Source organism: Lissotriton helveticus, chromosome 4_1, assembly GCF_964261635.1.
Source record: "Lissotriton helveticus chromosome 4_1, aLisHel1.1, whole genome shotgun sequence".
Taxonomy (NCBI): Eukaryota; Metazoa; Chordata; class Amphibia; order Caudata; family Salamandridae; genus Lissotriton; species Lissotriton helveticus.
The window spans coordinates 449046639-449190817 of NC_136063.1; the positions used below are offsets into that span (position 1 = coordinate 449046639).

The 144179-nt window shown below is 44.4% G+C and overlaps 1 protein-coding gene across 6 annotated transcripts; it reads right to left on the minus strand.

The window, feature by feature from the left end:
- Positions 1 to 3582: 3582 nt before the first annotated feature.
- On the minus strand, positions 3583 to 101693 carry PDP1 (pyruvate dehydrogenase phosphatase catalytic subunit 1). 6 transcript variants are annotated; one of them, XM_078687037.1, is made up of 2 exons: positions 101594 to 101693; positions 3583 to 8127 (listed from the first exon to the last, which is right to left on the minus strand). In XM_078687037.1, exon 2 carries the CDS (start codon positions 8078 to 8080, stop codon positions 6473 to 6475), a length of 1608 nt encoding a protein of 535 aa, XP_078543163.1. In that variant the 5' UTR covers positions 8081 to 8127; positions 101594 to 101693; the 3' UTR covers positions 3583 to 6472. The 6 variants fall into 6 exon arrangements, with proteins under 6 accessions (XP_078543163.1, XP_078543162.1, XP_078543165.1 ...); XM_078687036.1 differs by having other exon boundaries at positions 100697 to 101671; XM_078687039.1 differs by having other exon boundaries at positions 3583 to 8124; positions 101594 to 101666.
- Positions 101694 to 144179: the final 42486 nt, after the last annotated feature.

Genomic DNA, 144179 nt, shown 5'->3' on the forward strand with positions numbered 1-144179 from the left:
TTAGACAAAGTAGGGGAGTATTGGCAACTGCCTCCTTAAATTGTTGTAGTGCCACCAGTATGACCCTGGTGGTGGTCCAATCTAAAATGACAAGAGGAAAAGGAGAGGAGGGTACAAGACAGACAGTACATAGAAACATACAGTCATGTCTCTGGTGTATAGATCCTGATACAACCAGATTGTCCCTTATATGTGGGCCATGTTAATGTTCCTGGCCTTTGAAAGGTGGCCAGATGCAGTCACTTATGATGGCTGTGCATAATGTTAAAACCAATGCTCAGGTAGAAATAATTAGTAAAAAACAAACAAAAAAAGAGGCACAGCTCACAGGCAGGGTGCAGTGTATTTAAAAAGTTGAACATGTCCTTTCAAGTTTTACATGTGCTGTTAGGGAAAAACCTCCAAATTTGTTTTTTACTACGGTGAGGCTTACCTCTCACTTAGGATAACATAGGGTGACCTTATCACATTTAATAATTGAAAACTTTTGATTGAGAGCAGTAGGACCACCTGCTGCAGCTACGGACCTCCACCTCTCTACTGGAATTCTGGCGAGCACTCAAGACTTGGCTGTTCAACTGAGTCACCTGAACCATCATGACCCTCAAAGCATCTGGATTCCCTTTCAGGTGATTAGCTGTGCGGTATAAATCCACTTGATTGACTGTAGGAATGTCATGTTTACTCTACATGCAGCCAGGGCATGTAATGTAAATGCTACTATTGGGCCTGGATCATTCATTGTTTTAACCACTAAAGTAGCTTTTTAAAGCATTCATCGGATCTGCTATTGCAGCTTGGGTGCAGTTTCAAACTTCCATTTCGTCATGGCAAAATAAACAATGCCAGACATAAACCTTCCTTTATAATATATATAAGCTACTCCTACGGTAGGCCCGAATTAGCCCAGTAGGGAAAGGTGCAATGTATTTAAAAAGTTAGACATGTACTTTTAAGTTTTACACAACTAGGTAGTGAAACATTATTATGTTTGTTTTTCACTGCTGAAGGCCTACTTTTCTTGTAGGATAACATTAGGTTACTATGCTGCCGTCGGCAATACGGGTGAAGCATAGCGATTATTAGGTGGCGGTATGAGCCACACTCATGAGCCAAAAGTGGGTTTGTTGATAGTGGGTGGTCCAGGCATTTAGAAGCAGACAGTCACTTATGTCATATTGTTTAACTTACAGTTTACGGTGGTCCGGTTGCAGGGGCGAACCTGGATTTGTGTATTCTTCTCTTACATTAATTTGGTGTGCAAGGCCCTCAGGACATAGGTGGTTGACACGACATACATGATATCAGACAACTGGAGAGTGAGACTTATCTTGGCATCATGTGCCAGTTCAATTTCAAGGTTACCATTGGAGTTTAAGGGTTATGGCTACACTTACAGTGCAACATAGGAAGGTGTCTTGATGAGCAGAAAGCACCACTTGCAATTTTTATGTGTGACATATACTTCTTCTTGTGGTATAAAGACAGCTATCAGCATCATTGTGTACCATTAGGAGATCAACCTCAGTCGTTTCTCGAGAGGATATCTGGCGTGGAGGTACTTATGCACATTTTTAGGATATTTATACTATGGGTGTATGCTGTAACATAGTACTACACGAGTGCACAGTCACCTTTTGTGGGACACACTCTTTGGGTTAAGAAATCTTTGTATTAATGCATGGCATATTGTCTTGCGTTGGGGTGAGTTACTCACTTAGAGGGTGTCACTTTTGTTTGGATAAGCAAAGCACAATGCTGTTCTTGCTCTTTTTTCTTTCTTCCTTTCTATACTTTTTCTTCTTTTCCGTTGAGTTGTGTTTCGATGATCTTTCTCCTACAGTTTCATGCTTAACTCGGGTTCTTCCTACCTATTTGACATTTTCTTACACAATTACTTCACAGAACCAAGGGCCTTTGATTAATTAAATGCATCAATGTGATTGTATCATATATATAGTTACTGGCATCATTATTTGTTTGTAGATTCCCCTACGGAAGGGTGGTCTCATCACCCGAAATGTATTGGGATTCATGTGATCCACGCCTGGCATATATGATCGATATATGAAAAGAAAGTTGTTTTGGAGAAATCTAATTGTTGCTCACAGTGGCAAACGATGTGTATTGTTATAAACTAGTTTAGTTGAAGTATAACAAATGTGAGACACTGTTGAGTGCAGGTAGTAGTGCACTTTCTGTCTAAGACTTTTGTCCTCGTTTTTTTCTGCACTTTTAGAAAGTTGGCGTTTTCTTGCCCTAACCATTTGGTGCTTGCAGCCTGTGTCCTAGGTCACATTATTAAGTGTAGTTGGATTTCTCCCAGATAGTGAGACAAAGAGGGAGTAGGTGTTGACAGGATGGAAGAGGTTGAGCTGTTCCCAATTACATTTCAAATGGGCTGCATCGAGCAAATTCACAAATAGATTGCCTCTGTCCTAATATTACCCTAGACCCTTTGGAGCTAGGGTAGGGAATGGAAGGAAATTCAAGAAACAGATGTGGGGGTGGTGGGGGGAGTCCAAATATGTCTCTCAGAGCTGGCCCCGGGAATAAATAACTCTTCAGCACACTTCTGGACCTGTGGACATCCCAGAAGAAGGACTGCCTGGCTCTTTGAGACGGAAGACTAGATGTGCTCTCTCCATCCCAGGGTAACTGAGTGACTCTAAGGGCCAGCTGGCTCGCCTCTCATTCTGAGCTACAGAGGCATCCCTGTAACCTTCCAGCTGACCTCCTTCCCTGGAACTCCTTGAGCCCTGATGGCCTCTGCTGGAGAGAGCTCCTGATCCCCAGGCCTGGGTCCTTAGCTGGCATCAAAGAGAACTCCCCCTGTGTAACTGAAGGTTCCATCAAATTCAGCGTAAAGCCTAACCACACAGCTGCAAGCGATACTGAACCCGGCGCCGAGAGATGCAAAGCCCTGCAAATCACAGATCGCGAACCAAGGACATTAGGTACAATCCTCAGTTGGCTAATCTGGGTCCTGTGCTCTCCCATTGTCGGCCTGAATTTGTGACTTTGTCCCAGTCCAGCATGACCAGATACTCTTAGTTGGCACTTTAGGCACTCTTTTTTGTAAACCTTTAAAATTCAATATCTCAAGTTCTACTGATTGGATTTTTGTTAATTTGGTTTCAAGTTGTTTACTCAATCATTATCTGTTTTACTAAATTGGTTTAGGATTTTGCATGTTTTATGGTTTCACTTTATTACTGTTGGTGCGCTGCATAAAAACTTTACACATTGCTTCCAAGTTAAGCCTGACTGCTTTTGTGCCATGCTACCAGGTTAAGCACAGGGTAATTTAGTTGCTCACTCAGACAAGGATTGTGGTTATTGCTTGAGATGGGTTTCCCCCCCTCAGCCAATAACCCAATTTCTCACAACTAGCATCAAGCTTGATTATGCTAGTTAATCACAATTTCATAATGCATTGAAAATCAGGATCATCGTGCTAGGTAATATGTCATAATAGAAGGAATTCCAGACATCAGTGTAGGACACCATTGCACGATGTGCTAATGAAATGTATGAACTAAGCATGTAAAGCAAAGTCTCAAAAGTAAAGACAAAGAGCGATGCACTTAAAATATTTTATTTAAAGTATGATAAAAACATATTCTGTTTATGTCATTTCGGAGATCTTTTTAACATATGTATATATTTTAGCAAGTACATACAGATATGCTGCTGTAGTTTTCAGGACAAACCTTAGACGGAGTAGCAACATTTTCAAAACAATATAAATACTTATTTGAATTTGTGCAGCATTTATAAGAAACCATCCCTTCCCCAAGCGCTATCTAGTTTACAGTACTAGTGTGCAGCTTACCTAATGTTAGCCCCACCCACAAAGGTTTGTCTACAAATCATACCCCTACATCTAAGTATAAATACCTCAATGAATGGTTAACCTTCAACAGTAGGAACACATGATTCCAGACACTGTAACAGCAAACACTTCTTGTATACTTGAATAGTGAAAATGTAACAAAAAAAGATTAACGGAATTCTCTTGACCTATATAATATGCTATGATAAAGGCGTCAAGCACTGAGCGCTGCGATGAACACACAAAGGCAATGAGGAAAATTCGGCCAAACGTTTCCCGCACCCGTTACGGAAACATGCGCTTGTTCACTTGCTGTAAAGCTACACATTAAACATATTCCAGGAAAAAAAGGAAGAAAAGCGAGAACGTGTGGTTTGTTATGTCCAAACTGCAGATGATGCTTTCCAAAAAACATAAGGCTATATTTGCCAGAACTGCAATTAGGTACACTTATGATGTAGCTCTATATCAACAGTTTATGGCAACATGTATGCAAGTAGTATATTGGGAACTTGTTGAGTATTTGTACGCAGCGGATTGTGTGTGACACAAAGAAACCGCTTAAAGTTCTGGGATATCTGAACATACTTGATAGAGAAGATCATTCCCATGGAAGACTGTGTCCATTACTTGGTCGGTAAAGCAGCAATCCGGTGAAAGCATTTGTGATACACGCCTTTCTTCGTGACATGCAGCATACAGAGGAAGAAAAGAAGTTTTTCCTGAGCTGCAACCCATCAAGGGCTGCAATTCAACAAGAAAATTTGCTGACTCACAAAGGAAGCCAGCAATCAACAGTGAATGCTGGTGTGTGTTTATTTAAGAGACAGTATAACAAAATGACATTTTATTGCACTTTCTACTCCAGTTTATCACAACCGCATAATGTGCTGTATGCCTTATACTTGTGATCCATTTGCACTGGTCGGTGATCATCTCGCAGAGGAGTTGGAAGTCTTCAGTAGAACAACAGAGAGATGAACACCACTTTCAGACCAAAATATATCATGAAGAAGAGAAATATCGACAACATTAAAAAATACATGGAGTTAGTCACTGTTCGTAGACTTAATGTTCATGATTCAATGCCAAATGATACATTTTCTGAAAAGGGATATAAAATCTTGACAACATACAGATTGTAAGTTATCAAGCAGGGGATATTCTACCACAGCCATCAGCCGCCAGTCTTCTACCTGCAGTATACGATAGCTGCCTTAAAATTCAGACTCCCAGAATGGTGTTCTTGTCATATGGTTTTGGTACAAGGAAACTGCCTAAAAAGTGGAGAGTACAGGACTTACACTTTGTAATTTGCATTCGCCAATTGAACCAGTTTATTACAGTGGGGACTGGATTAATACTGCAGTTGACGCATTATCAAGTGGCCAGAAGCTGTACATGACCAGACTAGAGGAGATGTTAGTGAATCTTCAATCACTGGGAGCTGCAGTCTTAGGCAGCACCAGTTTGACACTGGAGGGCCAGAATTTGTAGGCAAGACATGCACAGCAGCCTCATGCTTATTTACTGCAGCTCTGCTAACCAACAGATTGTTTTTTTGAACATGTCCAGGAAGCTGTAATTCCCCAGATGTCCTTCACACTGCTCTGCCTTTACAACAGATACAAGACTGATCTTTTGGTGCAATCCAGTTCACCAGGCAACCTAATCTTCAAAAGAATGCATTTACATTGTAAAGCAAGAGAGATCTTGTGGTTAGGAGAGCTTAAACGATAGTCGACATTTCCACATAAAAGAGTGACAAATTTAACCTTTCATGGCAGGAACTTGATAGATTTCTCAACAGAAATAAAACAGGATTCGCACGGTCCAATTTGTATTCAGTTTTAAGTGAACTGTAGTAAATAGAGGATTGTAAACTTATAGTGAACTACATAAAAAAAAATCTTTAAACAGGAGAGATTTACTTCAAAAACTTCAAGCTGCCTACATGTTAAGAGAAAACTCATCATTTCAGCACATGCATCACTGTTTGGTCTACTTATGGCTTAAAAAGGGTCAGAGGACTATTAGGTGTATCAGAGAAATTCTTAGGCTTGACAAGAAAGTGATCGTCACTCGTCACAGATCATAAGCCACTGGGAGGCATCATGCTTAAACCATAGCTTTCCCTCCCATCTGCCCAAATATTAACCACAACCTACTCAAGACTAGCAGCTCAAATGTGATTGTTTTCTCAGTTTAGTCACCTTAGTAGGGCATGCCACCATACACCACTGTACTTTTCTATTAGACAGTAAAAGGGGCTTTTTTGATTTGATTAATTTATAATGGGTGGAATATAATATTTTGTAGGTATTCCAATCCCTTTGATCTAAGGGCTGGATTCTGAAATTCAGAACACAATATTTATTGGAGAGGTAAAGTTTAATGCTCAACACCCCACAGAAATAACAATTCTGTAGAAGGCCTTTGTTCTGCGTTTGTGGTTTTGAAATTAGGAACATACTGTCTGTTGGTGCAGTGCATTTTCATGCTGAAAACATCCCAGCCCGTAAACATAACAATTTATGGGTCTTTCTATTTATTAATGTCTTGAGTTGCCTTTTTTGCCCTATCCTTGCCAATGTGTTGCATGTAACTTTGGTAACTAGTTTATGCCTGCTGAATACGCTAATCCTGGTTGTGAGCGCCAATTACATGAGAATTAAACTGAACCACAATTATAGAAATGTCATCTCTGTACATTCTAGCAAGTTCTTCTGGAAGACTAAGCATTTTGGACAGACGTTCATGGTCAACTACTCCAAACTCATTGTTACCCACGGCATGTCGGATGAGATGAGTAGCCGCATTCTGGTCTTCAAACACAGAGGAGATCCTGGCTCGTCTTTCCATTAAAAGACCATGCATCTGTGCCAGAGTGACCTTGTAACCACCAACAGCGATAGGCTGCTGATGGTGGACACCAGTTAAGTACTCGCCTACAATTTTAACTACATCTTGCCTGTGCATGGTCTCCCAGAGTCCATCTGTAGCCAAAACTAGGAACTTGTCCTTAGGTCGTAGTTTGTGATAGATGACCTCTGGTTCAGCGGTGAGGTAAGGAGGGCTGTGATAGTTTGGGGGAACAAATTTAGTGTACTCATTGTCGTTCAACTGATCTGGACCAGACTCTACCACTCTCTTCTGAAGCTCAATGCTCCATTTGAACTTCACATCTCCGAAAGCTCTGAAAGGCATCAGCAATCCAAGCAACCGATCTTGCTTTACAACGCTTTTTTCCTCAGACTTTGGGTGCTCGGATTTCAGTCGCTTAACTTCCGACTCATTCTGTGCGTTATGGTCATTAGACAGTGTCACCGCCGACCAAGAACCATCCTCTTCCTGCACACCAAGCAACGCCCTACTGTCACCAGTGTTGGCAACATGCAAATCAACACCATCCACGTGAGCAACACAGGCAGTGGCTCCAGAAAATGCCACTCGCAAGACCCAATAGTTTAGGAAAGAGTTGGGATCACCTACTTGAGCTTCCAATGAGAGATCGCTGTCAAGCCTTTTGAAAGCATTAATCAAGGCCTCTTTTACGTCTGTTGTTTCGCCACTGTTCAGGTCAATAAGCTCCTGCCAGTAAGTTCTTAGACTGTTGAAATACAATTTAGAAGCTTCCTTACTAAAATAATCATTGGGGTGCTTATGCCACTGCAAGATGGGCAAGAGAGCTCGTCCACTTTCCACGGCATTTTCTATCTCAATTAAAGTGTCAGGAGGTAACAAAGAAACCGCAATGTAGTAAAAAAGTCGCTCGCTGACAGCCTGAGCGCAAGCACAGCCAGCATGGCCATCAAAAACCCCCAGAAGCATTCCTCTAGTCTGCAAACATGTTGCTGCACTCCTACGGTCTTCTATTGGGGCATTGGCTGGTAGCTGGTTGCTGTCAAAGCCAAGGATTGAACTCACATTTTTGCCATCAAACTCTGGAACCTTAAAACTGTACTCATTGGCTTTCAGGATGCTGTTGACTTGCGGGGGAGTAAGATAACATCTCTGCGGCGTAGTGACATATCTTCTGATCTGGACTAGCTGCCTCAAGTTCTCCTTCGGCCGGCAGACTGTCGTGAGGTTCTTTTTCTGAGGTACATACCTCAGAGGATTCGGAGTCGAATGAGTGGATAAGCAGCAAAGATGTCTGCGGTGACAGTAACAGGCCGCGCTACAGATCCTGCCAAGTTCACAATTGCGCATTAAGGGGAACAGCAGCTGAGCTGGTGCTGACATGGCATCAGTGAGTATGGTCGGAGTGGCACTTCGCACTGGAATCTCTGCTAAATAAAGAAAGAGGAAAGGTTAGGTCAGGTCAGGTGACAATTAAAAACAACACAATGGTACAGCGAAGAAACAGGGGAGAGCCCAAACTTCCTCCACACCCTCTCAGAGCATCTATGAATCAGGATTAAAAAATAAGGTAAACACAGTAACCCCAACAATATCTTGATATTAGATTTAAATTCAGGTTTATTTCCGCTTATTCCCATCGATTTGTGTGTGTTTTGTTCTATGATTACTGTGATATTTCATTTAGTGTGCCATTTCTTATATTGTCCTCAACATTACATATGTATTGTTCTATGTTATATTACAAAGTTTTATTGTTTTCATGTGTTCAAAATGTCAATACAATTGTATTAAACATACACAAAATGTAAATTACACCTCATGCAATGTTAGTCGTGCAGCAAGGCTTTAGGTTTGGCAGTAAGAAAACCATAGTTTCTCACCGGGAAATATTCTAATTTGAAAGCTACTTTTATAAGCCTTACATAATAGGCTTATAAAAAGTACATTTTTAAATGCTAATTGCCTAAGACCGCTCCGAGCAAGAGCAGTACTGGGTTGTTCAGATGGCAAGCAATGCAAGTCTGAACAGCTTTTGGGACGGAGCACAAACACATTTGACTGGTGCGATTTCATGTCTTTGGAGCAAGCACAGTCTCGGCTTCATACTAAACGCCTTTTAGCACCATATTATGAAAACAGAAATGGGAGGTGGTTATGTGTGGAATGAACCTTTGTGCATATTTGTTGCTTGGCATCTTGAGGTGGCGACATGTTCTGTTTTGTTTTTCTGCTATTCTGTTTTTGTGCAGCATTATTGCAATGTGATTTTGTTGTGTAGTACTGCAGTTGTTTGCAGTGTTTGAACCGTTTTTTGTGATGAGCCCTCTTATGTTTTAACTGTGTTGTTATACTGCTTTGTCATACGAGCCAACCTTCCTGATTTAGGCAGAAGAATACTTATTTGAAGGGGCTCGTCTTGCGCGCCTCCTGATTCCTGCATGCGAAAACCCAATTTATCGGCAGGCTTCTGCCAACTGGGCCGGGTCTTGTGTGACTCTAAGTATGCAGGCCAGTGCACAACATTTTAGTCATGCTCTCTCTGCCTGCCATTGGGCTTTCTCCGTGCTCCTGACAGTTAAGAAAAATAAAATATATTTGCATTTTTGATACCTGAGCAGCACACTTGCAAGTCCCATACATGACAATAGACCCGATTCAGGCCTCAATAGAAGTCAATGGGAAAAAAATCTTCCATTCTACTCTATTTATTTGAAAAGTTTTATATAGCGCAAACGTGACCCTTGGGGAATCAGATCACTTTAAAAGTGAATGAAGGCGCAAACATACTGATCAGTAAAATATGGTCTATATACATATATGACAAGAGAAAAGTTTATTCATAAAATGGAAATGTTTATTATCTATTCTAGAAATGTATTCATAAATAGAAGTTTGACTTCTTTCTTGAAAGAGGTAGATGAAGAGATCATTCTTATTTCAGTGGGGAGAGAGTTCCAAATAGGAGGGGCAATGCCAGAGAAAGCTCTATTACAGCTTTTCTTCCAGAAGAACCTCAACGGTTTTAGCAGTAAGGTGCTGGAGCTTATTTCTAGAGGATCTTCAGCCACTGGAAAGTTCAAGCTTCTTAGCAAGATAGCTTAGAGTATTGAAGTGTAGAGCTTTGTGAGTCATGCATGTAATTTTCAATTTAATTCTTGCTTCATTCCGGTGCCAGTCGAGGGACTTCAGGTTAGAAGAGTTGTGATTGTTCCTGTTTGATCCAGTAATGAGTCTTGCAGGACAGTTAAGGGAGGCCCTTAATGGGGCTGTTGAGGATCTGAGCAGGCATGAGAGGGTTTTGCTTCCATACTCCAATCCGGGAATCACGAGGGCTTGCACTGCAGATTTGAGTTCTTTTTTGTGAGAGGAAGAGTTTTAGTTTTCTTAAAATGTTAATTTGGAGTTTTACTCCTTTAGTATCAGCACTAATGTGCTTCTGCATATTAAGGGTACTGTTGAGAGTAATTCCTAGTGCTATTGCTCAATCAATAATTTGTGGTGTGCATTTGAATGCTGGTAATTGCTTCACCTATTCATTGAAAGTGTACAACTTATTAGGAGGTGCAATTAAGAGGAACTAATTTTTTTGATTGTGAAGTTTGAGGTGGGTGTATGACAGCCAATTTCTGGTATTTTGAAGAAAAGGATAAAGGGATTGGATGTCTTCAGGGGAGGAGACTTTCAGCTAAAGTTAGATATCATCAGCGCATACAAACGATAGTGGATTTTGGATGAACCTAGGATTTCTGTTAGTGGCTCCATGATTAGATTAAAGATGGTGGGTGAGAGGGAGGAGCCTTGTGGGGCCCCAAGTATGACCGGACAATCTTAGAGAGGGCTGATTTACCTTGACTTGTTGCATTCTATTTTGAAGAAAAGAGGTGTTGAGAGTCATGCTCAACCGTATCAAATGCGGAGGAGAGGTCCAAGAGGATTAATAGTCATGATTATTTTTATCAAACAATTTTAAAGCATCGTCCACTATATGTGTCAGGGCCGATTTCTTTTGTGCTAATCCCAGAATGGAAGTCAGATTGAAATCAATTGAAAAGATGGAATTGCTCAATGTGGTTACAGAGTAGGACGTGAACACATCTTCCAAGAATCTTTTCAAAAGTCGGAATGTTGGAAATGGGGTGAAAGTTGTTAAGGTTCGTTGGATTAGCCATTGGTTTTTGTAGGATAGGGTTGACCTGCCTGGGATTTTGCCCTGTAGAAGTGATGCATTTACAATCTTAGTCCACAGTGAGAGTATGGACATTATGATCTCATTAAAGAGGATGGGGGAAGTGGATCGATGAAGTGGTTTGAAGGTTTTACATGTTAGAATTTTGAGGATTGCGTTTAATCAATTGCTTCGAAAGAGCTCCAGGAAGCGTTGTTTTTAAGGATGTGCTCCGGAAAGCATGCGGGCCCACCCATCAGTGTGGGGGTACTCTAGTGTATAGTGAGTGAGGACAATGCTCCTGTACTATCTGCAAGTCAGTTTTCACGTTGTCTTTTCAAGGGAGAAAGCGGCAAAATCTTCACAGTTGGGTAGTATGTTGGATCCATCCGGGGAGCGGTTGGGTAGACCACTACATTAAGGCTTAACCAACTCAAATAATTGTTTTGGATGTTTGTTGGTTTGTTCCGGTTGGATTCTGAAGAAATTTGCATTGGCATTTCTAATACGTTTGTAGTAAGTATTCCTATGAGATCTTAGAGGTTTGTGGTGTTCAAGCGATAGAGATAATCTCCATATTCATTCGGCTAGTCTCAGGTTACGTCTTTCAGTGTTGAGGGTATCATTATACCAAGGTTGCGAGTCTTTGGTCGATAGTCTTTTTAGTTGTATGAGTGCAGTTGCGACAAGAATATTCGTCGTGGAGCTAGTAAAAATGGTTATTGAGGTAGTGTAAATCTAGGATATCCTCTGGGGGTACTAGATGTTATCGCTGAGGGATGTCAGTTTAGTAAGGTTGATATTACTCAAATTTCCTTTCCAAAGTTTTGGTTTGAGTGCTTGTGTGGTATTAGTTCTCATGGGTATAATGATGAGGAATGTGATGCAGTGATGGTCAGACCAATTACAGGGGAGGATAAATTCTATTTGGACAGAGTTATCATTTGCGATGATAAGATCTTGCCTTGACAGCCTTGTTATGTGTGGGCGGTCGCAGTTTTGTATCAAGTTGAGGTCAGTGAGAAATGTTTTGGGGCTGTTAACTATAGGGTTGTTCAGATCCTTCCAGTAGAGGTTGAAATCACCAAGGAAGATTTGAATGCCGTGTTGACCGGTGTTTGTTATGATGATATCCCTAATTTGCTCTACGAAGGAAAGGTTATCACCATGTGGATGATAGAACATGTGTAGTTTACAAAGATGTTTGTTGTAACATGCAATGTCCATACATAGATATTTACATTAGGCTGTTACGGTGAATACAAGCAATGCCCCCCCCCGCCCCTGTCTGGTGGTTCTGTCAAGTCTGATGAGGTCATAACAAGGAGGGACTCGTATGTCAAGGATAGGAGCTGAGGAATTGTTTAGCCAAGTTTGTGTCAGCAATGCCGACAGCATGTCTTGCAGCTGATCTACAATTGAGAAGAATACATTTCAGAAAGGATTGAGGGTTACCGTTTAAGTCTGGGTAAGGGTAACTCTCTTGAGGTTGTCTTTATTTATAGCTCTATGGTTGGGTTTAGAATTTCTGTGTGGTTTTGTAAAGATGGATTGAATGTGACTCAGATTGCCGATGCTCTTATTGTGCAGTGAATTGCATGATTGTAGGAGGGAGTGCATATCTTCCTCCGATAAGGAGTCTTTATCAAATTTAGTGGGTCTACAGGGGAAGTTGGGACAGGAGCGGGTTCTCCATCTCGACTGCAGGCACTTCAGGAGGGATTAGACCGGATTGGTTGTGGGGTGAGTTGTTGGCAAGGTAGGGTAAACGATAGTTTGTTAATGGTCTGGCATAGTCAAACTGAGATTTCGGATTGGCCCGTTGTTTGTTGTCGATTTAGTAGCGATATGTATAAGGCATTGCAAATCTGCCTTAAGAAGATGTAGGGCTTGCGAGACCTCATCCAGTCAGGCTTCTAGTAGTATGTTACTTTATTATGTTCTGTTGTTTACATTTCTGCTACATCTCCATGCCCTGAAAATTCCTGTGACCATTACAGTCACTTTGGTCCAGGTGCCTGCCAAGTGTACACTTATTTAAACATCCTACGCTTCCAACTAAATAACTAACCAAACAATGGCTCATATTCCTTGGCAACACTGCCAAGCATTTCAACATTTTCCTTCTATGCCAGTTTGGAAACTACTCAATCAAAAGCAAAAATGGTTCCAATGGTACATAGGCACTGAGAAAGTGTACAATAACGCAGTTATGGAATGACTACCAAACAATCGTTATGCACATACTGCAATGTGAGTTTCTGCACTGAGGCACAAACAAGATTGGTACTCTAATTTTGTGTAAAATTGGCCACCCTCAGGCGACACTAAGTGGTCATGAGGACTCAGTAGAAATTAAACTTGCACATGAGTCACTGCACCTGATAACAAGTGTTAATGCTATCAATCGCAGGGCTTTCAGTGGAGAGCCCTGCTGTACTTAAAACAAGCAAAGCACCACCAATAGGTCTTGCCTACGAGAGAGCTATTGGCTTAGTTATTATTTTTTGCCATGTAGTACAGCAGCACGGCAGCTGTGCACTCGACTGAAATTAAAGAAAACAAAAATAAAGAGAGAATTAACGCGGCCAGCGCTGGAAGGGTCATGGTGCGCTTATTTTGTATTGATTTTGGGGGTGGGATAGAGTGCGTATGGGGGACAACACCGACAACAGAAGGAGCGTGGAAAAAAGCGCTATGATGCAGCCTGCACTGGATGCGTCATATCGCTTTTATGTATTACTATTTATTTTCTGCCATGTGCCTCATGTACATTCTTGTAGGAGCCTTTTCGCTATCCTAATAATGTATTGTGATTACACACAGAGACGTGAGATTTTATAACAAGAGGAGTCAACAAAGCAACAAGTCACACATTTACTATAGATCAGTGCTTTGTTCATCATAAGGTACGTTTCCCAGCATCTGGTAGAGCATAAACAATAGATGGTATACGTTATTATTATCAATAACAGACATTTATTAAGCACGTCGTTCCCCTTGCAGGTATCATGGAGATATCATATGGCCCGAAACATCATAGAACCTCCTACCTTGCAGCAGTTATCCTCAGTGTCGCAACAATGAGTCGCATTTTGGACAGAGACAGCTGTTTAGACTCTTCCTAAAGCAGAGCAGGTTTCTTTTGGCTTTCTGCGGCGCTGGAAATTTGTTGCATAACTGAGCTGCCTTAACCTGAAAAGATCTTCCGCCTGACCGTACTTTCTTAAACCTTGGGGAAGAGGTGTGGCGCAGCGGCCAGGGCAACGGACTCCGGAACACGGGGGCTCACGGTTTGGGCGCCGGTGGCAGATCAGCCCAGCACCATGTGACTCTGGGCAATAGCTCGCTTAATCTTCCCGACGGCCCCCAGCGCCTTGACACCCTCGGCTAATTGTTCGCGCTTTACAAATACTGGACATTTACATTTTACATTTGGCACACGCACCAGGTTGGCTAACAAGACCATAAACACCTAGTAAGCTGATAAGACTTATTTCCTTTGTAGTAGCAAAGGACCGGAGCCGTTGACTGCTTTATAGACTATGCATAATGCCATAAAGTCAATTCTTTGTCTTACTGGCAGCTTGTGAAGCTCCTTCCAGGTGCTCAAGGCTGAATCCGGTCTTGATTCATTTAGGGCAAGCTTAGCTGCCAGAGTTTGTATCCTTTATAGTCTCTTGACTAGGCAGTGTGGTGCCCCTGATAACAAAACATTGCACTAGTCAATTCTTCTTAAGACAGTGCATTGTATCACTAGCTTCCTGGCTGGCTGAGGTAGTTCGTGAAACGATTTTCTTTAAACTCTTCAGAATACCAGAGAAAATAGCTACCCTTTGAATAATATGGTTTTCCATAGATAGGCGTTCGTCCATCATTACTCCCAGATTCCGTACCTCCTGAGCAGTCCCGTGATTTTCGAAGCTATTCCAGGGCCAGAGGTTACGCGGGAGCACGGATGGCCCCTTAGAGGGGGCACAACCCAGGAGCTCAGTTTTGTTTTTATTAAACTTAGGCGAGTTTCTCCTAAGCCAGTTTGCCATCTCTTTTAGATGGAACGTTATACTTTCACCTGGCTCCATAGAGAGCCCAATGTCTAAATGTGTGTTTAAAAATGGTGCACTGGTATTCTTGCAAGCAAGTCGAAACTGCATAAAAGGTTGCAAGATAACTAATAAATGAAGTGCCCCGATTGTGCCATGGCACTTGTAATGACCGGTTACTCACCGGTAATATTCATTACTCCGAGTCGTAGCCCTCCCCGTCCCAGTCCTTACCAATGAGCATAGCTCCTCCCACCAGAAACTCCCAAGCAACTAAAAACCCATCCCTTCCCTCCAGGCCACACCCACACCCACAGGCATATAACCATGTGACCCGCCCATCCACATCCTGTACCACCAAGCACAAGAAGCCGAACAGGGAGGGAGGGATGGGAACCAGGACTGGGACGGGGAGGGCTACGACTCGGAGTAATGAATATTACCGGTGAGTAACCGGTCATTACCTCCTCGTCAGCCCTCCCCGTCCCAGTCCTTACCAATGAGCAGATACCAAAGCAAGAATCGGCTTCACACAGTAGTAAAACAGACTCAAGTCGCCCAGGCAGGAAGGCACACAACCCGAGCAGAACGCAACCCAGCGTCCCCAAACCCAGGAGACACAGTCCCACACATCAACCAACGACAAGAGGACATAAAAGCGCGAGGAGAACACCCAGCAGCATACATGCAGAACACAGCCAGGGAGGCCCCCCGGAAGCAAGCCCAAGAAGCAGCCACCCCCGAGGCCAGGAACCTCGAACCGACCCAGGCGCCAACACACCACAAGCCCAACAGCAGGCCGCACAGCGGACACAGCCACCGACGGAGAGCAGCCACAAAAGGCCCCAAAACAGGACCAGCCAGACTAAAGGCAACAAAAAGGGAAAACCACCCCATAAAAAAGGCACCGCAGGAAGGAGGAACACCTCCAGAGCCCGCACAGCCGTCAAACAGATTAGCCGCACCCAAACCCCAGAAAGAGGAACAGGATAGAAAACAGGCAGAACCAGAAACTCCAACGAGGAGCAAAGGAACGAAAGAACGGCACCAGGAGGAACCATCCAAAACCACCCGGACACCAAGGGGCGCACCGGCCCAACGCCCGAACCCTGAACGGCCAACACATCTGCCCACAGAGCACGCAGGGAGGACACAGCCCGACTCAAGTCGAAGCCAACCGCCCAGAAACCCAAGACACGCACCGGAATCCAATGCATACACACCCCGTGCCGGACAGTAAACCAGGAAGGAAAACCCCACGACCGGCACAGGACAGGAGAGGCGAAGGGCAACCGAACAGAGGAAAGGCACACAGCAGGCCCCCACCCAACAGAAGAACAGGGCAACCACCCCCCAGACAGCGCCGGACCAAACCAGAGAACAACCTCAACCCAAGGCGATCCTCGGAGATGCAAAACAGGACCAACAACGGAACCTCGAACCAGGCCAGCAAGAGGCTCAACACGGACCGGGAGGGAAACACCCCACGCAGGTGAGTCGCCACAAGAACAAAACCCCCGGCAGACAGAAAGCCCAAAGGGAATGTCAAAAAGTACCACCAGGGGACATAGTCACAGCAAAGGCAGGATCCAAACCCAGGCCTCCGAGGGCGGGCACCACCAAAGGTACAAGAAACACCAACTAGCCAAAGCTCCAAGGTACCACCACACAGTCCGACCAGACCGACAGGAACCACAAGAGGAGCCAAGGCAGAAAGAGGCCAGGCCAACCGAACCGACCACAGGAGAAAAAGAAAGCAGAAGAAGGACCCAAACCCACACCAGTGCGAGCCTGCGCCACCAGAGGCACAAGACAAACCATCGAGCTAAAGCTCTCCGGTCAAATGAAAGCACCACAAGAACCAAAACCACCAAGGGACATCACGAAAGCAGAGGCAGGATATGAACCCAACTCCAGAGTGAGCCCACGGCAGCAGAGGCACAAGACATACCATAGAGTAACAGGTCCAAGGACAATCAACGCCCAACAAGCCCAAGACAGTCACAGAGGCAACCGCTCACGGGACATAAAAGGGCAGCAACGCAAGAGGAGCGAACCACCAGCCAACAGGACAACCCGCGGCCAATGGCCACACCCCCCGGAAACAACAGCAGACAGCCCAAAGAAGCCGGAACCCAAAGCCCCAGAGCAAGACACACCAGGAGGAAACAAGCGCCAACGGGCCCAAGGAACAAACCCCACAGCAGCAGACAACAGCCGCCTAACATGGAGCCGCCGGGGAGAAGAGGAAGACTGAGCCCCCAACAACCACCGCAGTCCTCGCAACAGAGCCAGCCCGCAGGGCACCGGCGGGAAGACCCCACCAACCGAGGCGCCGAAACCACCCAACGAACAGTAGCACCCGAGTGGCGCAAAGAATGGAAGACACCAAGACCAGAATCCACCCAAACCGACTCAGGAGCCAGCAAACACCCAGTGAAAGGGCCGGAGCCGGAAGGAAAGAAGAGGAAGAATCTACCAACCGGCCAAGGATGGGAACACCCGGAACCCCAGAGCAGGGCAAACAGAGTAGCTGAACAAAACCACCCAGGGAGCCAAAGGTCAGCAAACACACCAGGAGACGCAGACCATCCAAAAGGCAGCCCCAAAAAGCGGAAATGAACACCCCCACAGAACGTAGGAACCACCACGAAGCCGCGTGAACCGTCATATGAAAGCAGGCGTCCCAAAGAACCAGAGAATCCAGGAAAACCCACCAACAGGAAGAGAAGAAACAACCGAAGAGACACCATCATGAAGGAATGAAGAGGGTACCACACAGGCCCAACAGAAACGAAGCCCCGAAAACCGAGAAAGAAAGTCCGACACATCGCCAGAGAACCCGGAACAGGGGCAGCGCAGAACCCATCCAGTAGCCCAGCCCAACAAGGAGGGACCAGCAGAAGAGGAAGCACTCAGAAAACCCCGGGACATGTGGAAGGAAGGAACCCACCGGCCGCGCACCACACCACAAAAGGGTCGGGCAATCAAAGGTAACGAAAGGCAGACCAAAAGCCCGCACACAACCCGTAAACTACCCACACCGAGTAATCGGACTGGAGCCAACAAGAACGACCGCAGCCGCCAAATCGAACTAGGGCACCAACGGAACCCCAAACTGGACAGAGCCCCCGAAGGAAAGCCCCATCACAGCAGCCCCACAAGCAGCACCGCCTCCCCAGGCCAGAAGCACAATAGCCATCGAACAGCCACAGAGGACCAAGCCGCCGCCGTACCAAGGGAACCGAAGGACAAATCCGTCAGGAAACGCAACAGCAGTCCCAACCTGGAAAAAGAATCAGAGGGAACGTAGCCCACAGCACCCGGTAGTCCAAGGCGGCCTCCCAACCAGGCACCAACCAGGCCCGACCATGCCCAACTCCCGAGAGCAGACCAGAGCAGGCGAATCCAGGGAGGCAAGGCCGTAGGCCGCAGAGAAACCTCGACAGCCACAGAGAAGCAACCGAACCCAAAAGCAGGGGCAAGGCACAGACAGAACTGTAGGACCAGAGGCAGAAAAAGATGGATCCAAGGCCACGCAACAAGCAGGACCACAGAATAAGAAGGAACGGCACCCACAGATACCAACAGGCACCGAGAAGGCACACCAGCCAGCAGGGATCGACCATCACTACAGCCAGGACACCACAGCGAACCACTGTAAAGGACACCCCACCGCCAGAGCCAGGGGAAAAACAAGCGTGACAACATCCTTCCACCCCCCATCAAGCACACCGCTCACAGAGTACAGAAAGACGGAGGCCCACAAGCCCCAACAACAGGAAAAAGGGGAAAAAGTCTACAGACTTCCCACCTCCCAAGGGCCAAGGGAACCCCAAACAGTCCCAAACACGTAGCAGAACACCATGAAGCCTGCCCACAGGACTCACCCGAAACCATGTCCGGGGCCACGACAGCAAAGCATCCAGCACATGACAACAGAGAAGGAGCAGTGGAAGACCCAGCGACCACCCCCCCCAGTCACAGCGGAGCCCAAACCACACATCTCCAGTAGGGGAACAGAACAGAGAAAGTAGTGCCCAGACCAAGCAATGCAAGATCCACAAGGGCCAAACAGGGAACGCCACACCCCAACAGGATAGTAGGCCAGCCCAAACATGACATAAAGAGGGAGTCCCAGACCCCCCCAAACACCATGATCCCACTAAATCAGGGACTCAAACGCACATGAAACCACAGGTATCCAAGGGGAACAAAACACAGCCGCCAAGCAGACCGTCACACACCCACCTGAAAGGAGGACAGACGTGCGGAGAAGCCAGCCATGCACAACACCCCCCCCCACCCCGGGCGAACCCGCTAGGACAGGGAATCAACCTGGAAGAGGGGAGGCCCCAGCAGGAAGACAAGTCGTGCCACCACCACGGGTCCCCTCCAGAAACAAAAGCAAAGCCCCACAAAAGGGGCAGAGAGCGACCCACGGCCGGAGAAAGAGGCCAGGGGAGAAACCAAGGACCTACAGCACACAGAGTCCCGACCCCCCAAAGAACCGGCCCCAGGCAGACGTTTTGTAAAGGTAATAAAGCACATTACTTCCGTAAAGGGCAGGCTAAAACACCCATCACGCTCCACCGCACATAGAGGATTATGTCACAGCGGTAAACAGAAGCAGCCGAGGCGCAGCCCAACACAAGCAGAACACCAGGGCCCCCCCCCAGACGGAATGACAAAGGGATGCACAGGAGAAAGAAGAGGCAGCCCAAAGATCCACACAGACATGGGAACAGTGGAAAACGTAACGGCGCGCTTTCCACAAGCACCAGTTGTGTCATAGAAGGACACATGTCACGTGTTGGCGGGGGAGGAAATGCGACACGCACAGAACCATACGAGGCTGAAGCAATGCCAAAACCCGAAACCGGGTCCAAAGCCGGAAACAGCGCACGGGACACCACATCCTTGCCCCCGAACACCCGGACAAACCAATGGCAGCAAACGGAGGGAAACACGGGCCCGTCACGAGCACCCAGCCTCCAAACACACTACCAAGGAGGAGCCAAACCGCCACGCCACAGGCGAGCAGAGAGGCCACCCGCGCCCAACACACCCCACCTCCCACCCCGGGTGAACCCGCTTGGGCAGGGAACATACCCGGAAGAGGGGAGGCCGCAGCAGGGAGACACCACCCCACACCAGGCAGTCAAGGCCCCCCAACCCCACGGTCCCGCTAAAGCAGGGACTCGAAAGTACATGAAAAGAAGACAGGTACAACTGGGGAACAAACGGCCGCCCAGCAGGCCGTTTCACACTCACCCGAAAGGAGGCACCGGTCCAGCACCTCCCCACAACGAAGTTGCCAGGAAATGAATTCCGCAGAAAAAACAAACAGGATGTGGATGGGCGGGTCACATGGTTATATGCCTGTGGGTGTGGGTGTGGCCTGGAGGGAAGGGATGGGTTTTTAGTTGCTTGGGAGTTTCTGGTGGGAGGAGCTATGCTCATTGGTAAGGACTGGGACGGGGAGGGCTGACGAGGAGGTAATTTACAGCAGCCTCCCCGTGATGCCAGGTGGTTCCATTTTAAACCAGGTTTCTCTTCTTGTCTCCCAATATCATAGCAGGAAGTGGTAAAACATTGGAATAAAGTAAGATTTCACTACTCAACATCAAGAAGGGCGGATACACCCATACACGGGGATTACGTTATGGAAGAAAGTGGTCAATTGTATAAAATTATCCCACACAATGTGCGACAAAAGTTTGTGTGCAAAAGAATAATTACAAAGTAGCTTTTGTTAAAGGGTGACCAGGCGTCCTGGATTTAAGGGATTAGTCATGTGTTATCATCTGTCCTGGCAAATTATGCTTAGGTCAGAACATGCCCAATTTCACACAGGGAGCGATCTTTTGTGTGTTACACTGCAACATTAGTTAACAACCATTTCAAAAATAAATTTAATTAACGCATATAGAAGTCTGTACCTGTTGCATTTATGTTTTTAGTTAACTTTCGCATGTCAAGCAAAAGTGCCCCTTTAATGTGGTAGCATGTTACTAGGTGGGTGATTTACTAAGCCTGGTTAGACAAGATAATTAATCGAAAAGCGTCACTTGGAAAGTATGAAACTTTGCATTTGTATAAGGGTCCCAACACAGAGTTTCATGGGTGATTTGCAGTATAATGGCGACTAAAGAGCAAAGCATATGAAACCATGAGGACCTTGTATTGCAGGTTCACTGTCCGCCCGCCTCCTTTGGAATTTGAGCACAGTGGGAAGGTTGTATCGTGCAAGTGAAACTGCGTAGGGGTAAAAATGGAATAGCCACCGGCTCAGTTCCAAGTTTATCAGTGGTAACTGACTGGGGATACAATTCAACACTGAGCTCCTGACAGACCAGATGACCATCGGAGCAGAGTAAAGTCAATAAATAAAACTAGAGCATACAACTTTTAAGCTTGGGAACCGGGTTCAAGTCTCGACGGGAAGCTCAACATCTTGTGATTCTGGGAAAAATCCCTTAATCTCTACATGCCTAAAAATGTTTGTGTCGGTCTGTAATGCAACTGGTGCTCATATGAAGAGCTTCAATACTTTTTTGGTTGAGTTTGCACTATATAAAACACACACAAAAAAACCATAACACCAGCTTTGAATTTCCAATTTGCCAGTTAAAAGGCAGTTTAACAATCTATAAATAGTCCCATAATGTAGCCTGTGTGGAAGGATAACAGGGAGCTTGTAAAAGCATGAGCACTCATCTAGAGTGCTCAAACACAAAAAAAAGAGTAGCACCTAAAAACGGGAGCAGTGGATGGACACAAGTACTTGGTTTATGATCTGGGGGAGCACTAATTACAAGAAGAGGAATGAAGCATGTGTGCCATGGACAAATGAAGACAAAGGATTAGGCCTGGGGGGTGAACTTCGCTCAGTTCGTGGAGTTTTCTGCACTCTATTGGCTTTGTCAAGGTTTGTTTTAACCATATTGTACAGAAGCGCAGCTGCTCTGCAGCATGGCTAAAAGTGAAAAAAAGAATTTAAAAAAAATGCTATCAGAGGCAGCTTTATAATGCTTTTTTTTCTTTTTACTTTCAACCATGCTGCACAGCAGCCATGCCACTGTACAACGTGGCAAAGAAAGCATTGCTACTGCCAAATAGCTCTACTATTTGGCTTTTCAGTGTTTTGGTTTGAAACACTCAGATTTGACCACTATAGGTCAGAGTTGCGCTATATAAAATACAAACAAATAAAAGAAAAATAATAAAGAGATAGTACCTCAATCACAGCTTGAGCACGGACAGACATTGATTACGATAAATCAATCTGTACTTGGTCCATGCACCACACAAAGAAATGAAAGTTACGCAGGAAGCGCCACCTGGGACTCACTTCCAAATTAGAAGGCAACAAACGGGTGTTTGGGCACACACACATTCTCCTACCTTAATGCCCTACGTTTTTACCCCTCCTACCTCAGTTTGCCCGACATCGCGTCCCATAAATGCCCACATATAGAAACATGTAGGCAACTGGGTTGTGCAGACCAGGACTCTCGCGTATGGCATGGCAAACCGGTGTTGTTTTAATGCCACAAACATCCTCCTTCTGCATGCCAGTCAGACTGCTACAAAGAAATCCAGAAGGCATGTAAGTTCATAGGAAATGAGGAGAAGGACTACTGCTCCCAGGCAAGCCAGGGAGGTAAGATAGTTTAAGTTGCAGTACTCTGAACTACCTCCGATTAAGCAATCCAAACATCGCTTTGTCTTTGCATTGAGGGCCTATCATTAGTGAAAAACAAAACTACAACTCCCAGAAACCAAAGAAAAAAAAGTGGATTGCATACCTACTGAAGCATGGCACAGCACAAGTGGTGATATGTCTCACCATGGTAGAAACATCCATTTAATAGGGTATAATATATCCTACAACTAAGAGTACATTATAAAGGATCTGGCAAGTCACCTCGGAGTTCCAAGACCTTACAATGTGACTTGGCATGTGGCTTCTTTACGGTCACATTACTCGATAACTTACAATTTTTATTAGAATGTACAGCTAAGGGTATACTGTCAAATATATATAGTTACCTAAACATTTCATATTTATTTTAAGTAAATATCCCCCCTCTTATCATTTGAACAACTGACAATTGCAGCACTGGCATAGATTTGTCTAATACAGGTGAAGTGATATATGGGTCACTTTACTACTGTGTATAATATTTTCTAATGGATTTTCCAAATTACCATCAGTAGGTAAACAGATCTGAACTTCCGTGACATTGATGTCTGATTAGATGAAAGCAGATTTCCAACTATGGCATTTTTATATTGATTGAGAACTACTGGTTAAGGTGGTGGACTAAATGGCCCCACTCATGCATCTGAGCAGCTTTTAGATTTCGTGTAGGATTTTAACTTGAATACAGTGAACGAGTCCATAGTGCCATTGTCCTAGACCGATCTTGCATGATAAAGTTTAATATTATACTGCCACACAATAACTAGATAACACCTCTAAATTAGAAGGAAGGCACGCATACATTCTTTGAAAAATTAAGTTAGGTGGAAGTTAGTTCAGGTCTTAAGAGATAATGTCTTGGATGCTACTCTCTCTTCAGCTATGCAATTTGTGTAACGTCTACACCCACAGTAATACCAGATCAATTTAATACAATATCTTTAAACACTTTACATACAGTGGCTTCCCTATAGATAAATAATATATGAATCAGAAAAGAACATAACAAACAGTTTTCCCCATAAGCTTGCTAAATTAAAGCAAGTTGGTATTCATCTTAAGAGGAAATGGCTCAAATAAAAAACAGAATCTGACACAATAGTCTGAAAAGGCACTATGGAATATATAGACAACAATCAACTGTAGCAGCTCAAGGTGCTAATTAAGCAAAGCATACCATGGAGTAGAAAATGCTACGCAGGAATTATTTTAATTCTTAAGGAGTTAATAACTCGCAGCAGATGGGGATTCTTTGCAGGTCATTGCTCAAGACGTTTGTAACAAACTCATCATATTTTTCAAAGTCTAGAGTTTTGGATATTCAAAGACTCCAGTCTCGTGCCACGAAGTGCTTTAGAGGTGCAGAGTCAACTTATATTCCGTAACTAGTGCTCGCACCAGGTTAAAAAGTACCGCACCCAAAATGCTGAGCTCCTGGCAGCTGCAACTAAACAACCTGTGCCTTGTATGTGTAAAATTCCTATCACTTTCCTACCTTTTTGATTAAATACTAAACCGTTGCTTGAGTATACATCAGATCACACAAAGTGCAATGTACAATCAAAGGACTGACCTGGAGACCTGTCCCCTGAAGTCAGAGGTGCTTTTTTTTGCAATCTACACGGTAGAGCAATCCCACAGGCAACAAATATATCTCCCTTGTAATGAACTGTATCCACATGTCAGGTCAGTACATAACTTGAGAAAGTAGAATTAGTAAAGTCTTTTCTTCTAGGATTCTGTGCACTTTGAGGTTATGGAACAGAGCATGTTCCAAGTGTTTAGAGTCTTTTTTTATTTATTTATTAGTTTATTCAAACAACCGTCAGCAAGGTACAAGTAATCTTTCAATCAGCACAGTAAAGTACATTATCAGCATTAGCAGGCTATGAATTGCAATCATTACGTGAGGCAAATAGCAAAAAGATACATTACAAACATTCAGCAGTGTTAGGCTCAGCGATGGCAAAGTATTCTGTTCATGTCGACACAGGTAGCATAATGGGAGATATTTTAGCAGGTATACCAGTTACGGAAAAGAGACACATCTGGAGAGCGCACAGAGCGTGTGGGTCTATGAAATTGCAGCGCCAGGGTGTTCCAAACAAATATGTCTGCAGCGGGCCCCATATATCGCGGGGTCGTGAGGAGCGGGGAAGCAATTCAGCATAGGTACAAATACGTTCTTGCCAAAGGATCATTTCGCCCAACCACTCCTTAAATTTAGGTGCACAGCCCGACCCCACCGGCAGGCCACACCGTGCTTTGCCAAAACTAGACAAAAGGCCACAAACTTTCTGTGGGTGGCAGGAATGTGAGCAGTATAGCCTAGGAGCGCAGTAAGTGGTGATTTGGGTATAGATGTAGGGGTCATGGAGTCCAGGGCTCCGAGAACTTTCAACTTTCAAATTACGTCTGATGTCACAGAGGACCCTGAAGCACTTGGACATGCTATACCCCGAACAGTGACCTTAAAGGCTTCCCATAGTGTGGATATCTGATCTACTGAACCCTTATTTCTGTCGAAAAAAATCTTAATTTCTTCCCCTAGCTCGGCTTGAAAGACCGTATCCAGAAGGGACTTGGGTTTTAGTCGCCAGCAACAGGGGGTGGCAACTGTGTTGGGGAGAGCTATCTCAAGGCACACAGGGGAATGGTCAGAATATGTGCGGGCAAAATGAGTAACAGACTCAATCCAGAGAGTTGTGCCCCGTGAGCAAAGCCAGTAGTCAATGCGGGACCAAGTGGTGTGGCCCGATGTGCAACATGTGCCCTCTCTCCCAGCTGGATGCGTGTACCTCCAAGCATCTACGAGACCATACTCCTCTACTATCCCCAAGAGAGTGTCGCGTGTATTAGTGCGATGGTGAGGCAAGGGGTTGGAGCGGTCCACCGCAGAGTACAAGGTTGTGTTAAGGCCCCCCCCCATAGCACTATGCTAATATGCGTCCCCACAGAGTAGTGAAGTAATTTGGATCATCCTGATTAGGGCCATAGCTACACGCCAGAGTAACCAACTGTGTACCCAAAGTGCTCCACATAATACAACTGCGCCCAGAATTATCACCATATGTGCCTCCCAATATAAATGGTGTATTTTAACCAGAATGAGTGTACCGCGCGAATAAGTGGAATAGGAGGAGAATGCCCAGGCGGAAGCCCATCTGTTACCAAAGTTAGGAGGCATGCGGGGGTCCATGTGCGTTTCCTGGAGCAGACCGATCTGCACCTGATGGCTATCTAAGTAAGGCAAAATCCGCCTCCGCTTTTGAGGATCCTACAGCCCCTTGACATTCCATGTAAGTAGTTTTACAGTAAGGGGCTTAGGTTGTATCGTCATAAGAAACGGAGACAGAAAGAAACGACGCAAGCGTGATTGTTAAACAGTGCTGCCAGTGTGTGTGCCACAATTAACATAGTGAAAGATTTGCCCACTACACTTGACGGAACAGTAAAACACCCCCCCAATCCTCTCCCCCCACCACCCTCCACAAAACACCTCAGCAGAGGGGACATTTGAACAGCCAGCAATTCGCAGACTCCCCCCCCACCCACAATGGCACCCCAATTGTGCTGATATTCAGCCACCCACCCAATGATCCCCAAAGAAGCAGTAAATGTTCACCAACCAAAGAAGGCTGGAATAGGACCATGTTCTGCAGAATAAACCCACCCCAAAAAACAAACAAGCAAGGGGGAGCTCCCATAAGGGGGGCATCAAGAGGGCATTAAACCCTCCCATTGCCCATCATTGCTGTAATGCAATCCTATGGGGAAAGCAAAAAAAGGAGGACCCCCTAAACATCTACCGATGTTGCAGAAACTATATAGCTTATGAAGCAGTTAAAGTGTTCATAACAATCTAAGCCCATAGGTCACTTATTTGACCAAGTCCAGATGATGGTACCAGAAGAGTCTCAGGAATACAACTGGCAACAGATAGCAGCGCAAAGTTCTCATGTCCATACATAACAACGTGGACCCACAAGGAGTCTAATTCACACAGTCTAGTTGTAGCTCAGCTGCCAGAAGGAGAAGAAGATCTGGAATCATGGTCACGTCTCGGCGAAGTTTTGGTTATTTTCTTCAGGAAATCATGCACCTGCTGTGGAGTCGTACAAATGATGTGTTTGCCAAACCAAAAGCATTGACGTGTTGAGTGCTGTTGCCGGCCGCGTCCCATCAGAGTGATTGCCGCGGCTCGTCAGGGAGGCGTGTCGACGTAGGTGGGCGGAAGCTGTGGCGGTGGGAGCGCGGTGTGTGTGAGACGCGGAGTTCGAGAGCCGGGAAGACCGGGAGCCGGGTGCCGTGGGGGCTGCAGGAGGGCCTTGGGCAGCTGTACGCCTGCACGACTGTGGCCCCAGGAGACTCGGGGAAACCCGGGGAGTTGAAGACGCTGCACTGCGGTAAGGTGGCCGAGCTTAATTAGCTCACGTAAGGGGTGAGAGGCGCGGGGGCGTAGGGGCTGTCCGGGAGGCGGATATCACATCCCGTCGTTGACGGGTCTTGGTGCGCAGGCGCCCGGCGGCTCTCTCTCCCACGCCCTCCCCTTAACCACACGGAGTTGCTTTGAGCAAAGAGCCCCTCGCGTCCAGACTTCCCCCCGAGTTCCCCCAGTTTCTCTTTTTTTGTACCCCTAGTGGCTCAGCGCTCCCACAGGGCTCTCGGCCGTGACTTTACCACCCGTACCCCTAGTCCTCAGCCATCCCCCACCTCTTCGCCCGCCATCCAGGCCATCTGCAGGGGATCATTAGTTTTGGGGCTGCTCCCCTTGCTCCCAACCCCGGAGCCCGCCTGGGCCCCGACCACCTCGGCCAGGCTCCGCCAGCTTTACCGCAATTACCGCCCCTAAGTGTGCTTAAGCGCTCAGTGATTAAACTGCGCCACATAGCACGAAATTCCATCTTTCCTCAGGCTTTTAGCTTGAATTGGAGGGGTGAGGGCAACAGCTGGTGGGGTCAAGGTTGGGGGGGGTCGGGGGGCTCAGGGTGGGCTGGATTAGGTGAGCAGGGTGGTGCCATCAGCTACTTACAACATAGCTATAACCGCACAGACATAACGCACAGTGGTTAGACTTTAATAAGAAAAACCACGTTAAAAAAAGAAAAACCCACTGTGAGCAACTGCAAGCTCGGCCCAGATCAGTTGAGCCCTGGGCTGGGAGTATCCAGAGGAGTCTGATCACATCTAATCACATTGTGGAATATGAGGTCCGGAAAAGTCAGGAAATACACGGTGCCAATCAAGCGAAAGAAATCCAATCACTCCGAACCCACCGAGGCATCAAACGAGGCCAACCATAGACCAAAACCCCTAAGTCTGCGGGACTACTTTAGAAGAACGCCAGTAAAAACCGTGGCATTGTCACAACCAGACTCTCTAACTCTGGAGGTGACTACATCTACAACACCGGCTCAATCTGGGTTGACCCAATTGGCTTCCCCGCAACATTGGGCATTTGAAATCAAAAAGGCGACGGAACCACCTGAAGTCTATGTCTTTGGATCTACCCATAACAATCTCTCGAGGAAGCAGAAAAAAGACGAAACCTCTATTATAAACAGAAAAAACTCTCAACATACTTATTCCACTCCGGGCAACTCTTCCTTTCCCCTAACCGAGGACAAAGGATCATCTCACTTATTGCAAACTCAGCTGGAGGGTACCCTGTGTACAACAACGGCCTGCTTAGTTCCAACACAGCCTCCCGATATCCGCCTGGTGACCCCAATGGAGTCCCTACCAGTTTTGCACCAACAAACAACGACGGCGCAAATACACGGGGAAGACAACTTTGTGCAGCTTAATAGCTACGAACCACCCTCAGCATCACCAACCTTAATCACTCCAACCGCGTCCCCAGTATCAAGCCCCCTGCACATGATATTTTCGCCACCCGGTTTAACAAAGGTCCCACTGCAAAATCAGCAAGAACTGTCCGAATCGAATGATCGGCTCATCTCCGATTTATCTTTCTTCTTCAAGACTAATCAAAACTCTCCCAAGCATGTCCCAAATGATAAGTCTAACCCCGAAGAACACATAGCAACCAGCGCTTGGCCGCAACTCCTCCAGACCCTCCAACAAACTGTTAACGCACTAAATTACCACTCGGTAAAACTGGAGGTGCAGGTGGACCTATTAAACACCCTGGCTTTATTTACGTCCGGGATCAACAGCAAACTGGATAAACTAAACAATTTAATCTTAAGGGCCCAAGCCTCTGCGAAGCTCTCCCAACCAGTCTGCTTCTGCTCCCCAATCTTAGATTCTCTCTCCCTGCTCCCAGAATGCCTGTCTACTGTCATAAGGGAAGTGAAGCTGATGAGGGGAGGAAACGTTAGTACTTCACCTCCCTCCCCTCCACAGCAAGAACAACAACACCTTACCCAGGACGGGCAGAGCCACCATGGTCAACTACAACCAAAACCGACAGACGACAATGGTCCATCATGTATTCCAATCGGGCCCACAACTGGCCCAGACCAAGCCGTGACTGGGTCAAAAGCTAGTCCAGCGCCCCAGACCGCCCCAACAGTGGAAATTCCCCCACCGTTCCCCCCAGCATGCAGTATTATTATTATTATTATTATTATGCGTTCTTATATAGCGCTCGATTACCCGTAGGCATCTCGGCGCTTGCCTTGGGAACCCGTCCTGGCTTCCCCAAGGTGAAAGCCAGGCATCCCGCCGCGGGGGGCCGTAGTAAGAGAGAGCGCAAACGCCAACGTAAAAAGAGAAACAAACTCAGGGAAAGCACCAACGTGGTCCACCAGAAACTTTTTCCTCTTTTTCTAAAAACAGAAAATAAAAAATCTCTTACCACCACTAGTGCATTATCGCCCACGACAAACAATAACGGAGATTTCCCAGTGACAGCTACTCAACAACAAGCAAGGAGTCACCAGGTTCAAAGTACTGCAAATCTGGACCCAGAAACGGTCAACCCTTGCGTACCTACAGAAAGCATAACGACGACCCCAGATAAGACACGTGCAACTGGGCCCATAATGACAATAGGGAATCCCAAAGCTCCAACAGCTTTAATCTCATTTGTTTCAGACAACGTAAACTCAAGACCAAACTTCTCTAAAACCATTTGCAATAATCTAATTACCCCGACCAGTTACAGTCCATCGTTGAAGATGGCTACTCAAAGACTGACACAACAGACATGCGAAACTAAACCAGTCACACTACCTGAAAAACTGGACAACATGCCCCCAAATGCATCGGACGGGAGCAAAAACGATCCACCGCGCCACCAGATCTTATTGGCTCCCGAATATGAATCCAAGGGTCGGCATGACATTCTTAATAGATCCAACCTGATAAAACTTGTGGAAGGCATCCCAGGGCTTGCAGGGCTGTCAACGGACAACATAGATACCATCAAATTCCTCCCTCCCAGAGGTAACCAACCGTCTGAAGTCACTGTGGTAACCTTTAACTCAGCCAGTTGGGTAGGAGCCTTTTTGGAACATAAGTCCATCCTGCGAAACTGGGGAATTAGAGTGTACCCATATTCCACACCAGGGTATCCAATCTCCCTGTTCACCAGACTAACACCACCCAGACAACTGACCGCCTCCAAACCATTAGTACTAGCGAGGCCCTACTCCATCCTAAAAAACGCGTTAGGATCAGACGCTCACCCTAAACCATTTGAAAAAGAAGGCGCCCAGGTTGACTCAAGCGAAGGCTGGGGGTGGCTGCCAGCGCTCCTGTCCTCAAAAAATGCAAACGACCGTCTGTGGCCGGGAAGCAGGTGGATAAATATAAACTCCCCGGAAAACCACACTCGGTAGCAGAATCACAGGCAAAAAAAGACAACAGACAGGGGCCGTCGTTGTTTTTATTGTGCTCATGGAACATCAGTGGGCTCCACCAAAAAACCTCTAACAATGACACGCTGGCTTTCATACGCAAACATGAAGCAATCACACTACAGGAAACCTGGGCCACAGAGGGCCGCTCCATTGCAGGCTTCATTGAATTCTGGAAGCCAGCATTAAGGGATAGCCATTACGGTCACCCTAAAGGCGGCCTGTCTACATATATCTCCAACAATCTAAAAGGCACATTCAATCAACTTCCATTTAAAGAAGACTGGTTATTAGGGGTCAAAATCAATCCGTGGAGGAAGCAGCGCCCACTCATAAATGTTTATATCAACCCCAGTACTCGAACCAAAAAAGACCACCTGGTCCGCCTCAGTGAAATCATGAACGATATTGCCATAGAACATCCTAACTCAGATTGTATCGTCACGGGGCACTTCAATACCAACCTATTTCAGGGGGTAGCCGCAGACATGGAAGGGCCTGGTCTGACCAACATCATCGAGGCCATGACCCAAACTAAACCTTTGAATCAAGCTCCCAATAAATTGGGTGAGCTTTCCGTGACGAGATTCTATAACGCAGGTTACCTGGTTATGAACGGAAGGTCAGCTGGCGAGACTCCCCCAAATTGGACCTGGTCCAATGGAAGCAAAAAATCATATCTAGACTTCACCATTAGCAATTCAGAACTATTATTCAATCTGGATAGTTTCAGCATCCACCCACGGTCAGAAAGTGACCACAGGCCGGCGGTCATCATTTTTAACACAAAGATAGAATTCCACAAAACGGCACCTACAAGGGAATATATACTGAAAATCTAAAGCGTCTTAAATGGAGTGAGAACAACAGCAAGAATATCTTAATAATAAGCAAGGACTTTATCAAAGGCAGATTTGATCAAGACGCCACCCCGACAGTGAAATGGTTGCTGCTTTGCTCTCATCTGATTAATAGCTTTCCGGCGACAGTGCAGGGCTCAAGCTGCACTCCACCAGTTGAGCTCACAGTTTCCACTGACACAAAGACTCTAAAGAGAACGAGAAACAACGCCCTAAGGTTATACTTAAAATTTCCAGGGAATAGCGCCTACTACATAACCTACCAACAAGCCCAAAAAGCATTTAGGAGGGCAATTACCCAAGAAAAAAGGGCGCAGGAATCTCAATACTGGGTCGAATTGGTGTGGGAGAGCAAGAAAAAAAACTTGAGGAAATTTTGGGGCCTCGTGAACCGCACCAATCTAAACCAGACAAACTCAGGCTCAGCAAATATTCAGGAAGCGGAATGGGTAACATACCTAATGGCGCACTTTCAGGCTCAAGTTCACTCGGCCAACACTGGTCCACTTAGTGCATTTGGCACCTATGCTAATGTAACATCGAGCACTCCTTCAGTTCCAGCACAAGAGTCCATCTTGGAATATGTATTACCGGAAGAAAGAGTCATCAAAGTAGTGACAAAAGGGAGACAAGACGGAGCACCAGGCCCAAACGGCCTCCCACAGAGGCTGTTTAACTCAGACATTCCCTTCTGGTCCACGGAGCTAACAGCCCTATTCAATTACACCCTGAGGACAGCCACAATCCCGGATTCATGGCGTGGCGCAATCATCCACCCTATTTACAAATCTGGATCACGCGCTGCCCCTAAAAACTACAGACTAATCGCCCTGCTGGACATAGAGGCGAAACACTATGCGGGGCTCATTCTGGAGGACCTTGGGCAATGGGTAAAGGACCATAACCTGATTCCACTGAACCAAACAGGGTTTGTTGCCAACTCAGGAACCATGACAAATCTACTTGCAGTTTCTACCATCATCGACAAAGCCATTTTAACATCTAGGACATTATTTTGCTGCTTTGTCGACTTTAAAGCTGCATTTGACAGGGTTCCCAGGGCGCTACTCTGGGAAAAACTGAGGCAGTGGGGAATTCCAGATAAAATCCTGAATCCCATTATCCAACTGCACACTAACACCTGGGTTCGAGTGAAGTTAGGGTCCGGCACGCATCTCTCGCAAAAAATCATGACCTCAAGAGGAGTTAAGCAGGGATGCGTGCTGGGCCCCCTTCTTTTCAATCTTTTCATAGCAGACCTGTCAAGCACCTTAGATAAAGTTAACAGCCACCCGCCCAAAGTAGGAGGCACGACATTATGTAATCTTTTATACGCCGATGACCTGGCCCTGTTCAGCCTCACAAGGGTAGGGTTACAAAGGCTCCTTAACACATTGATGCAATACACGATGACTAATCATCTAGAAGTCAACATGAAAAAGACTCTGATTGTTCCTTTTGGTAAGAAACGTTATGGAGGGGGTGGCTGGTCTCTAAATAAAACAAGCCCTAGCACCGGCCAATCATATAAATACCTAGGCGTCCATTTGGACTCCAGGGGCAATCTTGTAAAGCAGAGTAACGTGATTGCAGCCAAAGCCACGGCACTAATGGTTTCATTGTCCAAGCTGTCGGCTAAACTCTCGGGCCCAACCCTCTCCCCTTTATTAGAAGTTCTAAGAGCAAAAATCGGCCCCACATTATCATATGGCATAGAGACCTTCAAAGGTAAAATGAACACGGTCTTAAATAAACATACAACAAAAATATATAAAAAAATACTCCATCTGCCAAGCTCTGCATCCCCAGCTCAGATTAGATTAGAGTTGTGGCTAACAAACTACGATGCCCAGAACCTTGGCACATATCTTAAACTCTGCCACAAATTAAGACAGGCTGAATCTGGCACACTAGAATTTCTAGTTTGGAAAGAAATTTTTGAGTGTAACCCAGGAGGATCTTTTGGCCGTCTCCTGAAGGATTATATACATCAGATGTCAGCCGCTGACCTCTGGGCCCTGAATCCTAGCCAGTGTGCCTTTAAAAATGCAATTAAAAAATGTGTGAGATCGATATCTCTCGCTACTGATAAAGCCTTCCTTACGAAACGCAGCCATTCTTGGGCAGTGGTTAACTCTTACAAACAAGTATCCGCAGCCACGTACTTATCCACCACTTTTTCACTCCATTTAAAACGCTGCTTCATCGCCCTAAGAATGGGGGACTGGCGCTTTCTCCAAAATCTACCCACCTGGCGCCGTATAGATGAGGACACAACCTGTAGGGGATGTGGGTTAGCGATAGAATCAATTATGCACGTGGTCTGCATCTGCCCTACCTTTAATTCCCAACGCAGGTGCATGCTTAGATCAGAATGGAACAGGTTGGGGGTTCGGACTTGCAGGCATGCCATCATTGCCGCTCTGTGCACGAACAATACTGTTTTAAACATAAAATTTGCTAAATTTGTTCAACAAGCGTATTGCTGCCTTAACACCAAGAAAATCGCCATGGCATTGCCACTGACCTTTTAGACTGACCAATGTTCCGTAACATAATCTACATCGACCAGGGGGGTAATAAGACCAATCGAAACCCTGTCGCACGGTTTGATCTTACAAGTGAATACGATGGGAGATGCTTGTGACATGTCAGGTCATCTTTTTTAAAACAGTTTAAATTGTTATTTCTTTTTATGCTATTTATGACTGTATGGGTTTCTCTTTTAAATCTTTTTTTCTCACAAAACTGTACATAATGTGATTTGGGAAAAACTTTTAAAGATATTGTTTTTATATCTAAATAAAGATACTTGAATTTGATGTGTTTGCCATCATGAAGATCTGGAGCTTCGCAGGGTAGAGAAGGGCGTACTCTATGTTGGCTTTGCGTAGCTTTTGCTTCGCGGGAAGAAATTTACGACATGCCTCCTGAACGGTGATGGTAAAGTCAGGGTAAACAGAGAAGGAATTGCCCTCAAATTGCAGCGGTTTCGATTTGTGGGCTTTTTGCAGCGCTGTGTCCTGGCCCCTGAAATGAAGAAGTCTGGCGATAATTGGACGAGGGGAGCTCCAGGCGGAGGGCTTGGCCCCAGAGAGCGATGGGCAGCTCCACCATGAGTTGAGGAGAAAAAGAGTCTGCACCAAGCGTGTGTTTTAGGAGACTCTTCACATAGTCCTTCATTCGACCGGTGTTTGTAGTTTCTGGAATACCTACTAAGTGGATATTGTTGTGGCGGCTTTGCACCTCAATGTCCTCATTTTTGGCCGCGATAATTTTTAGCAATTTGTCCATACTCGTGACCTGTTCTCGTAGTTGAGACATGGTGTCCTCATTTTCCGAGATGACACGTTCAGCTTCCTTAATCTGCCCATCATGCTTGTCCACTTTGTGTACCAAAAAGTCAAGACGATTATTCATCGTGTCCATTTTCCCCAGACAGATCCGTCAAACTGTGTTGGACGGCCAAGAGTAAAGACTTGACGTCATCCCTAGGTGGTTGCGACGAGGACTGGCTAGGATCCATGTCCGGCGATTCGGAGTCCACAGAGGTGGAGCGAGTGGCAGCCTTCTTGGCCTCAAATGTCAATCTGGGTTGGCGGGCGTCAGTCTTCCCCATAGCACCCAAGGGCGCGACAGTGTGTAGGGCCGCAAGTGCCACAACCAAGGAGCGCCTGACGTGCCCTCCTGTCTTGTACAGTGTGAAAAATGTCTCAAGAGGCCCCACAGCGCGACAGGCCTCAACTTATCGGCAACAGGAACCCCAGCAGCAAGATCTCCAGGAACCCAAGTATCTAAAGGCAGCATGGTCTTACAGCTAAAATGTGGAGGAGGCACAGGGTGTTTGAAGTAGGAGCAGAAATTCTGGCAGAGTGACAGCAAGTTGGTGGGGCCCACCTCTACACCTCAGACAAGTTCTCTCAGCAAGGTTATATGCAGGGAGGTAAAGGGGGGAGGGTATCCCAGTCATCGCAATCACAGTCTCTCCAGCACTGAGACAGGTGTAGCTGCTTCTATTTCTCCACACGCTTCATAAAAGTGACCGTCGGTTCAGGAGTTTATTTGGCTGGTACAGATATCAGTCAGTCAATCTCGCCCCGCAACCTCCAATATGCAATTGTACACCGCCACGGAGCGGCAATCAGCTCTCAGGCGAAGCAGCGCCAATTTCATGTACTCAATACGGGGGTCCACCCAACGCACAGCCAACAAACCGTCCAGGCTGTGAGGAGGCGCAGTGCGCCGTGATCGCCGTTCAACTCTATCGGCAGATTTCCGCGCCCGCCGCCCCATTGGGGGTAAGGATAGTTACACCAGATATTGCGGGGGAAGAGGCGGCCCTCCAGTCGGGCACACAACGGCACCGGGGAACAATCCAGGAGGGGCAGGAGAACGCTGGCCACCCCAGACTAAAGCCGGTGGCAAGGAACAGGGTCCTCCGATGGGAGGGGGTCACGAAACAGAACGCAACCCCCATAGGGAATAAGCAGCGGGAAACCGTCAGGAGTCGTGGCTCACCTAAGGACTGTAGATAGAAGGGTCGGCAGTAGATGACCGATGATGGTGCACGCTGTGTGGACCCCACCCCCGGAGCGAAAACGCGTAGGGCAGCTCCAGAGAGGACCTGGCCTCAAAACACGTGGGGCGCCGGGCGCTCACATAGATCAGCAGCCCAGACAGGGTTCCAGCCGGAAGGCACGCCTGACCGCAAGTCCGTTGAGTAGCGCCGCTCTTGCCCAATGTAGCAACTGGAGCTCCGGTTTTTCGGCCCAGCACAGCAGGAATATGTAGCAACAGGCGGGAGGCAGAATCAGGTGGTAGAAATAGGTAGATGAAGGATAATTTAAGGGTGTTTTCGCAGGGCTTCCAGAGCCTCACAGGCGTGCTGCCATCTTGGATGAGCGCCACCTAGTGCCTCTAAGTGTTTAGAGTCTATTTTCTCTACATTCCACATATGCCAAAAGTTGAAGGACCTTTAAAAGGGAGTTATTCCTAAGGAGAGACTCATCACACCTATTCCTCCAGATTAGTCAGCATCTTCTTGTGTAATGGCTCCTGCATAGCATTGTCAGTCCTTTCCAGTGTTCTCGACTTCAGTTCAGTATTAGGTCTGGTTTCCTCCTTCTCCAATTTGCACCGGTCACTCCTCTCATGCTCTTGGTTTCTGTTGTGTGCTGGATTCTTTTTCTTGATTTGAAGATTTTTTTTATCTGCTCTCTCCTCGAGGTTAAGCCTCCTTCTGCGGTGTCACGTTATCTGAATTCAATACATTTTGCCTGAACTGCCACTGTGTCAAGTTCTTCTTCCCGAGGATCCACCAGGTTCTACGATTCCTAGGCCATTTACCCAAGTCAAGACCATCTTCTATCTTGGCATCAATGATGCCATGACAGCTGGAGCTTTCTTGCTTCTCTCGGGGTATTACCTGTCCAGAGTGAAGGCTGCCGTACCATAACAGTCTTGCTATTGAATAGCAAGCTTCTCTTATAAACAGCAAGCACAGCTTATACAACTGCTGTGGAAGTTGTATTGTATTGTATTGAATGTAGCTCTTGTATAGTGCAACTGCCACCCTACGGGTATCCTGGCGCTTTTTAGAGAGAACCTAATCAGATGGAAGTTCCTCATATAACAGACAGACAGACAGACAGACAGACAGACACACACACACACACACACACACACACACACACCCCCCAGTGTAGCTCATCAAACTGTTTTTCTGCTTTTGTTGTCAAATGACATCAGCATTGGTTCTGCTTCTCTAACGAAATGCTTTGTTATTTTTCCCTGAGATCAAAAAAGGGGGGGGTTCCTATTGACTTAAGTTTCCAATAAGACTATTGAAAATTGGTTAGCAAATGACTGTCTAAACCATAGAAGGCGATGAGAAAGTAATCAAGACTGCAGTACAAATCATTTCATAACAAGAAACCAAAAATACCTACAAAGGTTTAAAGATATTCAGGTCATTGGATAGTAGTGGATTTAGTAAAAGGCAAATATAATCATTGCCTACATTTGCAAAGAGACAATGGTGTTAAAAGTAAGTGTTAAGTGAGAGTGCAATGCTCTATTGTAGCGGTTCTTAACCTGTGATCCGTTAGCAGTTTAAGAATGCACACATTAAAAAACGTTTAATTGAAAATGCCAACGTGCTCTACGGCCAATTAGGGATTTGAACGTTTGTATCTTTAAGCAGGATTCATGGTAACTACGCACATACATCAAAAAGTAGCATGTGCGGCTGGTGACCTCACCCGAGTCACTCGTATGCGTGGACAAAAAGAGGGTGCATTAGGAGCAAAAAACACAAAGTTATGTTAGAGTCCAGCATAGTACTTTGTCTTTTAGAAATAAAATCACATTTTTAAACGCTCCAACTGTCCAATAAAAATGTAAAAACGTTATTAGTATATATTTTTGTTTATGAACTAAAACAAATTCATAATTTCTGTAGTGGTTTGTATTTTTTTTAGGTTAAAATCATTGAAATGGATTTGGCTGTGGGTCATTGGTTTTCAATTGTGGTGGAATGCGGGTCCACAGAATTCAAAGATTTAACAACCGCTGCTCTAGTGGTACAAGGCGTGCCAATACCCTTGGCCATTGCCCGGTGGAGCTGGCCCACGCAGCTATAGAGGAGTCTGGCTATGGTTCACCCACTCGGCCGCCTCCTACCCAGACGGACATCGGAAATTGTTTTTCACAGTTCTTCACATTTTATCTGTCTGCCTCTTAGACTGCTTTCAATGATTTACTCCCCCCTGAAGTACTTTTCCCCTCCGGTCTTCCTGACACTATCTGCATTCCTCTCCCCTGTCCCCCTCCCTCCCCCTTCCTTCCTTCCTTTCCCCATATGACCAGAGTCTTGGTTTAGGCTATGCGCCAATAACTTATTTTATTGTGTAATCTCATGGTTTTCTCCTCAGCCTATACTTGTAACTGCAACTATAACTGATGCAACTTTCGTAACCTGTATCCTGCGGATTCTCATATGAAGCACTCCGATACCTCCGGGTCTAGCCAGCGCTATATAAAACTTTGCAAATAAATACATAAATAGATGAATAAAAAACAATTGCGATGAATTAACACAGGTAGCAGAATTAAAACTAGAGAGAACTGAGGCTCAGTCAAATATTCAAGTTTGAGATATCATTTCTCTGAATGGACTTATTGCTATACCCGTCAAATCCCGAGAGCTCAATTCCAAGGAAGCAGAAAATCCTTAAAATATTTGCAATATATGTGGCACAAATCTGTGACATATTCGCTAACAGGAGGGCATCATCCGGGTGCATGGGGCTGCCCCCTAGAATGGACGAATGAGGATTTTAAATATCTGAGTATATTCATTACAACTGACCCTAAAGAACTCATGCACCCTGATCTGCGCCGAATCCTAAATGAATACAAAGCAGATGTAGAGCAATATAGGAAACTCCAGTCGTTACTGATGGGGACAGCAGCACTATATACGATTGTGCTGCCAAAATTCCAATACATGCTGCAAAACACTCCCGAGGAGATGGCTGAAAAGTTGTTTTTAAACAGTCAAATCCACATAGCGAATCCTGCTGTGGGCTGGAAGGGCCCCGAGAAGTGCGCTCAACTCACATGATGCAGAATCCCTATCAAGGGTGCTGCACAGTGGCGGTGGGTGAGATTTTAAAGTCGTGGGGCGCAAAGTGAATTGCATACAGCACCGTAGCGAGCGAGCGCTGCGAGCGAGCCGAACCCCAAAAGGGGGGTTTGGGGGGATTACCCCCCCAAGAAAATTTTGAAAAAAAGAAGAAAAATCGTGCATTTTCAAGCAAATTTGAGAAAGCAGGATGTAAGGACATAAGGTCAAAGGAAAGGGAAAATAGGGGGGAGGAGGGATAAGAAGACAAGGAAACAGTGGATGAGAATCGAAGGGATGGAGGATGAAAGGAAGAAGGAAAGAAAAAAGAAAACGCTGCAGATTTACTACTTTTTTGGTATACAGGTCAATATTTATATTGAAGGTTCTGATCTAAAATTAGGAAGTTAAAACCTCATAGTGAAATTGGGATGACGAGAAGAATGAATATAGACATAGCAGACCCGACTCAAGGCCTCCAGACCAAAATACCAAGCCAAGAATGCAATTATTTTGGGGATGTCACACCCCAAACACTCCCCCTGAATATATGACCTTTTACACGACAGCTCTTAGACTCAGTCCCACAAAAAGTATCAAGATCGCACAAAGAATCATCAGTGATTATGTCCATGTTATCCTTCAGGCAGACATCTTCAGTGGAAAGACTATCCTTGCCATCCAAACATCCTTCAACATGGCACGTCACAACATATTACATTGGAGTTTGTGAGAACATATAGGGAATTTTAGACATCACCCTGGTCATGGGTATCTAATCCTTCTCTCACAACGGCACCTATGAAATTAAACTTTGGGCATCCAAGTCAAGGTACCGTTGTAGTGCTGTAGGATCCCAGATATCATACATGTATGTGCACTACCCCTAAACAAGTGTTTATAAATAATGTCATGCTAATGTTGAGACATACAAATTATATTTGATTTTTATCTCAGATTGTAGTTGATTAGGGGGCTGGAGTAATTAACTGAATGTCTGGGCCACCTACATTACAGGGTGGATGAAAAAAACAAGGTAACCTCTACACTCTGGTTCGCCAGAATTGTTATCTTTCATGAATTCAAATGCTTTAATCTTCCCTGTCGTCAAGGCGGGAGTCCCGTGGTAATTATAATTAAGACTCCCTGTTTTCCATTTTTACTGATTTTTGCAGATAAATACAGACAGAAAACCATTTATGTTCTTGTCTGTATTTATTTTTAAATGTGAATAAAAACAGAAATGTGGTGCTTTTTGAGTGATTCTAAATACACTTTGCATTGACTGCCAGGCCAATAACTGTTTGGATTGATAGGAAAAGGGGCTAAAAATGAAGGGAATTTTAATAAAGAGGCTTAAACAGCAGTAAATATGCACAAGGCTGATACTGAAATGTGCATATTTTCATATAAGCCATTGATTTTTCTTCTGCGGGTTTTCATATTCCTGAAACCTGGCAGGCATTCAAGCATGACTGCATATTTATTTGTGAAATAAATGTGGAAATATAGCAGTTTCAGCTTTACTTTTATCACAAAACCCATAATAAATATGGATAAATACAGACGGAAACCAGAAAACAATAACATAAAACTTGGAGCTCTAATTGCAATAGACAGTGTAAAGTGAAGCATTGAACAGTAAAGCTTAAACAAGTGATATTGTTAACCAATTCACATAATTTTCGAAAGAACCAAACTCCAGCCAGCTACTGAGTCACTTGTCCCCTAAAGGACCACCATACATTAGACTTCTCAGCACAAGTTTAAAGGTAATCTAAAGCAGGTCTCCAATGTGGCGAGCTCCTATAATGAGAGGAGAGAGAGTGTCATGTGAAACTATGAAATATAAAAATAGAGGAGAATCACAGTGTACAGGTAAGTAATTTGTTTTTTCTGCAATATTGAATGAAAGATGGCCACGAGCTGGAGCATTAAAGCTGGAGCATTAGGAGAGAAGCTAACAACACTACTGTGTACATGGCCAATAAACTAAGGCTGTCGGGGGCAGTCGTTCCTTAAGAAGCGCCAACTCCCTATTGCTGAAACCGCAGAAGCTCAACAAACAGAAAACTTACAACCGTCCTGCTCTGGCTTAGCCCCTATAATATGGAATGCACAGCCACCCGTAATGAGGACCCCCCCCCCCCCACGACCTCCTTCAAAAAAGAAGTGCAAAGGCTTCTGATCGACACATTTCTCCAATAACAACCCTGAGGACCGCAGCTGGACGATTCTCATGTAGATAAATCCGGATCATGAATCTACCTAACCGATGGTTACTTTGCAGTTTTTCTGTTCTTACTTATCACTGATTGCTTCTTTTTTATATGTATGCGTTGCCTGCTATTCTTTCAGCGTTCTAATACCCTGATGGGTCATGTTCGCGCTTTTAAAAAAACTCCTCAAATAAATAAATATGTTAAAGAAGAGTGTGGATTCATAGTCAAAGAAAAAAAGAAACATATCTGAAAAGTAACAACTAAATATTTCCCACATAACCTCATTTTATAAGTAAGGAGACATGGCCAAATAATACATTTTATGCTAGCCATGCATGACCTCTTTAAAAATAAATATGAAGCAAGGGTTCAGTCGAAACCAAGAATAGAGTTTTATTTAAAAGCCCACAGAACCCTCTCCAAAACAATCTCTATTGAAACAAATGGCTTTAATGCTTGATCCAAACACTCTGTTTTAATAAAATGAGAGGGGAACTACAGTTAGAGTGACTCCTGACACGTCCACTGGCCACATTACTAAGACGCTGCCCTGCCCTTAGCCCTTTGACCTTCTGAAGATTCTGCAACTAGGGCTCCAGCTTCCCCATCTGTCCCCGTCACATCCATATGAAGCCTCCTGCTGCCTTCTTACCTGCATCACTCACAAGCCATAGTCTACAATCCCAGCTGCTGCCCTTCTGATGCTTGTGTGGTCCTACCTCCGGCAACCCTGCAGCTCCTTGGGATCTAGCCTAACCACTAACGTTGATACCCTGCTTCTTGCACACTCCCCTTGTCCTTTGCCTCCTTGCCAGTTTATCACTCTTCATTTCCTCTGCTTCAATTATGGGGTTTTCTTTGCCTCTGTCCATGCATACCCATGTCCCTTGCCCCAGAACCGCTGACACCCCACCATGCCACACTCCTAAGCTCCATGCCCTCTTACCCGGATCTTGCTGGCGCTCTGCTCCAGATCCCTGGTGTGGTGGTCTTGGCACGGGCACTGCTGGCACACTGGTCGCGACTCTTCCTGGCACCAGCGACTCTGTGGCAGTCCATGCTCTGGGCAGCTTGCCTCCTGCAGGGGTATCTGCGTGCCTCCATGGACCTCCGGGGCAGGTGACACTGTACTCGGGGTGGGCAGCATTGTAACCAAGGAAGGTAATACTGTGCCAGGCACAGGTGGCACTGTTACCAAGGTGGGTATAGAAGTACCTGGGTTGGAAAGTGCTACATTGAGGGTGGCGAGCTGATCCTGAAGGTTGGGAAGGGTGGAACCCTCGTCAAGTGTCACTGTAAAAATGTCAGAGAACCCATCCTTAGCAGGGAGTTGTTTCCCTGGCTCGGGGAGAGGGCCATTGCCCTTCTGGGACCCATTGAGCTCCTCTGGCGCCCCCATCTGTCTCACAGGAACGGTCCAAATAGGAGGGTTCTGAGCGTTTTCCATTCCCTTCACCCACTAACCCACGGATGGGGTGAGGACAAAAGGACTAAGGGTCTGTCAGTCTCTGAAGAAGCCTGAAGACCTCTCCCTGCCCACGAGAGCTGCCTTCAGCCTGAAAATATGTCCCTAAGCCCAAGGTATTTGGAGAAGTGTCTATGCCCCCCTAAACATCTTTTCCTGCCCCCATGAGTGCTGTTTCTACCCTATTTACCCCTGAGGACCGGTCTTTCCCCAGAGGCCCTGTTCCTTAGAAATCCGTCTCAGCACATCCGAGTTTGTCCCTTCCCCTCTTAGTTCAATTCAATATATATTAAAAATTTGAAACTCCTAGGAGGTCCACATAAAAATACATACATAATATTACAAGTAATAAAACATAAGAGAGTTCCAATGAATTCCCCTCTTAGATCTAACCCGGCCTCTGAAGATCCGTCTCTGCTTCAGTCAGATCAGGGCCTTCCCCCTTCAGAGCTGCCACTGTACCCCCATCAGATCCACCCCTTTATGGTGTGCTCATGTAGCGCCCTCACATCTGCCCCAATACTGTGTTAAAAGGTGTCCTTACCTCTGCACCACCTTCAAATAGGCCCGACCTCGTTTCACATCTGCCCTTGTACTTTAATTGCCATAGGCGCACTTCAGATGCACCGTGTGCTCCTGGGTTCTTTTCTGGAACACTGCATATCTGCCCTGTGGTAGTAATCAGGATTTCCCCTGGCACTCTCAAGTACTCCCCAGTTTCATGTAATTCCATCCACTGTACTCGCTGCCCTGAGCCCCTTTAAACTGCCCCAATGCCCCTCGCCTCTTTTCACATCCAAGAGCGTCCCTTGGGATCCAATAGATCCTTGAACCTCTTTCAGATCTGCGCACCTACCTCATCTGATCTGCCCCTCTGCAGCTTTAAATCCTCTGCTCTGCCTCCCCCAGCTCTACCCAGTTACCCACTTCAGATCTGTACCTGTATCATGTTCAGATATTCGGCTACACTTTTAAAAGCTGCCCTTTATATTTCTCCGTCACGGTCTCGGCAGCAGAGCCGGCTCCTCCCCAGCGGCTGCGGGCTCTCCAGGGCAGGCTTCCTGGCTTCCCCTCCCACCCCCAGCTCCTTGTGACAGATCTGTCCCTGTCACCTAAGGTTCACCGGGCTGCCGCTTCCTGCACTCAGACACCGGGCGGGGCTGCCGTTTCCTACAGACACCGGGCGGCTTCCTGCAGCCGCCGGGGATGCTTCCTCTGCAGCCAGCAGAGCAACCGGCCCTCCGCTGCAGTACGGGATTTCTTACTTGAAGTTGTACTCTATGTGGCGCAATCCGCATATCATGCAAGCAAATAGCCTGCAAGTGAAAGGTGCGGTTGTGTCGCCGATGAAACATCGCTTGTGACTTGGCCCTGATGGCGCTGCAGAGGGCGCTGGGAGATCTGATTTACACGTGCAGTGCTAGCACCTTTTCAAGTCAGTAGTGCTGCTGCACGTCTCAGCAAAAATGTCATCCATTAATGGAGTTGCAACTTAACAACGTCACGGCGCGCACCGCGCACGTGAATCGGAATCGACAGCGCGGCATCCAATAGTGAATTGCCTGTCCCTTCAGCGCCGTGGACCAGCCAATCCTGGCGCTTCATAAGCGCCAGAATTGGCTAGGGGGGGCATAGAGACTCCTCGCCCTGGCGCCTTCTGAATCAACGGGGCCAGGGTAAAGACGCACCCCCTGGCCCCTTCGGTCCGTGCTGGTCAAATCGACGGCAAACCGCATGCGCGGGCAAGTTTCTGCCCTGAATGCCTCTTGCGCAGTCCAAGGTGTTTGTTATTGTTGTAGTTACTGGTTACCCAGGTTACCCCCAGCCCCACCCCCCTGCGCACTCCCGAGTCCCGATTACATCGTGTCTGTCCCGATTGAAGCGCTGTGCTGCGCTTCATTTTATTTGGTGTCTGTCATGCGTCTCTTGTCGCAGCCGCAGGTGCGTCCACCAGGCTTAGGGGGGCTACGCCCCTACGCCCCAATGGACGCACCGCTGCTGGTGCTGCAGATCACGAAGATCAATCTTTTGATACTTCTAAAAGAGAACTTGAGAAGTTTGAAGTTTATTTATTTTCATAAGTTAATTAAAACCATTGCATTACAATAAAATAACATTTAAAAAGATGCCATTGTTCATGAGCCTTAAAAGTTCTGATAAAGTGTAAATGTTCTGAGCTCGGGGCTTATTTTGTGCGAAGGCTTGAGAGAATAAAGCAACTTAAATTTCTGTTTTGTGGAAATGTGGGTACGTAAGGTATATATAATTAATTCTAACATTCTCTTCAACTGCCTCTTTAGACCTCCAGCAGTGAGTCAGTGTATAAAAAAAAGACTTTTTGAAAGTCAGGTGTCTGAGATCTCTTTAAAGAGATTAACTATGATTGTGCTATGGTTGCTCAGTTATCAAGCTCCGAAGGTGAGTTGTGAAGAATTAAAGAAACAAACCTTAAAATCGCAGGAAAGGCGGATAACTGTAGTATAAATTGTGCACAGCAGTAAAAGGACAAAAGTAGCAAGAAAAAACACAGAAATATTAATGACGCTGAAAAAGAACTACAACACGAGACATGCGTCAACTACTGCAGGGACCAAGCGAACCTTGCACCAATGTTACACTGAGTTGCATTAAAAAGCACCAGTGCATCCATCTTACCCCGATTTGCACAGTCCTCTTGCACAGCAACAGAAGCCCTTACAAAACATGAAGACTGTTTTTCTAGTTCTTGATCTGGGCACCAGTTTTACTGTAAAATTGTAAATAAGTTCTCATTGTGGCACCTGAGCACCACAGCGAAACCAAACAAGCACTGGTAAAGCCAACAGGTCTGGGTTTGCACCATAAGAGCACTAAAACCATACAAGAAAAGTAAGGCTCCTTTATTTCAGGTCAATATTGATTTGCAAAGGAGCTCCGTCAGTACTTGTGTCTGTATGATACAGAAAGAGGAGTAAAATAAAGGCTACCTTGCTATCTGACCTCCTTCTAACACAAAAACAAAAACACAATTGTATTCAAGGTTAGGTAACTTCAATATAGTCTTCCTTTCATTTCTATTAAACGAAAAATAACCCAGCCCAAGTGGCACTTATAAGAAGTCATCAGAAGGGAAGAGCTAGTGGGGGGAGAGGGGTAGTAGGAGTACATAGAGGAGGGAGATACAAGAAGGTGACAGAGGCAAAGCGCACAGGGCAAGGGGGGAGGCATGAGATGGGACAGAGAAAAGAAACTGCAGAGGAAAAGTGCCACACACATGGAACGGAGTCAGCAAAAGCAAATAGAGAGGGCTATTCGTTGTAAAGTAGTCCCTCATGGAGTTTAATACAAGCAAGCGAAGGAAGATTAAAGGATCTACCCTGCCAGCCAACAATATTCAGTGAGAGACAAATACTTCACTGAGCTAAGCCAAAACATGACTGACAGTCTCAAACGAATGTATAAAAGAGGTTGCTCAAACAAAGTCTATAGGTTAGAAACAAAGCGTACTCAATGTCTACTTCAAGAAATAGGACTTCTTGCAGGTCAGTTGTCAAAATGCAGGTACAAAAATGGATGGACGCTTTCAAACGTAAAGGATAATGTGACTTGCCTCTGGTCTAATGTCTGGAGTGACTCTCCATTTTAGATCAGTTTAAATACTAACTATGTAATAATCATAGTGGAAATAGTCCTTTTGCCAAAGACTGGTATTGCTGCAGGAGAACTAGTACCTGGTTGAGAGGTACTAGGAACCTATAGTCTAGTCTGTGCTTAGCATAAATCAGTCTGTGTGTATACTGTACTTTCATTCAATTGCTTTAGATGGACTTAGAGGACACAATTATAGCAAAAATGTAATGTAACTTGGCTCAACCACTAGGCTCTTCACTGATTTAACTGCAGACAAATGTCTAAACATACACACAATAAAATCCTGACTCAGATTAAACGCATAATTTTCAATAACGCCTACTAGTCAAATCCAGACAAATTAAAAGGCAGGAAGATAGTCTAAATACAGCCTAAATATCCAGGATATGCATTCTCTATTTGTTTTAATTAGCAGTTAAATCATATTGTGCAGCATTAGCTGCCAGAACGTATTAATGCCGATACTGGTTGTGATGCAAAGGGGTTATGGGACACCAAATAACTCGTGTTACGGATCCAGTGTGTCTGCTTAACACAAATACATTCAAATACAATGGTGTTCTTATTTGCTAGATACAGGACAGATGAAGATATTTTGTGTCACTGAAACCAAGCTGTAGCCGGCTGATGAGCCCATAACTAGAGCAAAATCGGTCCTGGGTTGCTTGTGTTCCGGTCCAGGGCGGACTCAGCTTGGCAGTTCAGACTGGAATGTTCCCATGAGGAACAGGGCCAAGACTGATTTACATATGGCTGGGTCTAAACTAAGGAGGCATGGTGAGCAAAAGAACAATGGCTTGGAGTGCTATCCCGATCGATTGCCAGTGGTTAGACTTATTGCAAGCAGCCTCCCATCATCTATTGTGTGTTTTATGTACTGCCCTAAGTGGCATGGTTATTCCCAGACGTGGGTCCCTGGCTCACTGTGTCACTGGAACCAAACTGTACCCAGCTGATGAGCCCATAACTAGGGCACAACCAGTCCTGGGTTGCTTGCGTAATTCAGGTAGGACTTGGCTTGGCAGTTCAGGCTGGACTGTTCCCATGAGGCACAGGGTAAAGACTGATTTTCATATGGCCATGTCTGAACTGGGGTGGTTTGGTGAGCAAAAGAACAATGGGTTGGAGTTCTACCCCGAGCTCTTGCCAGTGACTAGACTTATTGCAAGCACCCTCCCATCATCTTTTGGAAATATTGTATTAGGCAGTGGCAGTATCAGCAATTTCAAACCAATACAAATAATAAAGGTGAATTAATAAATGCTTATCATATATGCCCCAATACATGACTTGCATTTTAGAATCCCAGATTCCACGTCGAAAAAAATCAGGTTATGCAAGATTTAAATCTTCTGATGGCACGTGGTATAATTAAAAAATCTGCCAAGTAGGCGGATTTTCGGCACTTCTAAGTTTATGGGTCTTTAGGAAGATAAGCAACCCCCTAATCCCCCCCCCCCCCCGACCCCCCATCATAACTTCAGAAATATTCACAGACTTTACCAATGTTTTCTAGCCAGTGTCTATAAGAAAACATACTTTCAAAAAAATTTGCAAATACATAAACAGGCTGAAAATGTTCTCTAAACAGCGCCACATTTTTTAAAGGCACTACCTGGGCCTTTACATCTGCATATTTTCAGCCATGAGAACATACTTTAGGAGTAGGTGACCAGAAAGTGGATTACTCATGAAAATGAATGATTTACAACAACAAAAAACACACGACCAGCGCTGGGAACTGGTAAAAGGAAACCTTTCATTTATAATTGTCAGACTTTCTTTGAAGTGTTTGTGAATCGGCCCTATTTGCTATTAATGGCACTCTCGTGTCCACGTGTATTTCAGTCTGAAATGCTCTTCTGTGTATGGGGCGAGGAAGCGTGTTGCAGAAAGCACTTGGTGTGACTTAAGCTGGCTTTCCGAAGCCTGCATGGAGCTAGTTCGTTATGTATTCATAAAGCATACTGCAGAGACGGGGGGGGCTGGTGCACTGCACAATGTGCATCTCGGCGGTATGTATGTGCCGCTCCTGCACTGGGATTAGCAAGTGTCAGCAAAACTTTATTTATCTCGACCTTCGGAGGGAGAAATATAGTCCCAAGATTTACCAGAATCAATCTGGCCTTGCACACAGGCAGGCACGCCGTGAGCAGACTGCAAAGCGGTGCAGTTCATACAATCCCACGCGATATAAATAGCTAGGCTTGGGTTTCTGACGGAGGAGGCGCAGTACGGCGGCTCAGAAGGATCACATCCTCAGATGTGCACAGCATTAGCGGGTACCACCGGCCGTCGTTGCATTCACAGCAGCGAGTGGGTGCTGCTTCTTAAAGATGTAGTGAGAAATGAAAAGTCAGTGCGAATATGTTCATAATGGAATGTCTACATGTGCCATGGGACGGACACACGCACACATTATCCTTGCTGTGAGACAGCTTTATATCTCAACTTCAAATGGGGATTTTGTATTTATTTTTTATTTAAGGCCTAAAAAAGCAAACTGAAAGAGGCAGTACCATCCGCAGTACCAGATGACATAGAAACACTTTGCAGCGTGGGCTCTTTTCTAACTTAGAATATAATATTTCACAATGTGCCTACATTATTACTACATATATGGCATCTATCCCTGTGAGTAAATAATAGTTTGCCTCTATAACCAGTTTTGACCTAGTAAGCTCAAGTATTAAACGGCTGTCACAACCTGTCTTCCATCAGCTGCATCCAAAGTTATTGATATTAAACATGTTAGCATCAGATAGATTTATAAAAAAAAGTCCCGCTTTTAGGAGTCCAGAACAACTGCGCTACGCAAATTCACAATAAAACACTTGTTTAAGTTTTAGGGTGACCCTGTATCAGCTCAACTTAACACAGCTGCCCTCTGTCCACTCCTAGCGCTTCCCGTGATGGAAACACCAGATATGGAACAAGCTTCAAACACACCTGGAAGACTGCAGCAGTAAATCACATATGGCCCCAGGATGTAATACCTAAATAAATGAGTCAGATGCACACACTCAAACACAAATGCTTAGCTGAGAGCCTACATTCGGCCCAAGGATGGGATATTAGAGCTGCCTGTCAGTCGCATTTCTCAGAGAAAGCCCAAGCAATTCCTAGTAGTAAAATACACCCTTATAGAGCCCCCCACACACACACACCCACCCACCCACATACGGCCATCCCAGAATGTTACCTCCAGTTGGTATTTATGGCCCTTTCTACCAGGTTAGGCTCAAGCATCTAATGCAATTTGTGGCCCACTGTACCAGTACTTGCTGCCCAAAGGGGGGTGGGGGCTTCTCTTTATGCACCTGCTCTATAGTATAAAGAATGCCATCTACCTAATGAAAGTTGAATTCCAAAACACAACTGGAAGAGATGTGGCTGCTACTAGTGGCCATTATTGTTTAATTAAACTTAAACTGTTCCCGATTGTCAAGCCTCGCTGTTCTCCTTTTTAGGGCTCGGGGCGGAGCTCCGAGATCCTATTAGTACAGAGAAGAAAAAAAAATTCTAAAGGGCTCGGGAAAGACACATTCCTTAGTTTTTTTCTTATCTGAATGTTGATTGGTCGTCGCGGTGCTGTTTTTGTAGTAGTCTTGATGCCATAGGGCATTAGGCGTCCATGTTGGCATTTTCTCGGCGGTTTCGCGCACGGCCGTCCATAAATATCAATTAGGAGCTGTCAGGGTGGCCGTGTAATGCATTCCAGATGGTGTGCACGCGTTCACCATCGAGCAGTGCGTTTGTCGGGCGCGCGTCCTCCTCACGTGCACCATAAACTACGGGTATATCTCTCACACCTCTTCCTCCAGCACTCTGCTAAGCGCCGCGTCTCATAACACCATAACTAAACCGCGACAGCACATGACAAGCTATGGCAGACTTGGAAACTTTATCTGATAGACTGTCTAAACACGGCAGCCGCTGAAGGCGCCATGCCCATACGACGGTCACAGACGTCTCTGAACTCCCTCTTACAACACAGACACTGGCATTAAGGACCCACTAAAAGTATCAGCACCACAAACTCTCGCGAGATCTCATTTAAAGGTGCCTCGCGAGCAGCAGGCGGCGCGGAGGGGTGGAAAGCATCTCTTGTGAATTGTTTGCAGATATTTCCTGTTGCATAAGGGAGTGTGCACAAGTACCTCACCGTGAGAAGGCGGAGTCCTGCTGCGAGCTGGCGAGTAAGTCCTGCACAAAGCTGCTGCACAGAACACTCCTCCTCCTAAGACAATCCGTCCGCCTCCCTTAGCGCCTAGAAAGCAGACTCCGCTCCCGCGAGCCAGCCTCTGGACTGACTGCTCGTGCGGGAGAGGCGCTGGGTGTGCAGCCCTGAACCAAGTGCTCGCCTCCCCAGCCCCTTGGAGCCCTGGCACTGGGCCCACTCGCCGCGAGGTGGGCCTTCATGTCAGGCAGCCTACACACGCACCGACATGCATGATCCGCCAGCTGTGTGCACGAGAGGATGGTCGGGCTGTGTCATGTCTCAACCTGGTACACGGGGGTGGGGACGCCGGGCAGGTGATGGGGTTTCATCAAGAAGTCCTCGAGCAAGTCCCGGTATGCCCCTTGCGTGCCTTGTGATCTCAGGCGCATGTTCTCCCGAAGCATCGGTGTCTCTCTCTGGTGCACCTCTGTGCTCTTTCCAGGGGGACGAGGCGCTTTATTCCCGAGGAGGAGAGAGGACTCTGTAAAAGGTCACGGGGTTGGTCACAAAAAAAGAGAAGTTTACACGAGGCACTTTGGAATCCTTCTGAGACCCCTCACACTGCTTAGCCCTGCGTCTCAACACTAACCAAACTCCAACATCACACCACAGGTGTTGGAGCACTATGACAGGCTTGGGAACATCATCTGATAGGCTGTCTACACAAGGCGGTCCCTGAAGACGCCGTGCCGCATAAGACAGTCCCGGGCAGAGCTGCCAAATTTGAAGCTGGGGAACCAGGCTCGCGTGGCTTTAAGTGGGATGAAAAAACTGGAGGGTCTCTCAAAAGGGCGTGGCCAGTGTAATTAAGGGTGTGGCTTAAAAACACTCAAACTACAAAATCTGTGCTTAGCATAGTGTGCCTCTCGACTTGTATTTTTTTGTGTCTGTCATTGCACACAGGCCACTGGATGGCGCTGTTGCACTGCTCACCATAGGACTCCTACCGAAGTCGGTCTTATTGGTGCACTAGACTGGCAGCTGGGTGCCATAGGTGCTGGGGTGGCGATCTGCACCTTCCCTTACGTGATGGAAAAAATATGACGCACATTAACCCCAACCGAAGAAGGACATCACAGGCAGTAACGGTGCAATATTCTCACACTCACAAGGAGATCACTGGCAGTACACACCACATGAACACAATCCATAACACATAGCAACAATACATTGGCATTTACAATGCCATTAGCTCAAACTCAAATAAATCCGAGCCCGATTGCATTTCTAATGCTTGTTGATAATAAGAACCTGCCCCAACAAACATATGCCAGATAATCCAAAAAAGAACTGTAGTCCAACCTTTGCATTAAATAAAACACCCTGCTTTCATGTAGCTTGCCACTGTCATTTTCTAAGAATTGAAAAGAAGAGATTTAGCAATCAAACAAGTATTGTCACTACATTAATCAACCTTGGAAGATTGGAAGGCTGTGCGAGAGCAAAGTTGAGCTTAGAACCTGCAGTTCACAGCAGATGTCAATGATAACTTTGGCTCTCTGAGCCATGTTACTGCCTTGAAGCTAGCAAAGCCACAATGATATGAAGCCATCTGGTACAGGACCAGTAGATTCTATCTACATAAACATCAGCACCACTTTCTGTATTCTACAGCTGGGATGTTTGGCAACAGGAAATTCTGTACAGCTGTTTGAAAACATTTCAATATATAAAAGGTATAAGATATATAGCGACACATTCATTGAACCAAGAGGCAAAACATCAATCAAATCTTAGATTTTGACCGCCTCCAAAAAGTTCACGCCTTTTGTCCTAGCAGCCACGTATATATTTGAGGACTGCTCTCCAATATGTAAATCACACCATGCATATTTGAGCTTTAATGCATGATCCCTGGACTCTGTGACATCACTAGTAGTGGAGTCAGTGGATGCGTTGTTGCCAGACGTGATGACACTGGCAATTTCATGTAAGAGAAACATGGGCTTGGCCTATTTAAAGGGCAGAGAGTTTTGAACCGAGAACCATCATTGGTAAAAAGGTTGATTTCCAAAGTGTGTATAATATGTCATAAACCAGACTCTACAGCGTTTTTCTTCCTCCAATTATAAACACCTTGGAAATTGATCTCCCACAGCACAGAGACTGCCCTCATCGCCGCCACCGATGACATCAAGTCCCTGCTGGACAACGGAGAAACAGCGGCCCTCATCCTCCTGGACACGGTCTGTCACCACACACTACGAACACGCCTCCACAACGCTGGGATCCAAGAGAAGGCCCTGGACTGGATCACCTCCTTCCTCTCCGGCAGAACACAGAGCGTCCGCCTTCCCCCCTTCCGCTCCAAAGCCACCGAGATCATCTGCAGCGTACCCAGGGCTCATCCCTCAGCCCAACCCTGTTTAACATCTACGAGGCACCGCTCGCCCACGTCGTCCGTCGGCACGACCTCAGCATCCTCTCCTATGCCGATGACACCCAACTGATACTCTCCCTCACCAAGGACCCCCACACCACCAAAACCAACCTTCACGAAGGAATGAAGGCCGTTGCTGAATGGATGAGGAACAGCCGACTGAAGCTGAACTCTGACAAGATGGAGGTCCTCATCCTCGGATCCAACCCTTCGGCCTGGGACGACTGCTGGTGGCTGACCGCACTGGGAACTGCTCCAACTCCCACCGACCACGCACGCAACCTAGGGGTCATCCTCGACTCCACCCTCTCCATGACTATACAGGTCAATGCCGTCTCCTCCTCCTGCTTCAACACCCTCCGCATGCTCCGTAGGATCTACAAGTGGATCCCCACTGAAACGAGAACAACCGTCACCCAGGCCCTTGTCAGCAGCAGGTTGGACTATGGAAACACCCTCTACGCAGGAGCCTTGGCCAAACTCCTGAGACGGCTCCAACGCATCCAGAACGCCTCTGCACGCCTGATCCTCTAAATCCCTCGCCGCAGCCATATAACACCCCACCTGAGAGACCTGCACTGGCTCCCGGTCAACAAGAGGATAACCTTCAAGCTCCTCACCCACGCACACAAGGCACTCCACAACACCGAACGAACGTACCTCAACAGACGACTCAGCTTCTACACCCCCACTCGCCAGCTCCGCTCCGCCGACCTCGCCCTCGCTACAGTCCCCCGCTTCCGAAGAGCGACCTCAGGCGGCAGATCGTTCTCCCACCTCGCCGCCAAGACCTGGAACACCCTCCCCATCCACCTACGGCAGACCCAAGACCTGCTGACCTTCGGAAAACTCCTCAAGACCTGGGTTTTCGAGCAGTAGCAGCATCCCCCACCCCAGCGCCTTGAGACCCTCACGGGTGAGTAGTGCGCTTTACAAATGATATGATTGATTGATTGATTGATTCCCCCCTCTTCTCATTTTGGAAGAATTCAATGGACCTCGTCCTGATGAAGACCCTGGCATCCACGTGAAGGAGTACCTTTTCCATTTTGCATTAACTAAACGAGGAGAGAAAAATAATATTACTGGAAACTCTACGTTGCCTCATTTTTCTCATGAACAGCTGCTCTTTATATTTTATAACCCTTGCTCGCCCTCCTTGTCTACAGCTCAGCACCCTCATCGCTCGCCCGCCCCCAACCACCTCTCCGAGGGCAGCTTGTTTTTTGTTTTAATTTAAAATACTGCTTCACACTAAATCTCCCTGTGCCATCTCCCCCCACCCCTCCACAACACTGCTTGACCGCACCTCTGAGATCGCAGATTTTTTTTGTTTAATTAAAATTAGTAGAGTCAGGGCAGGAGATTAAGTGATTTGCCAAGAATCACAGAATGTTGAGCCAATGGCGAAGCTCGAACACTGGTCCCCAGCTCCTGAGTGGGCAGCACTGACCGCTGAGCCACATACTCTCCCTGGGGATAGCATGCTACAGACTAACAGCTCTGAGCCTGAATTAATATGTAACTCAGAAAAATCAAAGGGTGGTTATTCAGCAAAGAGCATGCCACACTCTCAGGCGTCAAGGCTGAGTGGACAGTGACAGTAGAAGCATGCCTCGAACTGTACTTAATGTTCTTTATGAGGTGGCCTAATGGACAAAGCTGGCAACTGTGGTACTGAAAGAACAGGTTTGAGTCCTGGCGTTGGCTCAACATTCTGGGATTCTGGATTGATCACTTAATCTCTCGTGACTAAAACCACACACATTAGCAAATGATAATCTAACCTAGTGCAATGTAATCTGGCAATACATTTCCGGGCCAATTTCGCACGATATAAATCTGCAACAAAAAAGGGCAATGTTTAAAGTACTTCTCCTTATGAACGGCTATATCAGCTCACATACAAATGGGTTTTGAATACAAATAAAAGTAGATTTTCCAAATAACATTATTAGAATAAATCAATGTGTATTTTCGTTTTAAGCACACACTGTCAAAGCACATACCTTTACCGAAATAACAAGAATTCCATTCTAGCATGGCAGCTTCTTTTTCATAGGCTTGGATCAGCCGTCCCTGGGGAATTCCACTTCTGGTAAAGGACAGTCATTTTCGATTGGTGGTGTTCTCCCTTTCACTGTCAAAAGACTTCAGCCTCACCTCAGCAATTATGACTACGCTTAAGTTAGACTATATAGTTAACTGTTACAGAAAAAATCTGTAAAAGTGGCAGACATGTTTGAATGGTGCGTCTTCAGATCACCTTAAACCAGTATGCAAGTAAATGTATTTATCACGTTAGACTGCTGTGAATTTCCTGATTATTGAATCCTGGTAATCACGTTGCAGGTTCCTATGCTTGACAATTATACTAGATAAAATCACCTAATATTATGAAGAAATTAACACTGGGTTCAATTCCTTTTTTGTTTGCGCAGGAATTGTGTAAATCCAAGATAGCATCCACGGATTCCACGGGCAGAGGGCGAGCACGCTCCTCCGCTAGCCCATCATATATTTATATAGCATTCTATGAGGGAGCCCTCTGCACATGCGCTTATTCCAACCGTGGGAGTGGCAAATGGTGGATTTAGGGTGAGTGAAGAAGTTGCTAATCCCTCAGGGTGTGCTGATAACTGCGGAGTGCAGGGATGTGAGTTACGCACACATTTGTCAACGTTTAAAAATCTGTCTGCAATGCTTTTATTGTGACCAGTGGATAAACCTCACTTCCAATAAAAACAAATGTAAACATATGTTTAGTTGCAATCTTTCTCTTTATAATTGTACCAAGGATGAAGTACCTCATGTGGCTAATGGAGGTCCCTTTACAACTCCACAGGGACACCTAGTAACAGCCTGTGGTACTGCAATTTTTTCTTGCTTTGTGGATTTTATTACTGATGCTACTGCTGGGATATTATTTGACAAAAAAAATAATGTAACAAACATGATTATTTGCAAAGCAGATAGCTAAAACTTTCAGTAATGCGAGACCTATTGCATTGCAAATACTTGTTTGTTTCTTGTGGTGGGACAAAACAAACAACGAGCATTGGAGGGGAATATGCAACAAGGATCCCGGTGGGGGGGTGAATTTGCAACACAGACAACCAGAGGGCTTGAGGTGGAAAATGCAACACGGACAGACAATGGGGGGGATATGAGCCTACAAACAGCTAAATGTTGTCTGGCAGATGAGACCTAAAATCAGATGGCGGCAAATGTAAGTATTCAGCAAGTGTTGCAACAAAGCGCAACTAGGTACTTTTAAAGTGCCTTAAAACATATACAATAAGATAGCTGTGATATGAAACATGAACAGGGCTGTCAAGCACAGCGTTCAGAACATAGTGCAAATCATGGATTCAGAATTTAGCTCGGTTCTGACACTCAGGCGATTTTACCACGATTATCTAATTTCGTTGTTAAATATTGGACTGTCCCTCGTATTTCTATACTATAAACTGTACCAATGAAATGTCTTGATGTGGTAAACTCACTGGGACTCCATACAGCTCGTGTAAGACATCACGACAACAATTCAGAGCATGTTAAGTGACCTTGTTTCAGACAAGACAAGAACATTTTGCTCATCTTCAACCCCAACACGATTATCAACTATTTAAAATATGCACGTGGAGCAGACCTTGGTAAAGTATTTTCTCTCTCAACCACTTAATGAAAGATATTCGATGAACGACGGCAGGCACCGGTTAAATTAACACGTAATAGTTTCCAGTCAGCTACATACGCCATTTGCAAGTGCAACCAAATCCAGCTATTGCTGGAACATCAGGCTTGCCTGGTATGCGGTTTCCATGGAAACTGCGTCATCGAGAAAGGTTTGACTGCTGGAATGTTGGAAACCACACCAGCCAGTTAGGCACAGGCCTTGCTGCATGTTTGAGTTTGATAGTTCCCGCAGGCACTTTTCACCCTGGTATGCACAGCAAAAAAGAGCACTGTAAACCTCTGACTGCACTGAGTGTAAGGCTGCTTTGCTGCACAAGTTTAAAGTGCTGGAAAAATAAAGCCAAAAAGTATTTTTGAGAGAACAGTTCAGAACAAGAGGTGGATAACTTTAAACACCTGGAAAGATATTTATCTTACTGCGTTCCTAGTCTCACTAAGGGTACTGAAGAGTTGAACCTATGGCACGAGACAGGTGTGTGCAGGGGGAAGAAATGACGGCAAAGAGAATTTAGAAAATAAAAGGTATAAAACAACTGTTAGTTCTTCTCAAACAGGTACACGATGAAATAAACGCCAGTCAGTTAAAAATCGTGCTCTTGCGGAGGAAGAACACACTTTGTTTCAGCACTAGTCGGTGCCCACTTTACATAATCTGATCCCAAGTCTTACTTCACGTCATGTAGACTCCAAATGTTATATAACCATTAACTGCTTGTACATATTGCAAATAAACATTAACGCCTACTAATAGCATATGTGAAAAACAAAAAAACATCGGTGTGCCACATCTGTTTCCTAACATATGCACCTGTTGAAACAATGACAAACCCAAAGGTGATTCATACCAATGGATAAAATACGTCACTTCCCTGCAGAATAAATTAATTACTATTTAATTCTAAGAGAGTCAAGTAAGATAAAGGCTCTCTTAGTGACAGACAAACATAGACATCTCTCAACATCATCAAATTACAAAACAGTAATATTAATGTGCCACAGGTTAATGACATTTTTTCACCACGTCAAATTGAGGTTTTTTTACCCAGCACTGCCCAGTCATGCTCCTCACTCAGCTCTGCTGCTTCTACGCACATTCAGAAAGCGCTGCGAGGCAGGACTCTGCTCCTATGGAAATACGCGGAGAGACCTACACTATCTATAGAGAGATAGCTAGTGGCGAAATGCCTTCATCAGTAGCCTCGCTTGTTGATGCAGATGCTAAGCAGCCCGCCTGACTCAGTCTAAACATGAGGTTTTGCTTGTGACTCGGTCTGAACAGGAACCACTGGGTTGGTCTCCACCAACCTGACAAATGAATCAACTACCTCGTGCCCAGCTGTTCAGAAAAAGGAACCACGAAGATGCTCCACTGACCAGTCGACTGGTTCGGGCGTGCAATGTTGGCTCGGATCTCAGATAACCCAGAGGGTTCGGAGAGGGGTGGGTGCGGAGAGGTGTTGGTGCGGTGGCAGAGATGGGTCGGTGGGGATTCTCCATGTAGCCAACCTTCCAGAAAGTGGGACCATTACCCGAAGCCAGCCCCCTCATCATGTGTGTCACCCCGGGCTGAGACACCTTCCCGGGCTGGCGACCGTCTTATTGCAGCCGCACCCGAGTACTTCACAGGTTTTTAAAAGACCATTTACTTGTTAACAAGGCTTTGTTGTGTTTTTACCCCGTCTTCGAGCCCCTGCATCCCCACTCTGCCTATTGCTGGAAGAATAAGCCCCCCCCCCCAAAAACAATTTCTTAGCCCGACCCCCTCCCGAAATTTAGCTCTTGTTGCGCCTCTACCCGATGCCCTTGTCTCAATTCATCATCAGCAGCCTCATAGCATTTGGACCCTTAACTCCTCCGCAAAGGGGAGCACACAGAAAGGGGGAGATGGGGTGGTGGAGGCAGAAGAGTACAGTCCCAAAGAGGAGTCTCACTTATCCAAGCCGCTTCCACCGCAGAGCAGTTGTCCCACACCCCCAACACTGGCAGAATGGAAGGGCACTGATGTCACGGACAGTAAATCGCATTTGGCCCACAATGTTTTCTTACAGTTGACGCAAAGATAAGCAGGAATAACCACGAGACTTCATTCCAACTGACAAACTCCTAGAAGGTGCTTCATTCAAGTTTCAAAGGGCATCACATTTAAGGCCTTTTGCATCTGCTAGCAATAAATATAGAAGGTATGTGCGCACGCTTCAAACATGCCATGTGTGAATGGTCACGATCACGAACGAGCACCATTCTCTTCTCTACTGTAAGTTTGTTACTGTCCTGAAAAACACTACTCATCCTGCCAATTTTAGCAAACTTACATAGTTTGCCATTCTAGACAGACGCCTTAAATCTAACTTGTCTGGGAAAAAAGAGTTCCCTTTTATCTTCCTCCACTGGCAACAACATTTAGCTCCAGATGATTTAAAATGCCAAATGCAATACGCCCCACTTGAAATTCCCCATTTAAAGGGTTGCTTCGTTCTCAAAAGTCTAAGCTAAAACATGCCCACAACGTGAGGAAAGGATGTTCGTGCTCCTTTCATGGTTTACTAAAGTATTCATTCTGCTCTGGTAAGTAAAAAGGTTATATATCATTGGGGGTGTGGACTTTCCCTGTTAATAAGCATCAAAATCTACTTCGTTAGACATGTGGACAGGACCGTTCCATTCAAGAGTCGACTAAATCTCTCCAATATTCAGTGATATCACTGATAAATTGATAATGTAAGTTATTTAGCTCACAACTGTGAAATCCTGGCACCCCTGCTGCCAAGTGATGTCCTGAAATGTCATGCAATCACAGGAGACCCCCATCGCTGCAATACCTCTCGCCCCCACCAGCGGGACTACCTTTATATATCTGGACTTCTGCAGAGTTTTTTGCAATCCAGGCTTGAAGCCTCTAGTGGTGTAAGGAACCGGAAACTGCTGAAGACATGAGGCGGGCAGAGAATGCAGCATCTGGTCAGGAAAAGGCCAATCAACATTTCAGATTGAGCTTTCCATGCTCTATGCGTATCATTTGTATAACGCTCCACAGCCCAGAGAAGGTCAGGCAGAACTTGCATCAGATTCTTGGGGTGCATGGTTGAAAGACTGTTGGTCGTACGTAGACCGGGATAGAACAGTAGGGGTGCAGCGAGTGAGACGTGGAGGCGGAGGAGGGCACATGTGGTGTTGTAGGCTGTGTAAGAAGTGGCACAGCAAGATATGCCGCTTACTTACCTTTTTCCATAGACAGTCATATGCACAGAAGTGGTCGTTGAGGAGTAGGCGTAGAAGACACTATCTCAGCTTCGCCAGGTGGGGAAAACTGGGAGGCTATGAGGCCAGCAGGGAACAGTTTCAAGTGCCTAGTAAGAGGAGAGTGCCAAGACCCATCAGAAGTTAAACCTCCTAGAAGTACTACCTGAAGTCTGATTTTACATGATGTGCCCACCTGAGAACTTGCATACTTGGGGTAAATTGAATATTATTCTAGGGAACTTTATTGTGGGGAATGTTTTTATTGCGGTTCTAAATTCTAGGTGATTGCCGATTATACTTATTTTCTTGGTAGAGTGTTCCACAGTTTGCTAGTTGATAAGGAGAAAAAACGTCAACCTATGTGGTTGCTTCCGACAGTGGGAATGATTAGAAGCAGCGTCATTCTTGATCTAAGGTGCCTTTCTTAGGTGTAGATTCTGAATATGGACTGCACAGAAAGTGGTCCAGTACTAGGGCATGCCCAAAGGGCAATGCAGGCTACGTTGAGAGAGGCAGCTTGGGACAAGTAGCCAGTGCAGACCCATGAGAAAAGGAGTGATATGAGGCTTTCAAGCTGGACATCAGAGGCATCCTACACCCCGTGGAAGTAATCCAGTAAGGAAAGGTATGTCATAATGTTTTCATAGTGTTGAAAGCATTGGCTGTGACATTATTGGCCAGACTCTGGGGTGAACGTTTGAGTCCATAATCACATCCAGATTTTTTACCTGTGTTGAGGTATTGGGAGGGAATCCAGTCTCCTTACCACACGCCATGGTAAGGGTCACAGGTTTCCTACTGTACACAAATAAGAATCACAGGTTTTGAAGAATTTTTTTTCAGGTGATTTTATAGCACTCGGGTGTCTACTGCTTAGGCATTTCGAGAGCCCAGCTCTTGCAGCTTTTCTAGTTTAATAATACGCTATGTACGGCAGCAGAAGTCTACTAGGTAAGCTTAAAAGCATAGACAAGATCATGACATAAGAGCAATTATACAATGGATTAAAAGAGGTTCATTGTTGAGCCTCAGGGGGAAACCTTGTTTTTCAAGGATGGCGCTGAAATGATTGGAGGCAGAGTCATGAATTTGTTTCTGTCTGAGAGTTAGAACAATCTATTTCTGTGTCAGTTATAAGTCACAATGTCACGGTTCAAAAGATTGACCTACACATACACCGTGGCCCTAACTACGGAAACATCACCAGGTTACGTGTAGCTTTTCTTTCCTTCACCAAAGTTGGCATAAGGGCAATAGAGAGCTTTACACAAGCACCAGATTACATTACACAGTGAAGGAGTTTTTAAAGTATCAGGAGAGGGAGTGATTTGCCCACAATCACAGGATGTTGAGGTGACGCTGGAACTCCAACATCACCAGTTCCAAAATTAGCCGCTCAGGCCGGTAGGCGAGATCTCCTCTTCCATGAGGATATTTTGGGAGTCAATATTATGATCACGATATATCTGGGTTTTGTTTTTTCAACAACAATATTGTGCTACAACACTCCTGTATCATTTAATCTCTGGACTAGTAGTTGGTGGTCCACACCATTAAAAGTTGCTGAAAGGACTAGTAGGAGGAATACAATGACTTCACTAGAGTCTGTGCTCCTGAAATCTAGATTGCGGATTGCGTGCCCCTTTTGGCTCAAAAATCTGTCTGTTTGCCAGAGAGAAGCTTGCTTCTCTCAAAGAAATCTGAGATTTATACGAATACTGGTTTTATAAAAATGTTTTTCCAATAATCGCCCGTTCAATGCAAGTCTGGAATGTGCTTGTCCTCGGAGTAAGGCCTTTTCTTCTTCAGAATAAGCTTGATGTATATTCTTAATTCCCTCTGAATTTCTCCAGTCAAAAGTGATTGATTGCTCTGGTCGGTATTGCCACAAAGAAGGTTTAGAGAATGTTTTAAAATGTATTTGGGGGTGCAATTAAACAGGTAAACCAGTGATGCTGATATTTTCAATTAGTTCATTGGTTTCTATAATTGAGAGTAGGTTGAAAGAGCAGAGATTTGGCTGTTTCAGTTCATTAAGCTTAATTCGGTATGTATGGCAACCATAAAAGCAGTTACAAATTTAAAATATAATTCTAAAAACATTTCCGGCCATACATAAAACAATCCAAATAAATATATATAAATCAAATATCAAGCACAATACCTTTCCTTACATTACTTGCTTTTTTAATATATAACACAACATAGTAGCATATCCCAGGGTCATTAAGAGTAACAAGTAATGTCCTAGCAGCATGAGATGTTCTCACATTGTATTTTATAAAAAGTGGTTTCAAGTAATAACGTCAAAAATTACAGAAGAGCATTGTGCTTTGTTTTGATAGCTCATCACAAGGGCAAGGAATAGTGGAACACCTTTTCATTGTGGGGAAAGCGACTAAGTGATGTACTATTCCTAGTCTCAATCGAATCAGAACAGAGCAGTGTGAGGGTTTCGTCACAAAAGACAAATAATTTTGTATTCCTTTCTTATGTTCGATTGTTTGATAAAGTACAAAAATGGGTTGCTTCCCTACCACTCTCATGCAGGTCTCTTTTTTATGAGCCAAGAAAGTATCCTTTCTCTCCTGCTTAGGATGAGTTATCACATGTCCCAGGTACATATACATCTGTAACTTAAATAATTTACTATATGTATCACTGATGTATTTTAAAACAAGGGATACATGATCTGTTATCCAGGAATAAGCAATCCTTAAGAATGGTTTGGGTAAATTTAGTTTCATCCTTGGGCCAAATAGATCTCCATAACAGCAATGGCGGCATAGCAATCAAATTGGCTAAATAATGTGTTCCTACTTCTTGGTGTATTATTTCAGTGGATGCTGAAGAGGGTAAACTTAAGACTATAAAAAAAGAGTTTTTTCTCGCTGTAGGGGCTGGCAACATTTGTGGTCCCACACCCCTGCTACATACAAGGCGGTGGCAACACATCTGGCCTTATATATATCTACCATATCTTTTATACAGCGATCGCCTAGTTTTGATGCAAATCTAAAGACCCCATGTGCACTCTTAACCATCTTACACCGGAGATTGCTTAATCATGATTCCAATTCCCATTGCCTGAATAGGTTACTCCCAGGTAACAAAAGGTCTTGACGGGTTCTACTGGGTAGTGTAAAACGTTTTACATTTCTTTAGTTTAGGGCCACACACCATAGTAAAAGTTTTTGTTTTGTTGATTAACAATTTCCTTTTGGAAATGAAGTTTCTAAACTTGTCCATTAATAGTTGTAGGTGCTACCAAGGTCTGCAAAACATAAATATAATCTCCCTTCTTTTGCACACGTATGTTTGCCTATTAGTGGTTCTAGATTGATGCATTGCTCTATCGTTCCTAGCCCTTTCTTAAAACCATACTGTACTGGAGAGAGTATCTCATTGTCGTTAGCCCACTCTTCTAGTTTCACCAATAATACTTTACTCATCACCTTTACTGATGATTCTAGGAGCGAGATGGGGCGATACATTTTGGCTTCTGATTTATTACCTTTCTTAAAAATAGGAATAATAACAAATTAACCCCAGGACAGTGGTATATACTCGGTCACAGCTATATTAAAACTTCTTGTAAGAATAGGCCCCCATAAATCTATTGCTGCTTTATAAACATCTACGGGGACCCCATCTGGGCCCGGGGCTTTCCCTACCCTGCTTCCACTCAGTCCTTCTTGCACCTGATGGAGCGGGATAGAAAACAGAATTCTGTTTAAACCCGTGAAGTCACACTTCCATAAATAAATTAATAATGCTAACAATTTGTGCTGTGTATGCTAATTCAACCTAGTTTAAAGTTACATTACATTACAGAACACAGGTGAGAGTCCTGTACGGATAACGGTGTTATTTTGCTAACGGTGCATGATTTCTATAAACAGGTGAGAGTCCTGTACGGATTTCATGTGTGTCTGAAGTTAGGGAATTTTCAGTGTGAAAGTGCGTGATTGTTTTGTAAGGTATGTTCAAGTGGAACTCTTAGATACTGTCACTTCGCGGTGCGTTCAGAGGAAAATGAGTTCATATTCTTACGTGTTAGAAGGGTAGGGTAAGAGTTGCTCTACTGGCAAATGGAAATTATCCTTAGTGTGAATAGCGACGACTATTCCGAAGTGTGGATACTTGAATGTATGTAAACTATCCTAATTAGAGAAGCAGACAGATGAGTTTCGTTTTATGTATTCACTAAAATGTACCAAAAGTAATTCTAAGGTACTTAGGAAAGTTTAGGATAAAGTCTGTACCATTCTAAGACTTTTTATGAAGTTGTGCAGTGTTTAAATACATTTAAAAGCTCTGCACGCTAATAAAATTCAATTCAAAAGTGTTCAGCATAGTTGAAAAGTATAAAAAGGTGAACTGTGCTATTTTAAAACATTCAGGAGCATTTTAGAATGTTCTGTGTTAATTAGGCTATAATTAAGGTATTCCACGTTGTTAAACAATATTAAGTAAGTAAAAAAAAAAAAAGTGATTAATATTCATTTTATAAACATTCCACGCTTTAAAAATAATAATAAATTGTTCTCCGTAGTTTAAAACCATTAAATTGTGCCCCGATCGAAAATTGTAAGGGAGGGGCTGGTTTTAGGAGTGAGAACGTGTGGGGAGAGAGACAGAAGCTGCAGCAGCTGCCTACGTCAGAATTGCCGCGCTCGGATTGGCTAGAGCGTCAGCATTGTAAATGAAAAACTGCCCCCTGATTGGCTGAGGTGTCGTTATGCTGTAACAAGCTAAACGTCTACTTTTGTTCCCTTTATTTCAATAATACAGTTAAATTAAAAACTGATGCGTGTAGTAAGTACACTGCATGAAGAATAAAATTAGCTGTCAAACACCCAAAGTGTCATAATAAAATATCACTCCGTTTAATTGAAGTGTCTGGAGTGTCTTCTGCTGAAAATTGTTGTTTAAATAAACATCCTCTAAATAAATACCCGTTTTAAATTAAACATAATTCTTCCCAAACACTGATATTTAAAAAAGAAACTTAGCGCGCTCTATTGAAATAAGATTTGTAAGGGAGGGGCTGTTTGTGAGTGAAAGCGCGAAGAGGGAGAGCCTGCAACCGCAGCTTCTGCATACGTCAGAGCTTGCCGCGCTCTGATTGGTTGATGTGCCCTGGAGTGTCTGAGCAAAGCAGCACTCTTATTGACTGAGGCGCGATTAATGTTTGAAATTGTCTGCTTTACAAATGTTCTCGTTATTTCTAATTAATCTGTGTGCTGAGCATTTTGCTAATTAAGCATTCTGTAAGCGAGTGAGAACGAACGGGAGAGCTGCCAACTGCAGCGGCTGCTTGCGTCAGCCGCCGCGCTCCCATTCGTTAAGACGCCGTCGCGTCATAGCCAAAGCCGCGCTGCTATTGGCTAGGGTGCCGACGCGTCATGCACGGAGCCGCGCTCTGATTGGGCAGAGCTCCGTGTGTTATTTGATAATTAGGCACCTAGTGTAGATTGTATAGGAGAGCCGCGCTATCATGAAGCGGGGTTCTTGCGAGGCCTGTGCGTATAGATACGCTGTGTCTCCTTAACGTGCTGGCCTCCCTCGAGTTTGAAAAGGTAACGAAGGGGCCGCGTTTTGATTCGTTGAAGTCCCGACGTGTCAGAGGAAAGGCCGCGCACCCATTGGCTGATGACGCGCAGCGTCATAAGGGAGCCGCGACCTGATTGGTTGAGGCTCGAGTGTGAGATCTGGGACTGTTGCCTACCAAGAAAGTAATTTATAATTTGATTTAGAGTGTGATCACCGCTTTTGCCCCTTGGTGTTTGGAGAGAGAAGCATATCATGGCTGGTGCAGACGAGTGAGCGCCCACATGGATAGAAGTGTTTACACTGTATTAGATTTCCATATTGTAGCGAGGGGCTAAGTGCAAGAGAAGATTTGTTGTAACGGCAAGATACATTGCTAGAGGAGGCTGCGCTGAGAGTGTGACTATCTTTGGAGCAGCGCTCTGATTGGCTGAGGAGTTCTGTGGGACAGCGTGATAATTGGATAGCAGTGTTTTGTTGTTTGAAGGAAATTGCTCGAGGGACAATAATCAGCTGACACCTTGATTTATAAAATGAAATTCCCACTTTGGTTTCCTTTGTTGTGATAGTGTTGTTGCAAGAGAAGTATGTGATTGGTGATATATATGGCGAGGGGGGCTGCTTGAAGTCAACTGATGAGTGTTGTGATAGCAGTCAGCCAGCGTTGTGTGTATTGCTAAGAGCTGCAGTAGTGTGGGCAACATAGATGAGTGTTGTGTATATTGATAAATTGAACTTGAAAGTGCGGGGGAGGAAGGAAAGCATCAGTGACAGCAGTGATATTACAGTTGCAGTGGAGTTGAATTTGGCTGAAAGTCGTGGAAGCATTGCTCGGATTGGCTGGAGCACAGATAACTAGTGCATCTTGTTTGCTTTTGTTTTAACATTAGTGTCTAGAACTTTATTGAATTGGAAGTACAGTTATAGAATACACATGAAAAAGAGTAAATATTAGTAACATTGTATCTCATTTGGTGTTTTGAAAATTTCAAATCAAAATTAAATTATTGATTTAAAGAAAATTACAAAGGGAGTCTAAAGGTTTTTTTTTACAGCAAGAAATTATATGTAAATTAAGGCAAAACAGATTAGGTTTTCTTTTTCCACAGGTATACGTTGCAGAAGGTGTGTAAGTGAAAATTAAGTACATTTAAAACACATGTGATTCTATGTTGATATTTACTGTTATAAATAAAAATTTTGCGTTGTTATTGTTTTTCCAAATTGATAATTTTCTTTACAGGTTAAATATAATTAGTGATACAGGTAAATTAGGAGATATATTAAATTGACCAAATTATAAAGTTTTATACACCTGATAGTGTTAAATTAATTAATTAATTGATCAGCAAACGCTGCAAGGCAAATTTAGAGAGTACATTTACCAAATTAATTAAAGAAAATGTCTTCCTTATACAAGAAAATGAAAAAGGTTGTTGCTAAATGTGAGAGTAAATTAAAATTTCCCAAATTAGTGAAAATAAATAATAAAGGTGTTAGAGTAGAAAATAGAGATCAGTGTACAATTGATGTTGTAAATATGGATCAGAACAGAAATTCAAGAAGACCCCCAGAACAGATTGATGTAACGCCAAAAATGCCAGATCAGATTGATAGAATGTCAGCTCAGACTTATTCTGAAAATGATGCAACTGAAAAACAAAATGAGATGCTTGGTCTATCTGGAATTAATATTCCTGATTATGTAAATTCATCAAATGATTTAAAGGAGTCTATGAAAATTATGGAAACAGAGATAGTGCCTACACTGGGAAAGGATGAAATTAATTCCACAAATTTAAAGGTCCCATTAACTGAAAAAGTTTATTCTATTGTACTTGAGATTGAATTAGTAGGGATTACAACTCAGCAAGAAATAGAGATGACTTCAATTCTGGTAAGTGAGAAGTCTGATACTGATCTGATTAAATTGACCCAGCCTGATGAGTCAAAATTATGGTCAAAGGAAAAGGAAATTGAAAAAAATGAGCTAAATGAACAGCTACAAATACAGCGACAGGTAATGGTTCAGCAGAATGACATGGCTTCACTGCCATTGCAAAATTTTGTTAATGAACAGTCAGACAAAACAGATACAGGATTAAATAAAGAACAGGAAAACAGTCCAAAAGGATTAAATGCACTTCCAGAATATTGGTATGAAAATGATGTTCTTTTGAGTGAAGACATTAAAATAAAGGACGCAATTGATCAACAGATTAAAACATTGACTTTTACAGGTTCACTTAACAGAAATGCAAATTTAATTAAAAGGTTGATTGATGATATACAATTGGCAGAAAGGTTTGCTGTCGTGATATGTACAGCATACAAAATGAATGATGAACATGCTTTGAGTTCACTAATACTAACATCTGTAGTTGAAACATGGCAGGTAGTCAAAGGCTTACAAGATGAAGCAACTCATGAGGAGAATAACACATGGTTGAGAAACACATGGTTGAGTACAGATTTTAGACAGCGAGATGAGGATGAGATTTTGTCACACAAAGATGGTAGAATGGTTTTGCTAAATAACATGATTACTGATATGGACATAATGTACCATAAAATTGCAGAATTTCTTTACCAGAGGTGTCTGACATATCAGCAAGTGAACACAATTAAGAGAATAATTGTGAGATTGAGAACAGAATTACAGGAGAGTAGTTCATTGACCAGATTACAAATAGATTACTGTGAGATGTCACTGTATGATAAACTGTGCTACATTTTTGTGATTTACTGTTTGATTACAAAATGGGTTGAAACATTTCAGATGCGACATAATGATGAAATTACTGTTGCAAAGTTATCAGATAACAGAAAACATATTGAAAACAGATTGCTCCATTGTACAGATAGAATAGAAATTTCAAATGTTGAGGAGCATGAGAATGTTACTATAAAAGTCAGAGATGCAGAAATGTGCCTAGCTGCAGGTACAAAGTGGACAGATGTTCTTCCACTTGTTTTGATGTTTCTGAGAGATACTATTGATAAAAAGACAGATTTCAGTCCACGTGAGATTATGATGGACAAGGTCATGAGACAGACATTTATACCAGAGAAGAAAATGATGACTATCAATGATAGCATCAATTTAGAGAATTTCAGGAATTTATCAGATGAAATGATTTCTGTGTTTGATGAAGATGAAACTGAAGTGCAAACAAGAGAAAAAGAGCAAGTATTTGATCTGTTACCAGGTAAAAGGATCAGGAAAAAGGTTCGTCTAAAAAGAAATTATCTAGCGCCAAGGTGGCAGAAAAGGAGGTCAGTCAGTCTTGTCACGACAAATGCAGAGAAGTGCAAAAGACTGAAGAGGTGGATTGACACTGGCCATACTTTTCGTGTAACTACACCTGAAAATCCTGATGAGAATAGTGTCACAATTGCTGATTCAGATTCTGAAGAAGAGCCTGAAGAGAATCCAGATCTTGAAGATCGACAAGTTGGTCGACATCTGGAGAACATAAATAGAAAAGAAGCCTTGATTGAAGAAGACTTGAAAGTTGTGACTGAAGACTCAGAAAATGATGGAAATCTGCTAGAAAAAGAAGCAGAAGAAGAATGTGATCAGATTGTGATTCAAGACCAGGAGAGTATTGAAAAGCAGAAAAGTAGCTCTGAAAGCAGGAACAAGAATTCTGAAACTGGGAAGTTGAAGGTAATTGAAGAAGAAAATGAATTGCCAAATACCAGCTACAAAGATGACGTTCCTAACGGAGTGAAGCTGCTGAGTAAAGAAGTACCTGAGTCTGAAGTTGAAATTTCTGACACTGAAAATGATGAGAATGATGAAGATTCTCAGATAAGAAAATTCAGAAAAGGAGCTTGGAGAACAGAATGTAATGTGACCAAGCAAAAGAAGAAATTACCAAGAAAAAGTGATGAATGGCCAGGAGAAAATGAAGGTCTAAAATTCAAATTGAGATACAGATCAAAGGAGCAGATTGATGAGAAATCAAGTCAAAAAGATTCTGAAAAGAAAAGTGAGGCAGGAAAGAAAATAGAAGTGATACCTGTAATGGAGGTAAATAGTCACAGTCAAAAAGAGATTGAAAACAAAAGTGACAATGATTGAAGTACATACCTGTTAAATTTTTGGTTTTCTGTTTTTGGCATAAGGCTGAAGAAATCTTGTTAGATGACACAAGGTCGAAGAAATTATGTTAGCTGAAAAATTAATTTGTGACATTAGGTCGAAGAAAAACTGTTAGAAGGTTTAAAGAGTATAAAAAAAAAAAAAAAAAAAATTTTGAAAAAGGGGGGTGTTAGAAATATTTAGGTAAAATTTTTAAAAAATTTTTGTTTTATTTTTCTTTGCAAGCTTAATGCAATTATAATTCTGCTTTGGATAATTTAGGTTATTGTTCTTTTAGAAATAATCAAGGAGAAGTTTAAAGTTAATATGACAAGCAAGATACAGACATTTTATTAGTTATAATTTTTGCAACACATTTATTGAAGCTCAGTTGTATGTTACACAAGAGAAAGAAATAGAACTAGAGGGGTTTCTTAAAACTCAATATGAGAATTGTAGATAAACTGATGAGATAAGTCTTTAGAAATACTAACACAGGTGAAATTGAATCATGTTCATCTTAGATAAAAATTTTGCTAAAATATTGGGTGGTGGTGTGGTGATTTGTTAATCACCAGATGAGGGAGTTGATGGAGCGGGATAGAAAACAGAATTCTGTTTAAACCCGTGAAGTCACACTTCCATAAATAAATTAATAATGCTAACAATTTGTGCTGTGTATGCTAATTCAACCTAGTTTAAAGTTACATTACATTACAGAACACATGGGAAACTAACATGTGTGCTCATAAATGTGCATTATGTTGCATTCTTATGTATGTGGAAAATAATAAATTAATCCTGTCTATTGTCATGTCATAACTAATAGCAGCTGTTTTTAAAATAATGGCATGTGCTTATTTTGCTTCCCTTGTCTATGTGATGTCATTTCTACTATTCTAGGTGCACATAAGGCTTTATGGATTCATGAAGACAGGTAGATATAAAATGCTGCTTTATTTGTGCTTTACTGATAGGTAATTTAGACTAATGGGTTAATTATTAGCAATGATGGGAGGCAACAGAACAAACTGTATTTCTTTCATTAATTATTCTTTGTGTTTGTTTATATAATAGTTTTACAAGTGAAGCTTAGAGATGGCTGCAGGAAAATTAGTACCCTTTTAAAAGTGACGCAGGGACAGTGGCGCAGAAAATTGACGCTTTCTGAAAGAGGCCTAATGATGAAAATGGCTCAAGTGAAAATAATTCCAAGAAGGATGGAAAAGGCCTCTGAGCTTTTATTTTGAAAGGTTTTGGATTGAACTGCTAAAAAGATGACTTTTTGGAGAAATCTGCTAACGTTTGCTAACGTGCCACGAGAGTTCAGAGCTGACTAGCTCAAGGTTAAAAGGAAGCTGTCGCTACAAAATGTAGCAGCCTAAGGAGAAGCTGCCAAGACTTCTAAATGAACAATGGACTAGTGAATTTGCCCGGGCATGTAAGAAGGAGGTGTCACAGTTTACTGTGGTACGAGGTGGCTCAGCCAATGGAGAACTAGAATTCGTCTGCTGGAATGTGAAAAATAGTTAGCTCAGCTCAATTTAGGGTATAAGAATAGGTTCAGAGAACACATAGTTGGCTTACGCTCGAGAAATTCTGGAGGACGATGTTATGCTGATGGACTTTACACGTGAGGACAGGAGTTTTTATTAATTACTTTATTACTAGGTGATGAGGGTAGAGACAGAGATATAGTTAGGATTTTGGAAAATGCTTAATTTTACTTATTCCTGCTAATGAATAATAATTCTTGATTTATGCTCTTTTTATTAATACTGAATAAATCTTTCTTTATGACATTTTCTAATGCTTGTTTAATAAAATACCAAAACCTAAGTTTTTATAGATGTGTTAAAATAAACTTTCTAAAATGACAAGCTGGTCTTGATTATTGCAGATGGTTTAAACAACTATATTTAGATCTTATCGCCTCATGATTCAAGCGCTCTATTGTTGTTATGGGCCTAGTGTTGTAGTGTAAGTTTTGTGGTAGTAGATAGTGTCATTTGTGCAATATTTTGGTGAGAGCGCTGGATCACACCTTATCGATTGTAATATTTAGAGGCATAACTGGGCACTTACTCTGTATTATGCTTAGGGCCTTGGATGCTTCATGATCTGGTGGGTTGAAGATACTTAAAAAAAGTGACACCCATGCTTCACATGTTAACACGGGATAATAATTCAGGGAGTGAATCACATTTTAAAAACGGCAAGTTCACAGTTTCCCAAAATAACTTGTTATTGTATATATCTGCTGCAAAGGTTAGCTTGTTCCATGCTAACCGCTGTAACATCATTTTCCTCACTTCAAGGGCAGATTTGTAATTTAAACGTAAGTTTTTGATTCATTCAATATGTCTTGGTTTATTATGTAATGCCCGTTTCAATTGGTTTAATGCCTGGGTGCAAGTGTAATCGAACCACCCTCTGCATCGCCTACTTTTTTCCCTGGGAGAGGGGGGCGGCGGGACTCAATATACCTTCAATAACAGTATTCATTTAAATAATATTTGCTATGAAATCATTGGGGTTAACAGCCTCATTTTGGCAGTAAGAAATCTCGTTGTAACAATTTCATGCATAACTTTTTGCAGTTCCACTCCCTCCCATTTAATTTGTGTCCCATTAGGTCTGATAGGGGCGATGTCAGTAATGATGTCTGAATGAACAACGACTTTTGGTCCCCAGACAAGGACTGACATTATAATACAATTATGGTCACTCAGTGCTAGCAGGGTAATCCATGGAGTGGAACACATATGGTTAATACTAGATGAAATTAACACATGATCGATTATAGATGCAGCATTCCTGCCAATAAAAGTTGGCACTAAACCACCACTAGTTTCACGAGCGCACTGTAATAATTCAAGGTCATATTTGGCCATCATAAAATGTAATGCTCCTCCATAGTCACTGTGTGGAAAATGCATGCAATCATTACCGTCTTCATTCTTATTCCTGCAAACTTGGGTCATAGACAATCGGTTTATTTGTGTCTTGAAATCTTCAACCTAGATAAGTGCATTGTTATTCGTAATTGTACTTAACAGATTATCAAGCCCTTTATCTAGCTCAAATACAATATTACTGAGGGTTGAATCAAACACATTATTATAGTAGTTGATCACAACCACGTCCCTACCGTTTTTACAATGAAACCACATAATCTGGGAGTGTACACCAATTATAACAACTCTTTTTACAACAGCCAGTAATTTGTATGACAAAAGAATCAGAAGACCCCCTTTCGCTCTTCCAGTCGGGGATGGCACTGCCTGTAACCAGTATGAGGTGTATATGTATGTACGAGTTCCATTAACTCATTAAACCAGCAAGATTCCAAGTTGCAATTGTATAACCATCTTCCAATATACTCCCTGAGTTACCACTAGGGCACACACGCTTACTTTCTATATCTAAAATAGTTTATATGTGTATGCTCTCCCGGTTTGTGGCAGCAATTGGATCGTTATCTAGTATGGTGATTACTACTGGTGCTACCACTCAATAGTCAGCTATCCCCATGCCTGTTAAAAGGATCTCAATGTTGAGGGGATAGACACCCTTCTGTCAATCAATGTCTTGTAAAGTACTTAAGGCTTGATATCTGTTCGAGACTGGTAGTACGTATTGGCCGTGGGTGATCAAAACAGAGGTCATACATAAACGGCCTAGGTCGTCTTTCCTATATTGTACTGGCCTTAAGTGTCTATAGAAACAAGCATTTACAATGCAATGGTTTCGCGTTTGGAAAAGTTAGAGCTATTGGCATTGTAAATGACAAATTTTGTATTTATGTGTTGGTTTTGAAAACAGATAAATAAATGGCATCGTCATTTACATTGCCATTAGCTTAATCTCTCACAAATGTGAGACCTATTGTACCCTACGAACGAGCTCAGCAGACAGCAATTACTACCACACACACACACACACCCAGAGCCACACACACACACACACGCCCAGAGCCCCACACACACACACACACACACCCAGAGCCCCACACACACACACACACACACCCAGAGCCCCACACACACACACACACACCCAGAGCCCCACACACACACACACACACCCAGAGCCCCACACACACACACACACCCAGAGCCCCACACACACACACACACACACCCAGAGCCCCACACACACACACACACCCAGAGCCCCACACACACACACACACACCCAGAGCCCCCCACACACACACACACCCAGAGCCCCACACACACACCCAGAGCCCCACACACACACCCAGAGCCACACACACACCCAGAGCCACACACACACACACACACACACACACAAACCCCCACACACACACACACACACACACACACAAACACACACACACACACACACACACACACACACACACACACTTTGCTCTTCTGAAATGTTGGCATGTATGGTAGTGAGCTGTGTGTGGTGAGCTATGTGTGGTGTGGTGTGTGTGGCGAGCGCCAGGCGAAACCTAAAAACCACAATCCTTCAGTGCAGGAAGTGATGACAGTGAAGGCCCAGCCAATGGAAGCCCCGAGAAAGAACAGCGATCATACAGAGTGTAATTCAGGGTAGTAGTGAACCTGCTACGTTAAACGATGTTTTAGTGAGAGGCAGGCTATTCAAAAAGCACCTTAAGGACGACCAACACCCACACATTGGAAACGCAGAAAGGTGAGGCAGCTAAATAGTGCCAACCTAACACTGCTAATACATCAAGACACAAACATTGCATTCTAGACGTAAGCTTTTTATAGCGATAAAAATTAGAAATGTATTACATTTTCAGAAAACAATACCCCAGATAGATAATTCAAGCGCTTCAACTTGATCTCACCTTGTGACAACCCGGCAGTATGGACCCAATACCGGTACACATCAAGTGTGGCAACCACCGATTATGTGCCAGCCTTATTTACTGTAGGGGAAAGACACTTAAAGACAAGGAGAAAGACGGATGGGCAAAAACTTACCAACTTACCAACTAAGCATCAGTGCAGAGAATGGAACCACGAGTGGCATCAAGCAATAGCTCTTCAAAATAAATTGATTATCTACATATGCTCGTAACCCTTACGTTAAAACCGTGATGTCAATTAATAAAATGAAGCTCTAAAAAAGTAACCTAAACAACTTGTACCTTCACGGTTGCATGTACAGCCATCAACGAACCACCTCAAATAACAATAGAATAAAGATCTCAGCCCAGGAGAAGATAATACACACATCAGATTCACTCTTCAACACTCTTCAATACAGAACACTGTAGTGCTTCTCCAAGCAGAACTGTCCCTAACGAAAGCGACAGACAGAAGATGCAATCACTGGGGAAAAGGTGAAGAGATGTCAAAAGGAGGGGGGCGTCGAGTATGGATGGACCTATATGCACCTGCAGGCATTCAGCCCGACAACAGGAGTGGGCAGCGGTGCTGAGAAGCCATTCACACGAAATGTCGCTGACCACAGTTTTGAAGGCGTAGCTACAAGTTTCTCGCCCATACAGTGAAAATAGCACGAAATTAACTAATTAGGGTTAACTACATAAAGCAACATTATGCTCTTAGTTTGATGGTATCGGTGGCAGTAGCAGGGTACTGAATGAGATGTAGGGTGATTTAGTAAGTTTATCGAACTGCTTCATGTCCCCAAGGGCCCGATGCTCAAGTCCTGGGCTTATTTTTTTCTTCTTCAAAACATTAATTTCAGGTATGTTAGTTCAACCGAAGCAACTAAATCTGGACTACAACTATAATAGGCTGTAGATTCATAACCTGGGATTGGATCAGTTCACTCTTGTTAACATGGATTTATTTGGTAACTTGATAATCGGAAGACAGAAAGGTTGTCGTGGTTTGGCAAGCACGGTGCTCGTCTTAGCTGGTCACTGCAGGAGGTGTACTACGCATCATCTTAAAAGGTAAACATGAGGCAATTAAGCAGAGTATACTAGACTAACATTCTAGATGGAGGCATGGGAAAGCAGGCCCATGGCTGGGGAAGTGTGCAGATGACCACGTTAATAGTTTGGGAGTGACTTGGGAATCATCTCGAGAAAAACAAAATTCACTCAGTTGTGAGGTTTTACGACTCGACTAACAGCAACCAGCAACGTGAATTTTTAGCTAGAAAAAAATATACATGCTCTGCTTGTTAAAACTGTTGTTAGTAGGGTTTATCCCATACAGTATCTAATGCTATGTATGTGGTATTAAATTATGTGTTCAGGCCCGTTAAGATTTGTGATTTAATGCTAATATTGTATATGCTTATTTTTGTGTGAAAATCAATGTTATATTTGCGAGTAGGTTTTTATCTAACATACAATAAAGCTGGAAAGAACTGAACTAAGGTAATAACTCTGCCTAGATGCAAGATAGGGCACTGTGGGAATAATGCGGCAGTCAATCTTGGCGATTACCAGGGAATTTCATCAGCAGGAATTTACACACTGCCAAGACAGGTGTTTCCCTTAAGTTTAAAAATGATCACCGTGCCTTCTCTTCTCTGGAAAAAAAACTTTCCATACATTAACAGGAGCAGGTCATTACCGGCTCCAGATCACCTTCCCAAAAGACCTTTCGTATTGACTCCCCAGAGTGAAAAAAAGGCATTGATTCCTCTAATTCCCCCGACTCTCCCACAGGAGTGACCCCTGCTAGAGACACTGAAGTGACCTCCGACAACGTTCACACCCGCACTCTTACCGCAATGATGTGCTTCTCAAAATCAAAGTCTGCCGCAACGCCGTCCGCATACACTGAGCCGCCATGTCTGACCTGTCACACAGCGCACACACGCCGGTCAAGCAGCACCTCCTCCGATGCAAAGCAATGATGCACTCCCGAAATCAGCCAATCACTACACTTACAACTGCCACGACATAAAGCAACGCCGAAGCCATTCACTCTCTGGAAACAAATAATAAAGCGGCCATTGCTAAAGCCGCCACTCTGCTGAGCAAAAACTTAGGCGAGCTGCTGCTTTCGACAAACGGTAAAGTTATAAGGCTACTTGCAAATCTTATCCACAGTTGCATATACCGCATATCTTAACAAATTGCGTGAATGTGGCCACAATTTAACAGCTTGAATTAATCCCAAACTGTTCCAGGCTCCTGCAGTGATTCATAAGATTATAATATTTATTTACAGTTTGTGATTAAAGTTGATATTATAACTGAATAACTTCAGATGTGTAGACAACCAACAGTTTTCTCAAATACGAAGGAGGGAGCGGAAGTAGGGAAAAAGTCATTTTAGAGTTTGCGCAGCCAATGATCGGCCGTTGCCACCGAGCACCTACGGGCACACGGACAGCGGGAGGGGGGCGGGAACGGACAGCGGGAGGGGGGGCGGAAACGGGCACACGGACAGCGGGAGGGGGGGCAGGAACGGGCACACGGACAGCGGGAGGGGGGGCAGGAACGGACAGCGGGACATCGCGCAACCCACCCCTGCAAACAACACTTCCAAAATGGCGAAAACAAAGCTTTAAAAAAATTTTTTTTAAAAACACCGCCCACCGCCGCATGACGATCGCAAAGGGGCGGGATGAGTAAAAATCGCAGGAACGCCCACGAATCTGCTCCGGCAATGACGGACAGATCTCTCTTCCAATGGCTAGCCTCCATTTATGGAGCTAGCCAATGGAAGAGAAGGCGGGACAAAGTGCCCATACTGTTAAAACATAAGATTTCGACTGCGCGAAAGCTGCTGCGCAGCGGATCGCCAGGCGAAACCTAAAAAGGTGTTGTAGTGGCGCATTCTGGTAAGCTTGCAATGGTGGAATTGCTTTATCTAAGGTATTTCTTTTCCAGCTAAGGTTTCTAAAATGAATAACAATACAGTCTCCTTTAAGGCTCTTTCAAAAACTTGTCTCGTTAGGAGTATCTGACCCACTCCTGCCCCCGGATATCCACAATTCTTATCTAGCCAGTGTACTACTCTATTCTTTAGAGCGTCATGGGTCTCCTTTTGGCCTGGCTGCAGAGGGGGTACGTTAACCAGGAATGCAACATAAGGGCAACAATCAGGTGGTAAATTCATAGATGCACCAGCTCTTTCCTCATAAGCCACATTATCTCTTAACTTAGTGTGCTCTACAGTTGGTTGTTCAAGGTCAGTCCGGTCCCCTTGGGCTTGATGGGATGGTTTTATCAAGGCCTGCTGTCTTATAGCAGTGGCGTTTACTGGCCCATACTTCCATTTTAAATACCGTGTAATTACAGGGTCATTAGGTCCCCCTGCTAGTTCCCTGCTTGTCACCTTACTTATTACCTTCTCTGTAGGGGCAATTACCGGGGGTGAGTGCTCAGTTGATCCCCCCTTATTACATCCTTCTCAAAATTAGAGCTTAGGTTCCTCAACAAAATATTAATCTTGATCACTTTTGTGGATCATTTATTGAGTTTGTCACGGATCGGGTTTAGCAACTCCTCAACTTTTGTTGCTATAGTGGCTACCCATTGTGTTTGTATATTTAAGAGGGTGTCTTGATCAATTGTACTATTATAGGGTGGTTCATTTTTCTTATGGTTCGGTCCTTTCTAGCCTTTGTTACCCCCACCAATACTTGACTCTTCTTGCACCCTCTCTTCCTCTTCAGGGTTGGTGATTTATCAGGTGTACGGGCACATAGGGGGTCAATTTGTATATGAGGTTCTGGTTCTACTGCAATTTTAGGGATCCCAGGAGTTCCTTCATTCTCAGAGTGGGTTATTTCCCTTAAATGCACACTCCCAACTACTAATCCGCTCCCATCACCCATCTGCCCTCCTGCTGTCATACCTGGACCCAACGATAGGCAGCGTTCTGTCCTATCAATTTCATCAGTAATTGCACTAACTGCTCGTACTAAAAAGGAGTCTATGGTGGTGTGTGGATTGTCGTTCACAGATTTTTGTGCCTTGCGCTTAACCATTTCTATCCCAAGTGTATAAAATCCTACCAGAAATTGTCTTTAAGAGCAGTCAAATAGAATCTATGGTATCCGATACTTTGTCATAATCAGTAGGAGGGGTGTAAAGTGCTAGATGCAAAGTGCTAATGAAAGTCTATTAAAATTACACTATTATAAAAAACCGAATCCAATTTGGTCATACGGTAAAATCTTGCAATTAAAAATACTAATATTAGTTCAAATATGAGAAAAGTCCATTGTGGCGGGGTAAGGCTAGCCCAAGTTTATGATTGATACCTCCAGAGTGTCGGTCTGTGTTGGACCATCAAATATCTAGTCTAGGAGGCAAAGTTCTAATCTACTTGGTTTTAATTCCTTTTCCTTTTTACACTGGTAACTTACAACAATATTTTGACGGTGAGCAGTCACTGGGGAATCTACAAGTTTTTAGAATTGAGCTGTAAGCTCCCACCGCTTTACTGGTTGACACTTGTCATTCTCATCTTGCTACCAGCAATGTCCTCCTTCGGGAAAGCCAGGTCCCAGGGCATTAAAATGACAAGAAAGCAAAAAGGAGTAAAGGTAGTGATAAGATCAGAGGACCAAGAGGGGTGGCCCAGCCTCGGTCAGTCGCAGACGGGCCCGCCCGCAAGCGTCCTGCGCTGCGGGAGGCCCTGATGGTATTTGTGCGCCTCCGGGCAGCAAACTACAAGCCCGTTGGTGGCTCACGTGCTGCGTTGGATGCCGCCATGTGGAGTCCCCCAGGTATGCGTGGTCCGCTGTCCGACGCTGCGGGGGCCCTGGTGCTTTTTGTGCGCCTCCAGGTGCTAAACAATAAGCACGTTGGCGGTTCAAGTGCCGCATTGGATGCCGGAATGTGGAGTCCGCCCGGTATGCGTGATCTGCTGTCCCATTCATGTTCATCATTATGGACAGAATTTAGGACAAGTGGCAGTCAGATGGTAATGAACCTCATTTGTTAGGAAGTGGGTCTTAAGGTCTCTAGCTATTTTGTGTGGTGTTCTGTAACAGAATGGCAGAATTTGTGAGAAAGATTTGCTCAGTCAGAGGTTAAGTCCAACTTTGAAACTCACAGAACATTTTGGAAAGTTCTTTGGTCAGATAAGAGACTTCCAACATTTATTTGGAGAAACATGATTTAATGGTTAGGGAGATTATGTACTATCACTGTACCTATTTGTTTTTCTTACTGGTTATGTATGGTTTTCCATGGTCTTTCAAGGTTTCTAATGTTCTTTTTTTTATTCCCACGTTGAGCCAGTTGGCCTTCAGGCATAGTTGCTGTTGTGATGAGGCTTTACGAAAGGGAAGCCTTTTTGGTAAATGTCTTACTGATCCTGAGGTGGAATTGGTTGATAGACCTCAATGGGTTAAGTGGCCATGTGGCCAAGACTTCTGTCTGGAAGGTGATGAAGCTCTTCCATGGTATGTTAAGGGACATTGAGCGGAGAACAGCCATGACAACGCGGGGATTACCCCGCACGGCCATTACAACGCGGGGATTACAATGAAAGTCATTACAACGACTTTCGCTGGAGGGCGCTGTTGGATAGTCAATAGTTTAATTTTCTATCCAACACCTTCCCTACTGTCAACGTGGGCTGGAGTTGGAATAGAAAATTAAACTATTCCACTATCCAGCGCCCTCCAGCGAAAGTCGTTGTAACGACTTTCGTTGTAATCCCCGCGTTGTAATGGCATGCGGGGTAAAAGCCCGCGTTGTAATGACATACAACCCATTGAGCTGGGTATCACTGGAGTCAGCAGGGTAGTCAGGACGTTTAAATTGACATTAATGATCCCTCCAGGTAACGGGATGGGATATCACTTTTGACTGTGGTAGATCTCTTAAGGCAAATGGGAAATTGAGGATACAGTGTGCATCATATGTTGTTACTACAACCTGCTGACTGTAACGGAGCGCTTCAGAGATAATGAGTAATCATGATGCAGCACAGTGGTCAAACACGGTGTCAAAAAGGATGTCAGCAAAGCATGCACTGTGTGGAGGTGGTCGGTGATTGAGGCAGTCAAAAGTTAGGAGTGGTGGCCAGTGGACAAGTAAGAATTCACACTATGGTGTTGGTGATCTTTGAAATGATAACCACTAATGTTTTTATGCACCAGAGCTATTCTGCCTTCACATATTTTGCTTGGTTGGTCTCTGTAGAGCGATAGGTAGCCACTGGGGACGACTACACATATTATGGCTGGAGTGTTATCTCCAATCCAAGTTTCTGCGATTAACAGATGGTCCAGATTGGAGTAAAAAAAACTAAGTCTAGTGTTTGGATTCAATTCTTCCATAAATATCTGGTGCTGATCAAGATGCAGGATAGGAGTTTCAGATAACCAGTTCAAATAATCCTCTTAGTTATGGCTACATTGGTGGTTTGAACTTATTCTATGGGCCATATGGGGGCGGGGTTTGGAATCTAAATCCAGAACTTAGAGGTACCCTTGTCCAGAGATAAGTTATCAGCTCTCATCATTGAAGTAGACTATTAATTGGGAACTAAATTATAGCAAAAAGCACTACACATCAATCATCCACATCTAGTATAATGGGGTAACCCAGTGCCCCATAGAACCTGTGTGTATAAGAATGTGGAAAATGTTGGTTCTGTTAGGTATAGAAATGATTCTTGGCATACTAAATAATAACCAATACAAAACAACAGAACTCAAACCTTTCAGTAATTTCAGGTACAGAATTGACCTTTCAGTAATAATCAATTAAAATGAATGTGAAGAAAGGACAAAGAACATGAATTCAAGACACCCCAAATTTTGAATCAAAGTCTGTATTTAAGGAAAACTCCATATTTTCATTTACATTTTATGCTGTCGAACTGACATTAGAAGGCTGTCAGAGTTCATGAACAGACAATTTGTTCCAACGGCGCAAGTGTTATGGGGAACAAAGTGCGCAAAAAGTGCTAAATGTGAACAGTATATATATACAGGGCTGTATGAATTGTTGAAACTGATCATTCAGAGGACATCCATCCCTAGGTACATGAAGGTCCACACTGATTACATCAGACTGCTCCTTTCCATATACCAGACACACCATTCCAAAATCCACCCATTTCTAATTGTACAGACTGTCCCTTGTATCGCCTTGTCCTGAGGAAGATCTGCCATGCCTATTAGTAAATCACGCACCTAACTGGGTTGAAACGTCAACATGCGTGCATAATCCGGACCCTACTCTCTCCGCCCCACATGAAATGGAAATTTAAAATCCCCAGCGGTGCGGAGCTTCATCTCTGCCTGTTCAGGTGGTTATTACTGTACGGCATCTGCAAGGCTTTTGAAAGATCTTTCAATTTCAGTTTCAGGTAACAGCCTCTATCAATGGCCGTGATGAACTCAGTTGGTTCCCTGACAGTTCCTCCCACTTCTCCCTTCAAGAAATGGCAATTACAGTCAAAACACTCAATGCCCTATAAGATCTGAAAGGTTTGGGAGCTCAAGACCCCGAGGTGCCCCATACTGGCAGAGTCAAAACACATGGGTCAAGGACAATAAGGCAGGGATGGTTAAACTTGAATGCATGAATACGGGATTATATGCTTTTAATGATGCCCCCTGGCCTTTCCAGTGCTTGAAGCAATGCATACTATTGTGAATACTTTGAACTCGGTTTCTATGTCCACCATTGACCAGGCAGAAAAGAGTGATACCCAGCTTAGGATTCTGAGTAAGATAGCCGACCTCCTACAAAAACGCAACATCTTAATTTAATGCACGGGTAGATATAATGGCCAGGGTACCCGAGCTCCCAATCATGGCCCTGCACCCTGGATCCCTGTAAAGTCACACAGTACCCTCTCGCCATGGCAGGCCAATTTTAATAGCTCTAAAAACACCGTGCCCCATGGACATAACTTAAAGAGATTTTTCTTTTTTCGTTTACACACTGGCGGCTCAAGCTTGGAGGGGAGTTCCAGTGGGACAGGAAGCACATCCACCACAGATGTTACGGCTGACCCCTTAGTCAGTATTTTACGGCCTGCAGCGCCCCAAACAGAAATAGGATTCGCTGTAACCCCTTCAGGGCTGGAACTTCCCAGGCCGATGTCTTCCTCAATTGTAAGGATCTAATCTGCAAGAGCCCGTACAACTGAAGTCAATACGATATAATTGAGGAGTTCCTGGAGGCACCCATCTTCTGTGAGCTATTTTAAATAGACAACGCTTTGCCTGTACCATGTCATAGCTTTTAACGCAACCCAAGTGTGTGATCCCATCCTCGAACAGGCGAGGACGAGAGCAGAGAGGCCACGTACAGTACTGCTGGGATGTCAAGCAGCTTAAGAAGTGCTTGATGCAGTCAAGCCCCTCCTCCAGCAAGTGCTTGAGATGTGAAGGATTTTGGGGTCTGTGATCCTCAAGCCCCCAAACAAGCATCTGTGTTGCAGGAAACCCATGTGCTTAATTAGCACTTGATGCAGCCAACCCCTCCTCCAGAAAGGGCTTGTGATGTGAAGGATTCTGGGCAAACAAACGTCAGTATTTAATAATTAGTTTAGAAGAGGGTAAGGATGCAATCCAAATCGGTCACTTTACTAGAACAACAATTAGGCTTTAGAGAGTCCAGATGACATCATAAATAGGGGGAATTTGCTGAGCGTACTGGGTCATTGTAAAGGGTCCAATGATATTGCTTCAAATTAGATGTCATATAGTGAATTTCGGTATTGTTCTGGGATGGGGGAGGCAGGGACGCCACCAGGGTATGTTGGGAGGGTATGGGACAATGCAGAGTAGGGTTGGCTCAAAAGGAAAATCTTGCACACATGGGAACACTAGCATCTAAGATCATGGAGCCGAAATATCCTTTTTTGCTCAGGCTGCCGCATACACAGATCACACATAATGGAGATTATGCCAATAATAAGGTAGAAGTGCTGAGCAAGAGGCTGTTTAATTTAAACAGCTACAAATAAACAACTTGGGAAAAGGATAAGACAAGAAAGTACATTTGTTTAGAGGGCAGGGGCTAGTATATCCGTTTTAAGCAAACCACTGCTCAGCTCTTAGCATTGGCAATGATAAAAGGACATGCTTTATGCTCTATGAGACTGCACTAACCTCGGATGCTGCTCCCATTGCAAAAATATAAAATTCACCCACTTGGGGCGTTTTATACTTGGCAATATGGCAGGTACAAACGTCAATGAAAGAGATCCTGATGAATCTTACCTATCGATATATTAAGCTGGGATGCCACTAGCTTATTGCAAAACGTGGGGGTTGGAACCCATTTACAAGTCAGTAACATATATAAAGCAGTTTAGCCAACCTTAGCCTCCTTAGATGATAGGCTTCGTATAGCTGGTTGCAGAGGCGACGGAAATAGGCTTGTAATATTGGTTGCTGGTGATTTTAATGCCAACTTTGAACCCAGAAATGATTATACGATGATTAGTGAAGAAGACATAAATCGGAGCACTCCTTTGTTAGAGTCCAGCAAGATTAGAAGTCGAACACCTGTGTATTTGGGGAGCGGGGGGGGGGGGGGGGGGCGGGAGGTCAGTAATGGCTCCAGCAAAAGCATAGTAGTTGACATATTGCTAGATCAACCTAGTTGGAGCATTTTGATCGATATGAAAATTATTGAAAGTGACAACATTTCTTCAATACTCGCACTGAGGTGTCCTATCTCTATATTTGTGCATATTAACAACAATGGTAATACTTATACCTCAGCAAGCTGCTGAGGAATAAAATGGGCCACGTTAGAACTTACAGCAATTCTGCTCTTTAAACAATTTCATAAAATCCGTTTTAGAAATAGAAAGAATTATTGCATTTTGAGCTACATCAATTTACAGAGCTGCACAATATTGTTGCCGAACATTTGGCTTAGTTTTAATAGTACGTAATCGCCAGCTCTAAAGAAGCCAAATAATTGTATTTCCAATTATTGGTTTGCTAAAGAGGTGACACAGCATTATTGTCAGCAATAAACATGGTCCATTTTTTTACACCCTGGGATGCTGGACATTTCCGTGTTAGCTTAATTAAGACTTGTTCTCTACTGGGTTCTGGTGTGGGCACACCGGAGCTGGGGCATTGCATCAAAGCGTTACAAGATGCCCTGGCTACTACAGGGGTGGCTTGCTTGGATGGTTTAGGCATGTGTAAAGAACATTATGTAGGTCTGACCACTGGCCTGTTCCCGGGTATTTAAACTCCGAATATAACGGCAACATTTATTGCTAGAGAAGCAGGGCCACAGTATCTCAAAGCTCTTCTATGCTTCATACTCCATCCCAATTACCATAATATGATCAGTTCTAATAAGAGATATACAAAACAAGGAAAATATTGGAGAAGCCGCAGAAATATTTTCGTAAACTCTGTAGGAAAACCTAGGAAATTTGAAAAAGATACATCATACAACATATCAATGTTTTTTAGGTGAGGCGGAGGAATAATGACAAACATTCACAGCACTCACTGTATTGCTTTTCATTTTTCGTGAAAGGGTCTTTTGTCCCCTTCATACACATCTCTAGCTTCCCTTTAGATTCTCAATGTCAAGGTCTCCATCAAATTACAAATCCCCTCTGCATCCCTCTCTCAGAAGCCTTTCCGTGGCCCTCTTACCAAGGTATCAGCACCCTCACACTTTTCCTCAAGCATTCATTTGCACGCCGCAGACCTAACAGCGCAAATCTGCTTGCCTTATTCACGGAAAGCAAGAAGTCATCGGGTGATTTGGGCTTAGTGGCTTCCCTGGAAATACTCAGTATAGTGCTACCCTGTCTGAATCTAGTGTGCACCTCGGCGTAAGTGCTATTAAAAACAAGCATTGGAAAATAAAATATGTCTCACCTATGCACTTATTTTGGTTGCAAATACTGTGAAGCATCAGCAAAAAAGAACAAGCATTGGCAAAGCCAATAATTCTCGCCTACAAGACAAGAGCTATTACGGGACAAGAGCTATTGGTTTTTCTAGGTTTACCCATGTTGTACAGCAGTGCAGGTGCTTTACAGCATAGCTGGAAAAAGGGCATTGACAAAGCCAATAAGCCTCGACTATGAGAGCTATTGGCTTTGTCAGTGTTTTAGCCATGTTGAACAGCAGTGCTGCTGATGTGTAGTATCATTACCGAGACAGGGTCTGGGCTCACTGGCAATAAGGACAAGCCTCACAATCAATAGTTACAAACCAACACGAGCACCAATATTGCCAAACTATTTAAACACTGGATCACAGCAAATGATCGCTCGACTTACTGAAACCAAACAGTAACTCTCAGGGATTATTTTTACCCGGAATGGATCCAATACTTTCTTTATTTTGCATCAAAAGAACCATATAAATGAGCAATTTTATCTTTTTGCACAAACAATTTTGACTGAACTTGACATAGAAAAGGACAATTATTAACAAATTCACCAACTCACATTCAAACACTCATACAGGACAACACATTAATATATATACACACACAAAATTCTAAAGTTATACAAAAATATTTACAATTTCCTGTTATTTGAAAACATAGCATTGGAAAAAATAATTGAAATTTTTGATGTTTGATGATCCAATAAAATATTCCTAATGCTGAGTGGGGTGGTCTACGCGTTTCGATATCCCCTTATTATGGGGAAATCTCATCAGGACCAAGTGCCTGTAAATGAAGGAACAAAAACCAATCAGCCTGAGAAAACCTGTGCCTGTGACACAACAGTGAAAGGGGGGGACGAGGGGAAGCTAATCCTACCTCTTTGGTGCTCGGTTTTCATGCGTTTAGAAGAAACTGTAACAAAAACAAAGCCTATTTAGCTTCTGTGTACAAAGGAACTTATACTTAATAAGACGACCGACACATGCGTGAATACTCACATAATTTGCCACATGATGGGAATTGCCAGGGTTGATGGAAGTAGAAATCTGTAAAAATGGAGCGATTTTGTCAGAGCATTGCGCTTTGGGGCGGGCTCTGTAACTATTAGGCGAGGGACTGGAAAGGCACTTACATGGTTCAGGCGAGTGTGGCGGCCGGACTGGGTTTCCCGATTTGACGGTGGTTCTTTAACCTTGAAGTCGCTAAAAGGAAACGGAGATTTGAGTCAGGTCCTTTTATCCGCATAGTCCTTCTCCCATTACCAGGTGCTAGCGGTGCTGGCGTTTACCTTTAGGATTCGAGTACGCTGAATCAATCAGGGGTCCACACTGCTCACTCTCTGTCATGGAATGACAGCGCTTGCATCAACTCGTAGGTGTTGCTCCTCTCGCGTAAAGGGTTTAAACAAACTTCCTGGTTGAGGGAATTCTGGGGGTTGTGGTTCGAATGCACAGTCGTCATGGAAACCATGTGTTTGGCAAATTTCAGTGGAAACGGGATGCAGTTCCAAAGGACTTTATGCAGCCGACCTTCAGGGCTGTCGCGGCGAGGCTGTGAGTGCTCACAAACCATGCTGGATGCAGTATGGCTGGAGTATTTACAAGCGGTAAATCTCCGAGAGTTCGTTTAGCCCATCTATTGCCGTGTTAAACTTGACAATTAAAAGGGCTTCATGGCGCGATAGCTTTTCTTCAATATCGCCGCCTCTGGAGTCTTTTTCGATCTTGGCAATCACTGTCCATTTTAAATCATCTAACGTATGTCCGTGGTTTTTCCAATGGTTTACCAGTGGAGCGGTAGTTACATTCTTTTTAATCCGTGATTTATGTTGCGTTATTCGGCATCTCACCTCCTGGCTCGTTTTTCCGACATACAATTTGTCGCAGGGACATGTTATGCCATAAATGACATATCTTGATTTACAATTTGTAAATTTCTCGTGTTTCCAAAATTGGTGTTTATGTTGGAACAGATTGCCTTCCTCCGTGCTTGCGCAGCAGATGCATGAACCACATTTATGATGGCCCTGAATTGGTGGCAGACCTAACATTGTGCCAATTGTTGATGTTTTCTTTTTCATAGCTGCTCTAACCAAGTGGTTGGCTACACTTTGGTCCTTTTTGAAGGCAAAAAGTGGTTTTTCTTTTAGTGACTCGTCAATGTTTTCTACCAGGTGCCAGTTCTGTAAAATGCTTTTCTTCAACAAGTTGGAGTTTGGGCAAAACGTGGATACACAAACTATCCTATTCAGAGTTGGTTTTTTCGTGCGGCGCGTGGGGACAAAAGATAGTCCTTTCTCCAAGATACTGATTTCTGCTGTAGTGAGATTTTTATTTGACAAATTGAAGACCGGAGACACTACCAGATCTAAAGAAATTCCATGAGTGGCTTAACTCAAGAACGGAAGAAATAAAGTTCAGCATGAACTTTTCTAAAGTGAAGATGTCATTCCTCGATGTCGAGGTGTATCCCACCGACGAAGGTTTGGTCACCACTCTGTTCAAAAAACAAACAGACAGAAACAAGGCGTTACATTTCAACAGCAACCACCCACGTAATCTAAAAGAAAACCTCCCGTTCGGGCAGTACCTCCGGATAAAAAGGAACTGCCATTTTAAAGATGAATACATGTTTCATGCCAACAACTTGACAGACAATTTAGCTCGTAGAGGGTACCCTAAAAAGCTTCTAAAAAGGACAATGAAGAGAGTCTGGTGGATCCCGCGAGACACTCTTCTAGTCAAGAAAGAAAAAACAACTTTGAATAGGATAGTTTGTGTATCCACGTTTTGCCCAAACTCCAACTTGTTGAAGAAAAGCATTTTACAGAACTGGCACCTGGTAGAAAACATTGACGAGTCACTAAAAGAAAAACCACTTTTTGCCTTCAAAAAGGACCAAAGTGTAGCCAACCACTTGGTTAGAGCAGCTATGAAAAAGAAAACATCAACAATTGGCACAATGTTAGGTCTGCCACCAATTCAGGGCCATCATAAATGTGGTTCATGCATCTGCTGCGCAAGCACGGAGGAAGGCAATCTGTTCCAACATAAACACCAATTTTGGAAACACGAGAAATTTACAAATTGTAAATCAAGATATGTCATTTATGGCATAACATGTCCCTGCGACAAATTGTATGTCGGAAAAACGAGCCAGGAGGTGAGATGCCGAATAACGCAACATAAATCACGGATTAAAAAGAATGTAACTACCGCTCCACTGGTAAACCATTGGAAAAACCACGGACATACGTTAGATGATTTAAAATGGACAGTGATTGCCAAGATCGAAAAAGACTCCAGAGGCGGCGATATTGAAGAAAAGCTATCGCGCCATGAAGCCCTTTTAATTGTCAAGTTTAACACGGCAATAGATGGGCTAAACGAACTCTCGGAGATTTACCGCTTGTAAATACTCCAGCCATACTGCATCCAGCATGGTTTGTGAGCACTCACAGCCTCGCCGCGACAGCCCTGAAGGTCGGCTGCATAAAGTCCTTTGGAACTGCATCCCGTTTCCACTGAAATTTGCCAAACACATGGTTTCCATGACGACTGTGCATTCGAACCACAACCCCCAGAATTCCCTCAACCAGGAAGTTTGTTTAAACCCTTTACGCGAGAGGAGCAACACTGACGAGTTGATGCAAGCGCTGTCATTCCATGACAGAGAGTGAGCAGTGTGGACCCCTGATTGATTCAGCGTACTCGAATCCTAAAGGTAAACGCCAGCACCGCTAGCACCTGGTAATGGGAGAAGGACTATGCGGATAAAAGGACCTGACTCAAATCTCCGTTTCCTTTTAGCGACTTCAAGGTTAAAGAACCACCGTCAAATCCGGAAACCCAGTCCGGCCGCCACACTCGCCTGAACCATGTAAGTGCCTTTCCAGTCCCTCGCCTAATAGTTACAGAGCCCGCCCCAAAGCGCAATGCTCTGACAAAATCGCTCCATTTTTACAGATTTCTACTTCCATCAACCCTGGCAATTCCCAACATGTGGCAAATTATGTGAGTATTCAAGCATGTGTCGGTCGTCTTATTAAGTATAAGTTCCTTTGTACACAGAAGCTAAATAGGCTTTGTTTTTGTTACAGTTTCTTCTAAACGCATGAAAACCGAGCACCAAAGAGGTAGGATTAGCTTCCCCTCGTCCCCCCCTTTCACTGTTGTGTCACAGGCACGGGTTTTCTCAGGCTGATTGGTTTTTGTTCCTTCATTTACAGGCACTTGGTCCTGATGAGATTTCCCCATAATAAGGGGATATCGAAACGCGTAGACCACCCCACTCAGCATTAGGAATATTTTATTGGATCATCAAACATCAAAAATTTCAATTATTTTTTCCAATGCTATGTTTTCAAATAACAGGAAATTGTAAATATTTTTGTATAACTTTAGAATTTTGTGTGTGTATATATATTAATGTGTTGTCCTGTATGAGTGTTTGAATGTGAGTTGGTGAATTTGTTAATAATTGTCCTTTTCTATGTCAAGTTCAGTCAAAATTGTTTGTGCAAAAAGATAAAATTGCTCATTTATATGGTTCTTTTGATGCAAAATAAAGAAAGTATTGGATCCATTCCGGGTAAAAATAATCCCTGAGAGTTACTGTTTGGTTTCAGTAAGTCGAGCGATCATTTGCTGTGATCCAGTGTTTAAATAGTTTGGCAATATTGGTGCTCGTGTTGGTTTGTAACTAGCTGATGTGTAGTATAGCAGAATTATTTTTTTATTTTTATTTTTTCTGGATATGACGCGGCCAGAATTGGCCATGTCATAGTGCTTTTTTGTTAGCGAGTGGGAGGCAGTTTAGACAGCTACAGGAGGGCGGGTGGGGTCAATCAACAACATGGACGGCGGGAAAGGGTAGTAGCGTTTTTCTGGATTTATATACTTGTACAACAATAATAATGGCGAATAATGATTTATATCTATTATTCAACAAGCAAATGCTGTATTAATACGATTGCAGAAGAAAAGAGTTTAATACGACTTAAAGAAGTGCGTTTATTAACATGGATTTATTTATGCCACATTTTTACATGAAACTCCATCTTGGATAAGACGGATGCCGTTTACCCTTCGGTATTCACCCCCATCCCATCTGGTCCCCCTTCGCATTATCTTTCCTAAAGCTCTGCTGAACGAAGACATGTTGATGTAATTTTCCTGTTGTACTGTGAATTAACTTTCTAGTGTTCTTAACTGTAACGTTTTTCCAAGACCCTTTAGCTGTAAAAGTTCATTGTCCTAATATTTTATACTAGTTTGAACATCTCGAGATATCAATAACATGGAATATGCGGAACTCTTACTTAAAAGGAGGAATAGTGCTAATGAACTTCGGTAGTGATACAGATAATTGTGATTTGTCAAAGGAGTGGTTACTTTCAACTGAGCCATGAGAAGTTTGCTGTTTTACTAATATGTTATGCAAGAATTGTGTACAAGAACCCCTGAATTTTGTTGTGAGCGAGAAGACTTCCTTTTCTACTAGGAAAGCTGCCTGTTTCTTTTTGGATTTTTGATGCACACTTGGGACTTGGAATTATTTCTGATTTCAACTACTCTGTATAACTCTGCATTTGAGCCTTCATGGCATTTATTCTGTACCGCTTAATTTTTAGATTTTTGTAATAAAACCTTCTGATCTAGAACTCAATTACTGAGGGGTCCCAACAGGGCCGGCTTTGGCACTGGTGGCACCCTGTGGTGCCCCCAGTGACCATCTCCCCCACAAATTCCCTCTCTACCACCAGTTGTTTACCAGTGCCCCTCAAATCTCCATTACCAGTCTCTCAGATTCATTTAGTTTTATAGCGCCACTCATACCAGTTTGAGGTGTCTGAGCACTCTACATCATACACACATGTAACAGAGACAATCACAAGTGTAAATCATTGTATGAAACGTTACATCAGACAGAAGATTACAAGATGTAAGAGTCGCATGTCATTCAATAACATAGACAAGGGGACCCCCTCTTAAATTACTTGAAGCCAGGGAAAAGAAAGGAAAGTTTAAACACAACAAGAAAAGGTTTCCCTCATGGCCCACATACTTTATACATTACGACATAGTTCATATCATTATTATATGTCCTTCAAGATATGCCAATAACACTTTCTCTGTTTGTATTTTCCAGACTTTATTTCTTTTTTTTGGATATATATATATCAAAAACTTTTTTTTACTTTTTTTGCATTTCCTTCTTTCAAATTCATTATATTTTTCTTGATCAATTGAAACAGACATAAAAACATGATTCATCATTTTGGTACATTTGAAATTTAGTACACGAAAATAAAATCACCCTAATACAACAATACAAATCACACACACAAAAACTACTCATACATCCACTTGCACACAATTCATTTCTCATCCAAACAATATTTCTGTATATAAGGTAGAGAATAACTCTGTCTGAGTCAAAACCCCAGAATGTTATGTGGGATTCCACGCCAGGTCGACACGCGTTTCGGTGGATTTATACCACCTTCCTCAGGACCTCAATAGAAACACTTTCTTCTTTTCGTGTGGATACAGGGTATCCTCTAGGGGCTGTGATTGTAGATCTGGGAGCTTGTCGGTATCCAAGTAAGCAATTGTTCTATTTTTGGCTCCTAGTATAAAGATAGTTTTTCAAAGCTTGTTTTCAAGGGCTCTTCCCTTCTCCATAAGTCACAGTTGTTGTCTTCAACGGGGGTTTCTTTCTCTCTTTTTAACTCTGTCACGTCTCATATCTCTCTTTTCGTGTATTTATCCCCGAAATCTGATCTTTTTGTTGGCCATAACCGGAGTTCTTTTTGAACTGATCCTTTTAAAGGAGCCATGTATTGTGGCAAAGTTTTCTGTAACCATCCGCCCGTGATTCATTCTGATAGGAAAATATAGTCCTTGGTCAGGAAAAGCACAAATTCAGAATTTAAAACATAACACTAATTGTTAGGGGTGCTCTTTAATAGTAATAATTCATTTCTACCCAAATTAACCTTTTTTGCAAGACCAGGTTAAGGAAAAGCCGGGCAAAAAAACATGTAGGTCTAATATAAACCCAGCATTTTGCATGAAGACCTTTGATGACAGCTAATACCGCATTTTTCTATATTAGGATTCTAACTTATAAACTGCAAGTAACAAAAATATCTCTCTGACAATAGCAGTAACCTATTTACCTATTAACATTATATACACTTTGTGATCTGCATGGCACACATTTTTAGCAGCAGGCATAATAACCCTCTGAGCTAACTTACGAGGAGTCAAACTTCCACTAGTTAAAACTCCATCGCTAATGAGGCAGCAGGTGGTTTTCAAGCCATAAAATATTTGCAAACAGGGCGCCCTTTCCAAGTCGACGCACGGTGCGGTGGCACCGATCGCACCACCCTAGAACCGGCCCTGGGTCCCAATGATTTGTTTTGCTACTCTGCTAAATTGATGTTTAGGAGGGTGCCTTTTTGCGCATGGTCAAACTGCAGTAGAACTGCCGGAGGTAAATTTTGGGGTGATCTGAATATTAGGATGTCCTAATTATTGGGGTACAAGGTTCTGCTTCCACAGGGGTAAGCAGCAACAAGGACAGCGGGAGGAGGCAAGCAACACCATGGACAGCGAGAGGGGGAAGCAACAACAGGGACATCAGATGAGAGAAAGCAGAATACGATGGAGACAGCTTCTAAACACATGCAATGTCACGAAGTACTTCAACAAAAAGAAGAAAGCATTGGCAAAGCCAACATGCAAGATATACTGGCCCTGTCAATGTTTTTTTAGCCAGATTGTACTGTCTGAAGCAAAACCTAAAATGAAAAACAAAGGCATGATGAAGTATCCTCTGTTATCAGTCTCGTCATCCCCAAGCATGCGACCGTATGCAGAATGGCACAGGTGGTATTTATTTTCCCTAATTTTAATTGACAAGTCCAAGATGTCCGACACCTCATGGCACAGTAAATATTTTAAAAAAATGTTAAGTGTGTGAAAGCGCGTTTTGTAGTAAAGCACTTGGCTGTAAATGACAGATGTCAGGTCCTCCAAAAATGGAAATAGCCACGAAGGGTGGGGGGTTGGCAATGGAAGAGCTGAGGGTGGAGGAGAACAAAAGCAGACCAAAGGGAGAAAGCAAAATGGAGTGCAAGTGGAGCAGCACACTAGGAAGAACAACACAGAGCACAGGGCGTGGGAGTTAGGGGATGGGAGGTGAAGCACACCGGAGAGAAAAACACATTGTCCGGTGGAGGTAAGGTGTTTTGGGGAGGTAAGCATCACACAAAAGAGAGATCTAGCAAAGACATTCACTCTCATGGAGAGCTGAAAAGAAAAAAGTAGTTCTCTAAAAGTGAGCAGTGGAAGAATACAAATCAAAAAAATGGTAAAGAGGGTATGCTCAAGGGAAGGGCCAAACATGCTGGACAAGGCAAGTCATTCAATAAGAAGCAAGGAAATTAGAGTGACAAAGCCAATCAACAGTGGGTAATGAGTGGAATATAACTCACTGCACATTTTGGGAAGTTCACAAAAGGTTTTTCGCAGCCAGACAGCTTGCGCTTTCTGACAGATGAGACCTAAAAACAGTAGCTCAGTCAGTGCCTGCAGAGTTTCTGGACTATGATAACAACTACTATATTGGCTATAGAGTAAGTGTGTGAGTGAGTGTGAGTGAGTGCGAGAGTGAGTGTGAAAGAGAACCCGCAAACTCCCTCAAATAATAAAAATTAACAATAGTGTTAACCTCGAAGTGTTAGATGGGGAGCTGCTTTGCTCCGAAACTCTGACTGGGATATCTACTGTTACAGCCAACATAAGTAATAGTATGCTTTCAAGTGAACAAAAAAATATGTGGAGGTGAAAAAACAACCTGTATTAAAGTAGCTGAACTTCAGCTGCTCCAGATCAAACAACCACATCACAATTCAAAATTTGAACCACCACTGATGACATTGATAGCCAAGCCTTTATTCCACCTGATTTAATCAATGCATCCCAAATTAAATAAATAAGTAGCATTCACATGATTCTCTCCAAACTCACCACATTCAATTTAGCGTCTCCATTTGAAAGCTTACCCCTGCAACCATGTCAACATCTAGACAAAAATATGCTAAACAAAGGTGTAGCATTCTCACTTACCTATGGTTGGATGACAATCTTTTTCTCTCCTACTTCTGCACTCCTCCATTACTTTCTCATCCTATCGGATCCCTCTACCCACCTACATTTTCCAAATCCCTCCTGGGTACTAAGGCCAATCATCCTTTCACTCCGAACTTTCCATAATTTCAATTTCTCTCAAGCACCTACACTCCCAACGTTTCCTTCTTCGCTCCATCCTCCCCTCCTTCCACTTTTAACCCTGCAATTCAACTGACACCCGGCTGGACTCAGATAATGTGTCTACTGCCACATAATAAAATCATCCTCTTACAAAAGTTTGCTATTCCACATGGAATCACGGAATCTAATTCAAATGGTCTTAAGTCCAACTATTTCTGCAACCATACCTAGGTAGCATTTTGTACCCCTCAGAACCACCTCAATTTTACCAATAGTCATCTTGCGATCTACTTTCATGCAATAATTGCCATAATTCAGTTTATCCTCCACATAGCTTCCCTTCCAGATAGGTCTGCTGGCCCAGTTTCCAAAGCGTTGAAAAGAATCGGACCCTGCCATCTTTTACTTCCAGCTTAGTGTTTTTCTGTATCTAACAATCTCAGCTTAAATGTCATCTTAGACCAACACATCAGTCCTCGGAAACCTTATCAATACATAAACTAAACAAAAGATCTTTGGAAAGTCACGAGGCAGGGGGACACCAACATCCCCCAGTGCAAACTGATAAGGAAATATCACTACAGAATCTATGAAGGTGCAATAAGGAAAGGCAAAAAAGCTGTTATTGCTACTGCTGTTGTGTCTATGAAGTCCAAAAAGAGAACTTCATAGCATAGTTGCTTAATTCCTAAAACCAGAATGCCCAATCTAAAAAATAAAGCATACACAAGAACTGTGCGAGCCCCCAGCAGACCATTTCAGATCTACAGCCTAAAACCTGGAAGGATACCAAAGAGGACGAGTAGCTCAACTCACTTATCTCCTTAACCTTTTTAACAGATACATCAAATAAGACAACTCTCCTTCAATGTTCGATCCACGAATAACTTCACGAAGCTTACAAAAACCTGTGGCACGTCAGGATCATCTGTGGACCCTTGTCAGCTTACCTTTAAAGGCATCCTCGCCAGCATCTAAGCTTCCATTGTTGCCAGCAGTGTCATCAACCACCATATTGGTCTTTAGCCTCTCTTCCTCTAAATGCTTTCAACATTAAACAGGCGAGGATCCAATCTGTTATGTAGTTGTTTTTTAATGCTGCAGAATAGGTGACCCAGTAGCTCGTGCCAGTTTCCGACTGATGAATCAAAGAGCCTGAAGACCAATAAGTTGATGTGGGCTGTTTGTACAGAGTGTGGTTTTGTACGAGTCGTCTAGATCGTTTGGGTTATTGAAAATTTGAGAGGGTTTGAAGATACTATATCAGAAAACTATAATACCCTGAAATGATTGGACCTTTAAGTCCGGAGGATGGGACCGAAACCAACAAACCGGAAGCTCCATAAAGCAGTTAAAAGTTGGGATAAAAGAATATAGTGGATCCTCAGTTTGAATTATCAGGAAGGCCTAGTTTCCTTTGTAGACTATCCCCTAGGTCCTCATGGCTCGCTTCCTTGTGCTCTTAAATATTGCCTAGATGTGGTGAGTTTATGTTGTTTTTAGAAACAAGGTATGGTGAGGTTCTATTGTTTCGCCCTATGGGAACACATACAGAGTATCTATTTGTTATTTTTTATAATGTTTTGATATTGCATCTTGTTTATATTTTAAGAAGAAAAAGCAGTAGATTATGTGCTGCTCTCTTTTTTCTAAAACAATACATTTTGGAACAAAAAATAAAATGTCCAAGGATTATTTGCTTGGTGTGATAACTATTTGTACATCGGTCAGTTCTTAAAATACTATTTCATTCACAAAAGAATAACAGTATATGGGGCACAAGATTCTGTCCAGATCCAATTGTCAAGATGTAAACTTGTGCACTACTTTCACTTTTCTGTATTCAGAAACCCACTCCAAACATAGGCACGGCTGCAAAGCAAGATTTATCTTTGCTGCTTATGTCTTGAGCACAGAATTATTTGAGATGTCCTAGCATGTAAGTGGGCGTCAACTAACTCCCTTTGGTGACTAGTGTGAAAGAAAGAACTAAATAATCATTAGGTGGGAGAACTCTGCTCTACACATTGGATCCCCTACTCCACTTTAGAGACTTTTGAGAGTCCAATCAAAGGCACGGGGCAGCTTTCCATAAGAAGACTTCCAGCACTTCTTGGTGGGGATACATTACTACCAATATAAGAGCGCCAGCACTTTTCCGTGTGAAGCAGATACTCAAATATCTGCTTCACACGTATATAAATATAAAGAGTATCTGCACTTCCCTCTATTCATTTCCAACACAGGCACGGAGTGTTTCAGAGTGTTGTAGACAAGCAGATAGATATTGAGATGACAACGGATAATCACTGTTTCGTCTTCCCAACCTGCCCATTATTTTCTTCCACTGGGGGCATAGCAGAAGTGTAGGTTTCATCAATCTGGCGGGGAACAGATATACGTTCATAGCATAAAATACTTCTGCTCTCTCTTATTCTATTCCTTTAGAACTCAAAACTCAGCAGCTAATTGGAACTGTGCCACTGCTACATCAGTGTCCCTGGGCACCGGGCCGAGTCTTCAGGTCTCGTAAACACATTCGCACGTGTGGCGCCCGATGCCACAATTCTTTTTAGACCGCACCATATGACCTCCTCCTCAGATTCCCTCACTACCACCAAGCAAAAGTGACCTTCATCTCTCCACTGACACTCTCTCAAATGCATTTAATTTATTTTCAAGAGTTGGTAAAGTCTGACTTTACTAATCCACTCCGCTATCCACATATAATACAGATCTGTTATTTGCAGCAGGCATATAACCCTCTGTGCTACTTTATGGTGAGTCAAAGCTGCTGCTAGACAAACCTCCGATCTCTCTCTCTAGCATGAACATTAATCACAAGAGTTATCTTGACATTTTTATTGCTGCCTATAAGCTGGAGTCACAAGGAACTCCGCAGCAGCTGCTTTTAAATGGTAAATTATTGCTAAAAACAGCCCCTCCATCCAGGTCAGCACCCTCGCACTACCCTAAAGCCGGCCCTGCCCTGCAAAGGCGGGTGACAGGAGCCTACCAACGTAGTCCGAACAGACCGGATCCATTTCGGAGACGTTCTCACGTAAAAAACAAGCTCGGGAAACCAATGCCAAAGGCGTAGTCATTAATATATATATACATATACATATATATATACACATATATACACACATATATATATATATATATATACACACACATATACATACACACACACACACACACTACACATATACATACACACACACACACACACACACACACACATACATACATATTTTTGATTATTTACTTTTTTAAAGGAGGAAAAGTGCAACGGGTGTATGTCACGGAGACGCAGATGTTGGTACTACCTCCCACTCCGAGCAGTACTGCTACATAAAGACTGAAGGATGGTATATTTCAGTTATCAGTCGCGACAGCCGTCCTTGCCAAGTATGTGGAGCTTACATAAACTTCCAACTTCCAATGTAAAAGCAATTCATACACCCCGAGGTGTTAAGCCTTCCTATAACGTGTTGGAAAGCAGGTAATACGATGCAAATGCCATTTTTAACAGCGAATGAGATCTTCAAAGATATGGGGAAACAGTAAACCTGGCTCGGTCGGGAGTGTACTGAGCACCGATCCTAGCAGGGGCACCGTTGTGTCATCTTTCCAGTGTCTCCGTAGCGCAGGGCTGTGGGGACAGAGGCAATAAACAGCGCCTCAGCCTGCACCCTTGGAACAGTATCCGCGCATGTGACTCACCGCCTGCACGGGCCCTGGCGGCCGGCCAGCGCTGCTCCAATGGGACGGGCTGCCAAACGCCGGCTAGGGCTGGCAGCCGGCCACGGCTCGGCTCCAACAGGACAGGCAGCTGCTGCGCTGCAGAGACGTGCTGTGCTGGTCTGTCACACGGGAAGGCGTTCAGCTCCTCCAGCGGCGGTGCACCCCAGGCTGCGCAGGAAAGGCGTCCGGAGGAACGGATTCCTGCGGCCTTCCTGCATTCAGCACTTTAAAAGGGAGCGAGCAGTGCCATCAGTGGGGTGCAGTGTGCGGGGAGAGGTGGGGCGTCTGTGAGCTGCAGCAAGAGGCGGTGCTGGTCAATCCAAGCGCCTACCTAGGAGCAATCAATGTGATTGCATTTCCAAAGTATGCATTAATCAGTCCCAGGGTATCTCCAGAACTCTTACCAAGCCAACTCCCTGAGTGAGGTACAAATCAGCACCCAACATGCTCCATAAAAGACAGTCTAGAACTCTAGATCCAACGCCCTTGCAACCATTCTCTCCAAATAGGGAGCCCGGGTACCAATGCAAATGGGAGTGCTTTACGACCTCGTCCGGGATATGAAGCACTATACGTAACAATAAATAAATGAACGTTTCAAAAATCGTTTGGCACAATGCATTCCAATAAAGAGCTAAACAAATATCGTCTTTCTAGTAAAATACTTAACGAATTAAAGTTTTCACAGGGTTACACTTTCCAATCCCAGGGAGGTAAACTGGGTTTTTTGAAGTGTGAACGTCTGGCCCATGCTAGTATTCATACACATCTTTGAAGGAAGACAGCGTTATCACTGGAGTTGAAACGTGTTACCCGTATAGCAGTCTCTCTGACCCCATGGCCCCAAGCTTTCTCGACCCAAGGTGGTAGATAAGGCAACAATAATTTATCGAATTAGGAGGCAAGACCGTTACGTTTGATAAGCATTCTCACAGTTCCCCTCAATTAGAATTCTCCAAAATAGAAAAAAATGCCGTCTAATACTTGGATTTTTAACAATAAAGTAGTAAAATGCATATACATTCGGCAAATACTGGCCTGAAATTCAGACTTCTATTGAACATGGGCAGATGAAAAGTACATGGCTTTCAACTGCCCCCATGTCATGTTAATCCCTTTTAGCCAACTCTGGTTGTTAAGCCAACAGCTGCATGCACGCTGGACCTTATGTACAGACCTGCATGTCCCAATATTGCTGATTGCTTTAATTGTTTTTGGTTTGTGTGGGTAAATGAGAAAAACTGGACTGGGTAAAAGTTACTGTGTGTATGCGTTGATATTTACCTGGCGTGACCCATCTCCCCACAACCTTTAGAACAACAGACTGCTGTACATAATGGAGCGAGACAATACAACATGCGCCAAATAGTCATTGCCATTTTTTAATTATATAATAACGTCAAATCACTACTGAATTGCATTTCACTTATTTACGATCATAGACACTGAGATAACAAGCACATCACATAGAATCAAACAATCGTCGTTCAAGCATCAAAGCCAAGATTAAAAACGTAATCCCCGGCGTCAGCCACCAATTCGTTAGGCCACATTTCATAACATTGGACATATTGACAGCTACAAGAGTAAGAACCCTTATGAAAATCACCAATAAAACATAGTAGGTAGAAAATGACTAGTTTTTACTTTGGTTCAATTTACCACTCCAGGCCAAACTCAGGCAAGTTCAATGCATGGAAGACTATTGGTTAGCACCCCAGTACAGGCATTTAAAAAATCTTTTCATTGGATTTGTGTACCTCTAAGTATAGCCCGTCGCAAAACAAATACATGGTTCTCTGTAACTAAGCCATCAGAAAGTTCTTAATGTGACTAATTGCTTCTGTTGTTTCCTATGCCGTCCTGCAGCCAAATATCAAAATAATGGGTGTTTAAATGTATGCTTGAGTCAATAGGTTGGAGGATTAGGTTAGGGTGGACTTGCAAATTTGTAGTGCATCAGACACGGGATGGAGAAGGAAGAGAACACACATTCAGCTGTGACCCGCTGCTTTGAAGCTTCTTTTCATTCACGCGCAAAGTGGCAGCACTTCACCCACACGAAGAAGTGCTGTTACTGAAAAGGGGCAAACATCAGATGAGCACATACTGACAGGAGTCTAGCTGGCCCACTTAATGCACAACCTACCATCTCTTTTCACACAATGCAAATGCATGCACCGCAGGATTGTAGAAGTACATGTGGCAAGTTTCCTTGTGCTAAAAACCCAAGAAGGAATACATCAAGGATTACGATCTCAATCATTTTATTATTATATTGATGGAAAAGAAACAACATTCTCAGGTTTTAGAATCCTCTAAGCTTAATTCCCCATTTCGCGCTTTTCTTGGATGCTACTTGGAGACCAGTCCCAGTGACACCCTCTCCCTGCAGGGCATCCCAGAATGAGACTACAGCCCCCTTGCCTGTTGTACCTTTGTGCGGCACCGGCCGGCCGTTTCCGATGCACGGGTTTCTTGGCTCCGGCTCCGCTCTGCTTCCGCCAGGGATGACTGCGGGAAGCTTGGGGGTCAGGGTCGCGGCCCAGGTTCCGGATCGCGCCCTTCTCCCGGTCTGCGAGGTCTCCCTGTCAGTGGCGGCCACAACTCGGAAAGTGTCCGCGCTGCCGAACGTGCGGGGCAGACACCGGTGGTGAGCCGACCGCGGGGTCATCCCCGCACATGGCCCATTGAGAGCGGGAGCCTCGCCCCGTGCATTAGTGATGGTGGTAGGCATGAGATGACAGACCCACGCACCCCACTTTTAAAACGACCACTGGCCTGATATGCAAAGGGATGAGATGACACCCGGGTGCACTGAAGATGCCTGAGCGTGGCAGGGAGATGAGAGGCGCCCGCCCCCTGCTCTGATGGAGGGAGGCATGACAGGGCCGGTCACCTGCATTAAAGGTGCCCGGCGGCCGCAAGCACAGACATGGATGAGCCCTGCATTCCAGGTGCCTGGTAATGGAAGGTGTAGCGTGCCAGGCACTTCGTGCATTAGAGATACATAGAAACAGGTGAAAGAAGAAGGTAGAGACACTCATGCACTATACGTACTCAGTCGGATGCGTGTTTAGGGCAGGACCCACCCCTCTCTCTGGCATCAGCGTGTGGCAACGAGACAAGAACATTAGTAGTGTTGAATGGTGCCCACCCCCCGGCCCTGAGACTGCCTGGGAGGGACAGCGATGGGTGAAATGCAATGGCTAAGTGTGAGGGTGGCGGGCGTGAGATGGCATGCCCCCGGGCAGAGCTGCTCCCGCTGCAGGCCCCAAGCACATACTACACTCCTCCCGAACCAGGCGGGAGGTTCCCGGTCGCGGGGCTTACCTCCCGCCTCCGGACGGAGAATCTGTAAAAATCCGATTGCCTCTGCCCGGCCTTCGACTGTAAACGACTTCAAATGCTGAAGGCAGGGAGTGGCAATGGGGAATCGAGTTAGCGCTGATTGGCAGACAAAAGCAGCGACACTGGCGAGGGTGGGCGACTGTCCCGCCTCATCCGCCCTGCGATTGGCTGAACGAAGGGCCCTGCCCGGAAAATCCAGCTCAGTCAGCCGGAAGAAAACGCCCCTTGCCCCGGGAGAGACTGCACCGCTGCTCCGGAAGTGGTGGATATGAACTGTTGTCTGATGTTTTAGTTTAGGTGCGTTAGATAGTTCTACTTATTTCGAGGAAGAAGCGTTTTCTGACACTGAGAATTACTTCTCTGTATAGCGGTGTCCAGTGTCTCGCACTTTCTCGAAGAGGGCAGACCGAAGCAGCAGCAAACGCGAACCAACCCTGCTCTTTCCGCACTTACCTACCTTCGCTTCGCCTTGTAATAAGGCGGTGCGGCTGTTACCCTGTACTCAGACGATTCTTTTAAGTTTGGACATGCCGTTGTCAACTCGAAAGAGAAAACCATCTGCTTTGTTGCATGGGACAATTACAAAATCATTCCCAAGAAGGAACATTTATCACATGACACTTTTTGGCTCAACCTGGGTTTTCGTTTAACTATCTAATGGACTAGTTCTGCTCCAGTTTAGCGATTGATGTGAACCGACGTCCGAATACAAGGCTTTGTAAAAGAAAAGCCCAGGATTTGAACAATGTGTCACAGACGTTACGAAGTTTTGTGGCCGTGCAAGATTTGTACCTTGTAACTTTGGTGCTGTGTTGGACACGTTGTGTTTTTGTAGACACTTTTTTGCTATTTCAGACCTGAGCCCGTTTAATGCTGCCATAGCGACATGGTTTTTATTTCTGTGAAAAGTGTTCCTTAGCTGTCGGGTTACCTATGTCATTTGATACATTCAGCGAGTTGTAACTTTTTATATAGTTGTCTTGTTTCATTATGTATATGTGGGACATTTCAAGGTCTGCAGTGAGCCCTTAAGTGACTTGTGTAGCCTTCAAGAGTAACACCTTATTACAAAAGTTGTATAGGAAATCTACTGAGCTCTTCAGTTGTATTATTTTTTTATATGCTTTTTTTGCCGTTTTCTTTAGTGCAAACATGACCTTCAGGTATTGGAGCGCTTTACATGAGCACCATTTACATTACACAAGAACGCGTTCATTTTTGTAGGCACAGGGAGATTACGTTATTTGCCCAGAATCTCAAGATGTTGACCCAGCGCAAAGACTCAAACTAGGTTCCCTAGTTCCAATGTCTTCAGCTCTGACCTTTACGCTGGTAACAATAAAGTGGTGTGACAGAGACAGCCAACGTGTATTGCAGTGAACAACCAAGCCCAGTTCTTCCAAAGAGATTCGTAATGGTGGCGTTCTACCTTGACATAACGTTTATTAAGGCATCAATAACAGGAACAGGGGCTACCATTTACAAGATGAAAACATTTGCAATAAAGGGGTTACACCTTATGCAAATTCTCAGGCAGAGGGCAACTAAACACCTGCAAATGAGAGTAGCAGAGTCCGTCTCACACAACATCTCACGCAGAAAGCCTTAGTCATGCACCGTAAGACACCCAAGAAGTCTCCATCATCTAAGGAACTATGCAGAAGCATGTCCTGATTACTTATCGGTAATCCTCATTATTCTCAGTCCTACTCGTCCTAGACCCAGTCATTACACATGAGGTAAATTCACTGACTGGAAACAAAAAAGGAAACACTTGCTAGCTCCATCCACCCCCTGCCATATAATACAATAGCCAGCACAAAGCATTTCCAGACATAAAAGCACAACAAAGGACTAACACGGAGGGTGGGTGGGAAACATGACTGGGTCGAGGACAAGTAGGATTAAGAGTAATGATGATTACCAGTGAGTAATCAAGACATTACCTCTACGTCCCTCAACCCAGTCATTAAACGAGGCATACCAAAGCAACCTCATTTGGAACACAGTTGAAAACAAACCAGACAGCACACAGGGGGGAAGCGCACCATAGCACATTTTTAATGACATGAAAGATTCATTAGGAGCATCGAGCTCCACTACGCAAAACACCATACCCAAAATTCAAATGGTCACCCAGAGTACAATCCGACCTGTAAAGCTTAATAAAGGTAAACGCAGAAGCCCAAGTCCCAGCATGACAGATTTCATCCAAAGCCACCCCATTAAAGGCAGCCCAGGATGCTGAGACCCCTCTCGTGGACCGGGCATGCACTCCTGAAGGATACGGCAAACTAGAGCCCTGATAAGCCAAAGAAATAGTGGACTTGATCCAATGCCCCAGGGTCAGCTGAAAGGCAAGCAGTCTTCCCACGGCCAGCCAGCCCAAAAGTCACAAACAGACTGTCAGACGAGCGAAAAGCAGCAGAGCTGTCCACATATACGGACAAAGCATGCTTCACATCAAGAGTGTGCAACAAGTGATCCCCAGGAGAAGAAGGGGAAGGGCAGAAAGAAGGCAACACCAACTCCTGAGACGTATGAAACCTAGAAGGAATCTTAGGACGAAAACCAGGATCTAAACACATCACTACAGCATCTTCAATAAACCTAAAAACAGGAGGAGAACCACACAAGCAGAAAGTTCCCCCAACCTCTGAGCCGAAGTGATGGCCACCAGCAAAGCTACTTTAAAAGACAGAAATTTCATATCCACCGTTAACGAAGGCTCAAAAGAAGACGAGGGCAGAGCACACAGGGCCAGGGAAAGATCCCAGGCAGGCACAGAAGACCGGACACTAGGGGAGGAGAGAGAAAAGCTGCAGAACAGCTGGAGCACCAACAGGGCCTCTGCAGAGGACAAAGAAGTCGGATCCCTGTAAATGCAGACAGCCGCTTACTGTCCCTTCGTAGTAGAGAGAGTGAAGCCTTTACTAAACCCCTCTAAGAAGAACTGAAGAATGGCTGAGATAGAGCAAGAAGAAGAGCACAGAGAATGGAGAGAAGACCACTGGTTCAAAGCAGGCAAATGCTTAGAATAAGAGGACAAAGTGGCAAGCTATGAGAACCCTGGACCACAGAAAAACTGTGGTCAGGTAATCCCCAGCCACCCAACAACTGCCGCACAACCTCCAGACCGCTAAGGTGAGAGGGACCAGCAGGTGAGGAGTGGAAGACCTCTGAGGAGATGGACACTGCAGTAAGATCCAAGGAGGACCCACCACCAGGTTCAACACCAACTGTAACCAAGACCTCCTGGGCCAGTGAGGCAACCCAGCCACCACCTGAGTCCCCAACCTCTGGACTTTCAATAGGAATGCAGGTATGAGAGGAAAGGGAGGGAAGGCATACAGCAACCAAGGAGGCCACATGAGGGACAAGGCTTCTACACCCGCTCCGGAAGCAAAAGATGTGCAGGAGAGCTTTGGCCCCCGAAACAAGCAAGTACATCTTGGGAGTCCTGAACTTCCGGCAAATCAAGCGGAATACCCTGGGAGATAGACACAACGTCAAAGAGGAAGGAAACCTGCGACGCAGGGCATCCTCTACCACTTTGTCCGAGCCCCTAATGTGATGATCCGAAATGGCCTGGAGATGGAGTTCCGCCCAACCCGCAATAGCACAGGCCACAAGATTCAAGGACTGACTGTGAGTACTGCCCTGATGATTCACGTAAGCCACAGTCACAGTGTTGTCAAACCTCACCAGAACATTGCAACACAACAGAAGACGCCAGAAGAACCGAAGAGCACGTTCCACAGCAAACAGTTCCTTCCATTTGGAAGACTGCCGGGTCTCCGATCCCTGGCAACGAGCCTGCACCCCAACCCATCGCACTGGCATCCGTCGTCGGAACCACTGGCGGTGTGGGATGCAACCACATGCAGTAGGAGAGATTAGAAGAGTCCATCCACCACTGCAGGCTGCTCACCACATCCGGAGACACAGGAACCTCCAAGGACAAATCCTGAACAGGGAAACAAAAAAAGCAGTGAAGATGCCACAGCAAGGGACAAAGATGCAACCTGGCCCACGGAACAGTGAACATTGAGGCCGCCATGTGCCCCTGCACCTCCATACAATGAAGCAGGGAAGCCGAAGTCCGAGACAACAGAGCCCCTAAAAGCGATTGCCGACATAGGCTCCTGGAGGGAGGCAGGAACATCCTCCCTAGAGCAAAGTCGAAGTCTGCCCCTATAAAAGATCTCCGGGAGCCAGGATGAAGATGGCATTTTGAAAAATTCAGGAGAAAAGCTGTAGCTCTCTAGTGTACGAATGGTCAAAGCCAGATGTTGAGACATCACCAGGACAGAAGGGTCCTGCAGAAGCCAGTCATCCAGACAGACGGCCAAGGAGGTGAAGGTAGGACACTAGGGGACCCACCACATTGGCAAAGTCTCTGGGTGGGGAATGCAGGTCAAAAGGGAGGACACAAAACTCCAAATGACTACTCTGCAGGCAGAACCTCAGAAACCCCAACGTGACAAGATGCGCATCCTGAAGATCCATGGTAGACATCACCCAGCTGACCTGAATCAATGGGATACGCTGCGGGGTCTCCATCTTGAAGGGTATCTTCAGCACAATATGTGTGGTTCCTCACATGGCTCCCCCAAAGGTAAAGAACCACGGAAACCTTCTCCAGACATTAGCCTCCGCAAGCATGATATTCTAAAAACGTCCACAGGCACCGTGCTGACGCTGAAAAGTGAAGCAAGACAATTAAAAAAAAAGGCGACCAGGGCCCAACCAAGCCCAGCAAGCCAGACACCTGGCAGCACATCAACTTAGTTAGTCCAGGAGGCCTTCGATCGTGTCCTGACTCCACCCGCTCCCACAACGGTCCTGAGGCTCCCCCAGAGCCTAGTAGAAGGAGAAGCGAGGAGACAACATGATGGAGGGATAAACTCCGGCAGTTACCTCAGGGTCCCCGTCATGTTGACCGACAGGAAACAAAAGAGGAAGTGCTTTGTGCTGGCTATTGTATTATAGCCCCCGGCAGGAGGGTGGGTGGAGCTAGCAAGTGATTCCTGTTTTTGTTCCTGTCAGTGAATTTACCTCATGTGTAATGATTGGGTCGAGGGCGAGGGTCGTAGAGGTAATTACTCCATACCTCCCTTCAATCCCCTATTCTCTGTGTGCCCACTGAGGAAGTCCAAAGTCCACTGCCTGTGTGCACTTAAACAACCATAAGACATCCCAATTCTTTGCCTGTGTACGTTCTCCTAAAGTATTGTGTGAGATATCTTCTGTTGAGGAAGGAGTTTACAGTACTTCCTCTAATCTTGGATATAGCTGCTAAAAAGGGAAATCATCCACTTTGTGTCCTTGTGTTCTTGAGACTTCCACTACAGCCACTGCTGCAAATAACGCTTCTCTTAGCCTCAGGCTTTGAAGTTAGTTTTCATCCCTAACCAATAACAACTGAAATCAGTTAGGAATACACTAGAAAGGAACCTGAGAGTTTGAGACTCTCTGGAATTAAGTTTCAGCAATGAAATCTGAGTTTGTGATGAATTACTCAAAACATTGCTATCTTAGATATGTTTACAATTTAGGTCTCATAACTAGGATTAAGAAGTGGCTCAAGTCATGGTTTATGCATTTTGCCCGAATGCTGTAAATTCAACAGAAATTGATCGTTGGGAAGGATGTTTCCGTTCTAAGTGAGTTTCCGTGCTTTTAGTCGTGTAGGAGTTGATTTTAACATTTGTAGTAGATTAGTCATTGGGTTGCTTCAATCTCTTTAGTTTCTTAGAACATTGTGAAATTGGGGCAAGATTCAACCTAAAAAGAAAATTTTGACGAAAAGAGGTCATATGGTGTTCATGGTATGTGAGGGTTTGATCCTTCGACACTGTCTGCCTCCGCACACTACGCGCACGCCTCCACGCCGCAGGGATCCGATACAAGGCTCTGAAATGGACCACCTCCTTCCTCTCCGGCAGAACCCAGAGCATCCGCCTCCCACCGTTCCGTTCCAAAGCCTCCGAGATCATCTGCGGCATACCCCAAGGATCCTCCCTCAGCCCGACACTGTTCAACATTTACATTGCCCAGCTTGCACACATCGCCCGACAGCACAACCTCAACATAATCTCCTATGCCGACGACACTCAACTGATCCTCTCCCTCACCAAGGACCCCATCACCGCCAAAGCCAAACTCCATGAAGGAATGAAGGCCGTCGCTGACTGGATGAACATCAGCCGTCTGAAGCTGAACTCGGACAAGACGGAGGTCCTCATCCTGGGCTCCAACCCGGCAGCCTGGGACGACTCCTGGTGGCCAACAGCACTAGGGGCAGCCCCAACCCCCACCGACCACACACGCAACTTGGGAATCATCCTCGACTCAACGCTCTCAATGACCAAGCAAGTCAACGCCGTCTCCTCCTCCTGCTTCAACACCCTCCGCATGCTCCGCAAGATCTACAGATGGATCCCGACAGATACAAGAAGGACAGTCACCCAGGCCCTCATCAGCAGCAGACTCGACTACGGAAACGCCCTCTACACAGAAGCCCCGACCAAGCTCATCAATCGACTAAAACGCATCCAAAACTCTTCGACACGACGGATCCTCGATGTACCACGACACGGCCACATCACCCCCCACCTGAGAAACCTGCACTGGCACCCCGTCAACAAGAGGATATCCTTCAAGCTCCTCATCCACGCACACAAGGCACTCCACAAGATCTTCCTCACCAGACGGCTCTCCTTCTACACCCCTAACTGCCAGCTACGCTCCGCCGACCTCTCACTCGCCACCGTCCCACGCATCCTAAGAAAAACCACCGGCGGGAGATCCTTCTCCCACCTCGCCGCCAAGACATGGAATACCCTCCCACTGAGCCTACGACAGACCCAAGACCTTCTGACCTTCAGGAGGACACTAAAGACCTGGCTGTTCGATCACTAGCGCCCCCTCACCCCCTCTCAGCGCCTTGAGGCCCTCACGGGTATGTAGTGTGCTTAACAAATGACTGATTGATTGATTGAATGAGTATGTTTGCTAATACAAGTGTGTTTTTGTTATTTTTCAGCTCTTTGTGTGTTCTGAGGAGAACCCCTAAAGATATACAAATGGGTTCGAAACTTGTCGACTGTTTTCCACCAAACAAGTGTTCTATGTATGCATTACCATTGATGATGAAGGTGTGAACTAATTTAAATTACAACCATGATTGTTCTTCATGAGCTCAATAGGTACACCTTTTGGTATAGCCCTTGTAGAAAGAATTGAAGCAGCGAATTGTAACGCCAAAGTGAAGGGCGTTTTTCATTAACAAAAAAAACAAATTGTTTGCATTATTACAGAACCTGAGCAACAAAGATTTCTGTAAAATGTGATTATGGTTGATGCATTGTTTGTGATTTTCTGTATTGTAATGATTGTTAATTTGTTTCTCTGTGTATTGTAATGTTTTGTGACAAATTGGTGTTTCAAATAGATGAATAATTCACTCTGCCTTTTTTGATAATTTTTGAAAAATGATATAAATCAATCAAGAAAAATAAAATATATGACCATACCAATTGAAATGTGTGATCATGGTGTTTGATGGCCCAATAATAGCTGGTAGGAATCTGGGCGGGCAGGAATTCAGGACTGTGATAAGGAAGACCTGGACTTGCATTAATGAAGAATACCGGTAAGTAATCTGGATGTTACCCCTTTTGTCCAGTCCTTACTTACCGGGCCAGTCCCAAAGTACAACAGAATATTAGGGTTGAGTCCCTAAAATTATACGAGGCACAGAAGTGATGCTACACCTGTGTTTTAATAAAAATATAAGCATTCACGTATTGAGCACTGCAAATAACACACCAGATCCAAACTTTGTTGAAGAACAACCTCCTTACTTAAGACAGAAGTGTGTCATAAACATGTGAGGTGTAGCAGCACAACAAACACATTTCAAACTAGCACATTTGAAGGCTGCCCAGGTAAAGACCCACTCCCCCCCTCTTGTCGAGCTCCCCTGGGCTGAACCCAGAAACTCCCTCCCTGCCAATTCAAAAGCCTTGAAAATGGCCAGTTTGACCCATCTGGACTGGGTTGAGGTGGTTGGGCAAATACCTCTACAGCAAGTCTAAAAGTAATAATACAAAAGGAAAGAAAGAAATAAACCCTCCAAATAGTACAGGCCAATCAACAGAAAAGCAACAGGTTGGACTCCAGGATTCATCAGGACAAAAAATAGGAAGACTGATACACGAGAAGAACCTAACTGGTCCAACAAGCAGGCAATGAACATAATTGCAGCACAACAAGAACTCTGTTTACCCATCTACTTTTATATGGATTATTCAGGAAGTGACACAGAAGAAACGGGAAGGAATCATCTTCCATGTTTCTTTGGAAACCACAGTGTCAAGTAAGGAACAAAAATTACAAGATCCCAAAGTTAAATGTGAAATGGACTAGTCGGGAAAAGGATTGGCCGGGGGGCAGCCTACAAGCCCCAGGTGACATCATGGCAGGAAGCCGTCGGCACTGCCAGCTTGCGTCCGGAGGTACTTTACAAAAAACAGCTAGGGCTTCCCTATGTGCGGGAAAGAGGATTGACCGGGGCCAGCCTACAAGTCCCAAGTTACATCATGTCGTAATCGGCGTTGTTTGGGGAATGGAAAAGCGCGAGTTCAGCGGTTTAGGTTCCCGCCCAAATCAAACTTTACGACGTCTGAGACGGATAGAGGGAAAAATCGTGCTTCGACAAAGGATTCGACAAAGGTGCTGCTGCCTACTGTGAAGAAGTTGGGGAAAGTTGCTCCACTCCCAAAGTAAGAAACAAGGCACAAATCTGTTCCCTATGCAGAGTTAGAATGGAAGAAGCAGACGTATCTGCAGTGTGTCTTAAAACATATGAGGAGTACTGAACAGCCAAACCAAGATGCCTATGATGAGATGCTCCTGTTAATGGATCAGGTTGCTAGTGCAGAGTACAAGAATCAAGAACAGAATTGGCAGCATCCATCTGATCTCACAACAAGAAATTATCCCCGGTTTGCAAAGAAGCTTCCTAATGAGTACAGCCTTAAACAATGGGTGAGCCAGAATGGAGGATATTTTTGTCGGTTCCAGAACTTGGCGGATCATTTCCAGTGAAGCCCAGTCGTCGCCTACTACTCAATCTGACTTTAGCAAGGAATGTTCTGTTTCAACTTGATGTCAGGGGTAGTTGTTTCTATGTTATATTTCGGTAGGATTCATCTCTTCCTAGGTGATGTATCCTTCAGTCAAGCTAACCAGTTGTATAAGGCAGGGAAGTGTTTAGCTGCGTATATAAACTGAGTAGTATGGAATTAGGACCAGAAACTAAAATGCTATCAGACGTCAGTCCCTCTGCTGTTCTGTTTTGTTTAAATGTAGCCATTTTGTGTCCTAGTTAAGTAATACTTCTGAGCACCCTCATCCGATGAGGGCACAAGACCAGATTTCAGCTCTTGTAGATGGTCATGATTACAATTTTGTGTAACAAATATCTATGCAGTCTCCCTGTGTTGCAGGTTACACTGCAAGCTTGGGATCAGGGAAGCATTTGTAGACTTTGTTCTCAAGCATGTTGGTTGCTGTCTTGGGGAAAGTGGTTGCTGTCTTGGGGAAAGGGCGAGAAGTTCAAGACACTGGAATAGTGCTCTTGGGTTGAGGGGGGTCTTGCAATGGACTGGTACAGGGGCTTGAGGATGCAAGTTAGGCAAAGAACTGGTGTCCTCTGGTGGCTTGGCACAAACCTGTAGTTCTGTGGCAGGCTGGACCTGTGGTCCTGTGGCACCCTATTCCCTTGATGTGAAGCCAGTCTCTGGAATGCTGACATGGTAGGTGTGGATCTCTTGGACATGACTTTCCATAGAGCGAGAAATGCTGTGGTGTGCTTGTACACACAAAGCTACTAACCGGAGTTCTACCTTTTCATTTCGTGCTTTGAAGATTTTCATGTTTGTTTGTGAATATTGTACATTTGTATTAAGATTGAATTTTAATACCAACGTGTTAGTTGTTACATCATGTCAGGAACCCACAGACACCGCCAGCTTGCACCCGGATGCAATCTATAAAAAAACACAGGGGCTCCCGCTGATTGGGAAAGAGGTTTGGCCAGGCGGGTAGCCTACAAACCCAAGGTGACATCGCGGCAGGAAGATGCTGATGCCGCCAGCTTGCGCCTGGAGGTACTGTACAAAAAAACACTGGAGCTCCCGCTGAGTGGGGAAGAGGATTGGCCAGGGGGTAGCCTACAAACCCAAGGTGACATCGCGGCAGGAAGACGCTGACACCGCCAGCTTGCGCCTGGAGGTACTCTACAAAAAAACACCGGGGCTCCCGCTGTGCAAGACACGCCCAAGCCAAGAGCGGCTTGTCTGCGCCTGTCCATGGCTGGTCGAGGCTGGACTGGGCAACCCCTCTCGGTACATCTCTGGGACTCATCAATATTGAGGTATTGATATTTTTATTTAGCCTGTTTCTGCTGCCTATTCCCCCCGGAGCCTATAAGGGATGTGGTATCCACTTGAGCGGTCCTGCCTAGGGCCAACATAGAGCAATAGGCGCCAGGTCGGGCCAGCCTGCAGTTATTGTACTTTAGGTGTCATTGTCAGGTGCACCCATTACCATCCATATTGCTAAATGTGAGCCATTATGGGCAAAAGGAAGATGAATGCAGGCAAATCTGGAGGAGACACTATTACTACTATAGATTCCTATTTGGTCAGAGCAACAAGTCTTATCTCCAAGGAAATAGACCTGACTGAAAGGAGAATTTCTCTGTAAATAGAGAGAAGTACTTGGGGATTACTTCCCCCTGTTGACTGAGGGAGCAGTTGGTACCTTGCCAGAAGTTTTGTTACCCCCAGCAGTTACACACACATGCTAAGACTTTATCAAATGATGATAATACCACGCTAGTTGAACCCCTGGTTTAAAAAAAAGAGGGCCAAGAGGAAGAGAGCATCCCAGTCGAGGGTGGTCTCTCCGGTTACATGTGCCAACTCTGACTTAGATCATGTAATGGAAAATCACTCCCTAAGCTTGAAAAATTGTTTAAAAGCATGCTGTCTCCCATTTTGTTGTGGCTTGAAGCAATAGAGGCCAAGCTCAGTTTGTTGTCCGCTCCTGATTTTAGTGCTCCTAATAGTAAGGCCATGAGAGCAGCCGTGGTATCCAGTTGTCAGGCTGGGCCCTCATCTGAGGGTTGTTCTGCTTTTGGGGAGGGCTCTAGTGAGCATAGTCGCCCAGCACCTGGGGTCCAGAGTGTTATGTCATTCACTGAAAGGGATTGCTTGAGGGACAGGGTCAAACTGTGTTACACAGGCCGCAGCTGTCCCCTGTCATGCAGATCTCATCAGAGGGCCATTTCAGTCCACTTGGGGTAGTGCTATTACACCCACATCAAGTAGGCCTCTCACGGCATGAGTGGGTGACACTATCTCCCTACATCTACCCCAAGAGTCAGTACCCTTGGTTGTTATTTTGATGGGAGTTCGACCTATTAAGCAAGTTACGCAATCGTCCACAGCAGACCTTATGCATAAGATCAAACACTGGTGTGATAGTACCACAGTGAAAGGGCATATTTTGTCCCCATACGTTCTAATAGCAAGAAGAGTGGTTTGGGTGGGTTCTAAGGTGAAGAAAACATTGAGTGTCATTACATCATGGTAAATCTAAGGCACCCTAGATATACAAAAGCCCTGGTTCAGAGTAACCCATTCCCAGTACCAATGTACAACGGTCAAGTCTGTTCCCTCTGCAATATTTTGATCCCACCCATTCTTTTTTCCTGGGCAGTAGTGGTCATCAGCCCCCAGGCCCCTCAAGATGTTTCAGGGTGAGATTGCCAGGACTGATATTTCACTTGGCAATAGGTTCACACCCTTGATAGGGTTGATGACAACGATTGACAGATGTCACAACAGGATAGGTTGCTGGGCCCCAGGTCCGTGGGCCTAACAGATTCTGTACCCCTTCTGTCCCCTTACGTAGACCACTTTCCTCCTATTTCCTCTTTAATGAGGGTTATGACATTGAATATTGCGGGCCTGAAGGCCAAAAGAGATGACGTAAAATGGTTAGAAACTCTTGGGGCTGTCATATAGTCGCTCTGCAGGAAATATGGCACACTGAAAAATCCTTCTCCATGGATGGATTATCCTCTTTTTTTTTAAGGTCGAGCTGGATGTGCTAAGGGAGCCCTCCTTATCCTGGTCTCTCTTAACATTCCATGCACTTCCACCTTGGTTGAAAGTGATTCACCAACCTCCTGGTAGCAGAGTTGGTGTTCACAAAGAATCCCCCTTTGTTAGCAGTACGTTTTTTTATAATTCCTTTTGTAGAAGTCAGATATTGAACAGTGGAGTGTTTTTTGGAACATTATGGGGAGACGAGGATCTCTTGTTTTCAGGTTAAAATTTTTGGGTGACTTTAACATACATCTATGTCAACTAGACTGCACCCTTGTGAAAGGTCCTTTGGATGTAATTTTCAGTTTCACCCACTTCGGGCATACTGAACGCCTGGAGGTACTGTACAAAAAAACACTGGAGCTCCCGCTGAGTGGGGAAGAGGATTGGCCAGGGGGTAGCCTAAAAACCCAAGGTGACATCGCGGCAGGAAGACGCTGACACCGCCAGCTTGCGCCTGGAGGTACTCTACAAAAAACACCGGGGCTCCCGCTGTGCAAGACACGCCCAAGCCAAGAGCGGCTTGTCTGCGCCTGTCCATGGCTGGTCGAGGCTGGACTGGGCAACCCCTCTCGGTACATCTCTGGGACTCATCAATATTGAGGTATTGATATTTTTATTTAGCCTGTTTCTGCTGCCTATTCCCCCCGGAGCCTATAAGGGATGTGGTATCCACTTGAGCGGTCCTGCCTAGGGCCAACATAGAGCAATAGGCGCCAGGTCGGGCCAGCCTGCAGTTATTGTACTTTAGGTGTCATTGTCAGGTGCACCCATTACCATCCATATTGCTAAATGTGAGCCATTATGGGCAAAAGGAAGATGAATGCAGGCAAATCTGGAGGAGACACTATTAGTACTATAGATTCCTATTTGGTCAGAGCAACAAGTCTTATCTCCAAGGAAATAGACCTGACTGAAAGGAGAATTTCTCTGTAAATAGAGAGAAGTACTTGGGGATTACTTCCCCCTGTTGACTGAGGGAGCAGTTGGTACCTTGCCAGAAGTTTTGTTACCCCCAGCAGTTACACACACATGCTAAGACTTTATCAAATGATGATAATACCACGCTAGTTGAACCCCTGGTTTAAAAAAAAGAGGGCCAAGAGGAAGAGAGCATCCCAGTCGAGGGTGGTCTCTCCGGTTACATGTGCCAACTCTGACTTAGATCATGTAATGGAAAATCACTCCCTAAGCTTGAAAAATTGTTTAAAAGCATGCTGTCTCCCATTTTGTTGTGGCTTGAAGCAATAGAGGCCAAGCTCAGTTTGTTGTCCGCTCCTGATTTTAGTGCTCCTAATAGTAAGGCCATGAGAGCAGCCGTGGTATCCAGTTGTCAGGCTGGGCCCTCATCTGAGGGTTGTTCTGCTTTTGGGGAGGGCTCTAGTGAGCATAGTCGCCCAGCACCTGGGGTCCAGAGTGTTATGTCATTCACTGAAAGGGATTGCTTGAGGGACAGGGTCAAACTGTGTTACACAGGCCGCAGCTGTCCCCTGTCATGCAGATCTCATCAGAGGGCCATTTCAGTCCACTTGGGGTAGTGCTATTACACCCACATCAAGTAGGCCTCTCACGGCATGAGTGGGTGACACTATCTCCCTACATCTACCCCAAGAGTCAGTACCCTTGGTTGTTATTTTGATGGGAGTTCGACCTATTAAGCAAGTTACGCAATCGTCCACAGCAGACCTTATGCATAAGATCAAACACTGGTGTGATAGTACCACAGTGAAAGGGCATATTTTGTCCCCATACGTTCTAATAGCAAGAAGAGTGGTTTGGGTGGGTTCTAAGGTGAAGAAAACACTGAGGGTCATTACATCATGGTAAATCTAAGGCACCCTAGATATACAAAAGCCCTGGTTCAGAGTAACCCATTCCCAGTACCAATGTACAACGGTCAAGTCTGTTCCCTCTGCAATATTTTGATCCCACCCATTCTTTTTTCCTGGGCAGTAGTGGTCATCAGCCCCCAGGCCCCTCAAGATGTTTCAGGGTGAGATTGCCAGGACTGATATTTCACTTGGCAATAGGTTCACACCCTTGATAGGGCTAGATGACAACGATTGACAGATGTCACAACAGGATAGGTTGCTGGGCCCCAGGTCCGTGGGCCTAACAGATTCTGTACCCCTTCTGTCCCCTTACGTAGACCACTTTCCTCCTATTTCCTCTTTAATGAGGGTTATGACATTGAATATTGCGGGCCTGAAGGCCAAAAGAGATGACGTAAAATGGTTAGAAACTCTTGGGGCTGTCATATAGTCGCTCTGCAGGAAATATGGCACACTGACAAATCCTTCTCCATGGATGGATTATCCTCTTTTTTTTTTAAGGTCGAGCTGGATGTGCTAAGGGAGCCCTCCTTATCCTGGTCTCTCTTAACATTCCATGCACTTCCACCTTGGTTGAAAGTGATTCACCAACCTCCTGGTAGCAGAGTTGGTGTTCACAAAGAATCCCCCTTTGTTAACAGTACGTTTTTTATAATTCCTTTTGTAGAAGTCAGATATTGAACAGTGGAGTGTTTTTTGGAACATTATGGGGAGACGAGGATCTCTTGTTTTCAGGTTAAAATTTTTGGGTGACTTTAACATACATCTATGTCAACTAGACTGCACCCTTGTGAAAGGTCCTTTGGATGTAATTTTCAGTTTCACCCACTTCGGGCATACTGAACAAGGTCTTCACTTTGAGGGGCTATTAGCGGTTAACAACCTGCACTGCATGGAACAGTCGGGGGGAGATTGACATTGTTAGTTCTTTTCCTGGTAGGGGCTGTTCCTCTACTATTGATATTATTATGTTATCTGTCCCTCTGGTTCTTGAAGTTAATGCCGTGAGAGTCTCCTGTAACAACTTTAGCGACCATAACCCCATAAGGCTGGAATTTGCCTGGAATCTAGATATAAATAGGAAGGAGGGCAACAGTCTTCTGAATAGTAACATTAGTACAAGGGACCAAGCCCTTAGGCTGAAGTGGAACAAGGTGATACCAGAAACGTTTTTAGAGAATTAATATTTAGTAAGTGCAGGTGACATTGCATTATGTCTCGATAGTGGAACACAGGACATGCTAGTATTAGACGCTTCATAACAAATTAAGTAATCTGATTGTTGATAATTTGACTCACCAGGGAAAGATCAATGAAAATAAAAAGGTAAAGATGGTTTGACGGTAACTGTTCTAAGACCCATAGGTACCTAATGGCTGTACTCAAGCAGCAACCTAGGGACAAGGACAAGATCAGGGCATGCAGGAAACTTATAAATCTGCGACCCAGCAGAGGAAAAAGTTAATTAGCTGGCAGACTTGGGAAAACCTGTGCCAGGCCAGCGTGTAAGCTTACAGTTTAAAATTTTAGGAAATAGAAAACAGCCCTTTCATTTCAAGCGTATTAAACTCTAGAGTGGACTGTACTAGCTTCAGAGAGATGGGTTCAACATTTTGAAGAGATTTACAGCTGGGAGGACATGGGGAAGCCTGATACCCCATGGAAATCAGAGAAGAATGAAGAGGTGCTTAAAGCCATCTTGGCCACAGCAGGGGGAAAACGCAGGCCCCAGATCTTTATAAAGCTGACCCTTCGACTTGGGATAAGATTTTGACACGTCTTCAACGTGACCTGCAAGTGTGGGTTCACCTCTTCCTGGTCTAAAGCTATTATTTTACCAATTTTTGAAAAAGGGCGAGGGATGGCCCAGCATGCACTGCTCCATTTCCCTTCTCAATGCTGCTGCAAAAATGATGGGGAAGCTTATCCTGGAACACTTAAATTCCTGACTTGAAAATTTGAATGTTATTTCTTAACTCAAGTATGGTTTTAGGTAGGGAAGAGGGACAATGGATCAGTGCGTCAATTTACATTTGATTGCCGGAAAATACACTACAGCCAAGAGGGGTTGCCTGCATACGGCTTTTATGTACTTAACCTTGACGTTTGTCCGTGTTAATAGATGCAAGCTCTGGCCAATCCTCTTGGATCTGGGAATGGATGAAAATTTGGTGGCTTTTCAGCATACCTTCCATTCTAATCTCCCAGCTTCGTTAGGTATAATAAGAATGGTAGCCTGTCTGCTTCCTGGGGGAGTCAAGATCAGGCACGGCAGGGGTGTATTTTGGCTCTCCTGCTGTTTACCCTATATATATTAACAAGTTAGGGGATGTATTGAGATCAGCCTGTGGAGATGTTCCCAGGGTGGGCATCAAATTAATACTCGCATTGTTATATGCAGATGATGCGGTGAGTCTCCAAAACCTTTTATAGGCTGTTATTGATTTTATGGATTCCTTAGATCTGTCTACCAATGTTACTAAATCTCATACTATGACTGTTGGTAGTCGGAAGGCCGTTGGATGCAAGTTTTTATATAAGGGGGCAGAATTCACTAAAGTCTCAACCTTCCCCTATTTGGGAAGGTGTTGTTTGACGATAGAGGCTCATGGGTTGCTCAAAGAGCCCTTAAAAAGAATATATTGGCGTTACCATGGATTTCGCTAGGAGATTAGGGGCTAAACATGTGCCTCCCCTGCTTAAGGTTTTTGAAGAAAAATGTATTCCTGTGGCAAGCTTTGGGTGTGATGTGTGGGGGAATAAATATACCAGAGAACTGCAGGTGGTTGAGAATACATTTCTGCACCGACCTCGCCGTTCCAAATAGCACCCCCTCTTTTATGATTCATGAAGAGCGTGGATTGGGCTACATATCTGACCATATTGCTGGGGCACTCATAACATGCTGGCGGAGTGTTTGGTCATGTCCTCTTCTCACCCTGAATCAACATGTATTAAAGGATTGCACTTACTCTTGACGGGGCCTTGCGTATCCCATGGATAGGATATGTTATGGAGCAGCTGATGAGGTTAGGTTGTTTGGATCTATTTATTAACCCAAGACCATTACGCCCCAGTGATTTGCGGGTTATCAAAAACATGTTATTGACCAGGCGGCTTGGTGAAAGGGAAGATAGGGAACTTGCTAAACCCACTGCGCAACAACACATAATGGTTAAAAACTAGTTTATGGGGGAAACCATACTTGCCGTTTGTTAACGCCCGTCATTGTTTTTTATTGACTAGATTTAGACTTAATTCCATATACTGATTTTTAGCAGTTCCAAAGGGATTTTCAAAGCAAGGACCCTTAAAACCCTGCCCTGTGACAATATCTCGGAGCATGATACTTTACACATAATATTTTTTTGCAAATTTTGTTTGTACCTTGAGGTGTAAATGTATTATCGCGTTGGTAAGAAACAACCAATTTGCACAAGGAAGTCCAGCGTTGTTGCATTTACAAATGTTTTCTTGCCCCAGGATTTGCTTTGGAGTTGCAAGTTTCCTTTCAGGAACCATCAGACACAGGAAAAAGTTATTTAAGGAATAGAGAGTGTCCTATTGATTCTGCGCATATCGGTTACTAGGTACATATATTCAAATGTGATATTTTTATTGTTAAGGACTGAGCATATATATATATATATATATATATATATATATATATATATATATATATATATATATATAGATATAGATATATACTAGCAGCCCGCCCCAGCGTTGCCTGGGGCAGTAGGGGGCTGGGGGCAGCATTTCAGGCTTGCGTGCACTCCCGCCCCGGCCCCCGCCCGCCAAAACATTGTCTGTGTCCCGGACAATGTCGTGGCGGGCGGGGGCCGGGGCGGGAGTGCACGCAAGCCTGAAATGCTGCCCCCAGACCCTGAGCCTTACCGCAGTTGTTCCGGGCCAACCTCCCGCACCGGCTCCCTCCCGTCCCGTGTCCCAGAGCCTTACCTGTGCCGCCGCTCCTCCCTTCACCGCCGCTCCTCCTCGCAAGCCTGAAATGCTGCCCCCAGACCCTGAGCTTTACCGCAGTTGATCCGGGCCAACCTCCCGCACCGGCTCCCTCCCGTCCAGTGTCCCAGAGCCTTACCTGAGCCTCCGCTCCTCCCCGAGCTCCGCACTTCGCCGGCGCTCCTCCTCATCATCACATACGTTGCGGCCAGCACTACATCGTTGCCGTCAGCGTTGCGGCCAGGGCTACTTTCAGGGCACTACTTTTTTTTTAAGTTATATTTTTAAATTTACGTTTTTTTTTTCTATAGCCCATGTCCATCTGCACACCCTGAGGTTTACAACAATGTATTGGGTGTGTGGATTGGCGCTGTGGTTCCCGAGTTTACCTTACCAAAAGGTTTGTGTTCTCTCTTTATAATAGTAGTATAGATAGATATAGCTTATTAGTTTTTAATTCGCATTTTTGTACAAACGTTTTTTAGATTACTGGGGGCACTAGGTGGCGCACATCCAATATGGCCGCACACCTGTGAGGCTCCGGAGACCTGGTGCACTAATCCGTCATTAATTCGCCTATCTACCTTTTGTTTTGACTACTGTTGCCACCCGATTGCTCCTGGAACCTGTTTCCCTCTGTGGTGCGAAAATCTGAACCCCGGGTGTCCTCTGACGCTCCTGCACGGCCCGCTGTGGACCGGCACTGCTGCGAGTTCCCCTGCTGGGCATCTACATTCACGCGAGCATCCCGGCTCACCTCGTGGTCGTAGGCCGGGGCTGCTCTCCATCCCCCACTGTTGACTCCGTTCACGGCGGGGAACCTCCCACCTTCCTCTGCTGCTGGCCACCCTTTGCCTGCGGAGGAGCACTGATACGGGGAGCGAGCGCTGGGCTGTACAGAGCTGCCGGCGCTCACCATCGGACGGTGGCACCTGTTCGTGCCCGCTCCAGGACCCTTCTCTCCTGATTGAGGCCCGTGTCCCGGCGGACTGCCATCACTAGCGGGAAGCGGAGGCGGCTAACGGCTCACGTCACTCTCCGCCCCGCACACAGAAACTTGCTGACTGCCGGCTCCAGCTACCTCCCGGTGTGCCCCCCCCGTGCAGGTATTTCTATTTTTGTTAACCCGGCAGCCTTGATCTGTCAAATATTTCTGCTCCACTCCAAGAGGAACACTTTTTTCCTATTGCAGCTGAACATAAGCGCTGTGAGGCCCACTACTGCCCTGATTGAGTATAATGGACTGTGGCTCCCTATTTAATTCACTGGGTGATTGAGGCGGGCACTGGCTGTTATGTCTGAATTCTGCTTGTGGGATACACCTCGTGTCTGCTCTGGCTGAACCTGTTACAATATTCCCTGCCCACAATTTTGCTGTTTGGTTTCTACCTGCATCTCCACGCAGTCGCTGCGGCACCTTGCGGCTCCTTAATGCTGGTCCCTCACTGGATATCTTGCAGTTCACGGCCTGCCCTCTCGCCCTGCTGGAGCCAACTACGCTGTTAACCCCTTCATCTTTGGGCTGCGACCTATAAGTTTACACCCGCGGATGGGGGAGGCCACACTTGGTATCCTGCCTGGCGGCAATTGCAACATACGCTAGCGTTCTGCACCACATCCATAACGTCATGGGAAAAACTGATAATCGCCAGCCTCAGCTTACATTTGAGACCAAGAAGGCCGCGCGCACTCCGCATCGATGGATTCCGAGTCCACGGACGTTGATCCCAGTCAGTCCACCTGTGGATGATGTTAATACATTACTATTGGCCGTCCAGCACAGCCTGCCAGACTTGTCCAGGAATATGGACATGATGAACAACCGCCTGGACTTCTTGGTTCACAAAGTGGACAAGCACGACGGCCAGATTAACGAGGCTGAAAGACGCTTCTCTGAAATCGAGGATACCACATCTCATTTACGGGAACAAGTCACAAACATGGACAAGTTGCTGAAAGTCATCTCAGCCAAGAACGAGGACATTGAAGCCCGAAGTCGTCGAAACAACATTCACCTCGTGGGAATTCCGGAGACCACCAATACAGGGAGGATGGAGGATTATGTAGAGCGCCTTTTGAAAGCCACTTTTGGGGCGGACTCCTTCTCCCCCCACCTTGTGGTGGAGCGTGCGCACCACTCCCTGGGGCCCCGTCCTCCACCTGGTGCCCCTCCGAGGCCCATCGTTGCCAGACTTCTTAACTACAGAGACCGAGATGCTGTGCTGCTAAAAGCTCGTGAAACCACTACAATTTGAGGGCACTGCTTTTTCCATTTACCCAGATTTTACCCTGGCAGTTCAGGAGGCGTGTCAGAAATTTCTTCCAGCAAAACAAAAACTGCATAAAGCCAACATTGAGTATGCCCTACTATACCCTGCCAAGCTCCGTATGTTTCATGGAGGCAAGCAGATTATCTTCACAAATGTACAACAAGTGGACGACTTCCTGAAGAAGATAGCAAGAACCTCTCCACAATGAGACCGGGACTCCAGGTCACCCTCTCCTTCCGGCAGCTGATTAGCAATACGATGATTGTGACCTGACCCCCTGCAAAGACTCTGATGGCTCCATTTGGACATGAAATAGTTTATTGCTGTGCACTAGTGCTGACGCCAGGCTGGAGGCATAACTGAGCTTGATGATCTGCCTTGGTCAGATAAGTGCCCTTAGGGCTTATTTGTTATCTTTTTCCCATTTCTTTTTCCTTCTGAATACTATGGCTTTGAATTTATGCTGTTTTGTACGATTGGTAGATAACTCCGATATTTCACCGGGCACCCTCCCCCCCCACACCACTGACATTCCTCTCAGGGGGCCTTTTTTTTCTCCATCTTCTTTGCTCACCCTATGGGTCTGCAACACAGCGGTAAGAGGTCATGGGAGTGGTTTCGATGCCCACCTGGTGCCCCCCTTATGGGAGCTCCACTTTGTATGGATTGCCTTCTGGGCTGGGATCTATCTGTATCACATGGTCCTATGTCAGATTTACTGGACTTACGAACTTTCATTGACTCATTGGGTTTCTTTGGGTCGGAGGTTAGTTACCGGCACGATTGGGGTGTCGTTGTGCTGGATATTCATATGTCAAGCTTACTGTAACAGGTTGTGGGTTAGGGAAGGCTAGGAGGGGTGTTTTTTTCTGTTTTGTTTATTGTTCCGTCATGTGTACTGTACGATTTTCTCCTTATGATGACCAGAGCACAGGGATTTGCAACACGGTTTTACCAGCACACTCACACAATTTCCTCTTCATCTAGTTCCCAACGATGTCACATCCTAAAGATTCTACTATAAAACTGCTCACATGGAATGTCAGGGGGCTGCGAGACCCTCGCAAGCGGAGACAGATTTTGGCGTACTTAGAACGGCACCAGGTGCAAATTGCCCTGCTTCAAGAAACGCATATGGACCCCCGCACACCCTCAAACTATGGCAATAGATGGGCCTTGGCCCGTGCATTTTCCTCTTACTCTACTTATTCCAGGGGTACTCTTATTCTGATAAAAAGAAATACACCATTCATATTAGGCGGCACATACAGCGACAATTCTGGTCGTAGTTGCATGGTGTGGGGCACCATGGGCACACAGTCAGTTACCCTAGTCTGTAGCTATGGTCCTAATCATGATGACCCACACTACTTTTCCACTCTATGGGGACGCATACTGGATACAGGCTCCTCACATGTGCTATGGGGGGGCGATTTTAACTTGGCGTTATATCCGGTTGCAGACTGCTCTAACCCTCTGTTCCACCATTATACCAGGGCACGTGAGGTATTATTCGGCATTTCAGCGGAGCATGGGCTGGTGGATGCCTGGAGGTACATGCACCCCACTGGGAGAGAGGGTACACACTACACCTCGGGACATGCTACGTGGTCTCGCATTGACTTTTGGCTCTGTTCACGGGGCACGGCACCTTGGATTCAGTCGGTCACTCACCTTGCCCGTACATACTCAGACCATGCCCTGGTGTGCCTCGAGATAGCCCTTCCCAATGATATGGCCTCCCCCCGTTTCTGGCGGCTGCTACTAGAATCCCTTTTGGATACAGTCTTCCAAACTGAACTCGGGGAAGAAATTAAAGATTTTTTTGACAGAAACAAAGGCTCCGTAGACTTGATAGCCACACTATGGAAGGTCTTTAAGGTCACTGTCCGGGGTATAGGCATGTCCAAGAGTTTTGGGGTCCTTCGAGATATTAGACGTAACTTACAACACCTGGAGGTTGAGATACGGCAACTAGAGATTGACATGTGGAAGGATAGGTCTGGCATACGTAAAGCACTACTCTGGGAAAAAATGAATGACTATGTGACAACTGCTGATCGTGACATTAAATTCCGTGGCAAATACTTCACTGCTCACCGCTACGGGGAGGGGGAGCGTCGCGGCCAGGCCTTAGCTAATGATATTAAACAACCCTGCTTCTCTAGTTTCGTGTTGGAGATAGTCGACGACGATGGCGCGCGACACAGAGATAGCCAAGACATACTGGGCACATTCACCTCATTCTATAAGCAGTTATACAAGACACAATGCACCTCTCCCCCAGACTTCACATCTTTTTTTGGCGACATTACCCTGGGGCGGTTAGGGACACGCAACATGAATTCCTGGCTGCGCCTTTTGAAGACGACGAGTTACGGGACGCCGTCATGCAGATGAGGTTGGGCAAGGCCCCTGGCTCTGACGAAAACCAACTAACGGGTAGCATTTAAGTCAGAACCTCAAAGTGAGGGTTAAATGGATGTGTGTATGCTGGTAGCGAAATCGTTCATGGGACACCTTCAAGTTACTAGTAGTGTTCCCATCAGAGTTCCATCCTGTACCGCCCTACATCATTTGGGAATGTCACAAGTGGTACACTTGGAATGACCCAGTGTACGATTTGGCTCAGCGTTGCCTTGTAGGAGTTTGAATACCCAATGAGATTTATATAGCAGGTAGGTATCAGGGTGTAACTAATAAGCAGTGCTAACTAGTGTAGAAAATCAAAATTTTTCAAAAAGTGGTGGTTTAAAAAGGGGTAGAGGAAGGAAAATAATTGTAATGGAGACCTTCCGCTCCCACTACTTAAAAACAGTGCAGCAGGTAGTGTCAACAAATAACTACCTTGACAGTTTTCATGGTCGTGGTCGACATGTTTCTGCAGCTTTACCTTGTGCCCCGGGGTCACCTACTGCTTCGTCAGGACCTACAGTGCTACTGCTTAATTACGTGCATAAACAAAGGTGGAAATGAAAAATAAATGTCACCTTAGATTCTCCTGATAAGAGGACCGTTGGGTTTCACAAAACAGCATACACATCAATACATGAAAAGAAACAAAGAGAACAAGCTCATTAGCAAGTACCTTTCACGAAGCTCAGGTCATGCAGAGTACCTCGCTATCGTTAATAATTCATTAATTATATATATAACACTAATCTAGTTCTCTTCAGGAGTCACCAGAGAGCATAAATACCGCTCGTATAAAACACTCACCCACTGTTAAGGAGAATGTTGCCCCACCTCACCCGGCATTAGCTCAGGTACAACGGAGCCCCGCTCTGTGTAAACAAACAGGAACAAACAGACAGGCAACTGAATTACAGGAAGCACAACCAGGCTGAGAAAAGCCACTCGATACTCAGCGTTTAGTTGAAAAGCGCCAGCTGCTGGCACAAAACTCATCTCTCCGTCGGTACTCCAGACGTCCAACTGGGCTGTCTGTGGGAGGTACCGACGGGGTGAGTCAGCCCGCTTTTACGAATTCCGGTGTGTCTCCCGGGCTGTGGGCGCGGTGCTATGACGTAACTGCGCCGCGCGGGGGCACCTGGATATTGTAGTTCTTAAGCGCCCGGTAGTTCGCGCACTCGAGAATTCTCCATGGTAGCGTTATTACTTTCCTCTATACTCTCCCTGAAGCTTAGTTACGTAGCCTCAATCTGACCTGGAGACAGTACGTTTTGTAGGGTTCTGAGAAATTCTCCATGGTAACGTTATTACTTTCGTCTATACTCTCCCTGAAGCTTAGTTACGTAGCCTCAATCTGACCTGGAGACAGTGCGTTTTGTAGGGTTCTGAGAAAGAGTTATTGACGATCACGAGAGAGAAGGAGGAGGCGCCTATCTCATGACGCACCGTCCATCTCGCTCATGTAGCTTACAATTAATCATCCTGTCTCGTTTTGAATTTACATGGACACACGACAAAGGGACAATAAGGGAATCCTTTGGAAACTTACAATTGGCGTCAATAAATTATCTCGCCCCGTCCACATTGTGTCATCCCATTAGTGTAGTTAGTGCTTGACACTACGTCCTGATCCAATATTCCTTGGGACGTATAGAAAAGATTTTTGTCATTGCTACAGAGATGTTTAGTTTTGGGCACTAACCAAGCTATTGCCAGAGTATTCTTGTAGGGTACATATGACACTATAGCGACATCCAAGGGATATCTTCGTTCAATCCTTGTTTGTCTGTCCCCAATTTGTACACCCATCTCTGTTCACGCCGAAACAAGAAGCTTTTAATGTCGGTGATGTGGGTAGGTATCATTGGTTGCTCTAACACAGTCCAATGGAGATCAGACGGTGTATGTTTGGTTTGCAAAAAGTGGTTCGTCAGTCTAGTTGTTTGCCTAGAGCACCTGATTGAACTTTTATGTTCAGAAATGCGTGTCTTAATTTTGCGAGTTGTCATGCCCACATATCTCTTGTTGCATGGGCAATTAATTAAGTACACCAAGTTGGAGCTATTACAATTTGTAAATCTCCGCTGTTCCCAGGGACGGCCAGTCCCTATGTCAATGGTCTGTGATCTGGTGGTGTTAGGACATGCTGCACAATTTCCGCAGGGATGATGTCCTGTGGCCGCAGGCATGTCCCACAGTGTGCCCAGTGCTCGTGGTAGTTCTCCTTTGGGGCGAGTGTGGACTAGTTTGTCCTTTAGGTTCTGACCTCTTTTGAAGGCGAACAGTGGGGCCGGGATGGAATCGCCTCCAGTGTTGAGAATACTCCAGTGCTTCTTCACTATTCTCTGAATTTGGTTGGATTGTGTGGTGAACGTACTCACACAGGTCATCCGATCTTGATGAGGTTTCGGTGGCATAATCTCCAATAATCCTTCCCGGTTATTATTGGAGGCTCTCTTTTTTGATCTACGGACTAACTGTTTAGGATAGTGTTTTTGTAAAAGATCCTTTTCTAGGCATCCTGCATGGTGTTCAAAACGATTCTTTATAGAGCAGTTTCTTTGTATGCGCAAAAATTGTCCGTAGGGCAGGTTGTCGCGGAGGGATTTAGGGTGACAACTATTATAATCCAATAAGGAATTTCGAGACAACGGTTTGCGGTACAATTCTGACGCCAAACCAGTGGGTGTAGGTGTGATGAGTATGTCGAGGAATGCCAATTTCGATCTACTTTGTTCCATTGTGAAAAGCAGGAAGCGATTTCTTTCATTTAGCCATTCATGAAATCTTGTAAGCTCTGCTTCACTTCCCCTCCAGATCACTAAAATATCGTCTATATATCGCTTCCACAGACGCACCTTGTATGTGAAAGGATTGGTGTTAGAGAAGATATGATCTGTTTCGAATCTGTGGACGTACAGATTCGCTAGCGATGGAGCGAAGACGCTTCCCATGCTCGTCCCACTCACTTGAAGATAGAGCGAATCTTCGAACTGGAAAAAATTCTCAGTCATGGCTATATTCGCCAACGTCATTATTAGCTTGACTGGAGTGATAGAGTCCAGGTCTCTTTCAGTTAGAAGTGCTTCTACTACTTCTAATGTCTCTACTTGTGGGATGGAGGTATAAAGACTCTCCACATCAAATGATACCAGGATGTCGGTCTTGCTGTCATATTCAACCTCAGGGAGCAGTCTTAAAACATCCTTGGTATCTTTGAGGTAGGTTGGCATTTCACTCACCATCGGTTTCAAAAATACATCAACAAATGTTGATAATGGCTCTAATACAGAGCCAATCCCTGAGATAATAGGGCGACCGGGTGGCGGACGTTGTGGTTTATGTATTTTGGGTAAGTGATAGAAGTAGGGAACTCTAGGGTTTGAAATACACAGGAATTGCCCCTCTTTTGCTGTAATCCATCCCTCGCTGAGGGCTTCCTCCACAATCTGACTGATTTGTCCAGTCAGTCTTTCGGTGGGATCTGAAGTTAATTTCTGATATGCCCTAGTGTCATCTAGTTGGCGAAGGCACTCTTGCCTGTAGGCATCAGAGTCAAGTAGTACAGTAGCCCCGCCTTTATCGGCCGGTTTAATGACCAGTGACGGATTGTTGGCTAAACTTGTAACTGCATCTTGTTCTTTTCGTGAGAGGTTCTGGAAAGGTCTGTGTTCTTTCCGAAAGAGTTCTTTTAGATCTTGATCTACAGCTTCCTCGAACGTTAGGACTTTAGCTGGGATTCCCATTGTAGTGGGATTAAAAGTTGAAGGTTTTTTCAAGCCAGTGTTATCATCTCTAATGGTAGTTTGGCTTGGAACTTGTTGTTTATGGGCAAAGAGGTAATGGAGTCTTATTTTTCTATAAAACTTGCCCATTTCAATTTGAGTGATAAAGGGATCACTTCTGTTAGTAGAAACAAAACCCAACCCTTTGTTCAAAACTTTCTCTTCCATCTCGGTCAATTGGTGAGAGCTAAGATTTATCACAATGTTGGACCGGTTGACGTCCCCGCTTGGTCCTGCCCGATTACTTTCCCACTCCTCAGTCCCATTGTCTGGGGGGGTAAATTCCAGCGCACTTGGCCCTCTTGTGCCGTCCGTTGGCGGCCTCGCCCCCTCCGACCAAACCCTAAAAAAGGCTGCTGATTAAAGGTTTGAAAGGATTGATGAGGATCATATAGTCCCATCATAGGTGGATAAGCAGGAGGTCCCCAGGGAGATGGTTGCCACCAAGGAGGTGGTGGTCCGTACTGTTGGCCATAGCCTCTCCAGGTCCTCCTAGTGTTACCTCTACCTCTCTGTTTCATGGGAGTATCTCCTTGTTTGGACGTATCTGAATCGCTCGAGCCATTATCGGAACTCGAGGTGCCATAGTTGGAACCTGTTTTTTGGTTGTTTTTGTTATATATTGGGGGAGAGTAATCATCACTAGTATACGGGTAAATCCTTGTTGTGCTAAAGTTCGCTAGATCTTTCTTAAATTTCTCTAATTTAGTGAACAAGATGGAGTCCCGAAACTCCTTGCTAGTCTTGTTCCCTTCTTCCTGTTTTTTAGAAAATCCTTTACTGGAGGAAAGTGTGGCTCTGATTTGTCCTTCCAGGGTTTGTATCTCCACAAGGATATTATCCGCCGTTTTCTTGGCTGTCTTGATAATCAAGACTAGCCAATCGCGTGTACACCTCCACGCTATGAGATACCAGTCTCTTAGGAAGTCCTTATCGTCCAAAAATAGACGTGGTGCATTGTTCACTATTAGCCCACTGGGTGCGCAATTGCCACGCAAATACTCTGCCATTATGGTGCCATGCACACATACCCTTGCTTGGTTCTTTTTAAGCACGAGGACTTTGGTCCATCCCTCATCAGTATTGGCCTGTGCTATAGGTACCAGATCTACAATACTGGGATTCTCTGATAAAATACTTTGCACTTCGTCCTCATCAAAGGCTAAACCCAGATTGGTAGCCATTTTGCTAGAAGAGTACGGTGTATGGTGGCGTGGATTCTCAGTCAAAGTGTGCCTCAACTACAACCCGAACTGCCCGTGTGTAAGTGCGAGTGTCTAGTAGTCATGAAATTGTCATGTACAAACAAATAGAAAAAGGGAAGGAAAGACCCGCAGCCATGCGACTGCTCTAACAATAATACTAACTGGAGGGGGGTCAGAGGGAGAGTTTAACGACCAATATGCTACGTCCCTCAAATCTAATGAAAACCAACTAACGGGTAGCATTTAAGTCAGAACCTCAAAGTGAGGGTTAAATGGATGTGTGTATGCTGGTAGCGAAATCGTTCATGGGACACCTTCAAGTTACTAGTAGTGTTCCCATCAGAGTTCCATCCTGTACCGCCCTACATCATTTGGGAATGTCACAAGTGGTACACTTGGAATGACCCAGTGTACGATTTGGCACAGCGTTGCCTTGTAGGAGTTTGAATACCCAATGAGATTTATATAGCAGGTAGGTATCAGGGTGTAACTAATAAGCAGTGCTAACTAGTGTAGAAAATCAAAATTTTTCAAAAAGTGGTGGTTTAAAAAGGGGTAGAGGAAGGAAAATAATTTTAATGGAGACCTTCCGCTCCCACTACTTAAAAACAGTGCAGCAGGTAGTGTCAACAAATAACTACCTTGACAGTTTTCATGGTCGTGGTCGACATGTTTCTGCAGCTTTACCTTGTGCCCCGGGGTCACCTACTGCTTCGTCAGGACCTACAGTGCTACTGCTTAATTACGTGCATAAACAAAGGTGGAAATGAAAAATAAATGTTATCTTAGATTCTCCTGATAAGAGGACCGTTGGGTTTCACAAAACAGCATACACATCAATACATGAAAAGAAACAAAGAGAACAAGCTCATTAGCAAGTACCTTTCACGAAGCTCAGGTCATGCAGAGTACCTCGCTATCGTTAATAATTCATTAATTATATATATAACACTAATCTAGTTCTCTTCAGGAGTCACCAGAGAGCATAAATACCGCTCGTATAAAACACTCACCCACTGTTAAGGAGAATGTTGCCCCACCTCACCCGGCATTAGCTCAGGTACAACGGAGCCCCGCTCTGTGTAAACAAACAGGAACAAACAGACAGGCAACTGAATTACAGGAAGCACAACCAGGCTGAGAAAAGCCACTCGATACTCAGCGTTTAGTTGAAAAGCGCCAGCTGCTGGCACAAAACTCACCTCTCCGTCGGTACTCCAGACGTCCAACTGGGCTGTCTGTGGGAGGTACCGACGGGGTGAGTCAGCCCGCTTTTACGAATTCCGGTGTGTCTCCCGGGCTGTGGGCGCGGTGCTATGACGTAACTGCGCCGCGCGGGGGCACCCGGATATTGTAGTTCTTAAGCGCCCGGTAGTTCGCGCACTCGAGAATTCTCCATGGTAGCGTTATTACTTTCGTCTATACTCTCCCTGAAGCTTAGTTACGTAGCCTCAATCTGACCTGGAGACAGTACGTTTTGTAGGGTTCTGAGAAATTCTCCATGGTAACGTTATTACTTTCGTCTATACTCTCCCTGAAGCTTAGTTACGTAGCCTCAATCTGACCTGGAGACAGTGCGTTTTGTAGGGTTCTGAGAAAGAGTTATTGACGATCACGAGAGAGAAGGAGGAGGCGCCTATCTCATGACGCACCGTCCATCTCGCTCATATAGCTTACAATTAATCATCCTGTCTCGTTTTGAATTTACATGGACACACGACAAAGGGACAATAAGGGAATCCTTTGGAAACTTACAATTGGCGTCAATAAATTATCTCGCCCCGTCCACATTGTGTCATCCCATTAGTGTAGTTAGTGCTTGACACTACGTCCTGATCCAATATTACTTGGGACGTATAGAAAAGATTTTTGTCATTGCTACAGAGATGTTTAGTTTTGGGCACTTAAATGCTACCCGTTAGTTGGTTTTCATTAGATTTGAGGGACGTAGCATATTGGTCGTTAAACTCTCCCTCTGACCCCCCTCCAGTTAGTATTATTGTTAGAGCAGTCGCATGGCTGCGGGTCTTTCCTTCCCTTTTTCTATTTGTTTGTACATGACAATTTCATGACTACTAGACACTCGCACTTACACACGGGCAGTTCGGGTTGTAGTTGAGGCACACTTTGACTGAGAATCCACGCCACCATACACCGTACTCTTCTAGCAAAATGGCTACCAATCTGGGTTTAGCCTTTGATGAGGACGAAGTGCAAAGTATTTTATCAGAGAATCCCAGTATTGTAGATCTGGTACCTATAGCACAGGCCAATACTGATGAGGGATGGACCAAAGTCCTCGTGCTTAAAAAGAACCAAGCAAGGGTATGTGTGCATGGCACCATAATGGCAGAGTATTTGCGTGGCAATTGCGCACCCAGTGGGCTAATAGTGAACAATGCACCACGTCTATTTTTGGACGATAAGGACTTCCTAAGAGACTGGTATCTCATAGCGTGGAGGTGTACACGCGATTGGCTAGTCTTGATTATCAAGACAGCCAAGAAAACGGTGGATAATATCCTTGTGGAGATACAAACCCTGGAAGGACAAATCAGAGCAACACTTTCCTCCAGTAAAGGATTTTCTAAAAAACTGGAAGAAGGGAACAAGACTAGCAAGGAGTTTCGGGACTCCATCTTGTTCACTAAATTAGAGAAATTTAAGAAAGATCTAGCGAACTTTAGCACAACAAGGATTTACCCGTATACTAGTGATGATTACTCTCCCCCAATATATAACAAAAACAACCAAAATACAGGTTCCAACTATGGCACCTCGAGTTCCGATAATGGCTCGAGCGATTCAGATACGTCCAAACAAGGAGATACTCCCATGAAACAGAGAGGTAGAGGTAACACTAGGAGGAACTGGAGAGGCTATGGCCAACAGTACGGACCACCACCTCCTTGGTGGCAACCATCTCCCTGGGGACCTCCTGCTTATCCACCTATGATGGGACTATATGATCCTCATCAATCCTTTCAAACCTTTAATCAGCAGCCTTTTTTAGGGTTTGGTCGGAGGGGGCGAGGCCGCCAATGGACGGCACAAGAGGGCCAAGTGCGCTGGAATTTACCCCCCCAGACAATGGGACTGAGGAGTGGGAAAGTAATCGGGCAGGACCAAGCGGGGACGTCGACCGGTCCAACATTGTGATAAATCTTAGCTCTCACCAATTGACCGAGATGGAAGAGAAAGTTTTGAACAAAGGGTTGGGATTTGTTTCTACTAACAGAAGTGATCCCTTTATCACTCAAATTGAAATGGGCAAGTTTTATAGAAAAATAAGACTCCATTACCTCTTTGCGCATAAACAACAAGTTCCAAGCCAAACTACCATTAGAGATGATAACACTGGCTTGAAAAAACCTTCAACTTTTAATCCGACTACAATGGGAATCCCAGCTAAAGTCCTAACGTTCGAGGAAGCTGTAGATCAAGATCTAAAAGAACTCTTTCGGAAAGAACACAGACCTTTCCAGAACCTCTCATGAAAAGAACAAGATGCAGTTACAAGTTTAGCCAACAATCCGTCACTGGTCATTAAACCGGCCGATAAAGGCGGGGCTACTGTACTACTTGACTCTGATGCCTACAGGCAAGAGTGCCTTCGCCAACTAGATGACACTAGGGCATATCGGAAATTAACTTCAGATCCCACCGAAAGACTGACTGGACAAATCAGTCAGATTGTGGAGGAAGCCCTCAGCGAGGGATGGATTACAGCAAAAGAGGGGCAATTCCTGTGTATTTCAAACCCTAGAGTTCCCCACTTCCATCACTTACCCAAAATACATAAACCACAACGTCCGCCACCCGGTCGCCCTATTATCTCAGGGATTGGCTCTGTATTAGAGCCATTATCAACATTTGTTGATGTATTTTAAAAAACGGATGGTGAGTGAAATTGTTAGGGGTGTTACTGGTCGTCTTAAGTAGGTTCTGATTCAGAATTGACGCTGTGTATATATTTATGAATCTAATGGTTAAATGTATTTTAATGTTTTCATTTGTGTATTATTTTTGTACAGTATTATTTTTAAAAAACCCTTTGGTAGAATAATTTGTAGCAATTGCATTTAGCAATGCTTGTTGGTTATTCATTTCTATTTAATCTCACATCCAAGATTGTGCGCTCTTATGAGACAGGCTCATGCGTGTCTGCCCTCGCGCTAGGTTTGATGTAGAGAGAACTGTCCTCGCGCTGGTCTCGTGGCTGAGGCTATAAATACAAGCCTCAGCCAACTGCCAAACGCTTCGTCTCTCGTTGTGTTCAGCGAGAGCTTCTGTCCCTTCGAAGGAATTTCGTGAATCCTGATTTCTTGGTAATCGCTAGTCAAATCCAAGCCCCAGATATTAATTCCCTTCATTCCCGTCATCTTCCGTGTCTGCGGAAGTCCCAGCTGTCAGCGTCTCAGGATTTATACCAGAAGACGACGTGACAGGTTTCCTGCGCACTCAGCGGCAGCCGGGAGGTTTGTTCCCCTGCTGCTTCCCCTCCGGCTGTCAGTTCGAGTCTCCTGTTCCGCGCCTCTGATTAATGCGGAAAAGACAGTAAGAGGTTTCCTTTTCTTCCAAAAGAGCCACGCATATTCGTAATTGAGTTAGGAAGTGGCAAAGGAGAGAAACATTGAAATATTCAAGACGCTTTAAAGGCATAGCGCGTCAAGGAGAGTCATCTAAAAAAACAAGCCTTGATAAGGGCAATTTACTCTGTAAAAAGCACTGGAACTTGGTCCACAGACTTTGCGCTAGTTACATGAGGAGATCCTTAAGCAAGGATTAGGAAGGGATTAATGACTACAATTGAAGAGAGTTAATCTCAGTGAAAATTTAGCGCTTAAAAGTGAATTGAATGCAATTAATAAGCATTTGCAAATACAATTGAGTCAAATAGGTGTTCAGAACCTATTTGGACTATACTGTGAAAGGTTGATTTATTTTCTGAGTGTATAAGGAAAAGTATACATATTTACAAGCTAGATAGGAACAATAATCTCAAGTGAGAGAGTGTATTTAGACAGGCTGTATTTTTCTGTATTTCCCTGTCTTCTAATTGCAGAGGCCTTTTACAGAAGAATTATTTTAAAGACTCAGGTATGATTTAGCATGAGTTTTAAGAGTTCTGTTTAAAACTAACCACACTAATTATTCTGGTTGTTCACTCAGCTAAAGTGCCAAGTTATTTTGACATGTTGTGTTTACTCAAAAAAGGTGTCGAGACTAAGAACCTGAGCTAAAACTTCAGTAAAGTGTGAACAAGGGTCAGACGGATTTATGGTCAGTAAGCACTATGTTTAATTAATAGTTATGGTTATTTAAGAAGTTGTCAGCAAGGTAATTGTTGTTCATATTGTTCATATTGCATCACAGTATTGCTTGAAGACAGCGCAGAATTACCTAACTGAAGGTCCTTGGCCCGGAGCACTTCCTAAGAGACACAACCGAAGATTTTATCTTGTATAATTTGTTGTGCGTCTCTCTGTCCACTTCCCCTTTCCCTGGGGGAGAAGTCAATTCAGTCAGTGTCCAAGTCCTGATTGAGTTGGTTGATCCTTGAGGGAGTTGGGAGTTTGCAGCTTGAGAGGAAACGTCAGAAGGGTCTCGCAGGACTCTCAACAGTAGACGAAGCCTTTCTTCCCTACTTTAAAAAATCGTTTCCTTTCAAGTCTGCAAATTCACCCTCATGGATGCTTCACAGTTGTCACAGTTAGTTCAGAAGATGACAGTGGAGATGGAAAATTTACGTTTAGAAAATCAATCGCTTCGTCAGGAGCTAGATGAGACTAGGGTTGGATTCTCATCTTGGAGGGATTCTTCTAAGGAGAAGAAACCGGTTTTAGCGCCAGCTAGGTTTGGAGTTGAGGTTATTCAGCCTCATACCTCAGAAGTTCAGTCAGAAAAACAACCAGTTCAAGTTACTGTTGTTACTCCTACACCTGTTCCTTTAGCTAATCCTGAAAGGTTTACTGGAGATAATAGCAGGTTTGCAACATTTTTTAGTCAATGTCAATTGCACTTCATGTGTAAACCACAAATTTTTTCTTCTGATTCCGCTAAGGTGGCTTTTATAATTTCTTATCTGGGAGGGGTGGCTGCTAATTGGGCCATGCCTTTAGTAGATAATAATGACCCTTTGCTTCACAATTTGCAGAACTTTAAATTGGCCATGTCTAGTCTATTTGCCAAACATACTTTAATTCAATCTTCTGATAATGAATTATTGAATCTTCGTCAAGGGACCAAGGACCTTGTATCTTATATAACTTCCTTTAATAGACTTCTGTCTGAAACTCATTGGCCTGAGGAGAAGAGAATTTCTTTATTTTATAGAGGTCTAAAAGATGATTTAAAAGACTCCCTTGCGCATATAGTGAATTTACCTGATGGGTTTAAGGAATTTCAGGATCTAGTGGTTAGGCTTGATCACAGATTGGGTGAACGTAGAAATGAAAAAACTAGGAGTGACTTTAGAAGTCCTATAGTTAGAGTAGAGAAAAAAGAGTCTGAAGTTAAGAATATTTTTGTTGAATCTGTTTTACCGGCTGGGTTCAAGGGGCCTTTGACTCCTGAGGAAAAAGAACGGAGGCGTAAGGGCAATTTATGTTTATACTGTGGCAAACCTGGGCATTTTGCCAAGGATTGTTCTGTGAAACCCGCAAAAAAGAAAATTTTGGTTGTTGATACTCTTCCTATTAAGCCGTCGGAAAACTAAAATACTCGAGGAAAGCAGAGATCGTTCCCTCGAGCAAATCTTTTTCTAAGATCTCCAAATTTGTCACTAATATAACTACTCAGATTCCCAAACATTTTACTATTCGGATGGTCTTTATCTTAACTACTCTTCAAAGACATAGCATTCCTGTACTTTTGGATTCTGGGGCAACGGGGAATTTTTTCGATATTGGGTTTGCCCATAAATTGAATCTGAAATTTGTTACTAAGGAGGAACCTGAGTCTGTGAGAGCAGTTGATGGTTCGGTTTTATCTTCTGGTATGATTCAATTTAACACCGAACCATTAACTTTGGTAGCAGATAATGGGCATACGGAGAAAGTGGTTTTTGATCTTATTGATGCTCCAAGTTTTGGTGTCATCCTAGGCATTCCTTGGTTGGAATTACATAATCCCAACATTGACTGGATTAAAAGGACTGTTACTTTAGAATCTTCTTTTTGTAAGTTACACTGTTATCAAGAAACCAAAGATCCGGTGATGCCCCTTTTTTGTGCTGCTCTGACTGCGGAAGATAATAGGCTTCCAATTGAGTATAGAAATTTTTCTAAGGTTTTTGATCCTGTGGAAGCAACCAAATTACCTCCGCACAGAATTTTTGATTGCAGAATTGATTTGGTTCCTGGGGCTATTCTACCATGTAGTAGAATTTATGCTTTAACCGAACCTGAAAATGTTTATTTGAGGAAATATTTGGATGAGCTATTGGAGTTAGGTTTCATTCGACATTCTACTTCTCCTGTTTCGTCTCCTCTTTTCTTCGTTTCGAAGAAGTCTGGGGATTTGAGGGCTTGTATTGATTACAGAAAGGTTAACAAAGCAACCATTAAGAATAGGTATCCTTTGCCTTTGATTCCAGTGCTTCTTAATCAAATTAAGGGTTCTAGTGTTTACACCAAACTAGATCTTAGAGGAGCATATCATTTGATTAGAGTCAAAGAAGGTGATGAGTGGAAGACCGCTTTTCGTACGAAATTTGGTCTTTTTGAATATACGGTTATGCCACTTGGTCTTTGCAACGCCCCAGCGGCCTTTCAATATTTTATTAATGAGGTCTTGCATGATCTGTTGGATGTCTGTTGCATTGTTTATATTGATGACATTTTAATTTATTCTAAGAACATGGAAGAACATGTACAACACGTTCAGTTAGTGTTACAGAAATTAAGAGATCATTCTCTATATGCTAAATTGGAAAAATGTGTTTTCAATGCTTCTCAAGTGGAATTTCTCGGCTATTGTTTATCACCTGAGGGGATTCATATGGATCCAAAGAAAGTCGAAGCAATTCTAACCTGGCCAATTCCTGCTTCAATTAAGGACACACAGAGAATTCTTGGATTTGCTAATTTCTATAGGCGTTTCATTTCTAAGTTTTCAGATATTGTTACTCCCATTACTCAGTTATTGAAAAAAGGGAAGGTCTTCTCTTGGACTGTGGAAGCCGATCAAGCTTTTTTATTGTTGAAGAAGGCCTTTACCTCTGCTCCTATTTTGGTTCATCCTGATCCTGATAGGCCTTTCTTTGTGGAAGCGGATGCTTCACAGACTGCTATTGGTGGGGTGTTGCTTCAGAAGGATGCTAATACTGGTCACTTCCATCCTATTGCCTTTTTCTCTAGGAAATTGCTTTTAGCTGAGCAAAATTATACTATTGCGGAACGTGAATTGTTAGCCATTAAAGATGTGTTCCAAGAATGGAGACATCACCTCTTGGGAGCTAAACACACTATTACTGTTTATTCAGACCATAAAAACTTGCAATTTTATTCCACTGTTAAGGCTTTTACTCCTAGACAGATGAGGTGGTTACAGTTCTTTAGCGAATTTGACTTTTTAATTATGTATCGACCTGGAAAAAAGCAGTTATTGTCTGACACACTTTCGCGATTGGTATGTGAAAAAGATTTAAATTCTGTTAAGGATCCCCCCAGTATTTTGCCTTTAGAAAAAATTGCTGCTGAAATCCATTCTGAAAGTTTTTTGGATTCTGTTAAGATGGAATTAAAAATTTTTGATGTTCATGAATGGTTATTAAAGAAAGGTAATTCCATTAAAGATGGGTTTTTCTATCACAATGACAAATTGTTTATTCCCACAAGAGATTTACAGGATAAGGTCATGCAATGGAATCATGATTTGGCGATTGCCGCACATCCTGGTATTAACAAAACTCTGGATTTGTGTCAACGTCATTTTTGGTGGGAAAAAATGATTTCTATTATTCAACAATTTGTGAAAACTTGTCCAGTTTGTTCTCGTCAAAAGGCTTTACATGAGGTTCCCATGGGTTTGCTTCGTCCTATGACTATTCCTCCTCACCCTTGGCACACAATCAGTTTAGATTTTATTACTGATCTCCCTAAATCTAATGGGTTCACTACAGTTCTGGTGGTGGTGGATCTGTTATCTAAAATGGGACATTTTATTCCATTACACAAGATTCCTTCGGCAATTGAATTCAGTGCTGTATTCTTATCTAATATTGTGAAACTTCATGGTCTGCCCTCAAAAATTATTTCGGACAGGGGTCCTCAGTTCATTTCTAAATTCTGGTCACAGCTCAGCAAACTCTTGGGAATCGAGTTGGCTCTATCTTCGTCTTTTCATCCACAGACGGATGGTCAGACGGAGAGATTGAATCAGCATGTTGAACAGGGTTTAAGATGTTTGTTAACTACCTCCTCTCACCCTTGGGATGAAGTGTTACCGTGGGCTGAATTTTCCTATAATAACACCACTCATTCAGCTTTGGGTTGTTCTCCTTTTTATTTTCTCACTGGTCAACATCCAAGATCTATTCCTATTCTCTTACCTGATGAACAATTGTCTATGCCAGCAGTTACGGATAGGTTGACTCATCTGTTGGATATCCAGGAAAAGGCTAGGAAACAATGGATCAAAAGTAAGTTATCTATGAAAAAGACTGCTGATTTTCATCGTAAGGCTGCTCCTTTGTATAAGGAAGGTCAGTTGGTATGGCTATCCACCAGGAACATTCAGTTGGAGGGTCCCAGGAAATTGAAACCTAGATTTATTGGGCCTTTTGAAATTAAGAAAGTTTTGAACCCTGTATCTGTAAAATTGGTTTTACCTGAGGAATATGCTATTCACCCTGTTTTTCATGTTTCTCTGTTGAAACCTTTTGAACCTTCTACTCGTGCTGATAACCCGCCACCGCCAGTAATTGTCGGTGATCATGTTGAGTACGAGGTTAAATCCTTTGTAGATTCCAAAAGGATTCGGGGTGCCTTGTTTTATTTGGTTGACTGGAAGGGTTATGATCTTTCTGAGCGATCTTGGGAACCTGAGAAAAATGTTCATGCTCCTAGGCTTGTTAGATCTTTTCATGCTTTATATCCTGATAAACCTAGACCTGTAAGACGACCTTTGGGGGGAGGAACTGTTAGGGGTGTTACTGGTCGTCTTAAGTAGGTTCTGATTCAGAATTGACGCTGTGTATATATTTATGAATCTAATGGTTAAATGTATTTTAATGTTTTCATTTGTGTATTATTTTTGTACAGTATTATTTTTAAAAAACCCTTTGGTAGAATAATTTGTAGCAATTGCATTTAGCAATGCTTGTTGGTTATTCATTTCTATTTAATCTCACATCCAAGATTGTGCGCTCTTATGAGACAGGCTCATGCGTGTCTGCCCTCGCGCTAGGTTTGATGTAGAGAGAACTGTCCTCGCGCTGGTCTCGTGGCTGAGGCTATAAATACAAGCCTCAGCCAACTGCCAAACGCTTCGTCTCTCGTTGTGTTCAGCGAGAGCTTCTGTCCCTTCGAAGGAATTTCGTGAATCCTGATTTCTTGGTAATCGCTAGTCAAATCCAAGCCCCAGATATTAATTCCCTTCATTCCCGTCATCTTCCGTGTCTGCGGAAGTCCCAGCTGTCAGCGTCTCAGGATTTATACCAGAAGACGACGTGACAGGTTTCCTGCGCACTCAGCGGCAGCCGGGAGGTTTGTTCCCCTGCTGCTTCCCCTCCGGCTGTCAGTTCGAGTCTCCTGTTCCGCGCCTCTGATTAATGCGGAAAAGACAGTAAGAGGTTTCCTTTTCTTCCAAAAGAGCCACGCATATTCGTAATTGAGTTAGGAAGTGGCAAAGGAGAGAAACATTGAAATATTCAAGACGCTTTAAAGGCATAGCGCGTCAAGGAGAGTCATCTAAAAAAACAAGCCTTGATAAGGGCAATTTACTCTGTAAAAAGCACTGGAACTTGGTCCACAGACTTTGCGCTAGTTACATGAGGAGATCCTTAAGCAAGGATTAGGAAGGGATTAATGACTACAATTGAAGAGAGTTAATCTCAGTGAAAATTTAGCGCTTAAAAGTGAATTGAATGCAATTAATAAGCATTTGCAAATACAATTGAGTCAAATAGGTGTTCAGAACCTATTTGGACTATACTGTGAAAGGTTGATTTATTTTCTGAGTGTATAAGGAAAAGTATACATATTTACAAGCTAGATAGGAACAATAATCTCAAGTGAGAGAGTGTATTTAGACAGGCTGTATTTTTCTGTATTTCCCTGTCTTCTAATTGCAGAGGCCTTTTACAGAAGAATTATTTTAAAGACTCAGGTATGATTTAGCATGAGTTTTAAGAGTTCTGTTTAAAACTAACCACACTAATTATTCTGGTTGTTCACTCAGCTAAAGTGCCAAGTTATTTTGACATGTTGTGTTTACTCAAAAAAGGTGTCGAGACTAAGAACCTGAGCTAAAACTTCAGTAAAGTGTGAACAAGGGTCAGACGGATTTATGGTCAGTAAGCACTATGTTTAATTAATAGTTATGGTTATTTAAGAAGTTGTCAGCAAGGTAATTGTTGTTCATATTGTTCATATTGCATCACAGTATTGCTTGAAGACAGCGCAGAATTACCTAACTGAAGGTCCTTGGCCCGGAGCACTTCCTAAGAGAGACACAACCGAAGATTTTATCTTGTATAATTTGTTGTGCGTCTCTCTGTCCACTTCCCCTTTCCCTGGGGGAGAAGTCAATTCAGTCAGTGTCCAAGTCCTGATTGAGTTGGTTGATCCTTGAGGGAGTTGGGAGTTTGCAGCTTGAGAGGAAACGTCAGAAGGGTCTCGCAGGACTCTCAACAGAAATGCCAACCTACCTCAAAGATACCAAGGATGTTTTAAGACTGCTCCCTGAGGTTGAATATGACAGCAAGACCGACATCCTGGTATCATTTGATGTGGAGAGTCTTTATACCTCCATCCCACAAGTAGAGACATTAGAAGTAGTAGAAGCACTTCTAACTGAAAGAGACCTGGACTCTATCACTTCAGTCAAGCTAATAATGACGTTGGCGAATATAGCCATGACTGAGAATTTTTTCCAGTTCGAAGATTCGCTCTATCTTCAAGTGAGTGGGACGAGCATGGGAAGCGTCTTCGCTCCATCGCTAGCGAATCTGTACGTCCACAGATTCGAAACAGATCATATCTTCTCTAACACCAATCCTTTCACAGACAAGGTGCGTCTGTGGAAGCGATATATAGACGATATTTTAGTGATCTGGAGGGGAAGTGAAGCAGAGCTTACAAGATTTAATGAATGGCTAAATGAAAGAAATCGCTTCCTGCGTTTCACAATGGAACAAAGTAGATCGAAATTGGCATTCCTCGACATACTCATCACACCTACACCCACTGGTTTGGCGTCAGAATTGTACCGCAAACCATTGTCTCGAAATTCCTTATTGGATTATAATAGTTGTCACCCTAAATCCCTCCGTGACAACCTGCCCTGCGGACAATTTTTGCGCATACAAAGAAACTGCTCTATAAAGAATCGTTTTGAACACCATGCAGGATGCCTAGAAAAGGATCTTTTACAAAAACACTATCCTAAACAGTTAGTCCGTAGATCAAAAAAGAGAGCCTCCAATAATAACCGGGAAGGATTATTGGAGAATATGCCACCGAAACCTCATCAAGATCGGATGACCTGTGTGAGTACGTTCACCACACAATCCAACCAAATTCAGAGAATAGTGAAGAAACACTGGAGTATTCTCAACACTGGAGGCGATTCCATCCCGGCCCCACTGTTCGCCTTCAAAAGAGGTCAGAACCTAAAGGACAAACTAGTCCACACTCGCCCCAAAGGAGAACTACCACGAGCACTGGGCACACTGTGGGACATGCCTGCGGCCACAGGACATCATCCCTGCGGAAATTGTGCAGCATGTCCTAACACCACCAGATCACAGACCATTGACATAGGGACTGGCCGTCCCTGGGAACAGCGGAGATTTACAAATTGTAATAGCTCCAACTTGGTGTACTTAATTAATTGCCCATGCAACAAGAGATATGTGGGCATGACAACTCGCAAAATTAAGACACGCATTTCTGAACATAAAAGTTCAATCAGGTGCTCTAGGCTAACAACTAGACTGACGAACCACTTTTTGCAAACATACACCGTCTGATCTCCATTGGACTGTGTTAGAGCAACCAATGATACCTACCCACATCCCCGACATTAAAAGCTTCTTGTTTCGGCGTGAACAGAGATGGGTGTACAAATTGGGGACAGACAAACAAGGATTGAACGAAGATATCCCTTGGATGTCGCTATAGTGTCATATGTACCCTACAAGAATACTCTGGCAATAGCTTGGTTAGTGCCCAAAACTAAACATCTCTGTAGCAATGACAAAAATCTTTTCTATACGTCCCAAGTAATATTGGATCAGGACGTAGTGTCAAGCACTAACTACACTAATGGGATGACACAATGTGGACGGGGCGAGATAATTTATTGACGCCAATTGTAAGTTTCCAAAGGATTCCCTTATTGTCCCTTTGTCGTGTGTCCATGTAAATTCAAAACGAGACAGGATGATTAATTGTAAGCTACATGAGCGAGATGGACGGTGCGTCATGAGATAGGCGCCTCCTCCTTCTCTCTCGTGATCGTCAATAACTCTTTCTCAGAACCCTACAAAACGTACTGTCTCCAGGTCAGATTGAGGCTACGTAACTAAGCTTCAGGGAGAGTATAGACGAAAGTAATAATGCTACCATGGAGAATTCTCGAGTGCGCGAACTACCGGGCGCTTAAGAACTACAATATCCGGGTGCCCCCGCGCGGCGCAGTTACGTCATAGTGATAGAGCGCGCGAGGCCACCCGACCAATAGTTTTCGCCGTTTCCGGCTTCAGGGCCCATATACTTTTCAAAATCACCATATACATCGATCAGGTGACTTCACGAGCTCTATCAAGTTGGTGTGTGTGTGTTCCCTGCTACCAATTTTCAGTGCACCCGACTTACCATCCACCGATGCAGGTGCCTAATGACCACAATGAATCAGGGAGCTAGCTGTAAAGGAAAGGCAGCAAAATACAAACCCAACCAATAACATTCAAATACTGTTTAAATGACCACGGACAACTGGAAGTTTTAAAATGTTTATCTAAATTCAATGTTTTCTTGCATGAGGTACAGTAAAATAAGGCAATTAATAACCAAGATAACGTAAATCACATAGGCAGAAAGAAATAATGACAGAGTAATCATCAAATGTACTAATAAATTGTAACAAGAAAAATACTATATAAGTCAGTATTATCTAGACAGGGATAGACTAAGTGTGTGTGACTATAGAAGAGCTTATAATGAATAACACGCTTCACTTAAGGTGAAGGGGCCTTTGAACAATCTAGGCAACGAAGTTCTAGACCATATCAGAAAATGACACACTGCTATGCAAAATATAATTTCTAACAAATGAGAAGACATAGGAATAACTTTGCAAAATTATAAATGATAGTTCAATAGTTGCGGAAAGGCATGGAAATATAACATATGCAATGTTTAACTTTATTAAAGCAAAAGTTAGAAATTCAGAAGGTGCAAGAATTTCAAGAGGTTCAGAGTAATATTTACCTAGAAAAGGTGTGGAAACCAAACCCTGGCCACGGGTCAGTTAAGGACAGGAAACCCTCAAGGAAGGATACCCCTCAAAGGACAGCAGGTGCAGAATGGACACCCAGGACAGGACAGGATACCCTCGGAAAAGGAATCAGGACAGGACCCTCAGGACAGGACAGCAAACCCTCAGGACAGGACCCTCTTCAGGACAGGACCGGAACCCACAGTTCGGAAGCAACGCCTGCGCTCCACCCGCTCTGCAGCTATCGATCAAGAC

Coding starts and splice junctions, on each gene's coding strand:
- PDP1 (XM_078687036.1), bottom strand. CDS start 100,997: ATGCCTACCACCATCACTAATGCACGGGGCGAGGCTCCCGCTCTCAAT. Junction 8,128..100,696: donor CCGGCCGGTGCCGCACAAAG/GTACAACAGGCA, acceptor TTCTTTATTTAG/CAGAGATTCCAGTGCGAAGT.